Here is a 144,179-nt window from a genome sequence, read left to right on the forward strand (position 1 = left end):
AGACAGTATTTTACATAATACTACATAATAATGGCCTCTAGTTGAGCCGGCACAGCAGACCATATCTGCTAAACTTGTTAGCTCTGCAAAGGAAAAGGGTGATGCTCTTGTGAGGACAGTTATCGCTGCACTACAAGCATATACTTTGTTGCAATCCAGTACTGGAGGAAAACTGAAAGAAATGAGAAGGGGCACTCCTATTAAGAGATGCTGGGGAGTAGACACAAACTATTATGCGGTGTCTCTCAGACTCCAAAGGACTGGCATTGAGAGATGTGTGTTCAACTTGGCATAGTGCCTCATGGATGCCAAAGGCCTAGCAATGGGGACCTGTGCCAGGTATTTAGGGTAGACTGAACCTGTCGGTGGGCATCTCCTCTTACTGCAAACTCCGGGTAGGATTAGTGGAGAAGAGGCCAGGTGTGCTAGATGTTAAAAAATAATTAAACAATAAAACTTTTCCTCTACTAGGACAAGTTTGATAAATCCTTTTACAGTCAGGAGAAAACTTGTCCATTGCGTCTCTAACAATCTTTTCAGCAAATGCTTGAAGAAGGAGCACTGATCACAGCAGACTGTTACAGAAGGATCACAAAAGTAAGGGTAGAGCTCCGTTTTATAAAACTGAATTTGCATGACAGTGCTGAATGTATGCTTACAAACCACACTCTGATTGGTTAAAAAAACATGTGGTTATTTAGCATAGAGCATAACCAGTCTAAAATAAATGTATTTCTCCATTATATTCTTGTTCTTCAGTATCTCTTGAATTCAGCTTTTTTTCCTTTTATGAAAACTGTATACGTGCTATAAAGCAAGTCTTACTAGGTGCATGAAAGAACATTACATCAGCTAGATTCTTGCTTGTTTACTTGACCATTTCAGCAGTCTCTTCATGACATTTCTAAAACAATTGCTTATATATGTCACTGTTCACTGCAGACCAAAATACTTAATTACTGCTGCCTCTAAATTATTATCATAGGTTTTAGAAGGAAGCGTTGGGACTTAAATTTTTAAAAGTCTGTCTCTTCAATTTAACCTTGTTTTACTGGATTTGTTTAATTTGACTTTTAACCTTCATATATTTATTGGTTTTTATGTATGTATATATTATGTATTATTTATTTGTTGAGGGCTTTGATCTGAATCACTGCACTCTTTGCATTTTCATTTTCGTTTGTTGCATGGTAATAAAAGTACTTGCAACTTTTTGCACCAACCTCTTGCTGAATGTCTGTGTCTTTATTTTCTATTGATGGTTACAGGTTGGAGAGGCTTCTAAATGCAACAAAGGGAGAGTGGAGCCTACCTGGAATTCTGGCTGGAGGTCTTGGGCCTTGTAATCAACATTTGGGACCCCTCAAACCCTAAAAGTTTTAAAAACATGTTAAACTGTGCTAAATTGCTCCATGACAATTACAGACTACGCAAGATTTAAGACACTACAGAAAGCACTTTACAAGCAGGACTATAAGACATAAAAATAAAAGCCTCATGCCAGAGTTAGTCAACTGGTGATGAAGAAGAGTATGATGGCAATATCTAATACCATGATGCAGTATTTGGGCTGAGAACAGCATAAGGTTTCTAAAGAACTGCCAAGCTACCAAGGTGTTCCAAGTGGCTCAAGACAGAAGTAAGGCTAGAAGGAGACCAGTCAAAAAGACCGAAAGTAAAAGAGACAGAGTGGATGTATGCTGGCATATTCACAGCACTTCTCCATATACCATTATAGGAAGTCAGCTAGTGAGGGGAAGTTCTGACTTGGGACTGCAGCTAGATTCTGTAAAAGCACCAATGTGAAACAATTTAAGGAAGATGACTGTTTTATTAATATTGTTTTGCTGCTTTTTTTAAAAAAAAAAAACAGAACAGGTGGCAGCAGCTCAAATTATTTACTTGGGAATTGTGGGTCTTAGTTGCACAGCTGACAGTTCACCATCTATCTGACCCCTTAAAGTGATACAATAGTTTCTGAAGATGACAAGGCATGGTGACACAATGAGTCCTCTGCTGATGTATGTGTAAGTGGAAGGGAAAGGAACGTCCACCTGATTGTGATTCCTGCTCTCCCCAAACCTACATGCTAGCTGACCAATGTCCCAATGTATTAAGGAAAGTGGGACAGCAAAGTAGGTCAGTGGACAGCACTGCCACAAAATAATGAGGGTAGACAATGCCGGTGCCAAATGCTGTACCCTATTCTTGTTCAGTTGGTGGTTCAATGTGTCTGTATGTGTTTTCCTCTAATATCTCCAAAGACAAGTCAGGTTAATTGGTAGTTACAAATTGGCTGTGTGCATGTGTGTGTGTACGTGTGTGTGTGAGGGAGCCCTAAAATTGTCCCCTGTACATGACTGCTGCTTGCCTTGTGCTCACTTCTGTTCAGGTAGGCTCTGAACTGAATTACTGCAAATAAGTTTGAGAGTATTACTTTATAAAAACAGCGAACACTGAAAAAAAAAAGATTAAAAGTGTCAATGAATATGAAATTGTTAAATTCATAGATGTGAAAAGAGTCTTATTCATGCATCTATCCACGTTCAGTTTGTTTATCCTGGTGCAGGTCTAGATGACAAGTAGGACAGGATGGACCAGATTTCCCTTTCCCTTTTCTTGCAAGGATGTGATTTCTTTTTCATTTATTGAGGTCCCAGGTCTTCCTTTTAAATGTTTTAACATCTTTATTTTAATTAAAAATGTTAAAAATAATCTGTATGGAAAAATGATGAGGCAGTTATACTTAAAAGTACATGAATAAGAAATAACAAAAATCACCATAATAGACAATTAGAAGAGGTTAAATAGGATGTTAAAGACAATAACAGTATAAATATTTTTCTTAAGATTTACTAAAAGTTGAAATCTCAGATACAAAAGGAATACAATGATGAAATGTTATGACTAAACTTTCATTTGTGAATGTGAAATTTACCAATAAGAATCATTACATTTATTAAGTAACTTAGCAATTTCAAAATTAAGATAAAGCAAATAAAAACATTTTTACATTGAATAAAAATACGATTACGATTAGGTGTTTAAATCATAAACGTAATTTTATGAGTCTATATTACACATTAATGGTGTTAACATCCGCAGCTGTAAATGCACTAACACATTTACTAGGATTCTTTTATATAGTAAAAAGAAGGTAGATTCTCTTGGAAAATATTGCTGTTACTCTAAATTATCAGCTCTTCTTTGGCATGAGGCTTGGTTGTTGCCCTTTCAATCCTTAATTTTAAATAAAGTTCAAGAAGTGCACCTGAGAATTTTGAATATTTATCCTTATAAATGTAATTTAGCTAAAGCTGTTAATATTCAAGACAAATGTTTCTTTGGTAGCATTAACTCGGAACATTTAATGCATTTACTTTACTTGCACCTATTGTATTCAATTTTGGACTGATTTAACTAATTACCTTTTAAGATTCCAGACCGCTTCGTTTGAACGGTGTGGTGACGTCATTTCCGTTCACGAGTGCGTCATTCCGTTAGTGTACGACGCCGTCCTCTGCAGGTATTCGGCTCTTTTTTGCCCCGCCCCCTATTCACTCTCTCTCTCTCTCTCTCTCGCTTTGCTCCAATGCCACAACGCAGTGCGAAAAGAAACGCGGCTTTGTTCAGCGGGACGCGCTTGCATGCACTGTGCACACTCGTTTTACATTTTGTGCCATTGCAATGTAAAGCGGCGGTAACATTTATAAGAATAATTCTAAAAGCTCTCAACGATATTATTCTTTCATTTCACATATTATGGGTAGATTGTGCACAGAGTAAAGGTTATTAAGAAGTGAGGATCACTGCGGAGGGTTGACATAGAAGAGGCGATGCAAAGACCGCTGGGGATGCGGGCGACACGCGCGGAGTCTGTGTCTGAATGGATCAGCGACAGTGCTGAAAACGGGATCCTGATTCTTTGGGATATATAACGTACTGCTGAGGTTCTAATACTAAACCTAAATCCAGACCACCTTCCTCTTTTGCGACAGACATTAAACATGAAGTATTCGTCCCTATAACGGTGATGATCAGTGTCATTTCCTTTGACGGTTCCACAGCACAGATTCAGTCGATGAAATGAAAGGATCTGCTTTAAATTCCAACGGCATATTAAGAATGATTTCAAAATTCCCCAGAAACAAGTTGCCCATGGGGGCAGCTCTAGGCATAGCAGTGCTATATTGGCTCTACATTTTTACACTGTACAGGATTCCCAGCGACAAGGAGATCGTGAATGAAGTCTTGCGACAGGGAAATGTATGGAAGAAAAACCTGACGGCAGCCTTGATGTTCAGGTACATGTAACTGACTTTCTTTAAGTGCCAGTTTGTTAACTTCTGCTTCTTTCTCTTAGACCACACGTAGACAAAAATAATGTTCTTCTGTAAGGATGACAATGGAGCATCCCGAGAAACGTATGTGGCGTAAGTGGTTAAGGCTTTGGACTTCAAGCCCAGAGGTTGTGGGTTCAATTCCTGTTACTGACACTGTGTAACCATGATCCAAATGAAAACCAAAACAAATGCAGCCAGTTGTCTCATAAATGTTCAAAGTCGCCTTGGATGAAGGCGTCAGCCAAGTATGTAAATATTTCTAGACGCATAGTACTGAATCCTTTACGATCATCCTCAATAATGGACAAAAATAGAATATATATGCTATATAGAAAATAGATATATATATATATATATATATATATATATATATATATATATATATATTATGTGTATATATACAGAAACGTGTGTGATTGATGGTAAGATTCAGTGGAATAACATACGTTGTGTATATTAACTACATTTAGTTTTAGAGTGATGTGGTTTAACTTTGAAACAATGAATGCAAGTGTGCACGATTCAGAAACTTTAGTGGAATTAAGTACACTATAACAAAACAAAAATATATAGGTGTGCACGATTTTTGTCCAATCTTTACTTTTCGGACTGGAAAATTGCTGGAATTGCTGGACGTTCACGTCAAGTTTTCTTTCTTAATCTACTTTTATTTACAAGCGATTTTGTTACTTATGGTTTGTTGTAGCCGTTTTGGCATACCAGGTATTGTTTCGTTTCGATTTTTTGTTTTGTAATTTTAACCACCTTTATTGTTCTATGCAGATAACACCAAAGTGTGTCATTGGAAATACCGTAATTGCATGTAATTAGTTAATAATATGGATACTTTATTGAAGAGCAGGCTTATGTTTAAGAGAGCTTTCAACCAACTGGAATAAGGTCTCGAACTTATAACGTATTTTTTGTTAAATCTTTACCGCATTATGTTGAACGCTGCTGTATTTCGGAAAGAGCTCTATGCTTGTAGGCACCAATCTGTGTGAGAGAATCTTAAGCTTGCATGTTATGTTAGTTTGAGATTATAAATCGGCGTAGGAAAACGAAAAACATATCAAAACTATAAAGTGTATAAGGTGGGAACAGTCTTCCCACATATCACATTTTAAGTTACTTCAACCGTGGCAATTTTGCTGTGATGCATCATTTTTGTGTTCTCAGAGGGAATAATCTTCATTTGCATAAATAGGTAACACTGCGAACACCCTTTCTCTAATACCCTCCAATATACAGTATATATTAAGAGTCAGAACATCAGATGAAGGTGAGACCCTTACTGAATGATTGGCAATGCAACACACTCCGTGCAAGTGCCCACCACCTTGCACTTTCAGGGTTTTCTTCTGTGTTTCCTTCCAGTGTATGTGTTGTTTGAATGTTGCATCCGCTCCGCTCTGTGTTAAATTTGTGACGTGTAGTTAAGCGAGAACGGTTACGGGAAACCTCTTGTTGTTCGTTAGTCTTTGTTTAAAGTCTAAGTGGCCACCGGTTTATTTAATTAAGTATAATTTTCTGACAGATTACTTAACACGGGTAGGCTATTGCCTTTCTCATATCCGACTGGACCGAACCGAGTCCAAACACAAATGCCTGAATGAATTGTGTAAAAAGTAATGCACATTTAACGTGTGCGGTTTTGTATTTTGCTCAGAGCGTTTTAGAGTCTCATTGGGGATCTTTGGTGTAAGAACTTTCACATGTTCATGTAGGAGAGTGCTACTGCCGCTGTGTACAATGAAAAGGGAAATAATGAGCCACGAAAACGGATTCATTTCATTTCATGTGCAAATTTATGCCTGCCTTTCATGTCCAGATGGACAAAGCAGATGCCAGCTCTTTTCTTTTCCTTTCTGGTCTGAAAGCGGGGTGCCTTCACGTTGTGATATTAGGCCTCTGGGGCTTTCAAAATCAAAACCTCTTGAGGGGTTATGCAGCATCCTATTATTTTATTAAATATTAAGAAAATGACCACATTCTGCAATGATTTAATATGAACTGATAGCAGTGGAAGACGCAAGTGCTGAATTTATTAAGACGTTTATACCAGTTTTTGGGAGGCTTGATATACCCGTTTTTATTATTTTGTTTTTTTGCGAGCCACTTAATTATGGAACATGCTGTAGAAGATAAACAGATGAAATGATTGATGCAATATTATATCATTATTTTGGTCCAGAAAAAGATTCCAAAGTCTTTAGCTTTGCCAAGAAAGCAGCTAATGTTAGGCACAAATGCAGAAATAACATAGCATAAGCATTTATCCTGTGGATATGTTCCTTTTTTGAAAGTTTCAGTCTTTTCTTATAATAGAACAACCATACTTTTATTTTAGGACCAGCTTTAATAAAACGGGGAGTTGATAAAGCATGTATAGGTACAAAAAACATTTTTCTTATTTTAATTTATCTGTTTAGCTCACATTGTAATTCAGAATAACTTACAAGTCACAGTCAGTGGTTCACTATAGTTTGTTGTTTATTTTTAGAGTTAAAGCGCTGGCTGGTTAAGTCACTTCCATGGGTGAACTAATTTAGTCAACGTTTTCAATGTATCCTTGTAGTCTGTTGTCAAAAGCACTCACTAAAACAAATACCCCAAACCTCTTAATAGATCAGTACTTAATACAGAGCATCACATTTACATCACTTACTTTATGTGGATCCAGTCATCCATTGAGTCGAGTCCTGTACTTTTCATTCATCTGACATCACCTCCAACAGTTTATTCTTTGGACTGTATCTGAGCTTCATTCCTTTCACTTCTGTCTTTGTTCCTTTCTTCACTTTATCATTCTCTGAATACCCTCCACAGCTGAAACCCCTTAGTCTGTTTTTCCTTACCATATTGCCTATTGTATCACCTCCAAGCCTTTCTTTTAATTCAGCACTAATCTTCTTCTCACTCTGTTACACTCCACACATCTGTCTGATCATTCTCATCTCAGTTCTTATTGTCCCCAAATCTCACTCTCCGAGAGCAAACTGTCCCCACTACTTTTATAAACTTTACTGTTCAATGCCAGAGTGACTTCTTTACAAGTTAGAATGTAGGATAGCTCCCCACATTTCTTCCATGCACTCTTACTCTTGCTATCACTAATGTACCTGAACCTCCATCTGCACTTAACACCTATGTAGAAGAACTTCACTACATTTTCCATAACAACCCCATTGCAGATATCTAAACCTATGCTTACTACATAACCACTTTGTACCAAACTCATTCACTTTCTATATAAAAGCCACTCTTCATATGCTGTATGTTTTATGTACCCACTTCTGACCATCTGTGCATTCATTTAAGTTTCTCTCAGCAATTGTACCATGCATCTTGCATAGTCATTGCAAGTGCATAAGAGGCCAAAAGACAGAAGTTTGCAGGTGAGCTGCAGAATAAAGAAGGAAAGAGGAACATGTTCAATAATGATAATAATAATAATACTTCTTTACATTTATATAGCACTTTTCTCACTACTCAAAGCACTCTCCACACAGAAAGGACCTGGGAAGCAAACTCACACTACTTACTATTCAACACTGTAAAGAAGACTGTAAGCAAAAAAACATATAGAACTGGGTATGACGTTAAATTGCATCATGGGAGTTGGTGGCAGGATTGGCACTCCAGCCACTGTAAAAAAAACTTCACGCAGCTCTGAGACAACAGAAAGGACTCCTTTCTGCTCTCAATGGGAGGACCACTGCTGCAGCCGCCCATTGAAAGGCTGCTTGTATTATGAAGTGGATGGGGGAAAGCCCTCAGGAGCCCTATCCCCAGAAGAGTCAAAACCATTGTAGAGCTAATGGGAGCAGGCCTGTGGGGGATCAGAACTGGCGTGGTGCTGAGGCGTCGCCCTATGCATGGCAGCACTCGGGTCCCAATTTGAGGTGGCTCATCTGGGTAGGCATGTGGAACGTCTTGTCTCTCTGGCATGATGATCATCTTCCTCTGCTGTTGGAGAAGCAGCGTAAATTCTGAATTTCAGTCGTAGCACTCTTTGAGGTGTGTAGACCTGGGACTGGCCATATCTCTGTAGGTGGGTACACCATTTATTGGTCTGGTCGCTCTAATGGCTGTTATACTCGGGGAGTAGGTGTTGCTGTTGCAGATCGGCTTCTTTCAATGGTGTCCGTTGTCACTCCTTTCAAAGAGATTCTCTGGGTCCGATTGCGGTGAGTGATGTCTCGGTGGTTGATGGGTACTAACGAGGTGACACTTCTCTGGTCATGGGTGACTTCAGTGCAACCACCCCCACTGACAGGGCTGGCTATAAGGATTGTATTGGTCCCCATGGGTCTGGTGACTATGGTGAAAGTGACTCCATGTTCCTTGACTTTGCAAAAGGTCCTGGTTCCAGCACACTCAGCCGCATTGTTGGATTTGGTACTCCAATACTGGTGGTGTGGTGAAAGAGATCGATCACATCCTAATGGGCAGACACTGGAGGCTCTTACAAAACTGCATGGTCTACAAAAGTGTCCAGTTTGTGAATTCTGACCACAGACCTATTGTTATTACTCTGAAGATCCAGCTTAGGTCCAGTAGGTTACCACCCGGACTTGGCCAGAATCCAAAATCAGGCTGTTTCTGACGAGTTTGCACACAGTTTGTGTGAGGACTGTACAGATTTGTATGCGACTGCCAATCCTAATGTGATGTGAGAGACCTTCTGTGACAAGACCCTGAAGGTTGCTAAGGTCTATGTTGGTGTTCCCAGTAAGTGGTGTTTCATCTTGCAGGGCACTCTGGATATCATTGAGAGGAGTTGCAGCGCACGACTTGATGGCAACTCCAGTCTGCATCGGGAACTGAGAAGGATGGCTGTGAGGGCTCTGAGGGCAGATAAGGAGACATTTGTTTGAGGAATCTGTGAGCAAGTGACACACCATCTTTGGCCTAGTGACCTACGTCTTGCTTACAGAGGAATCAAAGCATTACACACATCCAAGTCTGTTCCTAAGATAGTCGCAGTCAGGTCCTTATTAATGACACTGCAGTTGTGACTTGCTGGGCTGGCTACTTTGAACACCTGCTTAACGGTGATCCTCCAGCTAGGATATTGGATATCTCTGGGTCCACAGTTCTTGGGGCTGAACTTCCAATTAGTGATGAACCACCCAATCTCACTGAGATTACACAGGTGGTGAACCAGTTGAGGGTAGGGGTGGCTGCAGGGATCTGTGTTTGTAAGGCTGTGTTTGTGAGTGTGGAAACAGGCTTATGGAACATTTTTGTGCATACACACCTTTTATACATGAGGCCCCTGGATTGTGGCAACTACAGGGGGATAAGACAGCTCTTGGTGCCGGGTAAGGTCCTTGCTAGGGTCATTCTCAGTAGGATCTGTAATCACATGCTCACCTACCAGTGGCCTGAACAGTCTGGTTTTACACCTAAGAAGTCTACCATAGACTGCATCCTGGTACTGAGGGTTCTTATGGAGCCAAAACGCAAACATTGGCAGAGTTTCTTTGCAGCCTTTGTCGATTTTGTAAAGCGTTTGACTCATTTGATTGAGCTGCCCTGTGGGACAACCTAAGACTACGCAGGATCCCCTCAAGGTTGCTGGATATCATGGCTGGCCTGTACCCTGGTACTATGAGTGCTATGCAGAGTGGAGGCAGAACCTCTGCATTTTTCCCACTTTGGGTTCATCAGGGATTTGTTCCTGCTCCTACTCTGTTCAGTGCTTGCAGGAACTGGGTGTTGGGCAAGGTCGTGGGGTCCAGCGGCTGTGGGGCATTTGTTGGTGAAGAAAGTTTAACTGATCTTGACTTTGCTGACGATGCTGTGATCATCACGGAGTTAATGGTGGCTCTGATTGGGGCTCTCAAGAGACTGAGCGGGGATTCTGTGTGTCTGGGCTTGCAAGTGGAAAAAAACAAGATCCAGACCCTTAATGACCTCTTAGGTTCAACCATCAACAGTGAGTCTGTTGCGGAGAGAGTGTTGACTTTGTTGAGAGGTTTACTTACCTTAGCAGTGACATGCATGTCTCTGGTGACTCTTCCTATGAAGTCAGTAAACAGATTGAGAGCATTGGTCATGAGGTCACTGGAAAAGGGTGTGTGGTGCTCCCAATATCTATGCAAAAGGATGAAGATCGAAGTTTTTAGAATCCTTCTTTCTTGCTATATGGTTGCGATCCATGGATGCTATCCAGTGACCTGAAACAAAGACTGGACTCCTTTGGTACTGTGTCTTTTTGGAAAATCCTTGGGTACTGCTGGTTTGACTTTGTGTCAAATAAGCAGTTGCTCATGGAGTCCTGAATGAGGCACATTACCTGCATTGTGAGAGAGCATCAGTTATGGCACTCCAGCCATGTGGCGCAATTCCGGCTCGCAGTATCCATATTGTTGAGGACCCGAGTGGCTGGGCCAGGCCATGGAGATGCCCACTGTTGCGGATGGCCAGAACCCCACTTCAGCATATGTTCCGGGGGGAGCAAGCATGGGAGACCCAATACCTCCCCCTGGACGCTAGATGGCAGCCTCCCTGGGTTGCAGCGGTGCCTCAGAGTCCTTCAGGGCTTCATGGGAGTTGGAGTTTGGTGCAGCCCTGTTGGGTTCCGCAGGCGCCGCCAGGGGGTTCTACAGTGGGAGCTGCTAGGCCCTTGTGGACAGTGCTTTCAACACACAAGGGAGTGCAGCCGGGACTGGGCAATCAAGCACCTGGAGCACTTCCGGATGCCTAATAAAAGTAGCCAGCGGCCACAACTTTGGGAGCCTGAGTCGGGAGGAGTGGTGGAGGAATAAGAGTGTGGTGTGCTTTATCTTGGTTCATTTTGGTGTGCTTGGGACTATGTTAGGGCTGAGCGACACAGGGAAGACGTGGACCTCAGCTGAAGAAAAAATAAATCTTGTTGGTTTTACACGTGCCTCTGTGTCAGTCTGTGTCAGGTCAGGCACATACACCACATAACACCTGGCTGTGGCAGATAGAGAATCATTTCCGGAGGATGGGACTAAACTGTGTGTCTGCCTGGGAGGATTGCCAACCAGGATCCTGAGCCATTTCGTTGTGTTGTGGGTGTGGAAATGTGTTGTACCAGTGTATGCTCCCCAACCTGACTTTGCCTGTTGTAGAAGATTTGAATTGCATGAAGAATGTTAAAGAGAACTTTTTTATTAATAGTAAAATTTAACAGTACGTGGAGAAGTTGATGATAACAAATGAGATAATGATAATAATCTTGAGAGGAAACAGAAGGACCAAGCTGTATATTAACAAAAGAAGAGTTTAAATGCAACTGAAAAAGTTTAAGATAAACTATGTAATGCAGCAGGCTTAACTGGATTGCTGTCAAATGTTGAATACAGCATGGAGTTCTTGAGCTAAATGGTTGACAAACCTGTGGAACACCACTGTGTGTGAAAGGAAGATTCCTGAAGACTGGAAAATTAAGTTTAAATCAGAAAACATTATGCTCACAGTGTATAATGTGCAAATGGGACTTCATGTCTAAAGCTTTAGTCACCACTCTGCAAAAAGACATAGCAGCTCTAGAAGCTTTGAGCATAGCCACCAAGTACATCCCAGAACTAAAGGGCATTCACTTTAGGACATATTTAGACAATTAAACCTCTTTAGTCTTGAACAAAGACAACATTGTAGGGACCCAATCCACATCTTAGGTATTAGAAGATTGATCTAACAATTAAATAGTGAATTGAATTATTGAAGATTTTGGTGGAAATTAATTTAAGATTGAAGCCAGGAAGGACCTTTTCACATAATTGGTCTTGAATATCTGGAATTCATTAACTACACTTTTTAAAGCAGAGACCAAAGCAACCTGGATGAGATACTGGGATCAGCTTGGCTATTAACTAACCAAACAGTCTTGATAGGCTGAATGGTCTCCTATTGGTTATCAAGTCATGATGTTCTTGTGTAGCAGTGAATGCTTTTCACATAGGTTGCACTAAAATAGTTGTTTATAGGACATGGTGTAAAATGCAGTCAGAGCAATTATCTAAATAACAAGTCACTATACTTCCTTAACACTTATTTTATAGTTATCAGTAGGCAATATTCATAATTCATTTATTTATTCACCCACTAATTTTCTTTAACCTTTTTATTCCAATACAAGCTGATATAGGACAGAATGTACTCCAGCAAAATCAGACTTTAGACAGCGAACCAGCCTGGACAAGACGTCAATTTATTGCTGGGCATAGTCACAGACACGTGCAGACTCATGCATATTGGGTTAGTTTAGAATTATCAAAACCAGAATCAGGATCACTTTTATTCACCAGTACTTAATGTACAGGAATTTGACTTGGCAGGTTTGTAGCTGCTTATAACATAGCACAAAATCACATACAAATAACATAAATAACATAAGTTAAAAAGGAAAATTTCATAGAAACTTGCAGAATAGTACAATTATAAATAAGATGTGTAAATGATGATGTTGAAGTGAAAGTGTGAGTGTGTGGTGCGTATGCACATGCACACACATACATGTACATACACTGTAAACGCACACACACACACATTCATACAGTATATGACAGAATTCATGAGTATACAAATAATAGGCTAAGTTACTGGCTCTGGAAAATTAACTATTGAGGTATCTGGTTTATTTTTAATTGAACTAAAATGTCTACTAGAGGGGAGTTCTTGGAATAAGCAATGAGCTGGGTGAGATGAGTCTGTGGTGATCCTTTTGATGTGGTTAGTGACACGAGATGTATACCGGTCTGCAACAGATGGAAGAGCACAACCAATTATTTTCTCAGCAGACCTCACAACACGCTGTAAATTATTTTTGGAGTGTGCTGTTGCTAAACCAGACTAATGGAGAATGTGATTACACTTTCAATTATGGCTTTGTAAAAATGAAATAGGATTGGCTGGGAAATATTTAATTAGTTTAGTTGGAGTAAGAAGTACGACCGCTATTGAGCCTTTTGGTGATGGAAGTGATGTTAATATCCCAGGTAAGAGTGTTTGTTAGAGTTGTGCCCAGAAATTTGAAGGATTCCAGCATATTGACTGCAGAATCATTAATTTCTAATGGGAGAGGTTGTAACTGCTATTTCCACTGTCTCATTTTCTATAAGGTGTATCCTTGTCATTAGTAATTAGACTGATAATGGTAGTGTCACCAACGAACTTAATGATTTTAAATATAGGATCAGTAAATCTACAGTCATTGGTGTACAAGGAATAAAGTAGGGGGGATGTGCACAGATTTACGGGACAACTTGCCTAATAGGGTGACAGTCTGAGAGGTGGGAACCCACACAAATGTATTGTTTCTTGTTTGTCAGAGAACTGTAAATCCATTTAAAGTTGGAAGGATTCAGTTCTGTCTGTTGAAGTTTAATTAACAACAGTTCAGCGACAACAGTGTTAAAAGCTGAAGTGAAGTCTACAAATTGTATTCTGGCATAAGAAAGGGGTTAAGATCAGTAGCAATTACAGACTTCAAATGGGTCAGACCAAGCCATTCAAATATTTTCTTCAAAACTGACGTAAGAGCGATAGGTCTACAATCATTGAGACATCTTATTTTATCACTTTTGAAATCAGGAACAATTTTAAGATTAAAGATTAAAAGCAATCTGGTACAGTACACTGTGAATGAGACTGGTTAAAGATGTCTGAAGACAGGAACAAGCTTCCTAGCACAATGTTTGATCGTTACAGGTGAGACAGAATCTTGGCTGACTGACTTCCTGCAGTTTTGAGTTCCAAATAGCTTCCATTCTTTGATAGAAGAAGAGGAAAGGGGTGAGACTTATGGAAAGAAGTGGCTGGTGTATTAACTACTTCAGAGCTGGAGGAGCAGAGGGATTTGTAGGTACTGGACACCTTGTTCAAATCTGCCATTAAACTTCTTATGTTTATCAGGGAGGGATGAATCTGAGTGTAGCAGCACTTGGTTTCAATAGAATCAAAGCGCAGAGAGTCTCAGACTGGTGTGTTTATCTTTATTTATGTCTCAAACTTTGGCTCTTTATTGTAGTCGTTATATCATCACGAGCACCATGAAAACTATAAACAAAAATATAAACGTACATTTTTTAACATTCTACAAAGAAACAGGACAAATGAAACAACATATGATTAAATTTGTACCTCGCTCTGCTTACCAAGGGGTGCAACAAATCTAAAGGTCACCTTTTCAGAGATAGTGTTTGTCCTCACTGTTTGTTCACACTTCCGGTATTGTACGCTGTTACCTTCCCTATGTGCGGAATGATTTTCCGGTCATTTACACTGAGTAAGCATTGGGAGATGAACAAACTGAAGTCTTCTCCATATAGAGGAGTTATTGTTTGCTGAAAATTAAAGCTGCAGTTTATTTTTGTTTCCATTTAGTATATCTGATTTCATTGTGTAGCCTATTCCTGGCCGGTCTGTAAGTGTCCTTATCACCAGTTTTATGGGCTTTTTCTTTTACCTGATGGAGATTTCTTAGTTCTTTGGTGAACCCAGGCTTTCCATTGTTATAAATCTCAATAGATTTGCTGGGAATTCAAACTTATTCACAGAAGCTGATATAAGATGTAGCAGTATCTGTCAGCTCATGAATATTTTCACTTTTTTTTTTAAAAACACCCCATTCTGTACAGTTCAGACAATCTTGTAATGATTTAAGTAATTAGCCTTTGATTATAAGTGGGTGGCAACTGTAGCATAACTTGGTCAGAATTACCCAGCAGCGAGTGATGTAACGCCCAGTATGCGTTTTTTATAGCACAGTAGCAGTGATGCAAAGTCTTCCCGTCCCTGGTGGGGCATTTAACAAGCTGTTTGTATCTGGGAAGCTTGATGGTTAAGTTTGTATTATTAAAGTCACCCATCATTATAATTGGGGAGTTTGCATGACTGATCTCCAAACTAGTGATGTAATCTGCCAACTGCTGCAGCGCTTCATTCACATTCACATCAGGAGGGATATAAACTCCAACAAGAATTATTGAAGAAAATTCTTGAGGTGAATAGAATGACATGCAGTTAATAGCAAATAGTTCCAGATTGTGGGAGCAGTGCTTCAATAATATGGAACATCAGTACACCAATTTTTATTAATGTAGAAGCAGACTCCACCACCTTTTTGACTTGTTGCAATGATCAGCATCTCTAGCTGCCCTGTAAAACAGAAACCTTGGCAGTTCTAATCACAAGTCAGGAACCGATGAATTAAGCCATGTCTTCACAAAGCAATACGCTGAAGATAGAAAATAATCCTTACTTGTGGTGAGAAGATTACGTTTGTCTATTTTGTTCCTCAGTGTTGTTCCTCTGACATTAGATAAAACTAGACAGGGAAGGGGTGAGAGACACTTTGTGCTTCCCGTTTCTCCACTTCAGGTGTGAGTTACCTGGCTGAGGTTGCAATCAGAGGGTTCATAAGTGATAAATCTGTATGTAAATATCCTTGATCGGTTGAGGATAAATCAAGCGTAATCCCAATAGATAGGAGCCAATCTTTTGTGTAAATAATCCTCATTTTGGCACAAATGGCAAAGTTAACAGACATAAACAACAGACACATAAGCAGTGATCAAACAACCATGGTTGCCCTAATCGACGCTAATCCACTCCTCCTGAGAATGTGGGAATTAGCGCAAATAACATTATATATTTCTTATACGGGGTGTCTTTATTCATATCAACTTATAAAAAAAACAAAACTTGCCAACTTAGGCTTATGTGTTGATCACTACTAATTTAATAAACCATACCGAACACATTTTAAAAGAAAAACACAAGAGACATGAGCTATAGTTAGTTTCATGAGTAAATGAAAACAAGCAGTTTAAAAATAGCTCACTGTACAGCATGCTAAGTTGAGTGCTGTGGGGCGAGCAGATAGTCAAGGTGTAACATAATCTTTATTACAGTCAGTATCTCATTTCTTCCCTTTACAGTTGCAGCAAAAATGTAGGTAACCATGAATAATGTTTTCTACACGCCACATTAATTTAAGTAATGGTGGCAAGTCAGCAGCTAAGACTGTAACTGCATGTTAGTTGAGGTAGCTACACAGAGCATTGCTGACACTGAAAATGTGATTTTAAAGCCATTATAATAATAATAATAATAACAGAAGGAAAATCTGATATATGATCATTATTTTCAGTTCTCTCTTTGTCTTTAATTAAAACCAGATTTTGCTTGCCTCGATGGAGGCTTAACAGTTCTAGTATTAAAGAGCAAGTCATGGATCTCAGGTTAAAGTGAACAGGAACAGGATCAGAAGCAGAATATATATATATATATATATATATATATATATATATAATATATTATATATAATAATATACGAGGGTGGCTGGAAAGTACTTTAAAACATGTTCTTTGTACAACTGTGGGTCAAAGAACACAGCAATTGGGTAGAGAAAGCTGTCCCAAAATACACTATGAATGGACGTGTTTAGGAGGAAAAAATCTGACCTTTTTACCAATAATGATACAAGCAAACCCTGTTTCACTGCATGTCTGGAGTAATACAACGCCAAACACTGTAATTTGTACGTACTGTAAATAAATCACCTGTCTAAGACAACTTTTTTTTTTTAATAATACCGGTCTTACTTGCTTGTCTTTTTGATACTGGAACAGTCTGTAGTACCTAGAAAACATCCACATGAAGGAGAAACTAAGAAGTCAAGAGCTGTAACCAGTTGTTCTAATGGCATTCATGAAAAAAAAGAAAAATTAGATTTTCACGCAGAGAACACCACTATAAACCAGAATATTTGACTATCTTCTTTTATTTACTGTAAAGTAAAAGATGCTGTTTGCAGTTTTGTAGGGGCTTATTTTATATCCAGTTTGCCCTTTTCTTAATTTTCTTTGTGTGTTCCTTCTTTTATACTTTGTTTTTAATGCACCACACTTTTCCAAGTTTTTTTTTTTTTATCTAAATCTTATATTTACCTATTTTGCAATTGAGAAATCAAGCAAAATGACACCTTTTATTGGCTAACCAAACAGATTACAATATGCAAGCTTTCGAGGCAACTCAGGCCCCTTCTTCAAGCAAGATGAAGCAGAAGGGAGCCTGAAGAAGGGGACTGCGTTTCCTTGAAAGCTTGCATATAAATAATAAAAGGTGTTATTTTGCTTGACTTCTTATTTCATCCATAATGGCTAACATGGTAGAACACCGTACTAAATTTTGGAAATGGAAAAGTTCTTGTCATCTTTTGTCACTTTACCTTCTACTGGTAAGCATTGTGTTGCTCTGGATTTTGGGAGAGAGTGGTTTTAAAATGTACTTGTACCATACTTCCCTCATAATTGAATTTTCCGTCCTTTCACTTCTACTATTCTGATAAATCTTAGGTAAAGCACAGTTAGCTACAGCAGGAACCACAAAAATAGATAAAATCAAAGTATTGTGTTGTGTAAAGAGTAGTGTAATGGTGTTTCTCTTTGCTTTTTATTTTTCCCCTTAAAATAATACAATGTACAGTGGTCGGGGTTACATACTACTACTACTACTACTTTTGGGTGCTTATTTTATCTTTATGTCACATGGGATGATGAGGGTGCAGTAATGTGGTTTAGACAGCTGCATGTAGCATGTGCTTATGCCAGTGAAATGCCCTTGTGTAATGAATGAGAGCATGAACTAGAGGAAGGATGGCAGTGCTTAAAGTTAAAATATAATGTTTATCACTGCAGACAATGTATTGTGTTATTACTACAGTATTTAAGGATGAATTTTAAGACCAAAGATCTTATGCATTGTCTTCCCTAAAGAAATGTCACCGTGTGATTTTGTGACTTTAGTTCAGTTTTGTTTTGCAGAAAAAAAATAGTAACGTCAACTTTGACTATGGCTTCTTTATGGGACACACTGCTATTTGTATACAGTACAGTATATGGCTTTTCAGTGTGTAAAATTTCACTCATTCAGCTCCTGTTTAATAAGCAGAATACCTTTGGAAAAAAGAGATGCCATGTTCAAGCTAAATGTTTGACCAATCTACATAAATTCTGGGTTACTGTAAGGTTATAACATGAAATAGAGTTTACAAAGCAAAAGAAAACTGTAGAAGAAACCATGCAGCTCTCAATCCTGGGGACATGGCATATAAAGCATAATAGAAAAATATTGTTAAACAGACAAACAAATACAATTTGAAAATATATTCTAAAAATGCAGGCTATGGCATATGAAAGTATGCTCCAGGTTGGGATAAGTAAGAGAGTTTTCTGTAATGGAGATATAAGGGAAAAACATGTTATATGACTTGTAAAAGTGCTTAAAATGTTCAGACTGTGCCTGCCTGTTAAACCAGATCATCTTGACTTCATTTGTATGACGTTTTAACTTTTTATTTTTTTCTATGATAATTTACATATAAGAAGGCTTATTCTATGAACCAGATAGTTACCAAAGACTGTTTAACAGTTTTTAAACTTTTAGATGAAGTATAGCATAGGGATAACATTAGAATATACCATTTATCTGTGTGCTGATTGGTGTAAATTAAAATGTTTTTGAATATGCTATTTGAATTAACCTAACTAATAAAAGAAGCTGTTCTGTTAGATTAGTCTGCTAATCAAATGCTGGGGTTCCACCAGCCTGGTGTAATAAAGGATGTCCATCCTTGGATTCATTTATAACGATGACTCACAACTGTTTTTTGATTTCTGTACAGATTGTTGTGGCTAACAGCAGATTAGGACAGAAAGTATCAATTTCCATGGCCAATCTAAAAAATAATATTTTGTGGAAAAAGAATGTACCTTTATAAATATACAGATATGTTGAAAGGATATACAATATGTCAACTTTAAGAGTTGGTTGTCCTGATGATTTCTTAGGTTTTCTTTGCTGACTTTAAAGTGTCCCTCATTTTTAAAATGTATTTAAATTGTGAACTACTCAATCATCTGCGAGAACTCTCACATTTATGGCACTGTGTATAAATTAAAGATTCAGTTGTCTGCATGTATTCTACACAATATGGTTTGCAATCCTAATTAAAGATTGTGTGACAAACTTCTTTCACATTCTGCACATTGATGCCTTTGTGTTGCTTTGCTTAAACTAAAGTACTGGCTTCTTCATTTCCCTTTAACTAGCGAAAGAGTTTATGCTCTTATGTTTGTCACTGTGACATGAAACAAATAATTATTTCTGACATGGGACTTCTGTTTACTGTCGGTACTAATTATATATTCCTTAATGCAAAAAGAAAGCATTGTCTTTCACCTGGCACATGTGGAACTGTTGAACATAGTGTTCTTGAACTTTTTTATTTAATCATCAGTGTTGCATTCATCTTATTAAAAAATCAAAAATAGCATTATTTATTTATAATGACATTAACATACTGTACATCTTTTAAATGAGAATTTCAGTGTGTTACTTCATTGTGGTACAGTGTTAGCACAGAAGTCTCCTTGTTCCAGTGCCTGGGCTCATCCTACAGCAAAGGCTTTTATCTACATTCAGTTTATACATTCTCTAGATAGGATTTCTCCTAACTCTGTATTTGTTCCACTATAGGCTTGGGTGAGGTGGAATGGCATCTCACCCAGTCTAGGTTAATGCATTACACCTGCTGCAACCTTGAAATTGAAAAAGCAAAAAAGTTGCCTGAACTATTTTGTGATTTATTTGTCAAAATTGTCAGTTTCAATACACATAAAACGCATGCTGTTATTTCTTGCCTAAGGGGCTATTTTTCTAAGTGAAGAAATTGTACTTTACTATTGAGGAAGGCAAAAAAAGCAACTGTGCTGCCCTGTTTACAAGTTCTGTTTATAAACTGAAATAATAAATATTTCTTGGCAAAATTTGAATTCAGCTTTGTCCATTTTCATTTGGGATGTACACCTACTTAACATACACAGCTCAAATCAAAGTGCTCTTTGTGAATTAATCAGTGTTGTATGTTGCCAATTTTATAGTGAGAATTACTACAAGGTCCTTCACAAAAATGCCACATTTTGAATAAATAATCATAATTATTGAAAAGGCGTGTCGGGCAGTTCAGCAATGGCCAGAGTCTTCATCATTTCTGGGCGGATCTCATCCTACCCTGGGGCTTTGCCACTACAGAGTTGCTTAACTCCTGAAAGGAAATGAACATTGATCCCCCATCAGCTTCTTCCTCGGAATCCTACATAGTGAGTGTGTCCATTGGGTTCAGGAGCTTCTCAAATTGTTCCTTCTGCTGCCGGACAGCATCCTCAGTCCAGTTCAGAACTTCTTCACCCTAGCTGAGAAAAGCCCACGTGAATCACTGCCTTCCTATTCTGAGTTGATTAATAGTTTGCCAGAACCTCTTTGAGTCCGATTTTATACTCACTTTCCATGGTCTCCTCCCACACTAGGGTTTTTGCTTCCCTGACTACCAGGGAAGTACCTCTCTGCTGCTTTGGGAGTCTCCCATGTTAATCATACACAGAAGGCCTCCTTTTTCAGCTTAATGGCATCCCTCACCTCTGGTGTCCACCATTTGGTCCTTTGGTTGCTACCTCGAGAAGCACTTATGGCTTTCAGGTCGCAGCTCTTTCCAGCCACTTCCACAATGGAGGCTTTGAAGAAGGCCCATTCAGACTGTAAGCCCCTAGCCTCCCCCATGATGCAGGAAAAACTCTTTCAGAGGTTGGTGTTGAAAGTCTTCCGGACAGGCGCCTCTCCCAAATGTTTCCAGGCCACCCTCACTACTCGCTTGGGCTTTCCATGTCTGTCCAGGTGCCTCCCCCATCATTTGACCCAACTCACCACCAGGTGATGATCAATTGACAGCTCTTCCCCTCTCTTCACCCAAGTGTCCAGATCATATGGCCACAAATCTGATGATAAGATTATGAAATCGATCATAGATCTTTGGCCTAGGGAGCTCTGGTACCAGGTACACTGAGCCACCTTATGCTCAAACATGGTGTTCATTATGGACAAACTTTACTTAGCAAACAAGTCCAATAACAAAACACTGCTGGGTTTAGATCAGGGAGGCCATTCCTCCCACTCACACCTATCCAGTTGTCTCCATCATTACCCATGTGGGAAATGAAGTCTCCCATAACAACTATGGAATCCCTAGCTGGGACCTTTTGCAGGATGCCCTCCAGGGACTCAAAGAAGGCCTGGTACATATTCTGAACTGACATTTGGTGCATAGGCAACTAAGGCAGTCAGAGTCCTACCCTCCGTGATCTTCAGCCATACAGAGACAGCCCTCTTTTTTTCCAGGACAAACTCCAACATGGCATCGACCGGGCAGGGATTCAGTAACTCCAGAGTAAAGGAGAGCCAAGCCTCCTTTCTAGATCAAAGTGAATGAGTGGATGTGAGCCCAAATATATCTAGTTGGTTTCTTTCCACCTCACCCACCAACTCCTGCTCCTTTCCCCCAAGAAAGGTGACGTTCCACATTCCAAGAGTCAGTTTATTTGTCTGGGTTCCAGTCCGCCAAGGCCTATGCCTTCGACTGCCGTCCTGGTCACATTGTACCTGGACACTTTTCATCATGCAGGTGGTGGGTCGACAGGAGGACAGTCCCACACTGTGTTTTCAGGCTGTGCCCGACTGGGCCCTGTGGTAGGCCCAGCCACCAGGCACTTGCCCGCAGGCACTTCTCCCAGGCCTGGCTCCATACTGGGCAGGATAATCTTTATAAATTTATGGGTTTTCATTATTAGGGGCTTTGATTCACTGTTTGTCTGACCCCTTACCTGGGAGCAATTTGTCTTGGGAGGCCCAACCTATAGCTTCTGCTCCAGACAACATAACTCACAGGGGCACTCAAACTTCTTCACCATGATAAGGTGGTGATTCCTAGAGAGGTTCTATATAAATAAGCTTTAAAAATTACATCCATACTTACTGTACATATTTCATGGAATAGGTATGAAAAATGGTAAGCAGCAGGATTGCTTATAAAACAGTCCACATCAGTAGTCTGCGCAGATCTTTGAAGTCTGTTGTGAGCAGATCCTGCACACAAAATGGTGGCACTTAGTTCACTTTTGTTATGTTGCACATGCATCACCCCAGAATTTTATTGAGGGCTGTCCCCTTGACAATTAAGCATTGACATTTTTCCCATTGCCTGTCAAAAGTTCAATAAGTTGCATCACCACAGTCGCTGACTGTCTTTCCTTGGTAATTGAGTGTGATATGTCCATATTTGGTATAGTGTTTATTAGTATTTAAAATTGAATGCATTTCTTTGACAAGTTCGGAGGGAAATTAAAGATTTCATGTTAAAGACTGAAACGTAAAAGGATCTGGAGCAAAATGGTCCTTTAAGGCCCAAAAAGAAAATCAGATATTAATACATCTGTTAATAAAAACATTTTATAAATGCCTAACAAAGTAAAAAATTAAAACATGGATCATGGAAGTGATATTTAAAACACATCTGATATACTGTACAGAAGTATTGCAGGAAACATGTCTGGAATAGCCAAAGTTAGTGCAAGTTGGAATAAAGGATTTTTCTTTTAAAATCGAATATCACCATATGCCTTTAGACAAGAAATGTTTTATATAGATTTTAATTATATTCAAATAGTGATTTTTGAGCTGACAGCCCTAGTTGGCATCCAACTTTTTATGACCTTCATAATGTCTGAATTCACCTGCAGCACATTCTGTAAATACATTACATCACTCCAGTTCTTATGCAGTAACTTATACCCACTTTTACCTCTCTCGTATTTATGAGTGTGGCCTGCATTACTAAATATTTAAACCACACCTTATGTCCCGCCTACTGTTACCCACCCAGTCTGATTGTTAAAATGTAATGACCTTTAAAACTGGTTTGAGGTGTCAATGGCTTAAAACTTGTGCCATCAGTGTTTTTTGGTTTTATTTTGTTCTGTATACTATGTACTTCTCAGCACTCACCTAGCATTGCTTATGGTTATAGAGAAATGGATGCCCATGTGCTTGGATCTACAGTACATGGGAATCTCCTCACCTCATCTAGTCCGAATGTCATCAAATGAAAAGATGATGATGTGAAATTGGTAAGGATGGGGTTCCCAGACATCAATGAAAATGTTTGGCTGTGTAAGAATTATTTTCTCAGTGTGTTCATTTGTTCCTGCTGCTTGTTATTGTTGCATGATGAAAATGGATTACTAAATCAATATACCACAGAGACTTGCTGCTGCCATCCCATGAGCTGCCTCAGCCACACCACCTTTCTATTTCTTCCTGTCTCCACTTCCCTACCAGTTATATCACTTTGGTGGCTGGTTTAATAACTGATTTGTAATTTTGCTGAAACCTTATGAATACTACAATGATCCTCACCACTAAGAAAAATGATTGCCTTGCTACGTCCAGAGCGGTGGTGCTAGAGAATGACTTTCTATGGCTTAAACCATACGTAAAAGCTGCTAGTCATATGTTTGCCACACAATTCAAAATGTCTATGAAACAAAAGCAATCAATGCATCTGGACAAAATGAAGAAGTCATATATTTTAAAATAACACTTGTGAATGAATACAGTGCATTTAGTTTAAAAAACTTTTGTTACAATTTGATTAAGTAATGATCTTCCAGTTAACGCAATTTTTTCATTAGATTCTTTTTAAATAGCATGCTTTCCTGTGTATAAATTCCATTAAGGGGCAGCATTCATAAGCCTGTGATATAAGACAAAAGACTGTTACAATGGACTAATGTCTAAGTTCCATTAAGAGGCATAAAATTAATGATGATGAAATTGCAAAATATCAGCTTTCTTATTGTGTTTGTCATTGTCAGGGATGATTATGAGTGACAATAACACGAATGAAGACAAATGTGACTTTTAGGGGAATTTAAAAAAAATCATGGAGGTAGATAGCTACGTTGAACTTCTCAGTTTTACAACTACTGTCTGTTATCCACTAGGCAGTGACAATATCAGTAAGCTGAAATATTATGGTCCTGTACCGCGTAAACTAGCAAAGAATAGAAACTAGTGCTTGTGGCATGCTTTAACAAAACAAGAACATTAATATAAAATGCTGAGAGTGTAATATTCCCTGTTAAATGTCTCCTAAATTAATTTAAACCTTTCAATTTCAATATTAATTTCTGTTTGTTTGTGAGGTATACTTAATTATGGCATAGTATAATTAAAAACAAGCTCTCTCCTCTCCAAATGTTATTAAATTAAAAAGGTCCTAATTAAGAGAAACATTTCTGGCATTGCTCCTTTATTATAAGCAATATATATGTTTACTTGCTTTTACTGAGGGTGTAGGACAGACTGGCATTACCCATTGGCTGCCAGACACCCTTTAATCAGTTTTCTCTCCACAGGGCATCCATGGAATGCAGTCTGTGGGCCTTATCTGATGAAATGATAGCTCACAAAGTGACACCCAGAGAAGTCCATCTAAATACTTAATCAGGGACAAATGGTCATAACTTAACAATAAGTAATGTTGATGGATAACACTTTTCACCAGTTCTCAACCAAAAGGTTAGACCAATGTGCACCTAAGAAACCAATGGAAATCATCATCTTCTCCTTCCTTTAAAAATCATTGCCAGCACTAGATCTGAGCTATCTTTTTATGCTTACTTCTTTCAACCTGTTTGTAAATTATAGCTCATAGCAAGTACCCATTGCTTGTTGTGTGGCCTCTGGACTGGAAGAGTGGAAGACTTCATGTCTGTATTGGAGTTAGACAAGGGTGCCATTTGTCAAAACCTTGCTAAGGAATAGCTTGCACACAAGCAAGTAGAAACCATACATAAAAGCCATGTCTTTGTCTTGCTAAAGACAGGAGCTGACAGATCACCAGATATGCAGCAGACGTAAACTTTACTAGCAGAAAAGGACACTCTGTGTTGAAACCTCAAAGAGAAAATTGTAGTATCACCTGGAACCAGAAGGTGCGATCAAGGTGAAGAGGGAGGAAACCCCTGAGCATCGCCTTCACCAAATCAAAAGTACACCTACTTTGATTTTGAGAACTATTAATTATAACTTATTTAGGATACAGCCTGATAACATACACTGTTATGGTATTGGTGTCACTGTAACTAATAAGTAATAATCTTTATCACAGATACGTTTTTAGCTGTTATAGGTTTCTCTCTGTAAGTCCAGTAAGAAGTTCAGAGTGGCATCTCACATACACACAAACTGTGTATTTTGTGACCAGTGCAGACTAGCTGTGAGCAAATCAATGCCACCATTACAGTGCAAGCACTAGAAACTTTATAACTAGATAACGAGCTTATCCATCTTGAGAAATCAGAATTCATAAGTTGTGTGCCCTTTTCTATGGGAGCAAAATAAAGTTCAACTAAGCTATATATCCATTTTTAATTATCATTATGTTATAAATAAATTGTATTATTTGGTTTATCACAGCAATCATGTTTGGGTTATTTGTTGAAAAATAGTCTTATCACCACATACAAACCATAACAGAGAAAGTTCAATCAAGTGGCAATCATATAATACAGCTGTGAAGTTTAATAGTCACAAAATCCAGAACACATCTTTTAATCAGACATCATTGCATTACTTAAGTAGATTTTAAACCAATAATTTGTAGATTTACAAATACTGGATATAATGTAATGAGGAGAGTTTCCAAACTTTCTTTTTCTACCACCATTTTCCCCTTGTTGTATAACAAAAGTTTGGGCAGTGTGTTTTATAATGCACACCATGAATAGTTTAAAAATTACTAATTTATTTCTAATATAGGTAACATTATTTTTTTCAGTATCATTCAATAACACAAATTCATATCAGAGACCAGAAGGTAGCAAGCTAGTTACAGTATGTGCACCTCTTGCTTGATATTCTAACTTTATTTATCTTTATAAATATTTAAAGTCAAAACTTTCAGAAGAATATCACACTCCTCTGATGACTTGAAGAGCTGTTTTAAAGATTTAAATCAATGGCAATATGTTACGAGGCAACATCCCTCCATTTAGCATACTATAGAGGGCATAGCTTTAACTAGTGGTTTAAATGAGAAGAAATACCCAGTTATGGTTTCAAATTTAACCTTCCAAAAATGACGTTGTGAAAAAGCGTGTCTATACTTGAACTTAGCTGTCATACATGGCATAAAGGTGCCTTAAGTTACAGGCTGTTGCAAACCTGTTTTATATAGAACTCAACTGACAGCTTGCTTTCTGTCAATCTGATTCATACATCATAACTTCTCCATACGTCAAATGGCACTTGTAATAGAATAATACTTCACACTTGACAAAACAAAGTTTTGGGGACCGTCCCCGTATATTGTCTCCCAGACAATTTAAAGAAAAAAACTGATTCAAAGTCTTTTACACTGTGAATCTCATTTACTGAACAAGATGGCGTTTATATACAGGAAACCAAAGACATGTGACAGGAAATGGTTGGCAATGTTGACGTGGAGGCGGAACTGGAAATTGCGTCATTGGAGATGAGCCGGAAGTGACATGATTGTTGATGGCCGGAAGTGACATCATCAAGAATGGCCGGAAGTGACGTTATCGTGGCCATCTTGGAACCTGGAAGTGGCTTTCTTATTTTTCTTCTTGATGTCTGTTGGCAAAAAAGAGAGTTCAGGTAAGCACCACGTGACAACCCCTTATCTCGCGACGTTTCACTCACCTTTAGGCTCTTTGACTGCCTCCTAATCGCACATGTGTGACACACTGTAGTAGGTATCCCAAATGCCACCATACTGTTTGTAGAAAAATTACTTGATAGTGAACTACTCTTTACCAGTTTACAACAAAATAAAAATTTAATTCTAACAAAGCACACAGTTTTACACCTCAGTTTCCACTTTGACCTTAATCCAACTGGAATGACCTTCCCAGAAACAATACAGCCAGTGCATTATTTGCTGCTGATGTAGTGGGTTAGACTTCATAGTAATAGAATATAGATGGAGTACAGTTAAAGGTGAATTTGAACAGAAAAATTACAGGTAGAGTAGATCTTTGGAAACTTACAATTTGGCTCAGTCAAAGTAAGGAGACAGTAAATCTGAGGAAATGTCCAGTTTGACATGGCCTGATGTAAGGCATTCTAGGACAAAGGTCAAATGAGAATGAAGAAACCTCATGGAACAATATGAGCAGAGCAGTAATGCAGTATGTTTTCTGTCAGTGTGCTTAGAAAGGACAGGCACTTTCATACTGAATACTAAACAAATTTGATTCAAATATTTAAAAAGTCTGAATTAGCAGAAGCTGCCCTACTTCTTTGTGTACATTTATGTAATAAAAAGGAATAGTTGTGTTAAATATTTGAAATGTTAAAAAGTGTACCTCAATTTAAATGTCAGTCTGTCATTGTCTAACCCACTTAGTCCTGAGCAGAGTCACGGGGGTCTACTGGAGCCTGTCCCAGCTAGCACTGGGTATGGCACAGGAATAAACCTTAGACAGGGCACCAGTCCTCCGCAGAGTGAACACACACACACACCAGCCACCCATTAGGGTCAGTTTAGTATCACCAATTCACCTAACCTGCATATCTTTGAACCATGGGAGGAAACCTAAGCAGACACAAGGAGAACATGTAAATATTATTGATTGTAATAGAAATTTGTCATTTTCCACCCTGTGATAGAAGTCAATAGAGGGTCAGATCCCTACTAAAGGATAAAAAATAAAAAATAACATCATATTTGTAATCACTGACTTTGAAAGAGTCTAAAATGGTACTGTTTATTTTTGAAATTTGTCATTTTAATCTTCTGGGAGTGGCTGTTAGAGGTCTGGGACGACCGGTAAAGAATCAAATGCTGAAAATATTATCATAGTTGTGATCAGCAACCTCGAAATAGCACGAAATGATACCCCACACACCATTATTACCGATATTTATTTTATCAAAGTTTTGTGAAAAGGAGTAATTTTGTCCCCTTGTATCTAATTGGGGTTTAACCCCCTGGTTTCAGTGGATGTTGGGTGCACAACTATAAGTCCTTCTAATGATTTCTACTGAAGACACCTATTGGTTTACTCTTTATCATAAGGGTGTGATTACCTGCACAAAAAATCATCCAAAAAAGGCATAAAAAGAGGGTTTTAGGATCAAGATAGCCAAAAATAGGAAAGAACCACAAAAGGCATGCTATTTTATAACTAGGCTTCAAGATGAGTCAAACAGCATGTCATATGTGGGGATTTTCTTGTGAGTTAGAAGGCACTAGACAAAAAATAGAACTGAAATGATTTGAAAGTGTTTCTAAGTAATTCAGTCAGTCAGTCATTTCTCAACCCACTATATCCTAACACAGGTCACAAGGCAGGAACAAACCCTGGGTAGGGTGCCAGCCCACCGCAGGTTTGTTTATGAACAAAACACGATGAAAAAAAAGAAAAATCAGAAATTAAACAATTAATTACAACTACTAGTGGTTATCATTTGAATTTAGATCAGTGTGGTAGCAGTGCTAACCACAGTATCACCATGACAGCTATGATCAAAACTCTTTTTGTTAAAACATAATATTGTAATGGAATGCTATGCTTACACTATGTTAGTCTTTTTTAATAATGATACACCAATCTGAAGATCCCACTAATCCAGTTCAGAGTCACTGGAGCCTATCCCAGCAGTACTGGGCAGAAGGGCCCACTCACATATTAACCAGTATTGGACCAATTTAGAGTCGCTATATAACCTAACATGCACATCTTTGGGAAAGTGCACACTTCACGTGAACAGTGGCTTTTCAACCTAGGATGCTGGATCCATTAAGCAACAGTGCTCTCCACTTCTCAACCATGCTGCCCATAAGTATTTAAACAGAGCTCCTTAACTGTATATTATAACTTGAACAGACTTGAAAATATTTTGATGAAGGACAAACACAGTTGTCAGAGTATAATACTGGATATAATTGACATATGAGTCCTCCTGATAGGCTCCCTACAGCCACTATGTCTATTAACTATTTATTAAAATTGAAAATACAAGTAAAACAGGATATAAGATTAGAACCATTTGTAAAAAATACTTTTGGTTTCCCATTAGTACTTGTTCTTTCAGCACTTTTAATCCACATATATTCCATTACAAAGGTGCTGGAGGACAGAACCTATCATTGATGCTTCCACCATAAAGTAAGAAGAAACCCTAGATTAAAAAGTACATCCATCACAGGGCACACAAATGTTCTCACACATATCAGAACAGTTTAGAATAATGAAATAATCAATAGTAACATGCAAATCTTTGGGACATAGGATGAAATTGGAATGGCTAGAAAAAATGTGACAACTCATTTCAATGGACAGTCACGGACAGGAACACTTATCTACAAAATGTTCGTTTGGAGTCACAATTTAACTGAAACAAACACTGCAACCAAATGAAATCCTAAACAGATACAATACAAGGACATTGTGACAGTTAGTGACCAGACAGAGATTTAAGCCCAGGACTCTGAAGATGTGAGCTGACTGGGTGCTGCCCTGAATGTGTATAATGTAAAGTAACAACAAGAATTGTAATAATGTGTATGTATTTATTCATCTGTTATGTGCTAACAACTTTTATAATTCAGGCTTAGATATGGTCAACGGACAGTATGGATCTCAGAAAATCAATAGATTTACCAGTTAAGGGATAGGTTATCTGATAAATTACTTTTGACGACTGAAAAAATAAAAAAAATAAAACATGCCAATTGGGTGGTCTGGTTTGTCCTGTGCTCATGTTTTAGGGATCCTTCCATTCTGCACCAGGTGTAAGTGGATTCTTATTTAAAATAAGATCAAGCCATTCTCATCTTTGACTGGCTTAGGTTACATTACTTTTTAACTCTCTATGATTAAAAATTCTCTATTAATTACCATTTTGATTGTATTCTGTATGTTTTACGGAAAAAAGCCACAGATGCAATGGGTCACAAAAGACTGAGAGTGCAGAATACTGATAAAGTTCCTGAGCTACTTGTTTTATGATCCAGCCGTTTACCTCAAAAGGGTTCAGAGTGTTTGTCTGACCCCACCTTCAGTGCCCTTTGACATGGATTTACTCGCAGTGTAATGGGTAATTTTCAATATAATCTTCTGTAAAGATTTAGAAAAATATTAGTGTTTAGTGAGCTAATTAATGTGTCATCTGTATCCTTTATTTGGACACTAGTATTTGCATTTATTAGCATTTTAAGAATTGAAATATCTCAATATTGAGTAACCTATCAGTTACTTGATTGGTCTACAGTAATGGCCACTTTAACACTAAGCCCACTATATATTCTTTATATAGATGACTGAGGCTATCACCTCAGTTCACATTAAAAGATTAATAAAATGTAAAATCATAAAGTTATTAAAGATGCTGTGCTGTCTGGTCATACACACTCCATAGGGTTCATGGCATTTAAATTGAAAAATATGGATTTTCCTCTGGGCATTTGAAAAGATAGTTAGACAGATAGATACTTTATTAATCCCAAGGGGAAATTAACATGCTCTAGCAGCAGCATACTGATAAAAATAAACAATATTAAATTAAGGAGTGATAACAATGAAGGTATAACAGACAGACAATAACTTTGTATAATGTTAACGTTTACCCCCCCCACCCGGGTGGAATTGAAGAATAGTGTGGGGGAGGAACAATCTCCTCAGTCTGTCAGTGGAGCAGGGCAGTGACAGCAGTCTGTCGCTGAAGCTGCTTTTCTGTCTGGAGATGATCCTGTTCAGTGGATGCAGTGGATTTTCCATTATTGACAGGAGCCTGCTCAGTGCCGGTCGCACTGCCACGGATGTCAAACTGTCCAGCTCCGTGCCTACAATAGAGCCTGCCTTCCTCACCAGTTTATGCAGCACACCACCGTGTAGAAGAGGGCACTCACCACAACCATCTGATAGAACATCTGCAGCATCTTAATGCAGATGTTGAAGGTTGCCAGCCTTCTAAGGAAGTATAGTTGGCTCTGTCCTTTCTTACACAGAGCATCAGTATTGGCAGTCCAATCAAATTTATCATCCAGCTGCACTTTCAGGTATTTATAGGTCTGCACCCTCTGAACATAGTCACCTCTGATGATCACGGGGTCCATGAGGGACCTGGTCCTCCTAAAATCCACCACCAGCTCCTTGGTTTTGCTGGTGTTCAGCTGTAGGTGATTTGAGTCGCACCATTTAATAAAGTCCTTGATTAGGTTCCTATACTACTCCTCCTGCCCACTTCTGATGCAGCCCACGATAGCAGTGTCGTCAGCAAACTTTTGCACGTGGCAGGACTCCAAATTGTATTGGAAGTCCGATGTGTATGGGCTGAACAGGACATTGAGAAAGTACAGTCCCCTGCTGTGCTCATGTGTTCCTGACCACAATGTCAGACCTGCAGTTCCTGAGACACACATACTGAGGTCTGTCTTTAAGATAGTCTAAGATCCATGCTACCAGGTATGAATCTACTCCCATCTCTGTCAGCTTGTCCCTAAGGAGGTTGGATGGTGTTGAAGGTGCTAGAGAAGTCCAGAAACATAATTCTTACAGCACCACTGCCACTGTACTGTGCCAAGTGGGAGAGGGATCCATGTAGCATGTAGATGATGGCATCCTCTGCTCCCACCTTCTCCTGGTATGCGAAATGCAGAGGGTCGAGGGCAAGGTGGACCTGTGGCCTCAGGTAGTGAAGCAGCAGCCACTCCATGGTCTTCATCACATGTGACGTCAGAGCGACAAGTGATTCAGCTCACTAGGACGTGATACCTTTGGGACTGGGGTGCTACAAGATGTTTTCCAAAGCCTCAGAACTCTCCCCTGTTCCAGGCTCAGGTTGAAGACGCACGGTAGAGGACTCCCCAGCTCCAACGCACAGGCCTTCAGCAGTCGTGGTGATACTCCATCTGGACCCGCTGCTTTGCTGGCACAAAGTCTCCTCAGCTCTCTGCTTACCTGGGCTGCTGTAATTGTGGGTTGGGGGAAACTCTCTCCTATGCTGGTATCAGCAGAAGGATGGAAGGAGGGTGCAGTACTCCAAGGTGAGAGTGGGTTAGGGTGGTCAAACCTGTTGAAGAAGTTGTTCATCTGGTTTGCTCTGTCCACTTCTCTCTTGATGGTGGCACCCCGCTTCAAGCTGATGCCAGTGATGATTTTCATTTCATTCCCACACTTCCTTCATGCTGTTATTCTGCAACCTCTGCTCCAGCTTTCTCCTGTACTGCTCCTTCGTCGCCCTGAGCTGAACTCACAGTTCCTTCTGCACGCGGTTGAGCTCATGCTGATCACTACCTTTAAAAGCCCTTTTCTTCTGGTTCAAAAGGCCCTTGATGTCACTTGTAATCCATGGCTTGTTGTTAGTATAGCAGCGTACTGTTCTTACTGGAACTACAATGTCCATGCAGAAGGTGATGTAGTCAGTAGTGCAGTCAACATCCTCCTCAATGTTCTCACTATATGATCCCTGCAGGATATCCCAGTCTGTAGTTCCAAAGCAGTCTTTCAGAGCCTGCTCTGCCTCAGGGGATAACTTCCTGAATGAGCATGTGGTTGTAAGTAGCTCCCTCACTGTGGTTTGTGGTGAGGCTGAAGCAGAACCAGGTTATGATCTGCTTTCCCAAGCTCAGGCAACGGGGTGGCGCTGTATGTGTCTTTAACGTTTGCATACAGTAGTCAATAGTCCTATTTCCCTGGGTGTTACAATCCACATACTGGGAGAAGGCAGGTAATGTTTTGTCCAACGTCACATATCACAAAGAAGTGATACAAAAGTAGGTATCTAGTGTACATGCCTTGATCAACGTATTAATCACAGATGTAAATCTCAAGATGCAGGACTTTTTAAAATCAACCCATGCCATAGCACACCAGACTAGGAAAGAACCTGACACTGTCTTCATAACTCACAATCTGGTTCTGAAAGCCAATCTGTTATATTCTGCCAGTCAGCCAGCTTCAGGTGAGTTGAATATGGGTCCTCCAGTTAGTGCTAGAGTGCATCATACTTTTCAAGTTTTATAAGGAGCAATAAACATGACCATACTGGGTGCACATTATGTTTTAATGTGTAAACATAAAAGGGATAGCAGTTTAAAAACTTAATGAATCAATATGAATCATGGGGAAAGCATACAAAAGAAAATGCCTGAAATTGTTCTGCTATTCTATCTTTGATTTTTTATTTAACTTTCACTGTTAGCTATTCTTCCATATAAATGCTTCCTGATCATATTTTGCAGATGCCAATGAAAACTTGTAGTAGTAGTATTGTCTCAAGTACAGGGTATAGTAAATTCTTACTTGAATGTCTAACCAGCGTGCGACATGTTGCCACTCTTTGTTGCAATGATAAATGAGAATGTATTAAAACACACAACTCTTTTATAATATTTCATATAAAACATCAATCAGCTTAGCTGATATACTCCTTAGCTACAGGTTTATTCATTTTTATTATATTGTGGCTAGGTGCAGGAATGGCAGGTCTACAGACAATAAGGAAATTTTGGGGAACCAACCAGGAAAAAAAAAGGAATTTTGACTTGTAACGTTTGTTGTTAGACACTGTTGCAGAAATTGGTTGTACTGGGTTGGATGCTACAGTGCCTTCTGGCAGATGGAAGTGGGACAAAGAGACTGTGGGAAGGGTGGGAGCTGTCCTTCACAATGCTGTAGGTTTTGTGGACACAACATTTAATAAATATTTCTTTCATGGAGAGTAGTGAAGTCCCAATGATCTTTTCTTCTCTATGGAGTGTCCATTGTAGGATCTTGCTTTCAAATACACCACAGTTTCCAACCCAGGCAGTTTAAATCTAATCAGAACATTCTTGATGGTGCCCCTGTAGAATATGGTGAGAATCTGGGCAAGTACCACCAGAGGAAGTGGGGACACTGCTGTGCCTTCTTGGCTTCCAGGTGCACACCAAATTAGTTGCTGCCTGTAGACCGCTCAGTGTGCAGTAGGGCGTGGACAGCATGGGCCTTTCTGAACTAAACAGTCATTTCTTTTATCTCCATTCTATAAGCTGACTTATCCCCTTTGCTGATGGGACTCACCACCATTGTATCATAAGCAAATGTACTGATGGTGTTAGAGCTGTACATAGCCAAGCAGTCATGAGTCAGCAGAGGGAGCATAAGTAGGCTAAGTACGCAAAAGATTGTGTTAACCATAGAAAAGGTTCTGTATAAATTCAAGGCTGGTTGTTTGTTTTGTTTAGCAAGCAAGTTAGGACACTTGCATTTCTGTTCCTCAGTTCTCTCCACCACTTCAGCAAAATGTTTTCATTGAACAGCATGGGAGTACAGGCTGAGTTTGCTAGAATTTCAATGTTTCCCACATAAAAGTATAATTGGGACTTTATGTCAAGGTGGGGGAGTGAGGGACGACTTGAGTTTCTGCATGAATAGACGTCAGCACCCTGAGACCTTTCACCAGAAGCCCTCTGCACATTTATGCAAGTCACTCTTGTTTAGCTCTGTTTTAATTCTGCTGTTTTTGTTTGAGATCATTTGTTAAAAAAAAAATCCTGTTCCTAGTGCAATGTAAAGTATCACTGTGGTTCATTCTGATCAACCCTCCATTACCTTTGCTCTACAAAGACACAATGCAAACAGACAAATAGACACTCATGTACTTCATATGTGCATTGATCTTTTCTTGAGGTTACACCTTGGTGACTTGTCAGGCCCCCCTTGCTCGTGCCTTACTGCCCAATGATCAGAGTTTGATGAAAAGACGGTCACTTCCTCTTTGTATTATGATGTGGAAAGGTAAATAGTTTTAATCTTTGTATACTGCTAATTCTTTTCTTTTACCTGTGTTATACTGCACACTCATTCCTGTTCCATTCTATTTAACAGCTGAATGGAGCAGATTGGAACATTTCCATTTACATTGTTAAATGTTCCAGTGCTTTACTGGGTATCATGTGTAACATAATGCAATATACAGTACAATATGAGCATGATAAAAGTAAGGACAATTTTTTTTTTTCTGTAAAAAAATCAGATTTTCTGCACACATTAATTGTGATTAACATTGTGCAACCCCAATAGGTTGCAAAATTGGTTGTGATATTCAAGCTGTAAAAAGTGAAGTGAAGCTCTATGCTTTACAAGTCCACAGTGGTGTTTCATATGCCAGAGTAATTATGGCTTTTACTCTTTTCTTCTTCCTGGATTTGTGCTCTACAGCAGTGTTTTTCAACCATCTTGATCTCACAACCCACTTTTTCCCCTATGTGTGTCTTTGTGACCCACCAAAATTCACGTATTGGTGAATTTCTTCTAATGGCCGGAGGTTTGTCCACTTGGAATGGTTGAACACAGTCATCGGAGCGAGGCAAACTCGTTAAAGCTTGGTGAGAACTGTCACCAGAGTGGTAATCAGCACACAACCCACCGCCATAGACTACCACTCTAAGAAACAGGAAATTGCAACCCAGTGGTTGAGAAACACTGCTCTACAGTAATTGCTAATAATGCATGTGTGTTTAAGTCTTTAAAGTGATCAAAAGTACTGAGCGATAAGATAAATAAAGCTCATTCTAATTTTGCTCAGAAAAGTGACTGAGTAGATTTTCTGATTTTTGGCAGCTTTATGCCAAATATGCACAAACTTTCAGTATCATGTGGTCTGATATGAGGTTAATTAAAAAAACTGTTTTATGTTGAATGCGGTGTTTGCAGAAAGAACAGGAAGCTGTTGCTGACAAATGTGTGTTTACTTACAAACTGACCTCCTCTGAATTGCCATGGACCAGAATGGAACTGGTATTTTAAAAGAGTAAAGCATGAGAATGAGTTCCATTACTAGAATTTGCAAGTTTATGTAAAATACAAAGGTAGTATAAAACCAGTGAATGCACTGAGCAACTACCACAGTTCAGTTCCATTGTATCCATGTTAGAAATGAACTTCTGCTCTGATGATATTAGAGAATCTGTAGCATCAGCATCAAGCAGAAAGATGAAACTGGATTTTGTTTTAGGTTCAAGTCTGTGCTGCAAATCGAGGGAACATCATTTGTGGCTGTTGTAAGCTATTGAGCATGTGAAGTGAAGGACTAACCAAAATCCAGGCCTACTGCTGGTGTACTATCATTAGGTCTTGACTTTAAGTTCTCCCTACCACATAATGAGTGCAGTGCTGCCACTCCAAAAACTTTCCAATCAGCTCCTGTATATGTATGGTGAAGTTATTAGTGCTGCTGCCTCTTCAGATAAGTGAATTGAGTTTAAATTCCTTGCAGAGTCATTGTGTTTGTGGAGTCTACAGATTTCTCCATGTCTTTGTTCATTTTTTGTCCCCAGACACTTTAGTTTCTTCCTACATCTCAAACATGAGCATGTTAATTTAATTGCCAGTTCTTAAACAACCCCTTTATGATAGATTGGTGCTCCATCCAGAGCTGGATTGTTTCTTGCAAAGGATGTTCATCAAGCAACATTGAGGGTGTTATAAAACCAGAAAATGTATTTAATACAGTTTGTGTTGTGAACATATGGAGTTTTCTAATGGAGTTGCCAGTCCATCACAAAAAGATACAGTGCAGTAATAAAATTACATCTAAATATTTTTACAAAACATGTATAAAATAATTGGGGGTATAGATAAGAGCAGGACAAAGAGAGTCATAGATTAAGTATAAGCGTGTCATCTTATGAGTGAGTCTTTGATGCAGTAGGAGTCTTTAGGGTGGATTTGTTATAAGAGTTTTCAGGGAGGACATGATAAAGTGCTGACTACGTTAAAATGAATAAAAATAAAATGTCATATTACATTATAGGGATGTACTTGTTTAGTATAATTAACCTTAAATCCTTTATGTGATGCTGGTTTAATTCCAGATACAGTATATGCAATCCCCCATTCTATAAAGTTAAGTGCATTTAAAAAAAATGAATACTAAAATTAAACACAATAGCTTACTAATTGAATAGCTTGACTATTGAAATATCTAGTTATATATCCAGAGTTGAGCAAAGTTAATCCTACAACAACAACATTTATTTATATGGCACATTTTCATACAAACAATGTAACTCAAAGTGCTTTACAAGATAATAAAAAGAAAGTTATATGAAACGAATGTCAAGATTAGGCAGTAATATTAAAGAATAAGTAACAAAGAAAAAGGTAAGTTCAGATGGCTGGGAGGTCAAAAAAAAAACTCCAGTTAGGCTGGAGAAAAAACAAAATCTGCAGGGGTTCCAAGGTTAAAAAGACCGTCCAGACCCCACTGGGCATTCTACCTCACATAAATATTTTTAAATCAGTCCTCTTAGTTTTCTGGCCTCACTTGATAGTATTTGATGATGTTGATGCAGATCAGCACCACTGAAGAACCAGAAAAAACAGCAGAGTACAATGGGGATTTGTTAAGATTGCAGATCCCTGAAGAATATGGCAATGCTATGCCCATGTAGTCTATCAGGAATACAACTAAACATGTAGCTACGAAAATGCCTTATTAAAATAATAGGATTTTAGACGTTTTTAAAATGTTACACAGTGCTAGCCTGGTGAATTTCTGTCGGTAAAGTATTCCAGATTTTGGGTGCATAACAGCAAAAGGCCGCCTCAGCACTTCTTTTAAGCTTAACTCTTGGAATTATAAGCAGACCTCCATTAGAAGATCTAAGGTTACAACTTGGAGTGTAGGGGAACAGGCATTCCAAAATATAAGATGGAGCAAGATTATTTAAGGCTTTGTAAACCAGCAATTTACAATTCTGAATAACATGGGTAACCAGTGTAATAATGCTAAAACTGGTGAGATGTGCTCAAATTTTCTTTTTCTAATTAAGATTCTTGCTGCTGCATTCTGCAGTAATTGTAACTGATTGATGTCTTTCTTAGGCAGTCCTGTTAGGAGTGCATTACAGTAATCCAGTGGACTAAAAACAAAAATGTGAATTACATTTTCAGCATCTTGTAAAGTTGTAAGCCGGGGCACCTAATGCATCGATCGCAATCGTAGATTGCCAAAGTAGTGCAGGTAGATCACGTTGCATTCAAAAAAAATTTTTTTAAACGTTAGTCTATCATACATCTTCCCTATGGCATTTGGCACTTGATTGACATACAGGGCGGCCAGTCTGAGATCTCTTTTCTTCTAACACACTGGTCTTCCCGCACGCACGATCAAACGCGCAAGCTACTGCAAAACTTCGGCTGTGATCTAGTTAGCCTTCCAATTTATAATGGACTAAAGAAGGGATTTAAAAAAAAATGTTTGGGGAAAGTATGGGCTGGATGTGGAATTGGAAGAGGAGTTTTTTCTCACAATGTCACAATCGAAGTGCGTTTGTCTGATCTGTCAATCTATCATTGCTAATCCAAAGAAGAAAATATGGAAAGGCACTTTCGAACTGTTCATAAAAACTGCAAAACTGACGTCCTTCCAAAAATTGATCTGAGAAAGACAAAGGAGAGAGAACTAAAATCGCAGTTAATCGGACGGCCATCATTTTTCACTCAGTTGAATTCAAAAGCTCCTTGACTGCATTATTCGGCTCTACTTATTTATGCGAGTCAACCTTTTCCCACATGACGATTATTAAATCCAAATACTGTAGTGACCATAAATGTATTGAATTGTTATTGTGCCATAAACGTTATTCAGTTATGCAAGGTACGACAACATACATTTTATGTATAAAGTATACTCAGTATATATATATTGTGGTCTATGGCCGGCCAATACCCACAGGCCGCCAGATGGAGCCCTCCCTGCAACATGGAGGTGCCCCGAAGACCAGCAGGGAATCCTGGACAATGGAGTTTTCATCCACAGCCCTGCTGGATACCACAGGGGCCGCTAGGTGGAGCTGCAGGGAGGAGCAAAGAATATTATTTGCCCTACGCCCCGGAAGTACGTCCAAGTCACATGGACAAGGGGAATGACGTGCTTCCGGGGTGAAGAAAAAGAAGAGTTTTGATCTGACCCGGAAGTGCTAAGAAGTCACATGGACTAAGGGTTCAGAAGCACTTCCGGGTCACGGACTATAAAAGGACTGTGGCAGCTCCCATACGGCGAGCTGAGCTGGGTGGAAGGGTGCAACGTGTCTGAAAGTGGTGGAGTGATTATTGATTAGTGTAATGATTATTTATGAGTATTGTGGAAGAGAGGGTGCTTTGTGCACCGTTGTGTTATAATAAAGTCAATATTTGGACTTTTACTTGGTGTCTGATGTTTGATCGGAGGGTTCAAGGGGATGACAGCGCCCCCTACTGTCACAATATATATATAGTGTCCCAGATGACTGGGGACCCTACCCAGCCGGGACGGCTGGATGGTCCCTGAGATGGACGATACCTCCCCTGGGCCACGAGAGGGCAGCCGGTCGGGTCTGCTTGGGGGTCACGGGAACGGAGCTGGGACGCTCACCCATACGGGAGGACGTGGCCACTGCCAGGGGGCACCCGGACGGTTAGGGAATCCTGGATGGCAGCACTTCCGCCACACCAGGAAGTGCTGCCAGAAGCAATCCCAGGGGCACCCAGAGTGCTTCCAGGTGCTCTCCTGACACTTCCGCCACACCAGAAAGTGTCGTCAGGTGGAGCACCTGGAGCTCATCCGGGTCACGATAAAAGGGGCCACCTCCCTCCAGTAGACGGGCCGGAGTTGGGAGGAAGGAAACGGAGCTTGTAAGGAGGGGAGTGGAGGTCAGAAGAAGAAGAAGAAGAGAAAGATAAAGAGAAAGAAAGAGACTGGTTGGAGAAAGGCATTGAGGTGCTCAAAAAAAATTAAGTAATGTAGTAGATCATTTCGAACTGGTCATTTTAGAAGTAGCTCGCAAGCCGAAAAAGTGTGGACACCCCTGTTGTAAGCAGTCTAATTTTTGCTCTATTCCTTAAGTGAAAAAATGCAGACTTAGTAATCTGGTTAATATGTTATTTAAAGTTTAGGTCAGAGTCAATAATTACCCCTAAATTTTATACCTCTGACTTTACTTTTAAGTCTATGGTATCAAGTTTATTTCTAACACCCTCACTATATCCATGTTTGCTAATCACAAAGATTTCTGTGTATTTAGTTTGAGAAAGTTGCTAATCATCCAATTGGAAAAATACTGCTAAAACTTTGGATTAGAGAGCCACGAGCATCAGGGTCATCAGGTGCTATCAATAAATAAAGCTGTGTGTAATCTACATAGCTATGGTAGCTCATCTTGCGCTTTAAGATAATCTGACCTAATAGAAGCACGTAGTTTGAAAAGAGCAGTGTGCAATCACCACAACTAACAAAGAATTTTCTACCTGTTAAGTAAAACTGAAACCAATTTAAGACACTGCCAGAGAGGCCACAGATTGTCTAAGGTGACTTATAGGAATGCTGTGGTCTACGGTGTCAAATGCTGCACTCACGCCTAAGAGAACAAGAACAGATATACGGCCTCTTTCTGCATTTACCCACAAGTCATTTACAATTTTAACCAGTGCAGTTTCTGTAATATGATTTGTTCTAAAATCTGAGTGAAAGAATAGAATGTTGAATCAGGTAATCACTTAGCTGCTTAACTGCAGCCTCTTCTAGCATTTTAGTTGAGAAAGGCAGGTTAGGAATTGGTCTAAATTCATCAAAAACAGAGAGGTCTGGATTTCACTTGAGCAGGGTTTTAAAAACTGCAGTCTTAAGACAGTCAGGGAAGACCCCTCTATTTAATGATGAGTTCACTATGTTAAGTACACGTTCAATTACCACATAGGAGACTTCTCAGAAACAACCTGTTGGTACTGGAAAAGGTAATCCTAGATATGGTCAGAGGAGCCAAAAGCCTATCTTGGTGGTAGAACATACAGTGTTAATTTAGAGCTATCAGTTAAGATGTGTTTGGTAAGGGGGTGAAGTTAGAGTACCCAAAGGTGAACCCCCACAGAAATCTGCATCTGTGAGGCAGCAAAACTTACCACTGTGCCACTGTACTACTACCCCTAAATTCTTATCTGATGTGATTGCTACATATGTCTAATAACTTCTGGAAATAAATTAAAGAATTAGCACCAAATGTTTTCCTGGGTTTGCTGTTGATGTTTTGTTTCTTTAACCAAGTCACATACTTAAGGGTCAGTCTGGTAATCTACTTCGATTTTTGTTATCAACAGATTTCCTTTCCCTTTACCTTTAGGCGATGCTTGTCCTTCTGCTGTGCAACTAATAGTATAATCAATGAATTCAGGCAGCACTTATCAGAATGAAATGCTTTCTTGGCTCAGCCCTTTTTTTAGTTGTCTGCAAAAACAAAAGAAAGAAAAGAAAGGAAATACTTACTCCCAAAGTATAGGATAAAGAAATACTAAATTAATGAAGTGAATTACTTTAAATTATCATGGGATGATACATGTTAACTGGTTAAAATATGGCTCAATGTTTAATATAATGGTGCACAACTTTTTACATTAAAAACTATTAGATTTATAAAAAATAGAATTTGAATGATTACCAACTATCTTAATATTTAGCAGGCTTTGTAACTACAAACACTTTTTCAGAAAGCCACAAAGTCTCAAAGAGGTATGTTTAACTCATTCATGTGTAAATCTTCTGAATCTGCTTATTCCAATACAGGATGTCCTTACCCAGCAACTGCAGGCGCAAACTGATAACCGACCCAGGACGGGGCACCACTTAATTACAGGGAACACTACTCCCTCGTGCTAGGTATCCTAACATGCATATGTTTCCCAAGTGAAAGGAAGCCAGATTAGCTGTAGAAAATTCAGGCACACATGGAGAGTGATTGTCTGGGATCTAAAAACAACACTCTGAAACTGAAAATGCCATCCCCTACAGATACATCGTCATATCTTCTTATATAATATGCTACTGTGGCTGTTCGTTTGTCTGTCCAGGATTTAAATCACCTGTAGCTCACAAACCATTTCACCTATTGACTTGAAATTTAGTACGCGTATACTACGTGACGTCTACTATCCGCTTTCGTGGTGATGATTTTTATTACTTTTCTTATTTTTATTTTATTATATTGTAGAATCAACTCTCGGCTGCACACAGCAGGGCGGCCATGTGGCGCATGTGTATGGGCGCCGTTCTCATTCCCTACCACCTTCGCTAATCATTCTTGAGGCAGATTGAAGACTTAAGTGCCAGTTTAAGTGAAAAATGAAAGAAAACGTAATTACAACACAAAAACTAACTTAATAAGTTTTAACGTGAAAAGATGCCGACGAAAGAAGCGAAGAAGCGGGCTGGTAGGGTGGAGAAAAGAAGAGCTGCTCAGGAAACAGTAAGCGCATCAACCTCTGAGCAAACGAATGTTAAACGTACAGAGAAAGAGGATGAAAACTATGAATGCTCAAGTCAAGTGTATTCACTGCACGTTATCGTACAGTATGCCATTACTGGTAATGTATAAATGAAGAATGATCTAAAATTTAAAATAGTATTATTATTATTCTTTAAAGAATTTTCTGGGATAGTGTCATCGCAACTGCCTATGTCAGGCCAAGACATATGGCATTTTATTGTGATGTGCATATGATTTATGGGATTATTCTTGGGTGAAGCAATTTCCTCACTATGTGCCATGTATTTAGAATGGCTGCTTTCAGTAGTTGTATATATGTGTATTGGTTTATATGTAATGTCTGTAGGGTTTTGTTTAGTGTACGTGGGATGCCACCAGTGGTGGAGACAACAATGGGCACAAATGATCACCTTGTCCATTCTCCACAGGCGGCATATATCTTCTGTCAGCTCTGTGTGTTAATACATTTTGAGTGAGTATTTTGTAGGTTGTGTGTGTCTGGTATGGCAATGTCAGTAATATGTGTTGTTTAATTTTGTCTGTCTATTAGTATTATGTCTGCTCTGTTATGGTGGGTAGTTTTGTCTGCCAGTACAGTTTATGTGTAGTATTTTCTAGTACTATGGTGGGGGTGTACAGTACTTATAATATGGTGTGTTATCTGTCTGCTACTTTGTGTTGTAGTGATAGTTCTTGGTGTATAATGTTTGCCATCTGATTGTATCTGTGCATGTAGCCTGTCTGCATAAGTAGTTAACAACGTGATGTGTTTCTTGTTCCTTGTGACAGAATCTGTATGTGCTGTCTGTAGTGTTAGTGTTCTTAAGCATACATTTTCTATAGTTTCTCATGCTTATATCTTGATCTTGTATTACCAGCATACACTCTTCTGTCTTGTCGAACATATCATAACGACTCAGCCAACTGTTCAATGCCATGTTTTCCCTACAAGGCTGATCACGCCTATGAAAATGTCCAGCATGTAATGTTTTCTGAGTTCTGTGATGGTTATGTTCTCTGACGTTGTCTGTGTTATAGAGGTTAAGTAGTGTGTAGTTTGTGTCTGCATGAACTATGGCCTTGTGTAGTGTGGATGTGCGCTGCTTTGTGTGGAAGAATTACCTTAAATTATTAATCTGTGTGTTGTGTAAATTAATCATATCTATGAGACCCCTTCCCCCCTCAGCAGATGGAAGAGTGAGTCATTTTATGGCTGCTTTGGGGTGGTGTTTTTGCTTTGTTGAGTAGTGTCTGTTTGAGTAGTGTTTGTTTTCCTTTGGAGCCGTTGTAGGTCTGTTTGTGAACAATGTATAACTCCAAAGGATTATGTGAGTATTGCATAGCATGCATGGAGGTATGTTTTGAGTATATGTGAAAGACATAATTCTGTTAGGGTATATTTAATTTATTTGTGTTGTATAAATCTGTCCTATTGGAACTCATGGTATTTGTGTAGTACAGCATCTGCCATGGCCTTGATTCGGGTGCCATTTTCAAGGGTATGCCTACCTTTTCTAATGGTTCCCTACTTAGATTAATTGTTTTATATTTATCCAGTCCAAACTCTGTGTATGTGGCTTATGAATAATATTTTAGTTATTTCAAGTAACTTGTGTTTGTTTTTTCCTACATTTATGTCGTTTTTGTGACAGGGAGTATTTCTAGTGTTGGTTTTCAACTCTGTATCCATATACTGTGTTAATTAATCTGTTTGATAATGGGTTGGGAGTGAGATAGACCCAGAAATGGCTAAGTGAGTCTTTCTGAAAGATGCCTTCTCTTATCTGTATTGAGTCTGTGTGTATTAATGTGTTCTTGATACGTACATGTAGTGTTGTTCTCCAGTGTCCCATTAGTGTTTCAGTATGGGGAGTGTCTTGTATAAGTATAATATTTGTATTAGCCATGTAGTGTGGGACACTGTCAAATGCTTTTTGTAGTATGTGAATCCAGTGTGTAGAGCTCTATGTTTTTGTATGCCTGCTGGAGTCAATTTTGAGCTGTTCCTTGCAACCCAACTGTTGCAGTTTTTTTCTGTAAGTATATCATTTCTGTAATGTGTGTATATATTTTTTTATTATGTATACAGCATTTTGTACAGCGTAGGCCAACAGGTGATAGGTCTGTATTTTTTAGGATCTGTGGTGACTTCTGACTTGGCTTTCATGTATGTAAAGCCTGTAGTATATTGTACAGGTATATATCAGTTTGTCTGCTAGTACTGAGTGCAGAGTGGAGAACCTCTTATACCAGAAACTGTGAACTCTATCCATGCCTAGTGCCTTCCAGTTGTATGTTTTCCTTATAATGTCTGTCAGATCTGACAAGTTGATTTGCTTGAAGTGGAGTGCCGTCTGATTTTTGTTCCTCCTCCTTAATCCAAGTAGCTGTGCTGCTATGCTGAGCTGCATCAGAGCAGAGGGAAGACCAGTACTGTGTGAGGTTTTCTTGTTTTAGTGTGTCATTGGTTTCCATTGTAAATGCTTTTTTGTTATGTCTTTGTACAATTGTGAGTTGTGTTGTTTTTGTACTTTGCATAATTTCTGTCATTTTAGCCTCTTGTTTAAGTATATCTATTTAGATATAAATATATTCATTGTGCTTTTCATGTTTCACATGCATATTTATTTTCTTAAATATTTATAAAGGTTTCTCAGCAATTTTTCTGATTTGTTGTTCTTCTTAAACTGTGTTTATTGGCGTAATTCAAATCTAATGACCTTCTGCTGTGTTTCTAGTCAGTCCTCCCAGGCAGGTTTTTTGGGTTGGTGTGAAATTGTTGTGTTTTGTGTGTCTTGATTTTTCATTCCTATGTTTGTGATGGTGTTGCCTCCAGATGCATATATTAGTATATGAACATCTGTGAGTGTTTTAAGTGTATCTATGCATTGTGGAAGTATATTTTTGTTAAATAATTTTGTTTGCGGCAGTTTCTTTGTGTTTAGTGGTTTGTGGATAAGGGGATTCTGGTGGGGTTTGTTCCTGTGTATCGTACGAGTGTCCTCTCAATGTCTTCTGTCAGTTTGTATAGTAGTATATAACCCTTGATAGATAATGTCTTGGTGGGTTCATTAGTAATAATATCAGTTGTTGTAGTGTCTACTACTCTAGGTTGTGCATCGTTGAATGTTATCTGCCTGTTTGTTGTATGTGACTGTGTTGTTGTCAGTATTGTCCGTTTGTGTCTGTAAGTTAGCAGCAACTTCCTTTTTTATTAGTTTGAAACTTGTTTGCGGAATGAGGCTGTGTGTGAGGATAGTGCGTTACTGATCTGCGATTCTTTGTTCTGTAATTTGTGTGTTCGGGTATTTCTGTGTAAAGGCTATATGTAATTTGCATCTGTTTCTAATTCTGTAATTTTATAATATGTTCACATGATAAATTTGTTAGTATTTTTTATAGAATTATTGAGCTGGAGGATCTTACCTGCTTTGGCGGACAAGGGCTTGGGGGCCCCCAAAAAGCCATAGCAGTCTGGGTCTGGTGGTCTGGCCCACCACTCTGTGGAGTGGTCATTGCAGTAGACATACATGGGATGATGCTGCTTTAGTAACCAGTAGCCAAGAAAAATTGTAGCTCATTTTGCAAGCAAAGTGCAAGCAAAGTCCTTTTAATCCTGGGGTGACGATTGATCCAGTATGAATTACATTTCTTGTTATAACAATCTAAAATCTCTGTCAGAGCAGGTCGTGCATAGTCTGGCTGATTCCACTTGATCTTAACGACAAGAGTGCCCCTACTAGGAGCATAAAGCTACTGCTGACATCGCTCTAAGGATCATAAGGATCACAAGGGCCCCTACCACAACAAAAGTGGTAGACCTTTGGGTTAGTTATTATTATTATTTTCTGTTATTATTTATTAAAGAGTACACAAATTATACTTAAATGGTATGTTGATCTTTGATAAGACTGTAAATAAATTCGGTCTGAATTGTCTGAATCGACTTTTTATTTTCTCCCACTGTCTGCCTGAGTTGTTTTGCATGAGGTAAATGTGAGCATTTTCTGTGATCAGCTACTACTTCGTCTATGGCTTGATCATGGCTTGTGTTTGATGCTGGTAAGACAGGCTGTGGATTTTATGAATAAAAAAATGAAATAAGCACATCCATAAATGTTTCCTTTAAGTTGTTGTTTTAGTCAATTGTTTTTAACACTGGTGAATTATGTATATTCTTCTTCTGATTCTTCTTCTTCTTTCGGCTGCTCCTGTTAGGGGTTGCCACAGCGGATCATCTTGTTCCATATCTTCCTATCCTCTACATCACACCTATCAACTGCATGTCCTCTCTCACCACATCCATAAACTTTGTTTTCCTGTTTCCTGTCAGCTCTATCTTTAACATCATTCCCCCAATATATCCAGTATCTCCCATCTGCACATGTCCAAACCAACGCAATCTCGCTTGTCTGACTTTGTCTCCCAACCGTCCAACCTGAGCTGACCTTCTAATGTACTCATTTCTAATCCTGTCCATCCTCTTCACACCCAGCGCAAATCTTAGCATCTTCAGCTCTGCTACCTCCAGCTCTGTCTCCTGCTTTTTGGTCAGTGCCACCGTCTCCAACCCATATAACATAGCTGGTTTCACTACTGTCCTGTAGACCTTTCCTTTCACTCTTGCTGATACCCGTCTGTCACAAATTACTCCTGAAACTCTTCTCTACCCATTCCACCCTGCCTGCACTCTCTTTTTCACCTCTCTTCCATAATTCCTGTTACTCTGTACTGATCCCAAGTATTTAAACTCATCCACCTTTCAACAACTCTACTCCCTGCATCCTCACCACTCCACTGATCTCCCTCTCATTCACACATGTATTCTGCTCTTGTTTCTACAGACTTTCATTCCTCTCCTCTCTAGAGCATATCTTCACCTCTCCTGCTCCCTACTCTCACTACAGATCACAATGTCATCAGCAAACATCATAGTCCAAGGGGACTCCTGTCTAATCACATCTGTCAATCTGTTCATCACCATTGCAAATAAAAAGGGCTCAGAGCCGATCCCTGATGTAATCTCACCTCCACGGTAAAGCCATCTGTCACTCCTACCACAGCACTCACTACTGTCACACTTCCCTCTCACATATTCTGTACAACTCTTACATACTTCTCTGCCACTCCCGACTTCCTCATACGATACCACAGCTCCTGTTGAGGCACCCATATACTTTCTCCAGGTTCACAAAGACACAACTCCTTCTGGCCTTCTCTAAACTTCTCTATCAACACCCTCAGAGCAAACATTGCATCTGTGGTACTCTTTCTTGGCATGAAACCATACTGCTGCTCATTAATCATCACCTCCCTTCTTAACCAGCTTCCACTACTCTTTCCCACAACTTCATGCTGTGGCTCATCAATTTTATGCCCCTGTAGTTAGTACAGTCCTGCACATCCCCCTTACTCTTAATAATCGGTGCCAGTACACCACTTCTCCACTCCTCAGGCATCCTCTCACTTTCCAAGATGCCATTAAACAATCTGGTTAAAAATTCCACTGCCATCTCTCCTAAAAACCTCTATGCTTTCTTTATTATTGTCTGTGACGTTTTAATGTATATATTCTAATAAAGCTTATTTAGTTAAAAAATCAGTTGAAGTCTTTACATTCATAGACAGAATAGGAAAAATGAAGCATTATTAAGCAATTTATTTGATCCACATTTGTTTAAAGAATGTTGCCTTGCAGATAGTATAGAAATGGTTATGAGTATAAAATGTTCAATGCATTTTTTCCTTTGAACATTACAATAACCTAGCATGTTTTAAATTGCTGGTGACTTGTTTTGTATTATTCTGTGTGTCTCCTAATAGTGTATTAACACAGCCGTGAACTCTAAAGACATTTGAAATGGCAGTTACTTTTAAAAAATAACAATTGGTTTTTACTCAGTAATTTAGTAGTAAATATGCAACAGTGCTGGTCATATTGCTTACTTTTGGCTAACTAACTATACAGGTTAGCTGAGACATGTGGCAATTAGTGCCACAGAAAATATTCAATGCAGTTCAGTTTATCTTTGAATGCTGCTCTTCACTCAGTACAGAATTAAAGTGATTGCACAAATTTGTAACTATGATGCAATAAACTACTATAGTACTACAAAGTACTGTACTTTTAAATCCTGATCTTGAAGTTATGGCTGTCAGAATTCATCCAGGGAGATAAGTTACATCATCTGTATTAATGTTTATATTCCTCCCTCTGCAAATTCAGACTTAGCAACAGAACTGATACCACTCAGTTACAAACACTTTAGACAGACAGACAAACAGATAGATAGATAGATAGATAGATAGATAGATAGATAGATAGATAGATAGATAGATAGATAGATACTTTATTGGTGACTCATTCTAGCCCTGCAGTTATAATATTTGGTGCCTTCCCCAGTGTAAATTTGGAAGGAACAGTTTATTTCATGCTCCACTCTAGGAAACAACAAGCTGAGCCTACTCTATTTAACTGTATTAAAATATGACACCTTTTGACAGATCTGACCACAACCTGATCCATCTTACTCCAACCTACAAGCTTGCTATTAGATGACAACCTGTTACTGCCAGGATAGTGGAGAAGTAGAAACTAGAGTCTAAGTTGGATCAGAATGACTGCTTTAAAAGAGCAGATTAGGAAATAATGTCAGAGTCTCATGGGGATGATAGTTATTGTGTCACAGACTATATGAACTTCTGTTTTGACACTGACGTACCCTCAAAAAACATGCATAGCTTTCCAAAAAATTAGCCCAGAATTACTAAGGAGCTAAAAAGTCCCCTGAATGAGAAGAAGAGAGCATTTAACTTTGGTGACAAAGATGCTCTGTTGGGCATACAGAGAATAACAAGAAGAAGCTGAATTAAGTGAAAGAAACTTACAGAACTAAAATAGAAAGCAGACTCACTCAGAATAACATGAAATATGTTTGGAATTTACTGAGCATAATTACTGAACTCAATGAATCCTGGACTAGAAGGGATTATGGACAAGACTTAACACTTTGTGGTATCTTTTACTATCTGCTTAGTCTGCCACTAAACTTCCTGAATGTGTCGATCTTGAGGAAAACATCCTGTAATGCTCATATTATAAAGAAGGAATGAGCCTCTCACCAAATGATTACAGTCCATGATGTTTCTTCATAATGTGTCTTACATCCCACATCATGAAGATCTTTGAGAGGCTGCCCCTGAACTATACGAGTCCTCTTATAAAAGACTACTTGGACCCACTGCAATCTGCTTATTGGACAAAGACTAGAGTTGAAGATGTAATTATCTATGTGCTCCACAAGGCTAATTACTGTTATATTAAAGCTGGCAGCACTCTCAGGATTATGAGTTTTGATTTCTCCAGTGCCATCAATACCATCAAGCCATCTCTGTTAAGAGGTTACCTCAGGGATATGCATGTGGATGAGTCTGTGACATCCTGGCTAATGAACTTTCTGTCTAGCAGACTGCAGTTTGTGAGGCTTAAGGATTGTGTTAGGATTTTATATCTGATATGGATGTGAGCAGCACTGAAGTGTCCTGTCTCCTAGTCTCTTCAATCCATACTCCTTGGACAATATATATGATACCAGTTCCCAGATGATTTTGGACTAGTGGGTGATTTTATCAGGTGGTGGAGACAGAATATAGGAGAGTGCTGTCTTTATCTATATCTTTCTTTGTTTATACTTAAATTTATCTGTATCTGTACCTGCTTTGCTTAAACATTAACACATGAACACACATGCAAATTTACACTATGTTAAACATTTAGTAGAGCATAGCAATTTTAATTTTATTAATACAGACAAATCATAACAATACAAATCTAATTATAAATGAGATCTGGCCTGTTGACAATGGAGGGAAGGGAAACTGCATGATCTTGGAGACTACCCATTAGGAATTTAGATGATAAAAGTGGATTGGCACAGTTCTTAATGCTGTCATCTCTCTAGGCTAAATGGAAATGCCAAATTGACTTAGTCTCAGTGAAAATGATTGTGTACTTGAGTATGGAATTTTATATTCTCTATGTGGGACTATGCTGTGCTGGCTACTTTGAGCAGTTGTTCAAAGCTGATCCTCCAGCTAGGACGTTGGATATCTCTGGGTCCACAGTTCATGAGGCTGATCCTCCAATTAGCTGTGAACCACCCAGTCTCAGTTTGATTGCACAGGTGGTGGACCAGCTGAGGGTGGGAAAGGCTGCAGGGATCTGTGGTATCCGCAGTGAACTTCTCCAGGCTGGTGGTAAAGCTGTCCTCCTGGCATTGCAAGCAATCTTTGCTTCCATTTGGGAGACTGGCATCATCCCAACTGACTGGAAAACGGGACTTGTCGTCCCTATCTGGAAAGGGAAGGGTGATTGCCTGGATTGCAAAAACTACAGGTGTCAGGTAAGGTCCTTGATATGGTCATCCTCAATAGGATCCGTGATCACTTGCTCGCCTACCAGCTACCAGAACAGTCTGGCTTTACGCCTAAGAAGTCTACCATCAACCGCATCCTGGCACTGAGGGTTTTCATAGAGCGCAAACACGACATCCTGAGGATTCCCTCGAGATTGCTGTATATCATGGCTTACCTGTACACAGGTACTGTAAGTGCTGTGCAGAGTGAAGGTAGGACGTTTTTCCCAGTTGATTCTGGGGTTCGTCAGGGGTGTGTTCTTGCTCCTACTCTGTTCAATGCTTGTATGGACTGGGTGTTGGGCAAAGTATTGGGGTCCAGCGGCTGTGGGGCATCTGTTGGTGAAGAAAGATTCACGGATCTTGACTTTGCTGACGATGTTGTGATCTTTGCAGAGTCAATGGAGGCTCTGATCGGGGTGCTCGAGAGACTGAGTGAGAAGTCTGAGTGTCTGGGCTTGCAAGTGTCCTGGATAAAAACCAAGATCCAGGCCTTTAATGACCTCTTGGGCACAGCCATCAGCAGTGTGTCTGTTTGCGGAGAGAGTGTTGACCTTGTTGAGAGGTTTACTTACCTTGACAGTGACATTCATGTCTCTGGTGACTCATCCTGTGAAGTCAGTAGATGGATTGGGAGAGCATGGGGGGGTCATGAGGTCGCTGGAAAGGGGTGTGTGGCACTCCCGATATCTATGCAAAAGGACAAAGGTCCAAGTCTTTAGAGTCCTGGTGCTTCCTGTCTTGCTATATGGTTGTGAGACATGGACACTATCCATTGCCCTCAGACAAAGTCTGGACTCCTTTGGTACTGTGTCTCTCTGGAACATCCTTGGGTACTGTTGGTTTGACTTCGTGTCGAATGAGAGGTTGCTCATGGAGTCCCGAATGAGGCACATTACCTGCAGTGTGAGGGAGCGTCAGTTACAGCACTATGGCCATGTGGCACGTTTCCCCGAGGGAGCTCATAAGATCCTCATTGTTGGCGACCCAAGTGGCTGGATCAGGCCAAGGGGTCGCCCACGTAACACCTGACTGTGGCAGATGGAGGGTCATTTTCGGAGGGTAGGACTGGACCGCGTGTCTGCCTGGGGTGTTGCCAACTGGGATCCCGAGTTGTTTTGCTGTGTAGTGGGTGCGGCAACGCACTGTACCAGTGCATGCTCTCCAACTTGACTTGACTTGACTTATGTGGGACTAGGTTGATTTCCTATTAGTAACAGATACGGCTTGTATAGATAGATAGATAGATAGATAGATAGATAGATAGATAGATAGATAGATATATTTATCAAATAATGGATAAAAATAAAATATAATAATAATACCTATATTATTTAGCATTTAAAATGATTCCATTAGACACATGTGAGGAAAATAGAATGAAAATTCAAATTTTATAAAAGTATAGTAAAAGGTGTATTTCGGAAGTATCAATATAGTTTAATTTGTTGGATTTTAATTTTTTTATAGTTCAGAAGTGCTATTTGGTTAATCAAGCAACAATGAGAACATGTACTGCACATCAGAGAAAAAATATGCATTTATATTATTTAACTACACTGTAATGTTTGTATTTAATTTATGTGTTAATAACTGAGTAATTCAAAAAATATTTTCTATTTACTGTGTGGAACTTCTCCATTATTGACAATATTTTATGATTTACTCTGTGCAAGTCAATGGTGAAAGACAACTTTTGATTACATAGCATTGAAATAGTATTCATGTGTAAATAATTCTACCATTACATCTGAATCTCTCAAAAACTATAAGTTAAAATGTCCTTCAATGCACAGGTTTGGTTCTTTCCTTAAATGGCTTCATATTCATGTGACCTTTTTCTTGAAAAAGTACAGTATGTACAGAAGACTAAACATTTGGAGTGTCATTTTTGATTACTAAAAGCAGATGTAATTATAGTTAAAGTTCAAATTTATTTCTATGTTATTTCAGGTTAATAGGGGGTGGAGACCGTTGGGGTGAATTGTGATTTTGCAGTGCTACGTGCAAACATGTTTACATTGCTCTTGCACTCAACAGATTTAAAGAATAAAATCAGATTTCAAAGACACTCCTATCATATATTAGGTACTCTAATATTTGTGTACTTTAAACAGTACATTTTGTTCCTTCTGTGGGGTCATCTTACCATTCTATCTAAAGCCACTTTGACATTGTTTCCAAATACAATTAACTCAACAGAGCTGGATCACCCTATACATCTACTTTGATTGTGTATTTTACTTATATCATATGTGAACATCCCTTTGCTTGCATACATTTTGTCTGTGTAAATTTTTTCTGTTGAGAAAAAACTGCTCAAGTCCAGGCATGGCACACTTATTCTTTTCTTGATCTCTGTTTTTGATACTGATAAAAATACCTGTGCATTCTATGTGGAAAACAGAGAATATCTACCTCCACATGTCTTGCTTATCAGTTGTTGTTCTTCAAATCAAAATAGATATTTTTTCATAAATTTAAATAATCTTAAAGTTTATCTTTACATGAGCACAAACACTAATCAATATTGATATATTAAGCGCATGGCTAAGCAAGCCTCCATAGAAGCTAAGCATCTTGATATTGCACTTATGCAGTTCCCAGTTTGAGTACTCTGCTTCATAAATATGGAGTGCTGTGATATTATCTACTGTGAACAGAACTGATATGATTGATGATTTTTAATGCTTTGCAGTGGTCTTTCTAAATGTGCTGTTTCTGAAATATCATGTATAATATCCGTGCATCATGCTTTGTTTATGGTAGTGTACAATCAGCTTTCTTTGCTTTTATCTGATAATTAACTTGGATTGAATCATCAAACTGTATTGGAGAATCAGTGCCTTTGGAATCAGCCTTATTTCATAGTAATAGAAAATGCAGTAGTGCCTAATATTTCTCCATATAGCCAGTGGTAAGGATGGGCAAACCCTGCTAAATCCATTTCAATCTCAAGTTCGGAAAAATATGGAAATGTTTAGGAGTTGTGGCACACTCAGTGAAATGCGCTGAAGTCAATAGGGAATAAGGAACTAAATTTGTGTTGAGTGCATTGTAATGGTACAGTGGTCCTTTAACTATTCCAGTGGGATAGGGAAGTGTCTAACAACTATGCTGGACCAATTATTGTGGCCAAAAATATAGTTGTGAAGTAGCAGTGGTAACCACTGTGCCTTTCTGAGATAAAACTATAATCTGAATCCATAATACTCCAAATCCTTTATCTCTCTCTCTGCATCTCGTGAGCTCCTATCACTAGGACAAAGCAACTCCCACAGAGCCTGTGATGCAGGGGATCAGTGTTATCTACTCAGGGAGTTATTTCTGTCATTACCTGATCTGTGCTACATAGCAAGGAGCTTAACATACTTAACCCAGCAGTGTAGACACAACGTACATCAGGTACAACAAAGTATTGTCATAAAATTCATATTATAGTCACCTAATGTACCCCCCAACATTGAAATACTGCAAGCTTTTTTTTTTTTTTTTTTAAAAAAAGCATGCAGTGTGCGAATCCTGCTGGAATACGGAATCGTACAGTGACATCATGCTACATGTCTATGTTGTAAATTATTCCTGCACATGCAAAACAGATCAGGCAGCACTATAAAGTGTGAGTTGGAGTATGCTTACAGTACACATGTGTTAAAGTTCTGTACATGGTCGATACAGATTGTGACATCCCCATCCAATATCCAACATGGCTGCTACAGGTGTGTGATGTCACACCAGCCTTACAAAGCATCATTGGGCATTCGGGTCTAAGCAGGCCATATGGCAAATTTCTAGGGAAAAATCTGGCAAACAGGGACACAGTTGAACCCAGGAAATTTTCTGCAAACAACACTTGAGTGAATTTCACCGATCAGCACTAATGGTCTTCCTCTGATATAATCTACTTTACTTTACTGTGACTGAATGTTAACCAGAAAAATACTGGGAAGAAGATGTTGGCTGCTATGCCGTTTTGCCCTCACTTAGACGCTTCCCTTTTGTCCTTGTTTTCTAGCTCTCTTTATCCAGTTATTCTTTGCTGACTCATGTTGTGTGTAGATAACTGATGACAGAAGCTCTGGATTTAACAGGCAGAAAGGGAAATCCTGAACACATGTTTTAGTGATTAAAGAGGTTTGTCTGTTGTAATTATTATCAATTGGGCTGGTCAAACATAAAAAAATTACTTAAGTCTACGAGGACCAATGCAAAACTTCAATAGTGTTTGGTTGCAGCCTCTTGTCTGAATGTATGATTTATTGTAAACCCAGGAACAAAGTTAGACAGTAACTTAATAATTTTCCAAAGCTTAGCTGTCTCTTGCACATGGGAAGATGACACGGAAGAAATTCATTGCAATATCTGGAGTAGGTGCTTTTCTCTGGCCGCTATTACCAATATATTGATAAAAATAACAGTATTAGACATTTTTTAAGTTGTTGGTCAAATTATAATATAAAAATTGTTAATGGCATCATGGATACCTTAACAGGAATAAGGTTCACAGTCTGGTTATGTCATACGTCCTAACTTATAGAGAGCAAAATTCTTCTCCTATATGATGTGTAGTGCCTGTATAACCATGTTTGTGCTGTCCCTTCTGTAACAAATGTTTATGTTACGTCCTGATAAATACTAGAACAAAAAATATAGGAGACTCCCCATTTCTTTTATATTTCATTTGACCTGCCCATTTACATAGACTATTATGCTTATTTTGACTAGTTGTCTCCATTATTGGATGACATTTTTTTCAGTTTAAGGCAAAATCAACCGAGTTGTCATTTCATCCTAATGTAATTAGCAACTTTCCAGCTTGTAAACCAAAATCAACTGACCTGATGGATTAATCAAGAGGTAAAGAACTAACAGACTGAAAATGTTCAATCACAGGATTATACTGTACATTCCCATAATATAACTTTTTGGTTTATATAGTTTACTTTCCCTTATACTTCTTACCACTTTCTTTGTTATGTTTGCTATGTCTGGGAACTGTCTGAATACTGGAAACTGTCTTAATGTTCTTTCTTTCTTTTTTTCTTGAGTGTTGTTAATGTGAAATGACCTGACTTTACTTATATATGTGTCCCTATCCAGCATTTATGGACTTTATTTTTCAAAATCAATTTCTTCTTTATTTACAGAGTGTAAATAATAGGTCAAAAAGTCTAGACTGAGAAGAATGGTATGTAGTAAGTATGGTATGGTATGCATGGTATTTGAAAGAATCCATGCATTATTGTCTCAATTGCAAGGGACATGAAAAGTCAGATGTTTTGCTATTGTGTGAAACCTTTTCTCAAACCTGACTGGACAAATTAGTAAATGTAGTTGATAGGCATGTGGCACAGTATGTGACAACCCATAATATACCTATTTTGTTTGTAAATAATGCTGATGCCTGGCATGTTTCTTGTAATTTCTTGTAAGAAGTTTATAAGTAGTTAGGGATCTTACGAGCGATAGTGTCTCCCTAACTGAGACATCACTCCATTACATAATGCATTCAGACATTGCCATACACATACACTTGTGGGTTTGAGAATGCAAAGAGGAAGAAGCATGAAATTTGGGAAATCTTCACAAAAAATACTCCCGACTTGATTCAGAAATCGGACACAACTTAGATCAAAACTGGGATTCAAGTTCTTGTAACTGCATAATTATTGAACCCTCAACATAGGAATCTCCCACACTTTTCAGCTAAGAAACTAACTTTACATAGAGTAACATAATTTAATCAGTGCATCAAAATGTCACTGCGTTTCTACTATTGTTTTTGAACATGAATGATTGTGGCAGTTAAGGTGCAACACTTTCAGATCTCTGCATTTTCTTTTAGTTGCTGTTAGTATGTTTTAGAGCACTCTTTTGGAAAATGGTGATTTTATTCAAAAACAATTTGGTTATATTTTAAGTGTTTTCTAATGGTTAGTGGTGCATTAGTTAGTATTGCCACCTCATGAATCTAACATCCCAATGTCAAATTGTACTCCTGGATGCATGTTCAACCCATATTTGCTTGAGTCTCCCTCTGGATATTCCTACTTGAATTACATATCCAAAAAGTGTGCAGTTGGGGTAACTGGCAATTTTTTTTATTTTTATTAATTTTATTACAATCCATACAAAGCAATCGAGATTTTACAAAAAGAAAAATTGAGTTAAGAACAGATCGATCCCCACCCCTGAGAGAGAGAGCAAGCCAAATAACGTTAAATTTAACGCTTGTAAACATACCTAAATTAATAAATTCTCTGTGCTTTATGAACTTATTTTAAAATATTACTGATTAAATCTTGCCATGTTTTGAAGAAAGTCTGTACAGATCCTCTAACTAAGTATTTGATTTTTTCCAATTTCAAATAATATAACACATCGGTTTCCCACTGACTTAAAAGAGGAGAGTTTGGGTTCTTCCAGTTTATCAGAATAAGTCTGCGTGCCAACAGAGTAGTGAATGCAATCACAATTTGTTTGTCTTTCTCCACTTTAAACCCCTGTGCTCGATATATAATTTTGAGTTGTATAATTGTATGCTTTGCGCATATGGAGCTCGAGTGAATTCTCTGCATTGCTACTTTCCACTCCTTTTCTGATATATTAATTGAAAGATCTTTTTCCCAGTGTCCTCTTGGATCTTTGAAAGGGAGGGACTGTAAAATAATTTTATATATTGCAGAGATGGAGTCTAACTCCTTGAGATTGAGCAATAATTTTTCCAGCATGATTGAGGGTGCAAGATGAGGAAAATCTGGAAGGTTCTGTTTAACAAAGTTCCTGATTTGAAGATAGTGAAAGAAATGTGTAGCTGGAATGTTAAATTTGGAATGTAATTGTTCATAGGATGCAAAGACGTTGTCTATATAAAGATCTCTAAGCAAGTTAATTCCAAATTTTTTCCAGATATTAAAAACTGCATATGTCTGTGAAGGTTGAAAGAGATGGTTCTCTTGCAGGGGTGCCACAGATAGAAGCTTCTCCATCTTAAAATGCTTTCTACATTGGTTCCAGATTCTAAGTGAGTGGAGCACAATTGGGTTATTAGTGTATTGCCAATAACGTGTATTTATTGGAGCGCAGAGCAGGGAATATAAAGAAGTACTTCAGGATTTTACTTCTATTGCGGTCCAAGCCTGTGTATGTTCTTCTATTTGTGTCCAGGTTCTTATTGCCTGTATATTTGCTGCCCAGTAATAAAACTGGAAGTTAGGTAGAGCCATGCCACCTTCTGCCTTTTGTCTTTGTAGGGTCGCTCTTTTGATGCGTGGATGTTTTGAATTCCAAATAAATTAGGTTATTGTTGAATCTAATTGCTTAAAGAATGATTTATTAATGTATATTGGGATGTTTTGAAATAAAAAAAGGAGCTTAGGAAGAATAATCATCTTAACAGTGTTAATTCTTCCAGCTAGTGTGAGATGAAGGGTTGACCATCTATGCAAGTCTTGTTTAATTTTTTCCATGCAGACTGCGAAATTTTGTTGATAAAGAGCTTTATGTTTGTGATGTTTACCCCTAGGTATTTAAACTGTTCTGCAACGATAAAAGGTAGGGTGTCTAATCTAATATTATATGCTTGAGAATTCACTGGAAAGAATACACTTTTATTCAGATTAATTCTGAGACCAGAGATCTTTTGAAATTCTGTGAGTGCTGCTAAGACTGCAGGCACAGAATTTTCTGGGTCCGATATATACAGTACCATGTCATCTGCATATAAGGAGATTTTCTGTTCCAGTCCTTCTCTGCTAATCCCCTTTATCTGATCAGTATTTCGACAATGTATTGCCAGTGGTTCAATGGCAATCGCAAACAGCAGTGGTGACAAGGGGCAACTGGCAATTTTTAGTTGGACTTGTCTGAAGAAGGGTGGGCTCTGTAATGGGCTGGCACACTACAAAGGGTGAACCCTTGTCTTACACATAATACTGGCAACTATAGACTTCAGTGGATTAATACATTTTAGGAATAACTTTTTGTATTAGGTGTCAGTCATGTACATGATAAAATGGCTTTACGAATAAAATAAACACTTTTATTGACATATAGTCTCTCTTTTCATGCTTATTTTATTATTATGTTAATTTCTGAAGGTACAAAAAGAACAAAAATGTTGCAGTAATTACAGCTGTCATCATTAGCACAGATAACTACTACCTGCTACTGTACTTTGTTTCTTCTGTTTCTGTTGCTTCTGTTGTCACCCTGATCCTCTTTTCCTGACTGGCGTACAGTATTTAAAAACAGGTGTACTCACACATATTTTCTTTATATATAGGGGCAGATGTCACTTGGTAGTCTGCTAACTTGTGTGATGATATTTGTCTGTTTTAGGAAGCAGTTAGAGGAGTGCTGTGACCCCAAGAACCTCTTTGCTGTGACCAAACAAAACACCCCACTGGGCTCCACCCTTTGGTATGATGGTGAATTCTTTCATTCTCTCTCAGTCAACAATGACACCTACTCCCTCTTCATAAAGGTATGGGGCTTTCCTTGTCATTTTATGTTTTATACTGTAGCTATTGTGGAATCTGAATTACTTTTGCCTACTTAGAAGTTTTCACTACTGGATGAAGTCGCATAGGTATCCCAGGGGATGTTGTAATGGCCACATGTACTGTCCAAACATTGCATGCAACATTGAGGAGATGCATTAACACTGCAGTTGCTCTGCAACAGTCCTTAGCACCTCCATTCCTATTAAATCTCAATGATCCTTGAAGCCATATAGCTATGGATAATTCTAACCGACTGTGTGTACAGCCAAAGAAAAGAACAAAATTCTATATGACACTTTCAGTGGTCCCTCCTGAGAGGAAAGCTTGTCCCTCACCAGTGAACCACTCTTGTTAGCTCTCCATCTTTGATGTATGTCTCCTCTTTCTGTTGAGATTCCATAGCACTTCTTGGGGTTAAACCTGGGCAGATCACTTTCCTTTCTTAGCTATTCTAAGATATTCTCACTAACCACTAGGACCTCTCAGGTCAGCACTTACCTTAGGACTATGCTGTTTTTTCAAATAAAAACAAAATCAATAAATTTGCTCGTTCGTTTTATTTATGTAGTATATTCAATATATTCTTTCCGATATCAAAGCAGTATGCAGTATGTGCAGAATTATGTATATGTAGTGAGAACAAGCAATGGAAATGAGAAAAATCTCTGTATTCTTAAATAACACTAAAATACAGAATATTGCACATAACACAGCTTCGCAATAGACAATAGTCAATATTTGTTTGATAATTGTTTTATAATACATCAAGCAGACAAAATATACACATGAGTAAGAGGTGGGTGGTGGGAGAAGGAAGCCAGAGCAGATGAAAAATGTAATGTAGAGAGAGTGAAGGACAGCTATTGAAGAAGATAAATCATGAGGTCAAAAGGTTGTTCAGCACTGGAGGAATGCGTGAGCCGAGTTTAACTGAAAATAAGGATTACTTCAGCTGATTTTTCCAGCTCTTGTGATCAAGTAAAAGTAGACAACAAAATTGTCTGTTGTAGACTTGCTGGATTGTTCTTCCATGTTCCCTGAAGTGATTCTGAAGGCAATTCCCTGTTTCCAACATGTACATTGAAGAACCCTTTCTTAAAGTAAAAAAGGAGGCCCGTTGTGAGATATTAAAAAGTCTAAATAGACCAATTATAACCATGTCATTAGAGATATAATTATGCATATGTAGTGTATTAGCTCCTTTTGTAATTAAAATTGCCCAGTGTGAAATTTGGCTTTAGATTGTAAAGGGAAGTGTAGTAACATCAAGAATTGTTGTCAGTAGTGAAAGTTCATTGGTGCGTTAGGAGAAAAGGCTGTTTTGTATGGTCATGGCATAGGACAGAATATTAAGTTTAGTGGTCTGGGAAAGAGACATAACATTCTCAAACTATTTCATTTTAGTCAGATTTCGGGATGTAGAGGTTGGAGCTTATTTTGGTTTCACTAGGCAAAAGGCAGGAATCAGCCAGGGTGCCAATTCATTGCATGTCCCACCAACACACACCCACAGGGCCAGTGTGGAATTTCCAATTAACCTAAAATGTACATCTTTCAGGATGCGGGAAGAAAACCTGGAGTAAAATGCAGAAAGTGTGAGAATATGCAAGCCCTGTACAGTGACTCAATGTGGGATTAAACCCGGGACGTTGGGTCCATGAGACACAGTATATTGCCATCAAAAAGGCAGAATAAATAAATAACCCTAACCCTTCCTGGTACTTTCCTGTGTATAAATATTAAGGGGGTCTGCTTCTAACTTCCCAGTCAATAACGTCAAGAGGAAAACTTCCTGAAAATTAAGTTAGTAGAGACAGCGGTGAAAGAATCATAGGAATTGTGACAATAAAAAATAGTTTTAGCGTGGATAGGATAGAAAATTTATACAGAAGACAGTGATGTCTGGCAGTGTAACTGGTAAACTGAATTCCTTAAGCCCTGGAATGCCAGTGGAGAGAAATATATACAACTTGACTTTAAACCTGAGATGTTGGTGGAAATTGGTGATGTGGTTAATAAAGTTTTGAAACTGACCTCTGGAGCAGGAGGGGGAAATAACACAATCAAATGATGTGAAACTGACATTGATTCCATCTTATTAGCAGTGAACTCTAAACAACATTTATTAAAGGCTTATAACTACTATTATACTGGTAGAATTTAGTTATTTAAGTAGTGCTTTGGCAGTTCTTGAAAACAATAATTTAACAGTTGTATAAGGATTATAAGACTGTAAATGTTAGAAAAAAGTGGTAAAGTAATGAAGATTCTTAAGAACCTGAATGTTTCGTACAAAAATTGTTGCATAACTGCCATTTAAAACACCATAGTGATTTTGACAAGTCAAATATGGAGTGTAATATAGCAAACTAAAATTTCAGATTTACTAGCTGTTCTACCTGCCTTCACCCAAAAGAATGATAAAATGTATGCTACATGAATAAAATTAATAAAAAGCAGAACTAACACCTATGTCTGCATTGAAGTACAATGTAGAAAGACATGTATGTTTTTAGTATTATTTAGAACAGAATATAATAGAATAATTTTTGATGTGTTCAAGTCTTTATAAAATTTTACCATAAAACTAAGTGTAAGATTTTGAAAAAGAAATAATTTTGGAGCCAAGAATAACTTTTAGAACAGTAATAATAATGATCTCAATAGTTAAGTAATAATACTGTAATATTTTAGAGCGTGTAGAATGCACCACAGCCATAACGTATGACTCAATCGATAAGAAACAAATGAGGGTCGAGCAGCAAACACAGATTCATCCTACCTGAGCAGTGATGCTAGCGGGTCATCACAAATTGATCTCCCCCTCACTCCCATTGTCTCAAAACATTTCAGTTATTCCATTTGCTTGCTTATTGTTTACCTCAGACAATATTGAATAGGGCCCTTATTGTTTGTCATAAAATGAGCATTCAGAAAAGAATGGAAATGGGTTGACATTGATATCGTGACCTCTGGAGATTAGGTGTTAACTTCCAGAAAAAGTTTTTTTTTTTTTTTCAGATATTTATACTTGGAAAATCAAAAGTTTTATTTACCTATTTTTTTAAGTTAGACTATACCAGAAATAACTGTAAAGCTTTGAAGAAATATGACTTTTTGAGTGATGCAGAAACAGACCGACAGACAACAGACATAAATATAATTTGAGATAGATAGATAGATAGATAGATAGATAGATAGATAGATAGATAGATAGATAGATAGATAGATAGGATCATTATTGTCCCAATCAAGGAATATACTCTGTGGTAAATGTATAGCACAAACCAGAATAAAAAAGTGTTGTAGTGAAACATATGATTCCAAAATTTTGCATTTATTTTAAATATTAATGTATTTTGATCAGTGAAAAGAAACTCAAGTCAGACTGCTGACCTGGCTGAGGTTAAGTCAGAGTGATAGTCATCCATTCATGTTTCTATAACCTAGCAATGTCCATTTTGAACTAGAGCAATGTGAAGCAAGTTAAAAACATAAAACAGAGCTTGCATTATTGCACGTTGGCAATTTATCACTTTATATTAAAAAATATATGTTTCTAGTAATACTTTAGACTCCTTTCTAACTGTCTTTCTATGAGCTTCCAGATAAAAAGTACCATATTTAATTCTGCCTGTTTAATTTGTTATATATAGTGTATATATTATACTGGATACTAAAATTATTAGTCGTATATTTAGCGTTTTTCATAAAATTCTAATATGCAGTTTCAGAATTGCCTGTTAACTGATGTTGTAAAGTTAATATTGTTAATTTCTGTAGTGAGTTGAAATGGCGAAATTCATTAGAAAGGAAATGTATAATGAGGATCCCTGGGGAAAATCATTTTTGCTCAAGCTTAGTTGAACAAATAATTATGAATAGTAAAGATTTTATTGATTTTTGTAAAATTGCATTTTTATACTCTTTAATTTAATGGAGAATGTAATTCTAGTAGAGCTTGTTTCTTTGTTCCACTGCAAAAATATAGGCGTTCCACAGTAAGACATGTACTGATATTTATAAACACAATTTTAGTCTTGAATCTCTCTAAAGAATATCTGGGTGACTACAGTTTAACTAATTCAATATATTTAATATTTGTGCAGGGCATTCCTTACTTAATTTTTTCAATTCATCCTAGAATTGACCCATATGTGTGATTCCAGTCTACTGGAGCTATTAATGTGCATGTCAGTGTGTGTTCTCCCTAATAAATGAATTGCCCTGATTTCTGTTGCTAGGAGACCCCGCTGCAGCAGGCCTTAAAGAAGTGTGCAGTGGTTGGCAATGGTGGAATCCTGAAGAACAGCGGTTGTGGAAAGCACATCGATAAGGCTGATTTCATCATGCGGTAAACAAGCTTTTCAAATAAATGCTGCTGGGTGCGATTTTTACAAAATACTGGAACTGCACAACTGTAAACCAGTGTATGGGCATCCATTCATTTGTCTTAAGGGAAAAACAAAGCCAGGTCCTTTTTTAAATAAACATATAAAGGTAGAAAGAATTATTGTTTTGTTGAAACTACATCTAGGTGTAAAATATATAAATATTAAATCATTATCTGTACCTTTTTATTTTTTTTTCCGAAGTAGAATGTCATCTTTGACTAAAACCTTTATTCTTTTCTGGGCTAATTTGGTCTCAGCGATTGATAGTAGTTGAAATAGCTGTGGAGTAACTTGTGTAATACTTGTGAATTTTTTTTTTATTGTATCTGTTCAGTTCAGTATTTTCAGTTAATTGTGTACTTCTGCTACTGTCCTTAATATTTTCATATCTTTGTTTATAGAGCTATTCTGTGCCACCAGTTTTTCATGTTTCACTATGTTTAAATACTGTAGTTTATATAAATAGCACCATTTTTGTAGTGTTCTTCCTGTTGCTGCCTTATTGCAACATTGGTCACAGTTTCAGTTGTGGCCAACACACTAATTTTTTTGTATTGAAAACAGTGCAGTCAAACTCAACTGTGGTGATTCTGATGGTCATGGCCAATGCATTAAAAATTTTCAGAAGGCAACATCCAAATGTGATTTATATTGATCAAACAGATTATTGTAAATACAATAAAATGTGTCACAATTCAGTTACTTGAAAGTGAAAATGCAATTTTTCAAATTTCCATGCTTTCATAAACATTTTGTTGTTAACTTAATCATATTAATATGGTATAAAACCTGGCAATTTTATGTCAAACATGGTGAAAGTGAAAGGGTAATGCAACATGAAAGTTGTGCACTAGAATTTTAACTATTTATGTTGAGCTGATTTAAAAAAAAACAACTTATGTTGAATTCCTATTGCCATTGAAAATATGACAATTTTTAATGGTGGAGGGTTCAGGGACCGTTAATTGGATAGGTCTGGTCATTTTCTGCATTTGCTCTGTAATTACCTTCTGCAGTGTGCTTGATGCTCAGCGGATGTCGCTGCTGTTCATTTGCTCTCTTGCCATTTTGTTGGATATCACTTGGTTTGTTGATCACTTAGCAGTAAACACACGATCACAGGTCATGGCCACCAGGTTGCTGCTACCTACATTTTTTTTACATTTCTAGAGCATATCAGGTCATAAACTTTCAGTTAATCAAGATCAAAGTTCTACTTCCATTAGTTCACCACTAATGACAAAGAGACAGTCCTTAGCATATGCATATGCATATATATATATATATATATATATATATATATATATATATATATATATATATATATATAAGCCTGGGCGCATACAGCTGCCCATAAGCCAACACAGACAGGCAGAGGCATGAGTTCACTCCAGGTGTCCAAAGACTGTTTTCCAGGGACACATGGAAGTGCTGCCAAACAGGGCCCAACAAATGTCCAAGTGCCCCAGCAGGGTTGAGCTTCCATGCTCCAAACACATGACCCTGCTGCAAGCCAAAGGGGTTGCCTGGTACCAGTCTGGGGTAGAAAATGTCCTGAAAAAGCTCTTTCCCCCAGTCCTTTCATTGTTGTGGTGTCCCAGCTGCCTGCCACAATATGTATATATATACAGTATACTATACTGTATATATTTATATATATATATATATATATATACACACACACACAAACATATATATATATATATATATATATATATATACATATATATATATATATATATATATATATATATATATAGTGGCCAACAGCTGGGGCCCTTGCCTGGCTAGGACGCCTCTCCCTTGCACCCTTGTATGGACCTGGGGAGCAAGTCTGGTCAGGACAGTACCTTCCTCAGAAAGCTAGATGGCAGCCCCCCAGGTTGCAACGGTGCCTAGGACTCCCACAGGGCTTCATGGGAGTTGGAGTTTGGTGCAACCTTTTTGGGATCCGTGGCCACCGCCAGGGGGTGCTGTATCTGCTACTCAGCCCTACAGAGCAGCTCTTCTGCCACATCTGTGTCTCAAGTGCTGCCAGAAATAGGTCATCAAGAACCTGGAGCACTTCTGGGTGTGTTATAAAAGGAGCCAACTGCCACTAATCCGAAAGCGAGAATCGGGAGAAGGAAGACAAAGCTTGCCTAAGGGAGAGTAGAGGAGCAAGAAAGAGAAAAGGAGAAAGAAAAGTGTTGTCTTGTGCTTGTTGTCTACTCGTGGGAATGGGGAAGACGTTGTCCATGAGGGAAGAAAAAGAAAATAAAATCCCTGTGTGCTTTGACCTTGTGTCCTTCATCTGTCTGTGTCAGGGCTGGCCTTTACAATATATATATATGTATATGTATGTATTTATACTGTACCTCCAGTATATATTATATATTTTATATTTAAGCAGAGTAATCTTCTGATCTGTGGATTAAACTGTCCCTGAATCAAGTGAAGCGAGTTCTAATGATCCTGAACTGTTTGACAGAATGGAAGAAGGAAAAAAAAATGACATTGCATAATGGCTGAAGAATTTAATAATACAGTTTGCCTTTATAAGGCTGTGTGTGTTATTGGTGTCCTGCACAGTAAGAAGCTTTGTGCCAACAATATTCAAATTATAGGTAGTTGAAATAATTAGTGTCCAGCTTTTCAGCTTTTCATCATAATAAATACAATAGGTCCATTAAAGACATTTTGTCATTGTTTAGATATCTTAATAAAAAAACGTTGAAGAAAACATTCACCACTGAAGAGAGAGAATGAAACTATTAGCTAGATTTAAACAAAAGTATCTATTCATTTACTGCATATCTGTTTCTCCTGGCCATGAATAAATGAGATTCTAATTGGAGTGTCCCTGTAGCCATTACACTTGAACTACTATGTGCTTTTTCACTTAAATGCTCTCCAACTACAAGCTCCTGGTAACCCATAACTTGGTTAAATAAAGTAAAAATGTGATGAGGAGATGGGTGTAAAATTGAAATTAGCTTTTAGTCTGGCTTATTGAGTGAACAATAGAGACAGAGGCCCCAAAGCAGAAAAAAATGTTACCTCTGCTAATGATTATGAATTCTTTACCATATCATTTAGTTGCCTTTCTCCATTATTCTGAAATTATTTTTATGGGTGTGCTTTTGTAGTCTCAGATGATGGTTTTATATTCTGAATTCTTTTATGTTAATTAGAAATGTCTGGATACAAAAGCACATTTCCTGACTTTTTCTGTTCCCTGCGTTTGTTTTGTGCTTGCTCAGGTGTAACCTACCACCCTTGTCCAAGGAATACATTCAAGATGTGGGAACCAAGACGCAGTTGGTGACAGCCAACCCAAGCATTATTGAAAAAAGGTACATGCTTTTTGATTTTTCCTACATCAACCACAGTATGCTAAGTGGACTCAATATTTTGTTACTGCGTATGCATTTTGTGAAATGTTGTTATTCAAGACATGACCTTGTAAAGGCAATCATTTTGAAACATCTGAATAATGATCTGGCACACATTTTTCTATTAATACTTACTGGTAGTGGATAGCTCTAATGTCATGACAAAGACAAAATATTGTTTGCTATTTACTTTTCATATGCAAAGTGCGAAAGCTGTAATGACCAAGTCACTCTTAGGTTTTTACTGAACAACATAAACCCCATGACTGTCTGCAGCTGAAATATTTTTTGATGCCTGCTGCATTTAGTAGGTGTCATAATCTTCAAATATATCATTTCAGACAGTACTGTGTCTATTAAAGATCTTCTATTGCCTACCTTTTATGACATTCAAGTCCCGAGGCCTTTATTACATATGCTGCTTGAGTGAATCTGTTTAATATTCAGTAAATGAGCAAGAAACAGTCCCATTTTTCTCTCAGTATATACAAGTAAATATTGAAAGATAAACAGTGTGACTTTATCGATTGGGTAGCATGTCAGCAGCAAAAAAAAAAAAAAACACAATGCTTCTACTTTGAAGATTATTTTAGGATTTATTATTTTCCAAGATTTATTGCAGTCACCTTTAAAATCTGATTGATTTTTAAATGTGTTGTTTCCAGGAGTAGGTTAGACATTTTTACTCTCAGCATTCATTTCCATGACATCTGTGTTATATATTTCAACTGTTGTGGCATTTAAATTCACTTTCAATTGAAATTTGTGGTTCCTCAAAAAATGCCAACATTTCTCATTGCATAAGACTAGACTGATTAACTGACAAATAGACTAGTAATACATATACTGCTAAATACATACAATAAGGATGATAACTACATTAATAATAACATTACAGGGTAAATATAGCAAAGATAATAAATACAGCAATACATATGTGGAACATAGCGTTTTTGCTTGTGAAACTATCCATCCATCCATTATCCTACCCGCTATATCATAACTGCTGGGTGGCTGTCTCAAGGAACTAACAGCTATAGCTACGCTACACCTAGAACTGAAGGACAGCTCATTTAGATCACCAAGCATGGTCATTCTGCTGAAGAGACTTCCATCATTCTTATTGTGCTAATTCCAGACACTGCCCTGCTGGACAACACTAAGATACCAAAGTGTATAGGTGCTTGATGTATTGGAGCCTTTGAGAAGGTGCAGGAACCTTCCACTGGGCACATTTTATGGGGCCCTAACAAAACTAAAATGTTGTACGGCACTTTTTTTCTAATTGGAAACAGCTTCTGAGTGCTGGTACAGAAATTGGTGCCAAGATTGCTTGTCAAGGTGATGCTTATTAAACGTTAGTGTTGTTTGTTTGAATAAAATTCATTTGCAACTTTTTAAATATATTCTTCATGCAGTATCATCATCAAATGGGAAATTTGGCTTAAATATTCCTGCCAGGATTCATTTACGTACTTCTCACGTATTTTTGCAATCGTTAAAGGCTACATTAAACTGTAGCTTGAGTTTGGTGGCGCAGGCAGCTAAAATGAAGATCATCTTTAAAGCTGCTACTCTCCCTTCACTCAACAGGACAAGTCACCCATTAATTATGGAAAATCTGAGCAGAACTGTTTCTTGTGCTAATATATGGTAAATCATATTGCTCAGTTGGGAATGTTTGTTATAGTGGTTGGCAAATCTGCACAAAGGTATTGAGTTCTTAATAATTTAGTTTATTAAGAAAGTAGGGGAAGTAGATTATCATCAGTTACAATCAATTGGTTTAGTGTTAGTGAGGATGGGTGGATTATTTAAATGCACAGCTGTTCGCTTTTAATGAAACAAAAGACTTTTCTTTCCCCTTCTGTCACTGCTAATGCCTCAGCTTTTGGGGGAGTTTTGATTATTGATCTTATAGCACTTAAATCATGTTGATCAATATAAATAATTATGGTGCTTTACAAATAAAAGTGGATTTAGTGATGATGAATTAAAAACAATATGGTTAATACTGGATAAAAAAACAACTTTTCAGGTATTTGTTAATCAAATTACAAATTAACTTTGGATTATACTGTATAATGTGTCAATACTGAACAATTCATTCACATGTAATATAGTAATGTGTAACTGAGATCCTAGGGGGACGCAAGAGCTGCAAGATTTTGTTTTTCCAGCCACTTTTCTTATTTAACAACCAAGTACTGCTGCTAATGGAACATACTTTTTGCCTTGCTTTTAATTTAATTACTTTTTAAGAGCCTGAGTCCTGAGCATACAAATGAATAATTTTTGTTTGGTGTGTTTCTATAGTGAGTGCCTTTCTAAGAAGCCTTACAAATACAACATATAGAGCATTTATTTAAAACTGAGTAACAATTGAAATGTTCAGTATATTTTTTTTAATTATGTTTATGCAAAAAATGTGAAAGTGTGCATACAAGAATGTAGTTTACAATGTATATGAACAGATTTTGTTTGAAATTTGACACACATTCTTTAAGGAAATTTGTGAGCAAACTTAAGTTTTCCTTTAGACACCTCAAATACCTTGCACTGTACTATATTTTGAAATATAAAAATCTCCAATTAAAAAGTATTGGCGAATTTGTGACCTTGTCTAATATAACACAGAGAAACATTCTGTACAAATTCAATTACATTGTACTGTTATGAAGGGACCTTGATAGTGGTTGTCCAACTTGCATATTTTGTATGTTTTCCTCTTTTACTCATCTGATAGCCTCATCCATAGAAGTTAGTGAGACAGCAGGAGAAGTAGGAGCAAGCAGTTTACTTCTCCTGGTGTCCTGGGATCTCATGTATAAATGGTGCGTACACAGAAAAATGTTGTCCATGCTCACATTGTGATTTATAAAAACTAAAATGTAGCTCCATATGCGCAAAGCATACAATCATTCAACTTAAAAGTAAAATTTAAATTGTCCAAAATGTTTCCAGTGCAAGATCCAACCTGCAGACGTTGCAATCAAGTCCCAGCCTCACTGGGTCACATGTTTTGGGCCTGCACCAAATTAACATCATTCTGGACAAACATTTTTAAATGCCTTTCAGATAGCCTTGGTGTCACAGTCCCTCTTAACCCATTAACAACTGATGGGCTTAAAGTGGAGAAGGACAAACAAACTGTGATTGCCTTTACTACACTATTGGCATGCAGACTTATCTTGCTCAACTGGAAGAATCCTAACTCTCCTCTTTTCAGTCAGTGGGTAACTGATGTTATATTCTATTTGAAATTGGAATAAATCATTCTCACTTAGAGGATCTGTGCAGAATCTTTTAAAAACATGGCAGGATCTAATTAATAACATTTTAGAATAAGCTTCATTTTCTTCTCCATTCATCTATATTCACTTATTAATTTATCTATTTATTTTTATTAGGTTTAAGTTTTATTTTGCTGCCCATGCTCTCTTTCTCAGGGATGGGGGTTAAGTTGTTTTCAATTCTATTCTTGTAAAATTGATCTATTTGTATGGAATGTTATGTAATTTCAATAAAATCAATAACATTTTAAAAAAAAACTAAACTTGGCATAAAGCCACACACATTTTCACGCCAAGTTCTCTGCTTGGTTTTGCAAACTGGCGGCACCCAGCGTCAAAGCAGTGCTTTTGTTCCTGTGTCGTTTCCCTTTCGTTTTTAGATCCAAATCCCTGATGCGGCTTTATCAAATACGCTGAAATTAACTGCATATCGTCTATAAATTTAAGGTACCTCATTGTAATCAACCTGTAACAATATAATGGTGCGTCGAATGGCTAAACTATTCCACTACCATGGCTGCTTTAGCATTGTTAGAGGACATCGCAAATGGAAGGATCAGAAGAAAACACGTATTCAGAGATCATACTAATTTCTTAGCACATGATGACGACTTCTTAGTTGGTTTAGATTTCCATGAGCGATCCTCTTGGAGCTGTGTGCTGAACTGGCGCCGGATTTACAAAGGCAGACTTTGAGGAATTGTGCTTTTCCTGCTCCTTTGTAAGTTCTGTCCACTCTCGGGTTTTTAGCCACAGGAGCTTTTCAGCTCCAACTTGTATATTTTTTATGTTTTCCTCTTTTACTCATCTGACAGCCTCATCCATAGAAGTTAGTGAAACCGCAGGAGAAGTAGGAGCAAGCAGTTCACTTCTCCTGGTGTCCTGGGGCCTCATGTATAAACAGTGTATGCACAAAAATGTTGTGTACGAATGTTTCCACTTTCAAATCACAATGTATAAAACCTAACACTATAGAACATTTCCGCTTTTGTCCGTACACCATGTTATAGTGTGAATTCTTCGCACGGCGTTATGCATGAGGCCCTTGGTGTTTAAGGTCAACAAAAACTTGATGAAATGCTATACTTTTAAAATTTTTCGTTGCTTCATTTGTTCCCAAATTTATATCTAATGTAAAACAATTTTATTACTTAAATCCAGCTGTCTTTTGCATAACAATTCCTCAAAATGCAATTAACAGAGAAACAACTTTCAGTGTACGGCAGATTTGCAGTATAACTTTACAGATTTTTAATGCTAATGACATGTCACTTACTCACTCATCAACACTATTTTTTCACAGGCTGTTCCTGTTTAGATTTTAATGACAAAAGATCAAGCCGCGATCACCAAAGCTTCCTTTACCCAACAGTAGTGTTTTACATTTGACCAGTGAACTAAGTGCAGTAACGTATATCAGCAGTAAATGTCAAAGCCACCTCAAATGCCTCCTCTAGCCAATCACATATATCCCTTCATTCATTATCCAAGCCGCTATATCCTAACTACTGGGTCACGGGGGTTTGCTGGAGCCATTCCCAGCCAACACAGAGGACAAGGCAGGAAACAAACCCCGGGAAGGGCACAAGCCCCCCGCAGGGCGCACACACACACCCACACACCAAACACACACTAAAAACAATTTAGAATCGTCAATGCACCTAACCTGCATGTCTTTGGACTGTGGGAGGAAACCAGAGTACTTGGCGGAAACCCATGCAGACATGGAGAGAACATGCAAGCTCCACGCAAACCCGGGTCTCCTAACTGCGAGGCAGCAGCGCTACCACTGCGCCGCCGTGCTGTCCCAATCACATATATATGTATGTATAATGTTTTTTGTTTGTTTTGTTTTTTAGCTTCTGTAACATTTTAATTTCTTCTTGGGAACAAGTAAAGTATAATCTAATGTGATCTAATCTAGTGTAATTTACTTTATCAACAAAGCTTTAAACCTGCTCTACATCGTGGTCTGGAGCAGGCATCTGGATTACCGTGATGCTTCAGAAGAGATTTTAAGTATCCATGGGGTTGTTCTTTCAAAAATGTTATATTTAAGGAATTTGATCTGCAGTTACTTAGAAACATTCTACTCTTAACAACAAACATTAGAACATGAATCAACGGCATTTTTGCATTTCTTGAATTAGACTCTTCTGTCCATGAAAGCTATTGAGCCACCACAAACGTATTTAGATTATGTTTTTAGCGACATGATATTGTAAAATGGTATTACTGTGTGTATTTAAGGTAACCTACTAACACATGTAATTGCATTCAATTATCAGTATTATGTTATAAATAACACAATGTTACAAAAATGTTTAATAAAGAAAAATGTAATGATTAACTCTTTAATGAAACAACTGAAAAAAATGTAAATGTGGCAACTTTGAAATTAGTTAACTAATTCCCAGAATGCATCTGTGAATGTAACACCACCCGTTAATTTAATAACATTTTTAACTTTGAGTTTTCATTGAGGTTTGTGGAAAGCTTTTAATTTACTACCAGCAACAATCCTTAATTTATATACAGTAATTTAGTATTAGTCTGTTGATTTCACTTAAATAGTAACATCATGTTTGAGACCTCTACTGTTGTCATTTGTATCATTTTTCATTTTCAGTTGATGCATATTGACAGGTACTTATAGTTCAAATTAATATTTCTCTTGTAGTCAAGTAGCATCTAAAAATATGCTAATTAATTAAAAAAGGATTTGTTGCACACATAAAGGTGGTGTTGTATGGTTTTACTATCAAAAAAAGTATTTCTCTTGACAGCTACTTCCCAGATCACATAATGTATGATTCAGATTAGAAGATGGTACAATCATAGGAGTCCTATTTCTTAGTTAATGCATCAATGACTAATACCATATTTCTCAATGGTTTCAGCATAACATAGCAGATTTTGTGCACAATATGACTAATGTATGTCAGCCTTGGTGTTTCCCCTTCATACTCTGTGCTGCACTACCGCTCACTAGAATTGTGGAGTGATTACAGATGTGTTTCCTATTAGGCTTGTGCACACACGTGAGGATGTCTCATTGTATGGCAGGTTCACTGACTGGCTGAAATTCTTTGTCTTCCTTTATCTCTTATGAATAACATGTTTGTCAATATTGTTTCAAATGAGCTCATATGATATCAGCTGACAAAAGTAACTGTTTCATATCTCACGATTATGGGTGTTTTATTCTTTCTTTCTTTTTTTATATGTAATGACTGTGTCAACATTGTCAGGATATATTTTAACAATGACATTGCACACAGTTTTATCCATTGAAATAATCTGCTTATATTTTTCAAATGTGTCTAGTCTTTTTAGCTGCAGTACTTAACCTGTCCGCTTATCCTGAGATGGGCACACTTAGCCATATAAAGCTTTACAGATGTTTATTGGCACAAGTATTAATGACAGTTAAGCTTTACTGTGATTACTAAATGCTTACTTTATTTCAGGGTTTCTTCAGTGTATTTATTTGTGTGTACACAAATCTGTCAAAGATAGAGTTGTGTGCAGCCAAGCATCAGATGGAAGGCCCAAACCATCCCTGGACTAGGCGCCAGACCATCACATACTATCCACAAAGGCCACTTTCAGAATCAAGCTAACAGCAGTTTGAAGTGCCCACTGGGAGAATGTACAAAAACCCCCACAGACAAAAAACAGCAGGATTTCAATCCAATGTTCCTTTCTGCCTGAGGATGAAGACTTACTGTAGCTGAATTTGCTACACATTTTTCTAGATCTTTTGTTGTTTTCTTCCTCCTTTTGCTCTAATACCAAAATTGATAAGCACTACATACTCAGAAATTTGTATTGTCTTAACAACGTTAGATTTTGGAACACAACACTAACAGCTGCCCTCAAACATCCCATCCCATTCCATTCCATGGATTCTTCAATCCAGAGATATTTTTTTCTTATTTTAGACCACATTCGATACTTTACAGTTCTCCAGCATTTTTACAGCTGTGACAATAGTGGCAACCACATGCTACTCAGCTGCTGAAATCCATCTTGTCTTAGCAGCTGAACATTTAAAAGTCTAAATCAAAGTTCCATTTTGAAATATTTTGCCAAATTCAAGAAATGTGACTGAAATGTCAGTCTGTGTTGCACTGGCTAACATACTGCTCCTGCAAACAGCAGTGTTATTCAGAAAGGTGATAGCAGGCCCCTGTTTTCAATGACATGGCCTCAGACACATTCCAAAGCAGCTAGATGAACAGCTTGTTCTTTTATTTGGCCTTCTATCCCAATGTCCAACCTTTTCTGCTCCAGTAAAATGGTAATGCTGAAGTGTAGCTTATCCTATTAGTTTTTAAACTTCTTTTATACATTACTGTGAAATCTAGATGAACAGCAAATAAAATGTAGCTCTGAATCTGGTTACTTACATTTTTTTAGAATATAATTGCTTTTATAGTTTTAGATGCTTAGCTTTTCTGATATTAAAGCCATTTTGCTATGATTCAATTTGCAATGTTTCCCTTTTGTTGTTTTTTTATAGTAATTATTGTCATGTTTACAGAGTACACTACAGTGACATTATTTACTTGCATGTGTTATTCTGGGTTATTGTTGCAAGTCACAAAGAGGTCTTATGAAACATACATAGTTTGCTGTCCCAACACTTCAAACTGGAAGCTGCAGTTCTCTTATTCATATTCACCTCAATACACATCTAAGCCAATGGTCTGAAAGATGCAATGGTATAAAGATCAAAAGAGATATGTCAGCACTTGATATGTAAGATTAAACTGAAGTAATTCCCCCCCTAATCAGAATGAGTTTCATTAATTTTGTGAACTTTCTAGTTTAGAGTGGTGGGGAGCCAAAGCCTATCCTAGCTGAATACTCAAACAGACAAAGGGAGAACATAAAAACTCCACACTGGAAGTGACCAGGGTATTTGGACTTAAAGTTGGGAGTTGAGGTGGTTTTATAACCCATCCTGGAGCTTTCTTCAAGGTGTCCCTGTATCAACCCCAAGCATTGCTCAGAGTCCATAGCTTATCCTTAAACATAATGACTTGGGACCTCAGATAGTGCACTGTACTCCCTTGCTGCCATTCTTAAACATTTGCATTATACTTCCCACAAACATACTCCTTACAGCTCCATAGTAGTATTTTGTGTAACTAATTAGTATGGCCACATGTATTATTAATGACATGATTGTTCTTATTATTGATGAGACCTTGTAAGGCTTCTTCTTGTAGCATAACCTGTTTCCTCTATCTCTGGTTCCCAACTGCCACTGATCTATCTAATCTCAATGTAGCATACTAACTAAGAAATATGAAAATTACTCTGAAAGACTAGTAATTTATACAGTCTAACTAACAATTTCATTCTATGCGAACAAATCATAGCATTTTTTCTCAGAGTTCTATAAACTGAGTTGCATCCACTTTTACAAACTTTTGTAGCATTTACATTAAACACTTCCTGGCACATTAGAAAATTGGCATTTTAACATCCAATGTTCTAGTTGAACATTCTAGTTGTTAAATGTTATGCACAGAGTGCGTACTTACTGTTTTGTTTTGTTTTTTTTTTTGCTTTGCGAGTTCCCCCACCATAACCAATCATCTATGGGGGAAGAGTGAGAGCTTTAGATATATCAAATTTTTTGATCAACGGATTTTGACATTTTAGGTTCTGCTGATATCGAAAGCATTGATATCTCGATGATGGGTGTGTATCTCTCTGTGTGTGAGTGTGTTTGTCTGTGTGTCACAGTTTCTTGAGGATGGTCTAGAGCTAAAATGGCTGGACAGAAAAATACCAAACTCGAAGCCTGTTATGAGATGAAGATGTGCAGATTTCTTTTTGAGCCAAATCGTGCAAGAGAAAGAGGTAGTCCAGAGGACCCCTCATATACCGTAATTCTGCAATTAATTATGAATTATTCTCATCAATTGCTATCATAATAGAAAGATAAGCATCAGAGCAGTGAATAATTACTGAAATTTTATAGAATAGTTCAGGTAACTTGGTTCCTAAGGTGGAAAGCCTACTGACGCTCATGTCCAATTGTTTTTTTTGTACTATCTTGAAAACAAGCAGCAGAATTGAAGGAATCAATGGCAAATATGATAGTACCGATATTTTATGTAATAATGCTAATTTCAGATCAAGATATGTTCTTATTTGTACATATGGATATTTGAATAATATGGTTCATTAAAATTGTCACTAGGAATGTACTGTAAATGATGGCTTTGGTAAATCTAAGAGCTAAGTAAGAACACACAAGAAAAGACCAAAACTGAGTTATGTCATGAATATCATCAATATCATCATTATCAAAGAAAGCTAATTACTAGTAATTATCATCGGGACAACAATTAGTTTGATAATCGATGAATGGATTTTTTTCAAGTTTTGGAAAATGACCACTGTTTGCTTCACCTCACCTGTTACAAATCATCTGCTGCATAGTCGATAGAATTAAACTACACTTCTGCACACCTTTAGTTCTAATACTATTTTGTATCCAGTTGCATTAAATAGTTTTTGGTGGCTCAGTCAGTATGGAAAGGCACACATGATCATGTGTAACATGGTTACAGTCCTTATTCATTTTCCATATCATGGGTCTCCTCGTGTGTTTTTATGTGGTCTGTTATACATGAGTGGCTTATAGCTGGAGAAATATCAAAATTCTTTCTACACTTGTTTCTGTATGTCACATTTTTACGTGACCATTACATTAATTCATTTTGATTTCTCCAGTAGTTTTTACTCACACGTAGGAAGATAGACTATTTAATAGAATCTTCAACAGAAAAGTTATAGTTTTTTTCTCCTTGTGTGCTGCTAATCAGTTATCTCAATAATGAACTGATTGTATCACTTAAATGATATCACGGTAACTGTGTCTTGTCTAAAAGAAGTAATGTTTAAATAAACGACACTTGTACTATCATTGTAGTGTATGAATAAACAAATATTTTTAGATAGTCGTTTAGACATTGTATTTATATTTACGCTGTTTTTTACGGACAACATAAAGAAACGTTGTGTCATGAACAAACTTTGATCATGTAGATCACAATGAAGCATTATGCAGACATATGGCTGGAGCCCCAGTAGCATTTCTTAACAACACATCTGCTGAATAATTTTGTTAGCTGAAAGTCCTCAGTGTTAGCGTGCCAGAGAGAGGATGTACAGCATTTTTCATAATGGTGCTCAGTTTTATTTTTATTCTGTGTTTTTTCTGCTAGCTCCACGGGGTCCAGAGTGCATTATATAACTGAGGTTGCCCTTTTAATTAACTTTTTAATTTGGTGGGCCAGTCTTGAAGTGATGTTACCAGCCCAGCACACAACAGTGTTATAGAAGAAGTGAAGGATGTCACTTCCTACATTACAGGAATGCAAGCTCATAAGGTAAAAGAGCCTGCTCTGTCCTTTCTTTTATAGTTCGCCTGTGTTACAAGACCAGTTCAACCTATCATTGATATGAACCCTCATGTACTTGTAGGACTGGACCACCGCAACCTCCACTCCTTGAATAGTGACTGGACATAGAGACTTTTTGGTGCAGCGAAAGTCAATTACAAGTAACTTTGCTGATGTTAAGATGCAGACAATTTTCTTTGCATCAAGAAACAAACTTTTCCACATGACCCCTATACTCTGTCTCATCCTTGTTACAATACAACCCATAAGTGCAGAATCATCTGAGAATTTCTGCAAATGACATGATATGATGTTATATTTATAGACCGTGAGGTACAGAGTAAAGAGAAAAAGAGACAGGACTGTTCCTCGTGGTGCTCCAGTGTTGCTCAGTTCTGTGTCAGAAATACAGTCTTTGAGTCTCATAAACTGCTGTTTTCCCGGCATACAGTCGATTATCCAGGACACCATAGGCTCAACCACCTACATTTCTCTGAATTTACCCCATAACAGGGATGACTGGATGGTTCTGAAGAAACTGGAGAAATCCAAAAACATAATCACAGTGCTGCCAGCTTTGTCCAGGAGAGAATACATGGAGCAGATACTGTAGGTAATTGCATCCTCCACTCCAATCTTCATCTGATAGGCAAACTGCAATGGGTCCAGGTGGCCAACCACAACTGAACTCATAAAGTCCAGAACCAGTCTCTCAAAGGTCCTCATGATGTGAGACATAAGTGAGTCTTGTCAGCAGTCATTTTGTGAATAGGCGCTTGCCTTCTTTGGAACAGGAACAATGCAGGATGTTTTCCAGCCTTAGGGACAGACTGAATAGGTGACAGAGGACATCACAAAGTTTCTCAGAATGGGACTTAAGAACTCGAGGACTGACTCCATCTGGTAGCTCACCTTTTCCTGTATGTAGCTTCCTCAGTTGCCTCCTTACTTGGTCTTCAGTTATGGTCAGTCCAACCTGATAGTCAGAGATGGACTTGTCATTGGCCATTCCAGTTGATGTGGTAGTAGTTTTTGATATAGTAGGGGAGACTGGTCATTGGAAGCAGGTGGCAGTGGCAGGGAAAATCTATAATAAAATGGGATTGCTTCAGTCCAGTAATTATTCCCATTCCATTCCAGGCACCCTTCATGTTATTCTGAGTGAGTTTGCTTCCTATTTTAGCTTTGTAAGCCCCCTTTCTTTCACTTGGCTTTTTCTTTAGCACACAAAATTGAAATAAAATTTGAAATAAGCAAAACTAAATAAGAAGTAGATGCGAGTTTTATAACAATGATTCTCTTGTGAGGCTGGTGGCAGAAGATCTCAAATGACATACAGGTTTATATAAAGCCAGCAGTGTAAACTGCTATTCTGGGCTGTTCAAGTAGCTGAGCAGTAACTTGTTCATATTATGTGGTCTTTGTCAACAGTCTAGAAGCAGAATTTTGAGCCCACTATAGAATGTTAATGCTTTTTACAGTAATTTTGTATAAATCATATCTTTCTTTGTCCAAGTAAATGTGAAGAATCACTTTTTTAAAACTTCGATACATAAAAAAAACAACTGGTCATATAGAGTAACCGGTATTAAATTAAAACTGCACAGATTAGAATAAAAACAAGTCAGCTGTGGCATACTTTTAGTTGCAGCCAATTTTGTGTCTATTGGTTTTTTTCTTTCCATACTTCTAAGAACATTAAATACTGCTAAATACTGTATTTATGGCTGAAGACATACTTTCATCTGTCCATCCAGCTATACTTTTTCTGAATCTTTTTTGTGTCATGGGTCCACAGGTTAATTGGGCCTATCTTGATAACATTGAATAACAATTCTGGATGCCAAGGTAGACTCACACACTCACACTCAATTATACTTATTTATATACTTAACTACATAAAATAACTTGGAAGTAATTCCTCAGGTGGAAAAGGTAGAGAACTTGGGGAAATTATGTGGAGCGAACATGAAAACTCCACACAGAATTTGAACTTTGGCCCCTTGAGACAGCAGTTCTAATCACTGTTCACACTGTAGGTCTAGTACATTTTCAGTTACCAGAGGTACTTCAGTTGTTATTAGAGTTTGCTAAGTGATCTTTTGTTATATAAAATTAAGAAGTAACAAGTATATGTTTGTTCTCAAACAGAATGAAAGAAAAACACCAGCAAACTTGAGCAAAACAAACTGCTAGGAAAACACAGTCTATGGATGAAGTATTATTCTTGCTGGCTATCCAGTCTGTAGCTTAGCATTCCAGTGATATGCAGACAGACCTGTCCTGTGTCCAAATCTTGTGAAGAGAAAAGGTCCATCTCTAGAATCAGCCTATTGATGCAGATTCTACAGTTTGGTCATAAAGTTGTGTCCTTTAGCTGGGTGGACGTGATGTTGAAGTGGTGTCCGTGAGACCAAACAGCCTTATTTGAAAAATATACACATTGATATCTGCAGGACATGTTTTGAGCATTTTTGGAAAATACATTATGTGTGCTCTTAAGCAATTATTAATTACATTTTATGAACAACTTCTACTCATTAGTCTTAAGAGTTGAATGTTTTGCATGAATTCCAACTATTCAGCCTTGAGCCTTTAAAGATTTTAAAGCTGAAACCAACAACAGCTAAACCAATGCTCACAAAAGTTGTCATACACATTTAGAACTTTTGTGAAGTTTAAGCTTTTAAAGTTCAAAATTTTCAAACACAGTACTCAGATGCAATTAAACTGTGATTACAAAGAAACATGAATTGTATTTTATGTCTGTATCAAGTTACCAGGATGTCTTTTTATTGTTTGGTTAACAAAAAGTTTTTCTACTTGAAGTTTTGAACTTGGTACCTTCATTTGATAAGTTTGGTGTGCTAGCTCCAGGACCATCTCAGCTACTTAACATGAGTTGCAGGTTTCTATTCTTTCACCTTAAATAAAACATGTTATGAGTGATACAGAGTTGATGTAGTTACACGTAAATGGACTTGCCTTTGAAATGGATTAACATGTGAACAGTGTACTTCAGTGGTATCACATCTTGCATAAATTTTGGTAACAAAATACAAGTATACTGTACTCATGATGTAAATATAGAGAAAGTCATGTCCTGGCCACAGGAATGAATATAGTGAGGAGAGGGCCCCACCAGACTGCTCTGAGAAGACCGCAGAAAAACTAGCATGTGAGATCAAAACTTAGGGAGTTGCCTGATACCGAATAGCCACTATAAAAGTCCAGAAAAGTGGTGCAAGATTATGAAATTTGTATTTGAATAGCAGCAAAAGCCACAGAAAAAGCATCTGATTTTATCAATGAATGAAACACAGTGCATACTGAATCAGCTGAGACAAAACAAAGAGAATATGATCCTTCAACTGTCTATTTGAAGCGAGACTCAAAGAGAGAGAGGGAAGGACATTTTTTAAAACATTATTCTGGCACCAAATTATTTCTAAATATTAGGTATTTACAATAGAGAATTAAAATGAACATTTTGGATAAAATACAAACATATCGGCAGGTTTACTTTTTCATCAGTTTGTAAACTCTAGTTGCTTTTGCCAAGGTACCAGTAAACCAGAGATCCTGCCAACTCAATAATTGTTTAAGGTACTTACTGTTTCTTATTTACACTGTCTTTCTGCAGCACAGTGAGGTGTAAACACCAACATTCTGTTCAGGTATTGGTCTCTGTATCAGTGCATCAAAGAATGGTTTTAGAAAGGATTTCTTACCACTATTTTTTGCTGTGATTGCAAAGTGACCAGTAAGTTGCTGTCAACGACATGCAAACACGTCAGAAATAAACTGAAACATTTTTCAGTTGTGAGGTTTTGTTGAGCGGCACATTTCACCTTCCAGATTTTGAACTATGCCTTGATATACAGCAAATGTAAAGAAAGCCAGCAGCGCATCATAACTGACATCAGACGTCATGTGAGCCTTCTCGTTTGGTTTCTTTGTGTTGCTAAATTAGTTGCTGTGCATGTCTGTTGCACTCTGTCACAGATACATGTCATCACTTTTGAGCACACTGAAATTCTGTAAGTGATCATTTATATCTGATACATGTGTCTTGCGCCCTGAATATCCAGTGATCAGAAGTTACCTAGCACTTTGGTCACACCATGCACATTCAGAAGTGGCACCATAGTTTTCTGTTTAAGCAAAATCGTTACCATCATATACTTTACCTTTACTGAAACTTGTAGCTATCATGCTGTTTCTGGCTATTTCTGAAGACCTGTCATTGTTACCACACAATAAATAGCTTTCTTCATAATAAGCTTTACATTACAGTAGACTGTGTTTTGCTCACAATGCTGCCATTCCCCCATAAATAGCTACTATTCACGGGAGATAAGTTAACGGAATATTACCTCCAAAAATTATATTTTTTTATGTTGCTTACCCCATGTAGTTTGTAATTATGGCCAAGAAAAATTTTTAGTGTTATTTTCATACAGAATGGAGATAAATTAGCTTATGATATAATAGAAACCCTGGTGGCCTGTGCTGTATACCGGCAAACAATGTGAAAAATGTCCACGACAAAAAGAAAAATAAAATTACTTGTGCCGCATAATCAACTTGTCAGTTATCTAGTCATGAAAAAATCATTTTTGGGTGTAGTATTGCTTTAACTCGGAGATGGCAGTATGAGTTTATATAGCAGCGGACGAGTTATCTCAGAGGGTAAATGTAAATTGGTCAAAGAGGATTGAATCGACCAGTCTATCAGCAAGAATATTTCTTTGGAAAACATAGAACACATTTTTAGTGTTCATCTAGTTTTTTATTAGTTTATTATATGTGTATGTGTGAGGGAGCTCTGTGGGAGAGCTGTTTTAAATGCCATTGTGTTGTCCTCAATGCAATGACAATAAAGAATATTCTATTCTATTCTCTTCTATTCTAGTTTTGGGTCTCCTATAGCCCACAGGGTACAGCCCAAGTTTGCCCATGCATAAGTCCGACTGTGGCTGGCAACATAAGATTTATAGGAATAATTTTCAAGAATCTGCTTAAAGTATTACAATAAAGAAACTTTCAGATTCTGTCAGTGTGCAAAGCTTTTCCAGTTCCTGTGTTCATCATCTAACTAAATACTGATTTCTTCCATTTTGTTCTATACACTAAGGTCTTCTGTCTCCTTTGATCCTATTGCTAGATTAACTCGGTGAAAAAAGTGAATGAATGTCTGAGAAAAATACATTCTTATCCTTATTTATTTTTGTTTCTAAATTGTAGTGCATCACTTTTATGTAAATCTATCATAGTTGTTTAAACATTTTATCTATAATAAAGCTTGCTTTTAAAATTTTTCACACATTTATAGATCTCATCTAATTTTTTTAATTGTAAGGTGCAAAATCAGGTACAATTACAGTTGGTTGATGTAGTGACAAGACATTTTATTGAAAAGAGTGTATTATTTTAACAAATGCATCTGGCTGCTTCACACAGCTTGATATATTTTTTGCCATTAATTTAGTTGCTCTAAAAAAAGTTTCCATGGAAACTGTAATTTCCATGCTTAAAGTAGCCAGATTTCCTACTGGTTTACTGATGACAGGACACTGGATGGTGTGAGTCAAGTTCCATTTGCAGCAGCTAAAGGTAGATTAATATAATTAAAATAATTACCAATTCTTTGCAACAGATTGTTCATCCTACTGCTTGATATGGGGATGAGGGTGTATGGCTGATATTTAGGGAGCAAAGCGTCATATTCGAGGAACATGTATTGATGCTTAAGAAAATTTCATTTATGTAATAACTCCATTTTTGCTTAGGAATGTGGAATAGTTTGTTTGCGTATAGGAAAAAGATGCTTAAGACAAAATGTTCTGTCAAAATAATTCAGGAAATGTGAGATAGAAAAAGTAAACCTAATACAATATATCTCTGGTAATAAGCCAATCGTACATTTTCCTACTTACTATCTCATGTCTGGGTCACAAGGTACGAGAGCTAACTGTTGAATCTGCATTGATATACATCCATTTGGTAAAACTGACTTTAAATACTAAATATCGCTTAACAAAATGTCTAATGTCAGTCAGTCAGTCATCGTCCAACCCGCTATATCCTAATACAGGGTCACAGGGGTCTGCTGGAACCAATCCCATCTAATTTTTAGAAACAAAAGTGTCAGATTAGTACAGAATTGAAACTTCCAAATTATAACAACAGAGTACAATAATAACACAGTGTGATGGCAGGCAGTGTGGTATACTGGTTAAGACCTTGGACCTCAAACTTTGAATCTGAGGGTTTGGATCCTTCTTCTGATACTGTGTGACCATGAGCAAGTCACTTCACTTGCCTGTGTTACGAATGGAAAAGCAAAAGAAATGTAACCAATCATATCTCAGATGTTGTAAGTCACACTGGATGAAGGTGTCAACCTAATAATAAAAATTTTACATTATAGTGGGACGTGTGATTTACAGTAAGTGGAGTAACTATAATGACTTCATTCCTTCTTTCTTCCTTCCTTCTTACCATTCTGTCAACATTAAGTCCTTGAAACAGACAATTAGTATTGACTGTGTGGGTGCTCAGAAGGAAGGACAGGCATTCTGGCCAGGATAACTGAAGGTTTCATATCCGGCTGGAAGGCCATAATAGAAGGACCAGGAGAATGGGCTTACCAGGCACAGGTCATTTCCCGACACAACAGGTGTCAGTGGGCCTCAGGGCCTAAACCCGATTAAGACACCCGCTGGGCTGCATGGGAAATGGAGTCTAGAAACACAACCCTGTTGGGGTCTTTGGGGACCGCCACAGGGAGCTGCTAGGGGTGGATCGTCCTGGTTTCCCCCCAGCTCAGGTGTTCTCTGGATAACTGGCACAAGAGACCAGAAGTAATTTCTGGGTCAAGCTTAAAAGAAAGGCAAATGCATCATTTTGTTAATTGAGGAGTCAGGAGGCAGTGGGCTTCACTGTTGGAGGAAAAAGGAGAACTGTGTTTGGTGCATTATTTTGTTGGTTATTCTTGTGAAGAAGGTGTTGGGGCTCAATAAAATCCCTTTATTTGTGCATAAAGTGTGTTTGGGCTTTATTGTGTCAGAGATTTGGGAAGCTGCAGCGCCCCTACTAGTCACATCTGTTATAGGATGTCAAAATTCAATGCTTAACATAGTGATTATCTTTATTTCAGTTTAGGACTTAACCAAAGCTAAATCCTTGTGTTTTTTTCCATTAAAACTTAAACAATTAATCCTTTTCTAAGTGACAACTATTTGTTAAAGAGGATGGTAGGAAAATTGGACGCCATTATGAAAAATCCTCTCCATCTCCTCCAGGACGTGCTGTCTTTGAGCACTTTTAGCACACTGCTATAAGGAAATTCAGTGCTTCCTCCCAAAGCACTGTTAAGTTCATTTTGAAATATCTGCACAATATACATTCATTTGTTAGTTTTTTTGTTGATTGATTGATGGGAATCACAGAGGTGCAGTGGTAAAGAATAAGAAGTAGTAGAATTCTTTTGCAATGTAGGCCTTAGTAAATGTTGTTTGACAAAGTAAAGTTTGCAAATAAGGGGTACAGCTTTCAGATTAAGTGCACAGCTCAGGTTTGTCTCTTGGAATGGTTGGTGTAAAGATAGCATCACCCAATAGTTGTTAGTGTATCTGATATTTGTAGGGTGAAAGAGACAGTGTTGCATAAGGTGGGTGAATGGAAAAGACCATTATAAGGGTTTGCATAGGTGTGTCTACAACAAGAAACTGAATGGGTGATCTACAGTCTGGAGCACATGGGCAGAGTCATTTTGCACCCTAGGCCAAGCTTATTAGTGGGCCAACTGACTGTTTGGTAGCTAACCCATGTAGCTGGGTTTTTCCCCTACTTGTGATCTGTGCCCTAGGTGGCCCGGGCAAAGTGCTAAACTATGACCATTTTGAATACAAAATGTTCAGATGGACCTATACCCTCCCAAAATAGAGAAGTATTCAGCATCCTGAAAATGTACCTCTGACAGTACCAGAGTTGTTGAATTGGGCACTTCCTTGAGGTGACTGCCTCGGACAATAGCTCAACTAAAGACGGTCCTTTTTGTAATACAAAAATAAGCAAGGCAGACTAAGCACTTACTTTAAAATTTCCATGTGTGTTTTGCTTACAACAAACAGTCATTAAAATCTTACTTTACCATTATAATTGTGTGTATGGTCAATGCCTGAGTATAAAACACATACTTTATTTTATTATGTACCTTTCTATAGTCAAACTGTCTCACAACAAACTGTCTCACAACAAGTTGAACAAGTGGGCATCTTTTTTACAGCTGGAGCAATTGGAGCAAAGGCAAATTAACAGCTCCAGGTCACAAAGGTGCATCAATTTTGGAGATTGAACTGGGAGTAAACATTAAAATCTGCCCTCTAACAACTCATTAACTACTAGATCACACAGTCTGCTTCACACTACCATATTACATTGTGACTTGCCATTTGCCAAAAAAGAGTCCGTATACATATGGGATCATTCACATTGCAATTTAAAATGAAAACAGTGGCAAAGGAGCCTAGGCAGAATCCAGGCCCAGGCATAATGTCAGTCACACATGATCAGGCACATTTATACATGTTTGTTCAATTTAGAGTCATTGCTTAACCTAAAGTTATCAGAATTTTGGGGGTGGGAAGCAAATCACCTTAGAGAGAACAAATGGACAAATGGAAACTCAGTGTATAAACCGGGGTCTAAGGTGCATTTCCTACTAGTCGTCAGGGCAGTCCCAGAAATAGACCAATCTACAATTGTTTTGTTCAGTGTTCTATTTTTTTTATTGATTTTATTAAAATCAAATAACATTTTATACAAGCAAGTCAAGTTTAACAAAAATTCGAAACAAATCAACCCCCTTCCACAAGAAAGAGAGCTAGGCCAGCAGAGTAAAACTGTAAAGTAGTAAAAATAGATAAATTAATAAATGGATACAAATAAATAGAATAAAAAGAGGGGAGAGAATCCATCTCAATTTTAAATGCTTATTCTAAAATGTTATTGATTAGATCCTGCCAGGTTTTAAAAAAGTTTTGCACAGATCCTCCAAGTGAGAATTAGATTTTTTCTAGTTTCAAATAGTATATAACATCAGTTACCCACTGACTTAAAAGAGGTGTGCTAGGATTGTTCCAGTTGAGCAAAATAAGTCTACGTGCCAATAGTGAAGTAAAAGCAGTTTGTTTGTCCTTCTCCACTTTAAGTCCATCTGGGAGTACACCAAACACAGCTGCTAGTGGGTTAGGGGGTATTGTGACACCAAGGCTGTCTGAAAGGCATTTTAAAGATTTTGGTCCAGAATGGTGTTACACACCCAAAACATGTGACCCAGCGAGGCTGGAACTTGATTGCAACGTTCGCAGGTTGGATGTTGCACTGGAAACATTTTGGACAATTTAAATTTTAATTTTAAGTTGAATGATTGTATGCTTTGCACATATGGAGTTACAGTGAATTCTGTGCATTGCTGCCTTCCACTTCTTTTCTGAGATATTGAGTGAGAGATCCTTTTCCCACTGTACTCTGGGATCTTTGAAAGGGAGGGACTGTAAATGTTTTTATATATTATGGAGATGTTATCTGAGTACTCAAGTCTGAACAATATTTTTTCCAGAATAGAGGTATGTGGGGGGTGAGGAAAATTGAATCCATATTCTGAGTGAGTGAAGTACAATTGAGTTGTTAGTATATTGGCGATGACTTGTACTTATTGGGGCACAAAGTAAGGAATATAAAGAAGTACTGCTGGATTTTATTTCTGTTGCAGACCAAGCCTGTGTATGTTCAGCTATTTGTGTCCACATCCAGGTTTTTATAACTTGTACAGTATATTTGCCGCCATTTATAAAATTGAAAGTTAGGTAGAGCAATGCCACCTTCTGCCTTGGGTCTTTGTAGGGTCGCTCTTTGGATATATGGATGTTTTGAATTCCAAGTAAATGAGGTTATGATTAATTCTAATTTCTTAAAAAATGATTTATTAATGTATATTGGAATGTTTTGAAATAACTGCTTTAAAGCTCCTTGGTGTAATAAACTAGCTTACATGATAATTCATCTTTATCTAATACACTTACGAGAATCTCTGTCAGTCAAATAACAAAAATCTGCTAAATTTTGATTCTACATGTTTTAGGAAAAATCTAAACATTCATGAAATAGCTATGATGTATTCTGATCATGTAAGTCACCTTGAGTAAACTCATCTGCCAAATATGTAATAGAGGTTGATTAGATTGAGAAAATGCAGTTGAGAATCTCTACAGAAAATGGAATTAATCAGAAGAGATTTAAATAATAATGTAGGATCGGAACTTTCCTTATTACACTGAATTGAGTTCCGCAGTTAAAAAAATAAAACGTCTAATATTAACACTACAGTTTTTAAGAAAGACACGTTAATATCATGGTTAGGGTTTTTAGGAGTTATTCATTTTATTGAGTCTTTTCAGTATAATTCCCAAAGCTGCTGTCATATTCTTTATAGTTTAGCAAACAAACAATAACTAGAAAATGAAAATAACTTGGCAAATTACATTTTGCTGTTTTCTTTATATTAAGTAAGTATTGAAAACTGTATGACATTTTAAAAATATATTTTAGTCACATTATTCAGCTCCATTTATTCATTACATGATTTTTATTAACATCTGTTTTGTAGCTGTTCTGGTGGGTTGTTTTTCTTCTTTTCGGTGCTTTGTTATGGTGCTGCATGTGTCACGTAGCATATATTTCTGTTTGCTGAATCTAATTAACAAAACATTTCTCACTTCCTTAATGTAAATTATCCACGTTATATTGTGCCACAGGAAGAATTGTTTCTTCTGTTTCATAATAGGCTCCTGTGGCATGGAAGATAACACATTTTTCATAACCCAGTAATGCAGTGCTTATTAGATAAATTGACAAAGTTCAGTGCTTATTAGATAAATTGACTAAGTATAAAAATCAATGTGTTATTTGTGGAAAAGTCTAGGAAATGACGGGGATAACATAGCAGGAGATTAAGTTATTTTGAGGCCTCTAATTAACCAAAGTGTTATGGCCTGAAAGGTAAGAGGAGCCGAGTTATTTAATTGAAGTGCACAGACTTCTGGTAGGACTCTGCCAGGTTTGAAATGATTGTATGCTGCTCTCCTCTTGAGGCTTAGTTTAAAGTATTACCAATATCATACTCTAATAAAGCCATATGGCTCAAAGCATATTTGACCTCTCTGTTATGCTAATGTATAATGTTCTTCAATTGAATACTTCCATTCAGTTATCAATAAAATGGTATTATAAGTATCATGTCATTTTAATAATGTAAAGGAGAGGCATATTGACAGAGCCCATTTTTTTTCTTAATTTGATTTGTTGAATGCGTTTTGGATCTCTGCCAACAATAATCAACAAATGCTCACCTAATCAAGTGAGTGCCCGAGAATGTTTTAGATCTGTTGTCACATTTTAAAGACCGCATATAAACTTTGCACTCTTAAAAATATGATATGGTGAAACATAAAAGATGTACTAAAAGGCAGAAATGTATGAATAAGTATGTTGAAAAAGAAAGGAGGGATCGGAATTTTTTAGGCATTACTGTACTCAAAATAGCCTTCCATGTTGATGATATGTTGAATGGATTCTGACTTGCTGGCAGTTACGTCCTGTCCACTGACTGCGTAGAGTCTGCAGGTCTACATGTGTCTTGTGTGTTTCTCTCCAGTCGCTCCTGTTTCCTCCCACATCTCAATGCATTCCGGAGTGTGTGTAAGTGTGCTTTGGAATAGACCGGCTTGTTCCTAACTTTGTACTCAAGACATTAAAGTTGGTTTAAGTGGATTCAGCAAATGGATGGATAGATAAATGACTCACAGACCACCGACTGAGTTTAATAATGCTTTTTCAAATAATGAGAACTGTTTTAAGGTTTTTGTCGTAATTGTACCTTCAGTTTAGAGAAAGCAGTGGCATTTGGCAAAACGTTAATCTTGTATTCTAAAAATCTTGCATACAAAGCTCAGAATCTATATATATATAATTCACTAAGGCAAGACACCCATGGAAAGCACACCGGAAGCGGCATGGATTCACTAAGTCGCTGACAAGTATGACGCCCATGGCGCATGCAGGAAGGAGCCACGCCCACCAACTCTAAGACCATTGGATACGACGGCAACTCGCAGAACCACGCCCACCAGCTCGGACGCAATGACACAGGAAAAACGGCGTCATTTATGTTCGTCTGTTGTAGAGTCCACATGCACCTCTGAGCCACGTTGACTGTTCATAGAGGTATGTTTCTCGCGGAAGTGAATCGCTATATGCAGCGTGTAAAACAGTTTGCGAGGGGTATCCCATGGGATCCTTAAAACAATCCTTTAAAACTGAGGTTAAAACAAAATGAAGGAAGCAGTCTTTAAAAACCAATAAGCCCTGTGCCTCTGTTTCATTACCGTCTCACCTGCATCACCAATGCAGGCCCTGCAACAGTCGAGATGCTCTCTCAGCAGCTGACCTTCTCTGTGCCTGACCAGTTCACACAGAGGTACCACATGACCAGGCGGTGTGTATGCTTCGAGAACGAGGGTGGACGCGGCAGGACTATCTAAGAAGAGGCATGTTTGTCGTGGATGTGAATCGTTGTATGCAGCATGTAAAACAGTTTCCGAGGGGTTTCCCATGGTCTTAAACTTGGTGGCCGGGTCTCTGTCAGTTGCTCCTGCAACCGGGCACATGACCAGGCAGTGTGGATGCTTCGAGTGCAAGGGTAGACGTGACAGAACCATCTAAGAAAAATCATGTCGTGGATGTGAATCGCTGTATGCAGTGTGTAAAACAGTTTGTTTGTCGCAGATGTAATTCGCTGTATGTGGCGTGTACAGCAGTTTGCGAGGGGTATCCCATGGTCTTACAGTTGGTGGTCGAGTCTCTGTTAGTTGCTCTTGCGAGCGGGCACATGACCAGGCAGTGTGTGTGCTTCAAGAGCGTAGGTGGACGCGACAGCACCATCTAAGAAGATTCATATTTGTCGCAGATGTGAATCGCTGTATGCAGCGTGTACAACGCTGTATTGTATGTTGCCCTCTCCAGAGTTACATCTTTTCATTCACCTACAGTCGTATACACAATGAAGTAAGCAGTCTTTAAAAACCGAGTTTTCGGTTACGATGCACGACCGCGTGCACCATAGCAGACTGTTTTACTCGCTACATACAGCAATTCCCATCCGCGACAAACATGCATCTACTTAGATACTCCTGCACTTTGTACACACCTCCCTCCCACCTTGCTACTACCGTGGTCGGGTGTCTTGGTTGATTATATATAGAAAGGCAGCCAAAACCGCACAGAGCAATGAAAAGTCTACGTGGGTGGCATAGTGGGTAGCACTGCTGCCTCACAGTTAGGAGACCTGGGTTCACTTCCCGGGTCCTCCCTGTGTGGAGTTTGCATGTTCTCCCCGTTCTCTGCATGGGTTTCCTCCGGGTACTCCGGTTTCCTCCTACAGTCCAAAGACATGCAAGTTAGGTGCATTGGCGATCCTAAATTGTCCCTAGTGTGTGCTTGGAGTGTGTGCACGCCCTGCAGTGGGCTGGCACCCTGCACAGGGTTTGTTTCCTGCCTTGAGCCCTGTGTTGGCTGGGATTGGCTCCAGCAGACCCCCGTGACCCTGTAGTTAGAATATAGCGGGTTGGATAATGGATAGATGGATATTAATTTAGGACCTTGTAAAGCAGCTCATAGAGTGTGGTTTTCAGTTTATCTGCTTGAATGAAATCATAGTTTATTGTCTTCACAAAGCAATTATTCTTTATATTTTCGGCAGTGAGATACAATGTTTAAAACAGTGAATGTACAATTCCTGCCTCCAATTAACTGTGTAGCCCTGTGCGAGTTAATTAACCTGACTGTGTTCCAGATGTCAAAACTAAAATTTAACAAAATATGAACTGTTGTACTGTATCTTGATCTTGTTAGTCACCTTGGATAAAGGCATCAGGTAAATATATAATTTCATTGTGGGATGGTTTCATTTAGTTCTTTAATTTAGATTTTGTACACTTCTTAATTTTGCCTAACCATCCCGACATTCTTTGTTCTCTTTACCATTGTAAACATGCTCACTAATTTTTATAATCACTTTCATGAATGTCTTCTTCATCTAAATCAGGGGTCCTCAATCCCAGTCCTGGAGGGCTGCAGTGGCTGCAGGTTTTTGTTCTAACCCAGTTGCTTAATTAGAAAGCAATTATTTAATTTCATGGGTTGCTAGTGTTTTAACTCTGCTATGTCAGGTCATTCTCATATCCTAGGTTTTCTTCCCCTTTCAAAGGATATCATCCAAATAATGTGAAGGCTAAAATGGAGGAGTAATTCTCAGTCCTTCACTTTTTTCTTTTCACTTTCCTTCCAAGTATTTAATTAAACCCAATAGTGCAGGTAAGTACCCACAGATGTAAATGGTAACAAGTTAAATGAAGAAATGCTGGTCTCTTTTGTCATTTGCATGTTATTGCTAATTAGGAGCAATTAAAAACCAAGAATACAGCTGTTTAAAACTAAAATAAGCAATAAGGGTTCAAAATTTTAACAAGCAACTCAACTAAAGTGAAGCAGAAGTGTTACTTGAGCAATAAGTGCGTCTTATTAAGCAACTGGGTTGGAGCAAAAATGATTAACTGAAGAATTAATTGTCTTGAGTGTTATTATGATCATTGTAAATGAAAAATTTTGTTTTGCTTTAATTAGGGGCTAAAGTAACCGTAACATGAAAAAAGACAGAAAAGCATCACGCTGTTACAGAAATACATTGTCATCAGATAAAACAATTAACATATTAAATCCCTGTATTCAATTCATTGACTTTTTTTAAATATTAGAGGCACATTCTAGAGCAACTACAAATTTTAAATATGCGTACATTCTTCAGAAGTTCCCATCAATGGCCAATCACTGCATCAGCAGTAGGGAAGGGATCAGACCGCCTGCTGAAACTCTTCCTTTTTGGGGTACTGTATTCACTTATGTTTTCATAAATCTTTGAATTTTGTCTACAACTGTAATGTTACATTTAAATACAATGTGTAAAGTAAGGATGTAGTCTGTCAAGTTAACTAGAAAGTAAAACCTTTTGCCTGTAAGGTGTTATCCAAGACTATATGCAGGATGAGACTATTAATGATTCTTGTTTACTGAACTGTTATAGAAGGACAACAGTGTAAGGTCAGTTAAGTAAAGTAAGTTAAGTAAATAATTAATATTCCATAGCAGTCAGACCCAGCACGTCCTGCACCAAATGTCTATATGAATCAGAAATGGCTAGTCACACTGTGACAAACACTGAGTCATCCTGCTATAATTAAAAAATAATTTAATAATAATAATACATTGTGTAATCTGCAACAATGTTGTGCTGCCACTAGTTTTTTCTCAGTCTAGTAGGGTATATCTGCTAACTAGAATATTTCTCACTTATTTGAACACTTTTTTGTGTCAATAAATACATTTTGAATTGGTTGCTGATCCAAATTTGATTTAAGTGATCATGGTGTCTGACTGAAGTGCACTTCAATTCTGGCGATCTGACTAATTTGTTCATTCAGAACATTGTGACTGAATTTTCCTAGAACTCACAGGAGGTAGCAGAACATACTGTATTTTGAATATACCAAGCAGTTCATGTTTTTTGGTAAGGAACTCTTCATTTTAATAAGAAATTGGGGCGAAAGATGGCTTTGACTCCATAGTATTGTCCAAGGGTTTAGAATGTTAATGTCATAAAACTTCTACATTAATCCTCATGGACAGGACAGGAAACTTTTCTTGTTGGTTGATAAAGTGTGAGTTTTAGAAAAGGTGGGTCCATTTGACTGGACTGCTGTCTTTCTACTGTGATGTGTACTGTTAGTTTAGTGTGATGGTAACTTAGTATGCATATCTTTAGGAAGTGGGAAGGAAACAAAGTTTATGGAGAAAAAAGAGCCAAACACAAAGAGAAGATAGATAGATAGATAGATAGATAAATAGATAGATAGATAGATAGATAGATAGATAGATAGATAGATAGAGTAGATAGGAGAATGTGCAATCTATACAAAGACATTGCCCGAGTTGGGTTTCAGACAGCACCAATCACTACAGTATTATGTCCTTGAAAATAATAACATAGTATGACAACATTTTTAATCCCAATTAATATCCAGCAGGTATAACACTCAATTGAAGTTAGTCTGTTATAAGGTGAGCTCACACAGTCATACGCCTGAATAGCTACTTGGATGGTGCAAGCTCTTCTTTGGTTCCACTGACTTATTACAGCTGTCTTTTGCTCACATTCTATAGGCAAAAACCTTTGTTTGCATCACTTTCCGGAGTGATTTGAGGTGGGAGTACTTTTATATATATACTGTATTTAAAAAAATCCAACGTCTGTCTGTCTGTCTGCCTGTATGTCTGTCCTTTTTTGACGAGAGAACTACTTAACGGATTTAGATCGGGATTTCTACTATAACTTGCTTGAACATTCCGGTTGATTTTACGACTTCTCTCATTGCTCTATGTATCATAGTTCGCTTGTGGTACCGATTTATTTGCATGAATCCTCACTTATGCACCAGCCTCGGGGCGTATCTTACATCCGCTTAGCTAGTGAACAAGAGAACTACTTAACAAATTTATATTGGGCTTTTTTCCAGAATTTGCTTAAATATTCAGGTTGATTTTGCGCTAAGAATCATAGTTCACTTGCAGGAGCAATATATTTGCTCTAATCTGAGACAGAGACTGCGGGCCGAGGGGAGGGAATAGCGTGACGTCAGGAGTAGGAAGCCAAGCAGGGCCCTCCTTGCTGTCCTGTTTCACTTCTACGTGGGCGAAGCCGCAGGGGATGGCTAGTACACTATATATATGTATAGTATACACTATATATACACTGTAAGAAAGACAAGAACACAAGAAAAAGATTTGGGGACCCATCCCGTACACTATAAAGCAATTTGAAAAAACGAGTAACCACAAAAGACTGAGTGCACACATAAATTTGAACTGAATAGAAGTAAAATAGCAGGTAGGGTGGTTTTATAGCAGGAAGGCAGGAAAGGCGTGTTTTAGGGCAGAAAGTTGAAGTGAGGACATCACCAGGTACCGGAAGTAAGATCAGGATTGGAGACGTAAGTGATCTGTTCACATGGGCTTTCTTTCTGGAGGTCTGTAGGAAGAGAAGAACAGATATTAGTGCTCATCGCCAGCCCCTGGTCCGGCGAGTCATTACCCTGAGCTAAGCCCTTTGACTGGCTCCCAAGCGCACGTGAGTGACAACACCCAACTCACCAGACTGCTTCAAAACAGAATTCAAAAACTGCTGTCTTTTACTCCATTCAACTGCATCACTGATTCATCCCAAATTCCCACTGCTGTATCTGATGACTTTAGCAGTGTTATACACGACCAGGTTCACCTTAAACAATTGCAAGGTTCAGTAGGAAAGACAACTGTTAATTATCTTTTAGCCAATTGTTTCTTTTTATTAATAGCACTGTGCAAATACATTTTTAATTAAAACCTGTCAGGTTGGTACCATAGCAAACACTAAAAAGCAAACATAAAGCTGAATGACGCCAGTCCTCACAAAACACCAACATAAGCTTTGTGCTTTCCATGTAGAACATTTGGGGGGGGTGATTCATTTTTTAGAATGCATTTTCAGTACACTAGTTCAGCATGGTGAATGAACAGATAGCTCGACTTCTTTACGTGAGATTTATCCAACAAATTTGTTGTGGAATGAAGTAAAACAATCTCTAAGGAGGTTTAGTTCTATGACAAGTTGACTGTAACTTTATTAACAAGGCATACGCTAAGGTTTTGTGTACTCTGGCTGGTTGGGGTTAAGTTTGATGCGTAACTTAAATGAAAAACTATTGCAGCTTTACAAAAAATTACTGAGCTTCTCTTGACATACTGTATATTGGTCACTGGGCTTACAGTTATTATGTCCTGCTCATGAGTGCATTCTTTATCACTGACACATTATTGGCTTAAATTGATTTTCTCAGTGGTGAAGTGTAAATTAAGTACCATTCTGTAAGTCGATTTTTTTTCCCAGCTATCTATCGCCTCTGACTGACATGGTAGGACAGTTTCAACTTCAGCTGTGTTCTGCTGCAATGACTATATTCAGTTTAAGTATTGATGCCCACACCATAATTCTGATGCCCTAGATATGCATTCTTGCTTGCTTCCCGGCCTGCAAAATAATGCCAAGTGAATTGTTAAAAGGGCTGGAAGTAACAAAAATCGTAATATTTGAGAGTGTCTCAGTTATACAGCACAACACAGTACTATTGTATGATTTTTTTTTACCCTAGTATTTATTACTTAAACATATCCATTTAATTTCTAGAGTGTCTGTCCTGGTGATATTAAGGGTGTCTGTATCCTGAATAGATTATGCCAGACTTCCTTCTCCTCATAGGAGGTGAACTGGTTAAAGCCCAATAGAAGTAAACCTGACCACAAGCCCAGCATACACTGGAGAGGGACTATAACAAATAATGACAGTAGATATACTGTATTACTCATCCCAAATATAAATTTTTAGATCCAGCAATCACAAGGAGCCAGAAACTAATCTCTCCAAAGAATGTACTCTGTTATTGGGCCACCAGAGGATTGCAGGACATGTGGAACCCTATAATTTAGCATGCCAATCAATCCAGTGGCATGCATTTGGACTGCAGGGATTAAGCAAACTCTCTGGAGAAATCCAGCACAAATACAGTGGCAACACACAAACTCCTCACAAGGGGGAAACCCTTTCTTTAACCTATGCACAAATGCTGCCTAAGAAAATTAAAAAATAATAATTCCATCCATTCTAAAGCCAATTGTACCATTTTAAGGTTGCATTGGATGTGAAGCACAGCACAGCTACTAGCACAGTGAATAAAGTAAGAATCACTTCTGAACACATACACACACTCACATGCGCTGTCTCTTATCCTGGACTAATATAGACCTGCTGGTTAGTATAACCAGTATATCTTTAGGATATGGGAGGGAAACAAGGTTCACAGTCAAAAACCGACCCAGACAAAGGGAGAATGTGCAGTCTCCACAAAGACAGTGTGTGGGCTGGGATTCAAGCAGTGCTAATTACCACACTTCTTTGTCCCCTAAAATTATAACATAGAATTACATAGCATAATCTCATTTAGGGATGGAGACTATCGCAGAAATGCTGGAATAGGGCCCACTTACTCCCACATTGCACAAAATAACAATAAAGTAAAACAACCAAGTTTAAAAGAGTAGAAAACATGAAATCAAAGTTAAACTAAGCTACTTGTCAGATTGACAATTTTAGTCATTTTACAGGGTAATTTCTGGGCATGCAAATGATGTAGAATGTGTTGCCATTAGTATCATTTCTACACTGTATACTTCATATAGAATGGAACAGTGGCACAGTAGTAGTGCTGCTGCTGTGTAACAAGGAATGTGGGGTTCAAGCCCAGTAAGCACCCTGTGTGAAGTTTGCATGTTCTCCCATGTCTATATGGGCTTCCTCTGGGTACTCCGGTTTCCTTCCACAGTCCTACAGTCCAAAGACATACAGGTTAGGTGGAATTGGCAATGCTAAATTGGCTTTAATGTGTGTGTTCACCCTGTGATGGCCTGGCACTAGGCAATCCATTCCTGGACGGGTTTATCCATTCCCGGGAATTTGGGAATCCCGCATGTCATTCCCAGGAATCCCGGGCTCCTGGGGATGACACAGTACACAAACATCTCACATGTGAACAGTTTTAGAACGACCAACACTTATTTTTAATAAAACTACTGCAATATGTTGACACCAATAAAAGACTAACCTTATCTACAAGCAGTTCATGCTGTCATATAAGTACATGTATCTAGTTCAAGGGGTACCCAATGCGTTGATCGCGATCGCAAAGGTAGTCCAGGTAGATCGCGTTGCATTCAAAACGTTAGTCTATCATATATCCTCCCCATGGCATTTGCCACTTGATTGACATACAGTGCGGCCAGTCTGAGATCTCTTTTCTTCTAACACACTGGTCATCCCGCACGCACAATCAAACACATGTGCTACTGCAAAACTCCAGCTGTGATCTAGTTAGCCTTCCAATTTATATCGACTAAAGAAGGGATTTAAAAAAAATTGTTTGGGGAGGGTATGGGCTTGATGTGGAATTGGAAGAGGATTTTATTTCTTACAATGTCACAGTCGAAGTGCGTTTGTCTGATCTGTCAATCTATCACTGCTATTCCAAAGAAGGAAAATGTGGAAAGGCACTTTCGAACTGTTCATAAAAACTACGAAACTGACTTCCTTCTGAAAAGCGATCTGAGAAAGAGAAAGGAGAGGGAACTAAAATCGCAGTTAATCGGACAGCCGTCTTTTTTAGCGCCTTGATTTTTGGAACATCCAAAACCTCGCGTCAGAGCTGGAAACGCAATGGAAGGTGTGTGCGCAACTTGACAGCATTCGCTACACAGAGCTGATTGAAAATTGTCTGTCAGACTTTGACAGACAGTTTCAAGACTCAGCTTTACTTGAGCCAATCTCGACATTTAAGTGCAATCCATTTAGGGAAGATGTTGAGGGTGATTCACTCGCATCAGAAATTGCAACACTGTTTCACCTAAAACTCGTCTACAGTGGAGGATGAGATTTTGACACTACAGGATGACATTCAGCTGAAGTATGGAGATCATAGACAGTTTTGGAACTTACTCACAGAGGAAAACTACCCAAACATGAGGAAATGTTGCCTGCATTATTCGGCTCTACTTATTTATGCGAATCAGCCTTTTCCCACATGAAAATTATTAAATCCAAATACTGTAGTGACCATAAATATATTGAATTGTTATTGCGCCATAAGGGTTATTCAGTTATGCAAGGTACGAGAACATATATTTTATGTATAAAGTATACTCAGTATATATAAAGTATATATATATACTAGCAGAATACCAGCGCTTACTGCAGCGGAGAAGTAGTGTGTTAAAGAAGTTATGAGAAGTAGTGTGTTAAAGAAGTTATGAAAAAGAAAAGGAAAAATTTTAAAAATAACGTAACATGATTGTTAATGTAATTGTTTTGTCATTGATATGAGTGTTGTTGTCATATCTATATATCTATATATATATATATATCTATATATATATATATCTCTATATATATATATAGCAAAATACCCACGCTTGGCAGCTGAGAAGTAAAAAGAAAAGGAAACATTTTAATAATAAAGTAACATGATTGACAATGTAATTGTTTTGTCATTGTCATGAGTGTTGCTGGCATATATATATATATATATATATATATATACTGTCGTGGATGCCAAGGGCGACAACCGGCCGGGACGCCTTGGAAGACCGGAAGTGGGCGCGCCCATCTGGGATCACGTGGGGGCTGCCTTCCTAGTTGCTTTGGGGGCCACAGGTTCAGGGCATGGAAGTTCCACCCTGTAGGGGCCCGTGGTCACCGCCAGGAGGCTCCCCAATGCCTTGGGGACCTGTTGCCCCAGCACTTCCGCCACACCAGGAAGTGCTGGGGGGAAGATTTAGGACGGCACCCGGAGAGCTGCCAGGAGGACAGCCGGCACTTCCGCCACGCTGGGACGTGGCCAAGGGAGGAATGCCGGGAACACCTGGTGCTCATCCAGGAACTGGATAAAAGGGGCCGTCTCCATTCATTCAGGGCTGGAGTCGGGAGGCAGAAGGACAAAGCACAGGAGAGCTGTGGAGGCGGCCCGAAGAGAGGCATTGTGGCCAGGACTGAGTATTTGGGGGGTTTTTGTGCACGTGACTGGGTCTTAGTGACCATTGGCTGGGGTCTGTGTGACCAGTTTAATAATTGTAAATAGTGTAAATAAAATGTGTGGTGGTGATTACAACATGTCCGCCTGTCTGTGTCCGGGTTGGCTCCACAATACATACATACATGTGTACATATATACACACACAGATATACTATGGGGTGCCAAACAGGCAAATAAATTGATTTTGTGAATATATAAAGTCGGCGTCAGAATATATAAAGTCAAAACTTGAATATATAAAGTCAGCGTCGGTATACCTAAAGTCAAAACTTTTTTCTGAATATATAAAGTCAAAATTTGAATATATAAAGTCATCACTGGAATATATAAAGTCAAAACTGGAATATAGAAAGTCAGCATCGGTATATATAAAGTCAGCGCTGGAATATATAAAGTCAAAACTTGAATATATAAAGTCAGCGTTGGAATTTATAAAGTCATTCCTGATTATATAAAGTCAACATCGGAGTATATAAACTCACTCCTGAATATATAAAGTGAAAGTCAAAATCTATTGATTGAAACGACTCTGAACTGAACTAAGTTAACAAAAACGTATTCAGAAAAATAAATTAAAAAAACGGTTAATGTTTTGAAAATGATGCATGTGCCCTACCCAGGACTGGTTCCTGCCTTGCGCCCAGTGTTGGCTGGAATTGTCTCCAGCAGATCCCCGTGACCCTGTGGTCGGATTCAACGTGTTGGGAAATGGATGGATATTCCAGCGCTGACTTTGTATATTCCGACGCTGACTTTATATATTGAATTTTTGACTTTATATATTCCTGCGCTTACTTTATATATTCCGAAATATTCCAACGCCGTATTTATATACTCAGGTTTTGACTTTATATATTTGGGAATGACTTTAGGCTATATATTCAAGTTTTGACTTTATATATTCCAGCGCTGACTTTATATATTCAAGTTTTGACTTTATATATTCACGAATGACTTTATATATACAAGTTTTGACTTTATATAGTTAAATTTAGTCATCATTGCATAACTTTTTCTTTACCATAGAAATTTAAAGACTAAATTCAACTTCCATTCCTAACAAAGATATTTCTGGTGACTAAATAGAAGCTACTTATATCCAAATTTGAGCTATTGAGCTGTCGCCTGCCTGCCTGAATAAATCACCCTCGCTTCGCTCTTACTTTTTTACCGTTCATTTAATCATGGCTAGTGGCGGAAAAATTATAAAATGGAAGGAGGATTACACTGAGTATGGCTTTACCAAAACAATTATTGATGGCGAATCGATTATTCATAAAGCTTCAATTGGTGATCTGTTTTTCTGTGTTAACCTCATATTTTTTCATACTTCTTCTCAAACCAAGGGGGTGCGAGGGTAAAATGAATCGGGAAGCGCTGATCAATGTAATCAGTGTACCAGGAAATCATGCATTGACAGAAGTTCCCTTTGCTTGTGATTAAATGTGATTTTTAACGCGTTATGGAGCACATGCATCAAGCTTCTCAGCTGTGCTTGTGCTAAGAAAAGGAAACATTTTAAAAATAACGTAACACGATTGTCAATGTAACCTTTTGTAAGTAGTGCCTGGAGGATTCAGTGTGGAGAAACTCTAGAGACAGCGTGTGTATTAACTTGTGGATTTTTCTGTGAGTATTTGGTGACAGCGTCACAAAGTCGTAACACTACGTTAGCTGCGGAGCGCAGCTCAGAGCGAAATGAGGTGAATGGGAGGGGAGATGATGACGTGACTCCCCACCGCCTTAACTGTCAATCCCCACAAACACAGTCTCTCAGAATTTGCATACGCACAGCCCCTCACCTTCAATTTTAACTTAGTTACAAAGTGATCAAAACTCCTCTCATTAAACTTGTATCCCGCATTACCCGTGGGCATGACAAACGCCAGTGGCAGCCTGTCTATGAACTTAATTTAAACTTTAGGTTTACATCGTGCTTTGTTTCCGAAGTAGCAGCACTCATGAATATGGTTGTATATGTCACTTGCTCGCTTCTTATTGTTTCGCTGCCTTCTGAATTATATAATGCATGTTTTCTTTAGCACTTTTTGGAGCTCTTCCTTGTTTTCTACATACTGCGTTGACAGTCAGTTCACGTGATTACGTGGGAGGCGTGATGATGTCACACGAAACTCCACGGCTTTCGAGCTCAACTCCATTACAGTATATGTAGAAAAATAGCTTCCAGTTATGACCATTACGCGTAGAATTTCGAAATGAAACCTGCCCAACTTTTGTAAGTAAGCTGTTAGGAATGAGCCTGCCAAATTTCAGCCTTCCACCTACACGGGAAGTTGGAGAATTAGTGATGAGTGAGTCAGTGAGTGAGTCAGTGAGTCAGTCAGTCAGTGAGGGCTTTGCCTTTTATTAGTATAGATATATATATATATATTCATGGCATTCGTAGTCTGAATCACAATCGGATTGTATGGGTGGTTACCTACCAGTTAACGCTTGTGGTTGGTCAGCAAGTCGGCTAACATCCGCCATGGTGCCCCCGATCTACATACTGTCAAATAAACGAAACACATGCTGTGGCACAATGTAAGAGGCTTTGCCTCTGATGCTGACGTTCCGAGGTTCGATTCCCGAGAGGGGGTGCAGTGAGTGTGTATGCCTGATGAGCCTAGAATTAAGGCGAAACACGTGTCACATACTCTTGGCATTATTTGACAGTAAAACTATTTCAACCATATATTGTGAGCCGGAGGGCTGATCGCACCCCAAATAGAGACAAACGCCCCTGGGAAAACCACAAAGCCTGAAACAGTGACTACCCTCACATTGCTCCTTATCCTTGCACTATAACGCGTAATACAAGCCTCGCGTGGTACTCCGCCGACTTATAAGCCTTGCACAGCGCCTGTCAGTTTTGGAATTGATTGTTTGCTTTTATCTCTCTCTCTCTGCTCCTAGTTGAACTGTCATCTCTGACTTGTCATGGAGCATGTTTAAGCTCATGTGTTTGCGGTGTTTGAATAAAAATCCTTCTTGTTTCTACGACCTCCTGTGTCTCTGTGCAAATCTTTGACCCAAGTGTGACAAGTGGTACCAGGAGTCCACTGGCTTGAGTCCCTTCGAGTTGTTATTCGGCAGGCGGCCGCGAGGCATCCTGGATGTGGTACGTGAGGAATGGATAGGAACGAGAGAGCAGCTCAAGGTCGAAGCTTTGCAGATCGACTAATTTCGTTGCAAGACAGAATTTCTATGCTTTCCTCTATTGCTGTGGAACACCAACAACGAGAACAGGAAACTCAGAAGCGTCTTTACGATAGGCGCAGCAAGCTCCGTGAGTTCAAACCTGGCGATCGTGTTTTGGTACTGGTTCCCTCGGATCCACACAAATTCTTAGCTAAATGGCAGGGCCCGCCATTATTGAGGAGCGTATGAGTCCGTAAATTACAAGGTTAGAATACCAGGCCGGCGCAAACCATTCCAGATTTTACACATTAACCTCTTGAAGGAATGGCACGACCGACAAGAGGTTAACACTTCCTTGGCTGCTGTTTCTCAGACCGATGTTACCATTGGTAACGATCTTACTGACACGCAAAAGACAGAACTGTTATCTTTGATAGAACGGAACACTGATGTCTTTTCAGATTTACCAGGCAAGACTAACATTACAAAACATAAAATTACCACTGAACCTGATGTTCGCGTACAGATGCGGCCGTTCGGATACGGAAGCGCGCAAATATTGTGCGAAGAGGTAAAAAGATGCTGACACTGGGTGTAATTCGTGAAAGTAAAGTGACTGGTGCAGCCCAGTCGTATTAGTCCCAAAGCAAGACGGTTCGGTTCTGTATCGATTTCAGGCGCTTGAATAAGGTCTCTAAATTGATGCTTATCCCATGCCCCGTGTCGATGAACTGTTGGAAAAACTGGGTCAGGCGAGCTATATCTCCACGCTAGATCTCACGAAAGGCTATTGGCAGGTGCCTTTAGAGGCTAGCAGTTGTGAGAAAACGGCATTTGCGACTCCTGACGGACTCTATGAATTTACAAGACTCCGTTTGGTCTTCACGGGCACCTCTAACTTTTCAGCGTATGATGGATCAGATCCTACGTCCTCATTCTGAATATTGGGGCATACCTTGACGATGTCGTGATTTTTAGCAATGATTGGAAAACACACTTAGAGCGCTTCAAGCCGTTCTTGAAAGCTTGAGACAGGCTGGCCTTACTGCTAACCCTAAGAAATGTAAACTAGGCATGTCCGAGACTCATTACTTAGGCTATTCTATGGGCAAGGGTTTACTTAGGCCACAGTTAAGGAAAATAGAAGAAATGCTTGTTTACCCGAGACCTGAGACACAGAAACAAGTACGCGCTTTTCTGGGGCTCGCTGGTTACTACAGAAAATTCATTCCAAATTTTGCACATAGAGCTGCTCCTCTTACAGAACTTACTAGAGGCAGAAAAACCGACCTATCTTGTGGACAGAAAATTGCGAACGTTCTTTCAACGATTTAAAAAAAGCATTGTCTTCTTACCCGGTTCTAAGGAACCCGGATTTCACAAAAGATTTTATCTTGCAAACAGACGCAAGTGCATTTGGTGTGGGCGCAGTCCTGTCACAAATTTTTGATGGAGAAGAACATCCAATCACATATTTGAGTAGGAAATTACTTCCTAGGGAACGTAATTATTCTACAATTGAGAAAGAATGCTTGGCAATTAGGTGGGCTGTGGAAGCGCGCTATTACTTGTGGGGACGAAACTTCACTTTGGTAACTGATCATGCTCCACTTCAGTGGTTGTACCGACAGAAAGATACAAACTCGTCTAATGAGATGGTTTCTGGGTTTACAACCTTATAGTTTCACAGTAAAGCACCGACCAGGTTCTGAACACGTCAATGCAGACGTATTATCACGACTACATGAACTTGGTACAGAGAGTCGCTTGATTCACAGGAATGTGAATAAAGCTGAGGGGGAGGGTGTGAGCTGGAGGGCTGATCGCACCCCAAATAGAGACAAACGCCCCTGGGAAAACCACAAACCCTGAAACACTGACTACCCTCACATTGCTCCTTATCCTTGCACTATAACGCGTAATACAAGCCTTGCGGTACTCCACCGACTTATAAGCCTTGCAGCGCCTGTCAGTTTTGGAATTGATTGTTTGCTTTTATCTCTCTCTGCTACTAGCGAAACTGTCATCTCTGACTTGTCATGGAGCACGTTTAAGCTCATGTGTTTGCAGTGTTTGAATAAATATCCTTCTTGTTTCTACGACCTCCTGTGTCTCTGTGCAAATCTGTGACCCAAGCATGACAATATATATATATAGCATTTTTAATGTAGGTAGATCATTTCGACCTCGTCATTTTAAATGCGGTAATAAGAGCATAGAAAGCACAACGTGTCCAGCATGTGGTCGTAAAGGTGAGAGCGCACCTGTGTGCAGAGTGCGCCAGCCGATGAGAAAGCAGGCTCTGCCTTCACTGAAGTAGGCGCCGCAGTCATTAGATACTGATACACTTGTTCTGAACAACACCCGCACTTGCCGTTGCTCTGAAACACCGTGATTTCAGCTGTTACTGATGCATTCAGTTTCTTGTGGAAACAATCATGTGATTGCAAGTTTCTTGGCACAGATAATGCGGATGCAACAGACTGACGCATTGCAATTTCAAGTTGCTGTTCAAAGCTGTTGTCTGACAGACGTCAATGAAGTCTGCCCCGTCCCGGCATTCGTGAGCAGCAGAGTGCAGACTCTTCCCAGTCTACTGTACTCATTCTTAGTCAAAGCCGGGGGACTGACTGCTGCTGGTCTTTTGTTGACTGAATTAATCAGCAACACACTACACCGTGGGCCAAAAAACCATGCCACTTAACTATTTTCAACTATAACTCTGTTATTTCTTGATCATTTTTTACACTTTTACACGCTATATATGCGAGCTGGGCTGTTCCTGGTTTCCCGGGAATTACAGCAGTTTAATTCCCGGGAATGCGGGAATGAAAAATGTCCTGGAATCCTGGGCTCCCGGTAATCGGTAATGGATTCCGTAGCTGGCACCCTGTCCAGGAATTGTTCCTGCCTAACACCTCATTCTTCCTAAAAGTGATTCCACCGACCCGGCTCTGGATAAGTGGGTTTGGAAGATGGAGAAATATGTATTTTATATAGTTGTGGCACAGGGATATTGGGCTTCAGGTACCCCAAAAGGGGTTCAATCTCCATGCCTAGTCACTTTCTACATGTGTTTATTTGCATGTTCTTTCCATGGCTGCCTGGGTTTTTTCAGGTACTGCAAACTGAATAAGAACAGCATTGTGGCTGTGGGTTGAGACCTGCCCTACCCCCCACGAGTCGGCTCATTCCTTAAATCTCATGCAGTTAACAGAGAAGCAGGCTCACCTCAAAAACAGTGCTGATATTTCATGGAATTTGGTCATTTATTGTTCAACAACTCTCCTTGGGAATTTAATAACATTCAAATATGGACAGTTTATTTTTATTTATTTATTTTTGTTGGCGTGTAGTTGGTTTCACAAAGCCAACACTGCCAAAAAGCATTACTTCCTCTTTTTGACAGGCTTCTGAAATAAAGAATTATGATTCAGAGCAACCACAACAACCAGAATCATTTATGGGTAGGTAACTTAAGTTTTTGCATTTTCAGTTGAATATTTCCAAGTCCTAACAAGCACAAATAGTTTATTTATAACATGGGTGGATAGATCAGGTACCATGGGCTGAGACATGCTTAATTATTACTGCAGAGGCACCATCACCCCAGCCTTAGGAATTACCAGCTACTTTTTTCTATGTCGTACTTTGAAGGTCACACAGTGGGGAGCAAACAATAATTTTGATGGTATTGCAAGCTACTGTATGAATCACTGGTGCACCATAAAAATATAATTATGTTGGCCATTGAAGTGAATTAAAGCAGCTGCTTCTTATTCAGCACATGTGTTCATATGCTGCTTTTTATATATATATATATATATATATATATATATATATATATATATATATATATATATATATATATATATATATATATATATATATAAAAATTATGATATACATGTGTGTGTGACATAGTTGAGACCTTTCTCAATGACTGGTGACACCAAGGTAATAAAAGCGCATTTTATTGATTCCATTGTAAGTATCCAGTGGCTATTTAATTTATTTATGTTTTTCATCTTTCAGCACTGGATTTTAAAAATGTTAGTTCTCAAAAAAAATAATAAAGTGACATGCAAAAGAATATACTATTTTTTAGACTTTTAGTCCTAAGTTTACTGTGAAATAGCAATGCTCATATGCAAGAAAACATATAGTTTAATTGTTAGTAAATAATTTTTAATGTAACCCTAACTCACAGTAAGTAGTCTGGAGCTGCTAGAATACCTTTCACATGATTCCAGACATTTCTAATAAATACAACAGAATTTACTCATGAAAAGGCAGTAGTTGAGAGAATACCTTAATTATAGAGAAAAGACAAAACGGTCTCATTATACTGCATGCAATTATTATAATGCCAGATGTTTTTCATGTTAGCTTATTATTATTTTGTAAGACTTTGTAAAAGATGGAACAGTGGTGCAGTAGTTAGTGATAATTCCTCAGGCTCTAACCCCACACCAGTTGTGGTCTAGGGAATTTGCACAATCTCCCCATGTACAACCACATCACCAAAGTGTTATAATGTAAGAGAGATCTAAGGAGAGGTTGCGATCAGGAGATAGAAGGAAATGAGCAGATAAACCCAAAACTCAAATCATGGTCATAAAAAGAAACCCGACTAGGCTGTTCTAGGGAACTACAATATCTAGAGTTTCTTGTGGGTATTTGTAGAGGTAACATCACCCAAGGAAGCTGTCTCTTATTGTCTTGGGGAAGCCTGTAGTCCTGCCGGGTTGTCTCTCCCTTTCCTTTGATTATAGTGTCTTCCTGGCAGGGTATTGTCTCTTCATCCAGCCCAACCGAGACTCCAGTGTACCCGCTCTGGCATTGGCATCTTCTGCCTGTCTTCTGGGTGAGATATGACAACCTTCACCCTGTTTCTTGTGGTGGCATAGGGCTGGCCTCCTGTCTGCTGAAGAAACCATACTCCTTCCCGGCCGGGATGCTGTCCATCACTATATATATATATATACACAAAGAGAGAGAGAGTATGAGTAAAGTATATATGTAAATGTTATATTCAATTTTTTTTAGCATATTTTTGCAGTGGCAATATGAATCATTATGTCAATAGGCCATGATGTTTTACTAGTTATTCTAAGCCAGACTCATGTTAAGTTATAAAGTTCCCTATTGTACTACAATCTGTCACACTGCCTAATTGACTCCAGATGGACCAAAATTTATTATAAACAACCTTTGGCATAATAAAAACTGCTTCCTAACATTTCATATGATTTTATTTGTATTGAGAGTTATATATGTCAAATTCTTTTCTTTCCTTCCTTTAGTAGATTCCTGGCATTATAGTACCCTTCTTACTCCTGCCACACTGTAAGTCTGTACATAAGAATTATGATAAACTGTTTTTCCTGTAATATTCTGTGAAGAATACACAGTAGGATGTACCTAATAATTTGGTCACCAACCAAAGGATCATTCAGTATGAAAAGAAAGCTGTTATGAAAGCATGATCAAAGTGTTATAACAAAAAGGAAATGGCTAAGGTACATTATCAACCTAGGGAGAGAGACACATGAGGACAGAATAATACAAGGAAACAGATTGAAAATTATTTTATTGAGCCCTGGAATATGATAAACAAATATCATAAAAAAAGCAATGGACAGAGAGGACCAGGGAAAGCTGGAGGGAGTGTTTAGGGACTTGTGTATAATATAAGGACAGTTATATTGTTAAACTCTTTAATGGTAGAAATCAAAGGAAATTAAATAACGTGTTTGAGATTAATAATAAAAATGAAAACCCTAGTAGTATCATAAAACCACAGACTGATTGGAGCCATTCGGCAAAATTACAAATGTGTATATTGAGTTTTTAATACGCTTAAGAAAGAAACACTGTTTTGTTTTGGTTACTACATTTTATCAGAGCAAACAAGAGACGGCCCAATATAAAAGGAGCCTTTGTTTGGACTAAAATATTTTTATCAGTTGACACTGAAAAGATTTGATATCGAGGATGGACGTGTGGCTCTGATGACACATTTTTTTCTCCTGAGCTCTCAGTATTGATGATTGCTCTCTGGATTAATTTAACATTGCGCAGGATTTACTGGATTTTTGTAGCACTAGGCATTTAAAACAAGAAAACACTCCTGACAAAACTAAATTGTAGACAAATATTCAGAACTTTTGTATGCCAAAATAGAAAATAATATTTTTGGGACTATTGAAATAATCAAAGTCAGACACTGGAGCTGAAGTTCATGAAATTTAAAAAAGCATGCATGAAAGGGAAAGCGCAAAAAACTCAAATCAGAGTGAAATTTTCCTTTATAACAAAAATACTTCAAACCCAGAAACAAGAAAGGAAGCCAAGACACAGCAGCATGCATGAAAACTTCATTACCACTCTCAGAATACAGCTTTGATGTCCAGACATCAAGTCTCAAATGTCCAAAAGGCATTACAAAAATGTATATAATATATGCCTTATACATTTAATGTAAATTGTTCAGGGTTCATAATGATTCGTAATAATTATGATTCATAATAAGGCTTCATAATAATTTTGATTTACAGTATTTAGCCTTTATTTAACCTGATAGTTACATTGAAATTTCTATATCTTTGTTAAAAGATACTTGGCCAAGAAAACATGACAACAAAAAAAATCAACACTATACAGTATGTATGTATATCATTTATATATTTGTGTGTGTTTGTGTTTAGTTTGTATATATACAGTACAGTATATATACTTTAGTAGACATAAAACAAAACATGAAAGTTGTCATTAATAAACATTGATTAAAGTAAGCACATCATTGGATTAGAGTCATTATTGACATTTTACATTTTAAAAGGTACAATTAAACCAAGTAGAATGTTTGTCTTCATGTCTGAAGTAAGAGCCCGCATTTTTGTATATTTTCTGTTCTGATACATCTTCCTCATGATTCAGAAGCAGCCTGGAAGGGTCCGTGACTGGAGCCTACAAATTGATATTTGTATTTCACCTAGAATATATCCTGCGTTCAGGACAAATCATGACAACAGTTAAACTACTGGGACTATCACTTGCTATAACATATGGTAAAAATTGAGATCATTATTTTATTTTTCATATTAAAAGAAGTTCACTACTGTATTTCAAATGACCTTGCCTGCTGTTGCTGTATTTTGACTTTTACCAAAGCAGACATGGTATGTTGCTATTGTTTAATTACTTGTATGTTACCTACTGCGGCCTAAATTATATCTTATATTAGCCTACATTGTACTGAAACCAATAAAATTAATCAATACGCAGTGCAAATTGATCACACTAATATTTCCAATCACTTAGGGCTGAAGGTTAAGATAGTTATATTTACCTTTTAATTCATGAATGACACATTCTATGACAATGTGCAATGTAAAACACCTAAATAGTCTAAATATATAACCCAATCAGGCTATCCTGTATGATTCATAACCAATGGTACATATTTAAATGATTTTTCTTCAGTCTGCCCTGCTTTATGTTATCATCTTTCTTGATCTTGAATGGAATAGTAACGAATGTTGCAATCTTCTCTTTGTTCAAGCAAATATATGTATTTTGATTGCAAGTATGGGTTTCATGTCTCTATGTGAAGGAAAAGTAATGCAAAAGTAACACACTATTTGTAACATATTATGTTGTATATTAAGTAATTATATAACATATTTAGTTACATTTGTTGTAACTAAGTTAAATTTAAAAGTAACATTTCCCAACACTGGTCCCTTATGAATATTTGTTTTCTGAGTCTGCATATCCACCCTTGTTTAAGCAACTGGCTTATTGACAGAACCAATCAAAGTGCTCGACTAATTTGCATTGTTATGTGGGTCAAAATGGGAAAAAAAAACTTTCTTTGAGCTCTTGACCGATTTATGTTTCATTGTTTATTCAGTTGTTTCTGCTACATAAAACTGTTCAATAATCTAACTGAAATAATTAAATATGCATAGGCATGGGATTATTAAAACTTTTGTATTAAAAATTAATCACTGCTTTATAGAAACATATCAATATTGTAGGAAATATTATAAATTATGATTAATGCACAGTTCATTTTGATTAAAAATTGAAATTGTACCATTAATCATTATTACATGTTTTAATCAAACAGCAGCCCCAATAAAATCTTTGTGTGCCTGCAATATAGTAGGGTTTTTTTTTTTACTTTTAAAAATATACCGTATACCATTTTACATTTTTTTTTTTTCTTTCCAGATTTCGGAACCTTCTTTGGTCCCGGAAAGCTTTTGCAGAAAGTGTTAAAATCTACGGGTCAAGCTACATCTACATGCCTGCATTTTCAATGAAGCCTGGCACTGACCCCTCCATTCGTGCATTTCACACGCTGTCTGACATTAATGCCAACCAAACCGTCCTGTTTGCCAATCCAGAGTTCCTGTGGAATGTTGGAAAGTTCTGGAAAGCAAGAGGAATCCATGCAAAGCGACTGTCTACTGGTTTGTTTTTAGTTAGTCTGGCCTTGGGGTTATGTGAAGATGTGACGCTTTATGGCTTCTGGCCTTTCTCAGTGGATCTCAATGAACAATCCATAAGTCATCATTATTATGACAACGTTCTGCCTGATTCTGGTTTCCATGCCATGCCAGAAGAATTTTTACAGCTTTGGCTCCTCCACAAAAGTGGCACTTTAAGAATGCATGTTGGGCCCTGTCCCGACGAGGTTTAGTAACCATCTTTTTATGGAACAATGAAAAGTGTCTAGCCTGTGCATTTTTGCCAAACCAGCCACTAGAATGTGCAAGGAATATTCCATTTTATTTAAATTATTTTTGTTTACATTAGAAATTGGGATTCAAATCTGAAGTTAATCTGTTTACACTAGAACGACCAAGGAAGTTTTTTGTTTGACCAGAATTTGTGTTTATTTTCTTTTTGTGTCTGAAATGAATAGGATTTCTTTGCTTATTCTTAAATTATATTTGTAAAAGGCGGCAAGAGCTGCAAAATAAGTTTCTGTCAATCAAGAGTTAACGCTGTCCCCTTTATTCTATCCAAAAGCCATTAAGAAAGCAACAACAACTGGCCAAAGTTAAAATTCACTGTAAATCAGTCAGTTCAAAGCCGCCATTGTGAGTATTTTGTATTACTTTTACCTTTTTATCATTTTTTAAGCTCTGTTTTTGCTCTTTACTTCAAGCTTGTCTTTAGCAGATTGGAGAACTGAGCATTTACATACGTGTAAAGTAGTATCTGATGGTGTTAAAAAGCATCACTTTGTAGAGAGGACCTAATGGGATTGTCCACCTGAGGACAAATAACAGAAGACACACTGTGCTGTTTCAGAGCTCACAACATTTCAGAAGAACAAAAACGTAGACATTAAATCAGGTTAGAAAACAAAACTGACTTGGTGAGAACTGGTCAAGCCATAATCTTAATATAAAATAAATTATTCATATTATTATTTGGCAGATGATTTAGTACAAAATCAGGGTATGTTAAAGACGTGCCAATACTGTATTATAACTGGACTTGTTCAGGGCCGTACAATGAGACAGGGATTGAACCAGCATTCTTGTGACTTAAAGTCCAGTTGGAAAAAGGCTCATGAAAATCATATTTTACTTCATCAGTCCACATGAGTATCCCACATCCTACCAAACTCTTGGTGGGGCTGGAACACATCACCTTACTGTGGACCTAAAAAGTCCACTGCTCTGTCTATTTGCACCCAAAGTTAAAAAGCAGGCATTTGCACCCTTAAGGCCTAATGAGCAGGAGAACTGCATGATCGTATGGTGACTATGATATTCATCAAGTAATCTGAAAGAAAATGAGCTGACACTAGTGGGGGCTGAGGGGACTGAGGAGACCACTAAGTGTTCACCAGGCAACATATGGGATGGAACAGCGACAGCCTCAAATTCAGCTCAAATGAAGACGTCCACACCAACTTCTTTTTGCCAATCGCTTTGTTTCAGTTTCTTTTCTGCTTGAAGGAAATACAGTTTTCCTTAACCAGCATGTGGCAGGTATAACAAATTTGAATCTGTCATGGATGGTGGAAGCTGTATTTGCATTTTAAGTACGTGTTTCTGATATCGACAGATAATGTATACAAAAACTAATGTGAAAAATGAGCAGCACCTGAGTTTGACACAGTTTTGATCTATTCAAGTTTCCAGGCATGTTTGCATTAGAAATGGAGAAATTAATCTTGATTTTACATGCGGCGATTCGCAGAATTCTCAATCACACAGCATTGAACAGAACATATAAAATTATTGTTTCTCTTGCTCTCTCTCTCTCTCTCTCTCTCTCTCTCTACCAGTTTAACGGCCAATTTGTGGGCCCCCCCCAGAATTTTGGGGGTTATTAGATTTAGAGTTTCTTTGGTCAGCTTCCCTTAGTCACCTTTTACGACACTCCAGAGGGATGGCGACCTTATTCTAACTCCAGGTTCAAGGGGTAGCAAATAAGATTACTGTACTCTATTAAATTAAGAAGAAAAACTTTAGTGCATATAAAATGAAATAAATGTTTAATTTAGCATTTCTGTTGTTGCTCTTTTACATTTCCAATGATTTTAAAAAAAAGAAGAATTACAGAACCTCTTCCACATCTGCACTGGGTATTTATTTTCCATTGAATCATTATGGAGTTTTTTTTCTTTTATTTAATATACTTTCTGGCCAGTTTGTAGCTTGTTCGATATACTATTCTTTAAGCACTGAATACCTTTTACATTTTCTTTTATAGCTGTCTTTTCATTAACATGGCTAATATAACCGTCCATTATATGGAATACTCACTTAAGTGTATGTTATAGTTATTTTTCTTTTTTATTTATTTATTGTTATGTATTTAACACTATATTCTTTTTAGCTCTACCTATTTATAATAGGTACACAAAAACGTTGGTCGTTCTAGTGTATTCTGAACTGTGAATGCTTTTTAAATTAGTGTTAAGCAGATTCAGCTATTTCAGTCTGGATATTTCTGAGAAGGGCTTTGGAATTGCACCATCTGCATTAATTGCTCTGCAAACATGCCAAAAAAGTTGTTTTTTTAATTCCAGAAAATTCTTTTTGTCTTTTAGAAAGCTGCTGTCCATTACTGTTTTCATCGGATATATAAATGTGCAAAAGCATGTCCATCGTCACACAGACCTGTTTTATAACATGCATTTTATTCCAGTTTTAAATAATGTGAAAAATAAAGCTATTTTTTTCTGTTTTGAGACACGTAAGTGTACATTTTGGCAGACATTTTACAATAATTGAATTATTCAGTGAGCTAAACTACTTTAGGGTACTTTCATTTGGACAGTGACTTTAGACTCTTTCTTTATTGTTCTGTACTGTAGATTATATGGAATGTTGTGAAGAAACGTTGACCATGTTCTTGAACCAGAAGGAAATGTTTTCATTTTTTGGAGCATTGCACTATGTTTAATTCTTTTTTTTTTTATTTTCAGATTTTTTTTTGTTGATTATATGTTAATGTGTGGCTGTTATGTATGTGTAATGTGTCAGTTCAACAGTAAAAACATTATACATGGTTGAAGCAGCAAGTCTGACGCCATGCTTCTATAAAATGAAGTTTTAACAGATGCAGGCCATCTGAGGTTAATTTGAAATAAAGCATATAATAATTCAAAAGACTTAAGGCAAAAAAAAAAACCAACTTAATAGAAAGTCATCGTTTTTTTAATTTTTGGGCTTTTTCAAATTCATAATTTTATCATATTTTCGGATTTTTCGACATTTTAATCCAGCCAATGTTTGTCTCTTAGGGGGTCGTTCCTTTAATAGTAGCAAACTGGGAACTGTCTAGATGTTTTGGACATTTCCACGTGTTTTGAGGTTTCAATGTTTTTATTAAAGAAATGTTGGGGTTCGCCTTTTAGATACTTAAGTTTTTGTTGAAGCATGGTAGTAGCTCTGAAAAATTGTACCAAGTGTGAACTAATAGACATGGGATATTTGAGCTAAGCCGTGCTTTTTACATTTCAGAGTAAACCATAGTAGCTCAGTGACAAAAAAAAGTCATACATGTGCAAAAATTAGTTTTACGCAGTATTAATGTACAGAAAAATAATAGATGTAGGTTGTGCTGTTTTAGCAGAGCTATAAGGGCATTAAAGAATGTAAAAAAGAGTCATCTGACAGCCATGAATTCTCTTGGCCAACATTATCTGTCTGTTATGAAAATCTCATGGAATTCAGCAGTTTACTTAGTTTTTAGGAAGAATGATGGTTGTCTACAAATGTTGTGATAAAATTTAGAAAGGGTCAGTGCCCAAGCAGAGCCTCTGGTCCGTCATCCTTCATATGGTGCTTCCAGGATCAATCCATTGAGCTGTGGACTACTTCTTTAGTGTTTTCCTTTTACACAAAGTAACACTGAAGTATCATGAAGGTCACAGTAGGTTTTGAGCCAATGACTGGATTTTCATCTATGAGAACCATTGTGTTCTGTTTCCTCTTTAAAAAAACGGTACCCTTGTGAACCAAGGCATACAAGGGGTAAAGGAGTGTTTCTTACTACTCTGATTTATTTGAGATACACTGCTTTACTTTTTTAAAAATAATTAAAGCTATGTCAGGCTAAACCAGAAGTACTTTGACTACCTCATGAGTATAGCAGGATACATCAAAAGAAACTCCAAGAAAAGCTAAAGAAGACGTCTCAGATGTAACCATCTTTGCTTCTTTTACTACAGTTCCCTTAACACAAAAAGGAGAAAATATAAGTAGAAACAGTTTATGTCTTAGAGCAATTTACTCTCTTGCACTTTGAAAGAAATTCAGTATATTTGACAGCAACGAAACTGAAACTAATGGGCACCATGGTGGCATTCTGCTTGGTGCAGCTGCCTTATAGTTCCTGGGACTGGAGTTTAGTGCCTCTAAGTTGTTTGCGCTTTTTCCCCATGTGCGTGCAAGTTTCCCTGGTCACCCTTTACCACGTTTGATGAATTAGCAAATGTAAATAGCCCCGGGTGTTAGTGAATAGATTGAGGCTACACTGGTGTGGGCTGCGGCTCACTGCGACCCTGTAAAGAACTGTGTGCTTTCAGAAAGTTTACAGATAAAGTTAAGTTTGACACCGAAAAACTCTCTCATGAGAAATACTGCCTAATCTGACGAACAAAAAAAAAAAAAATTAAACTGTATACAGTAGTTGTATGAACGCTCAGGAATCCACAGGGAGCTCTTAATTTAAAGATGTCTCAGATATACAAAACGAATCAGTAAATTATGACAAAGAGAAAGAAAGTTCAGTAGTACGCTCATTCTTTTAATCATTAAACGTGTACTTTGTGTCTGGTAACATTCCATTTCAAAATGAATGAAAATTGTAACCTAATTATAAAAGTGTCCAAATAAGCCTGCAGCAGTTTGGAAACAGGGGAGACATTACCACAAGCCCTTGCACACCTTTCAAAGAAGCGTTATGGACGTAGTACGCTGTTGATGTCTGTTGAATCTGCTGTCATTGAAGTTTTATATAATCATCTTTTTAACTATGGATTTTGAACGATTACTTTGGTAAATGAAACCATGGAAATAAGTACTGCTGGTGTATTTAAGTGCATTTACCTAGAAGGTAAATTTCATTTGAAATAAATATGGGAATGTCTTTTCAGATTTTATAAATGGCATGTGAATATCGCTTTTCGGGAAAATTGCATGTGATTTTCTCTTTTTTTTTTTATTTATTCAAGCTAAATAATAATGTTTTTAAATTAGTTTTATATTCCATCCTGTACTGATGATGAAGAAGACATTTTGTGAAATTTTTAAAGAGTAGTTCCTTATGCATGGGAACGTTCATTGGAAAATGATTATAATAGAAAATCTCAAATGGTTATTTATTTATTAATTTATTTTTCCCATGGCAGCTGTCTACCAAGGTTTTAGGTTTTTTGATAAGCTTCTTAAGTTATTGTCAGCATTTTTCTATGTCAGCTTCGGGGGCGTTTTAAAGCCTTATTTGGAACTGTATTCTAGCAATAATCGTTGTGAATTGCATAAATTGAAAACCAATGTTACAGTTTCAATGAACTGAATTGAACTGTTGTCCGTAACCTATGAATAAGTGATTGTGTTGGTTACTTAAGAAGCAAATACATGTTTAGATATGATAATGATAGTTCATGGCATTTCTAATTTTGTTGCTGCTGAGCTTTCAGGTAGCTACAGTAAAATGCAAACTGTTTTAAGTAGTAGCCACTCCTGGCCATAATGCATTCCCCCTGGTAACAGTTAGTCCAGCCATGTTAAAAATCAAGAATGCATGTCATACTTAATATGGTAGCATTTTCCCCATCTGTGTGCCATCCCACCTGCCTAACCAGAGCTGGCGCTGCTAGAGGTACAAGGGGTCAGACTGTATGTTAAGTAAGAGCATACGCATTTTTAGTGGAAAACAGCTAAGTAAAACACCACATATTTTGCAGGCAGTCAAATTAAGAGAGGATGTATTCCCTTCTAAAAAGTAAAAATCTAGGAGTGCTGCATGAACCACACACATTCATCCTTCTAGCAAATGGGGGGAAGCCCCACCCAGTAATGACGTAGGACACCCCCTGTTGTTGAAGAGCATCACATCTATATTGCTGGGCAACAATAGTGGGTGTCATCCTCCATTTTGAATCTATTGGAGAATTGGTGGGGCAAAATAAACCCTTGTACTCTTCCAACTAAATTCACATGCCAGATGTGTATCCAACATTTTCATTCTGTTGTTTAAAGTTTTATTTGTTAGACCTACATTCAATAAAACAATGATAGATTATAAAACACTAGAAAAATTCTGAGTTAGTTTGTGTCCTAAAAGTGTTTTGCAAAAAAGATTATTGCTACCAAAGAGATAAAATAATCCATTTTTTTTATAGTTTCATTCATATGGAGCCCTTGCCAAATCACGCAAGGTGGAATAAAACAATGCATTGAATACTAGTAGGAGCAAACTATGAGCAGGAAGTCTGTTCAACTGGCAAACTACAACTCTTTGTCTTATCATGCGGCAGAAGTAAGTTAGATAAAAACGAACCTTTGACAATTCTCATTACTTTAAAATATATATAATGTATATATGTATGTATATATGTGTGTATATATATATGTGTGTGTGTGTATGTATATATATATATATATATATATATATATATATATAGTGGAGGCTTGGGGGCAGCACTGAATCCCAAATACAAATGCACAAAAAAGTCCTGGGTTCAGATCAAAATGTTTTTTATTACGCAAATATCTTACATAACAATAAAAAGGTTATCTCTTCTCTACTCCACTCTTCTTCCTCTTCTCCCCACACTATTACTTCTCCAAGACGAGTGTTGCCTTTCTTCCTTAAAGCTCTGACTTGTCAAGCTATGGAAGTGGGGGCTCCTATTATAGAGGGGGATGAAGTGTGCCCTGCTATCCTCTTTTGCCGATTCCTGTAACCTTTGGGCATCCCAACCATTTAGTCCATCCTTCCATTATTGCATCCTAGCTGGGCAAGAGGATTCCGTCTCCATCCTAGGTGGGACACCCAAACCGTCCTATGGGGCATCAATAATAGATAGATATACAGTATATATGTACAATATATATCTAATATATATATATATATATATATTAAAAATGATTAGTTTAAACTTCTTTACTCTGTATTATTAATAAAGTCACTGAACTGTACTTTTAGCAAATGCTCTTTTCACAAATGGGGACCTCATTGAATCAGGAATAAAATTGTGAAACTGCCTTAATTGTCATATTGAGTGATTTGTAAAAATACTACTCTATGTAAGGTATACTGAAATAATTAAATACAGATTATACAAGATATTCAGTGGTGTTTTTGACTGGGGTGGTGGTTGGGGGGGCAGACGTTCAAGAACAGTGTGTGATAGGATACTTTTAACCCAAATTATTTTTGTAGTCACCTGTCAATTACTGTATTACAATTTTTTTTTTCTCTCTGTTCTGTAAGATTACATGTGAATTTCAGCAAATGAACTACAATGCAAAAGAAGCAACTGAATGCCTTGTGGATGTAACTTTTTTCTTTGTGAAAAATCGACTTGTACAGTACAGTATGTGAATTTGCTTGAAATCTGTAAATTTGGATACTCTTGTAACATTAAGAACCAATGGTTTTCAAAGATAACCAAAAGTTTGATGTAAGTGGACTGCTCTGCTTAGTTTTGAGAATAAAGTTGCTCTTTTATAAAAGTGAAATGTTTAACGTATTTATTAATGGCTTTTCACCCAGTGTCGGGATTTCTCAAGGCTTGTCAATGTGACCTTACTCCTCTTGGTGACAAGCATGAAAAACTCCACCTAGCATCTCACAGTCAAAAGTGCTCAAAGTTCACACAAGACAAACAAAAATCTTTTGAATTAAATCAACTTTCTTTAAATTGGTTCTGCCTTTTGCAATAGGAAAAATGAAAGAAACTTATTTTCCTATAATTTCCAACTATCTGGTGTCTGTAACATTCTGAAATCCCAGTTCAGTTCACAGGATTGCAGAAACCAAGAGGACATAAAAAAATGACATCTGCTAAAAACATTAGTTGAAATATGCGTTTGGGGAGTACTCAATAATCTACAAGTTCAAACTTATTAGGTGGCCCTACACTCTTAAAAATAAAGGTACCAGAGTGGTTCTTTAGAGGGATGCCATAGGGGGACCATTTTTGGTTGCAAAAAGAGCCATCCACATGTATGTTCCAGAAAGAACATTTATTTATTTAAATCCATAACAGGCTCCATACAATAAATAAACATGAATGGTATGTTGGTAACAGATTTGTGAGATACCAATGGGTCATGATTTAAAATGGACTCTTGCTGCATACATACAATAAGACAGGCTAAGTCCCAGTTTATCTAAACTGTTAGTGTCCTGCTGGGTAGCCCACCTTACATTAAAGATTTTTTTTTGTACATGTTAGGAAGTTTTTCAAAGCACAACCAACTTCATATGCAAAGAACCCTTCCCAGAATAAAATCAAGCAATAGTTCTACGAGGAATCACACGCTCCGGTAAAGAACTCTAAAGTGCCGTTAAAGCCATGATATTTAAGAGTGTACCCCAAAGTGAATTCAGCTTTCATTTTCCCTCAGAACGGTTTACGCCATTGTGGAATGGACAGGGTGTCAAAAGTGTGGCACAACGATGCTAGCCTAATCCAAGTCTATTGCACTCCATAGTTGTTATAGATTAGCTAGTGATGAATCTCTACTCCAAAGACCTCATTCCATATTGTTATGTCAGAGCTGATTAATTGACAACCACAAGTCAGTCAGTCAGTCATTACTCAACCCGCTATATCCTAACACAGGGTCATGGAGGTCCGCTGGAGCCAATCCCAGCCAGCACAGGGCGCAAAGCAGGAACAAATCCCGGGCAGGGCACCAGCCCACCGCAGACAACCACAAGTATTAAATAAATACTTCCAAACAAGGGCATATGCCGGCAATGCTTCAGTTTAGGTCAGTGTTTCCCAAACTCAGTCCTGGTAGACCCCTGTGACTGCAGGTTTTTGTTCCAACCGGATTCCTAATCAGTGACAACACCTGATAGCACTGATCTCATTTAATTAGCTGGTATTTTTTTTTCTTTAATTCGACATTCAGAAAAGCTCAGCAGCATGATTTTTACATTTATAAGATATTTAGAAATATTTCTGCTTTTGCTATAATGCTTAACTCTCTTTTGTTGATTTCATTATACTTTGTCCTTTCTCTGTGCAGTTTTTTCCCCCTTCGTTGTATCTTATTAATGACAATTTAAAACGAGCAGATCAGACACCCAGGCAAACAACACTGAATAATCAAAGTCTGCCAACTACTTTAATTAGTAAATAATGGATTAATTAAACAATTAGAAGACCTAGAAAAGTAGAATGAAAATCAAGATGAAACTATTGTTAAAAAGAAAAAAATACATTATTCCTATATAACTGCTTGGTACATTTTAATATTTTTTTTTAGCAAACTTAGTTTTCTAATTTCTATATTGTTCCCTAAACACAGAACTTGGGAAATATCAGTTCACTTAATTAGCCCAGGAGTTTAATTAAAAACAGAAGCTGGTTGGAACAAAAACCTGCAGCCACAGTGGGCCCACAGGACCGAGTTTGGGAAACACTGGTTTAGGTGCTGCAAAAAATGCATCTTTTACTCATTTCCTCTTATTTAAGAAGACCTTAACAGGCATTTGTTTTGGTTAGAATAAGACTTTCAAAGCATCAGTAAAGTGTTTACTTATCTTTGCAATGTGACCTACTAAAATAACTTCAGTTTGGAATGATCAGCAGTAAGGGAGACATATCTCTCTTGATATTGTATGCTTCAATATATGGCCTGAGAATCCTTCATATTCTTAAGTAATATTACCAGCAAAGCAAATGCCACATTGCAGAGTTGAATAGCCACTTTACCAAAGCTTTATAAGTGTTAAGGTCTTCTTAAATAAAAGTAAACGAGTAGTAGGTGCATTTTTGAAGTATCTAAAGTGTTATCAATTAAATATTACGTAAAAAACTAGGTATTCAAAACACACAATCATTAGAACCAAAATGTGAGCATAAGTCAAGGTTGAAAAACTTTGCCAAAAGTCAAAAAACAAACAGATGTATATTAATAAATAACAGAGAAGCCTTTTAGGGGTTATCCACAATTTTGGACAACACATAGAATGCAGCACTTGCTTTAGCAGCATTGTGTGGATGAAGTCACATAGTGTGCATTCTGGGACACGCCCTCTAGAGAAAGACCATTGCAGCCCATAATAAAATAACTTTGCAGAAAACATAAAAAAAATAGATTTTAAATAAAATTAATTGTTTCAGACTAATCTCTCCATTATAAAAAAAAATCTCAGGAGGGAGGCGAGGGAGACGAGACGTGATCTTCTCGGAAGACACTTTGAAGTCCCACGAGACAAAGAAGTGAGATAAAAGGACAGCTGCCGCTGTATAGGTTTTTAAATGATCGTCGTGCAGCGTGACATGCAGATCAAGCAATCAGCACTAGCAGCCCCGGGGGTGTGGGTTAATAACTCATTCATTACATCTTTATTACTGGCAAAAATCATGAAATAAAAAATGAATGAAAATCAATGAAATGAAAATAACAATCTCTTTAAATTGAATACCCAGATAAACAATTGGCGGGGTTGGCAAGCGAAGCGAGCAGGGGGCAGAGCTCCCTAGTTATACAAAGGAAAAAAATAGATTTGAACTCTTCAGGGTTACAAAACATTTGAAATAAAATTTCTAACACAAAAAACATTTACTTGAAGTATAAAAGAATATGTAACCTGAAATAGGAAGATCTGTGCATTTGGCTGGATTCATTGTAGGTGTAACACTCCTTGAATCTCTCCAGGTGGCCTTTCCTGAAGTTAAAACCCATTCACTGATGGATACACTGCTGCCCCAGATTTGCAATTCAATGTAGTCAGTTATATTGTGGAATTAGAACATCACTCTTTTCATTTGAAATAACCCGGTGTACCATAAAAGCACATTTACACCATTAGCACACATCCACTGCCTACACTGTTTGAACCCATAGTAACAGATTTATGAATTTTATGGCATCCTTTTCCTCCCACGCATGGAAGAGATTAAATATTTTACCTGTCACCATGTGGACAAGCAGCACCGGATTCCTTCATTTTTAGCCTACTTTCATCTTTTTGACTCAATTTTATGCTGTACTGGGGTTTTTCTGAGGTTTTTTTTTCCAGCAGGTGTAAGGAAATGAAAACAGAGAAAGAGGTGTATGGAATACATCAGGTAATCTGATTTGCCTTTTCTATTCTGTTCTTTACGATATTCTTGTCTATCATGATGCCAAGAGTGCATGTTTGGTTGGACATTGTACTCTAAACATGAAAATACTACTACTACTACTATTAATTAATATTAATAGTCTTGTGAGAAACAGTTTTAGGAATATAAAAAAGTAAATAATAATAGTAGGAAGTAACCATTTCACTTTAATAATGTTATTATAGAACATGTACTGTATTTGTGTAGCACATTTCATACTTTCAATTCAGCTCAAAGGACTTTACAGAAATTACAATGCAATTCATCTTGAAATATATATAATTATCCATCCATCCTTTTCTAACCCGCTGAATCCGAATACAGGGTCACGGGGGTCTGCTGGAGCCAATCCCAGCCAACACAGGGCACAAGGCAGGAACCAATCCTGGGCAGGGTGCCAACCCACCGCAGGACACACACAAACACATCCACACACCAGGGCCAATTGAGAATCACCAATCCACCTAACCTGCATGTCTTTGGATTGTGGGAGGAAACCAGAGAGCCCGGAAGAAACCCATGCAGACACAGGGAGAACATGCAAACTCCACGCAGGGAGGACCCGGGAAGCGAACCCGGGTCTCCTAACTGCGAGGCAGCAGCGCTACCACTGCGCCACCGTGCCACCCCATATATAATTATAATGATTAAAATATAAAAAAAGATACTCATAAAATAAGCTACTTATATATATTTAAAATTAATAATCATAATAATGGACTGCATGGTCAAAGTGAACACAGAATTTGCAGGATCTCCCTATATCTGTGTTAGTTTCCCTACTCCTTCCCCAATGACATACCGGTTAAGCTGACCATGTGAGATTTTGCATGGATGTGTGGGCATGAGTGGACCCTGCAATGAACTGGTGCCTCGTGCTTTTCAGTAATTCAGATCATTGTACTGGGCTGAATTGTTCTAAATGGTGGATTACAAAAACTCAAAATATGGCTTCAGTCCAAAAACAAGGCGTCAAGGACTCTATTGTTATGAAAAGGATTATTTTGATTATTCTTGTTCCTTTACTGGAGCAAATATTTATAATTAGACACTCTTTACCAATGTTTTTGAGATCAGAGTATCACGATTAGGGCCGAGATTTGAGTTGTGATATCCTTTTCCTGTTATGGAAGCCACTTTAGTGTACAAGGTTGTGCCCCATGTTTCTAGGGGTGGGATGTCCAGGGTTGTTACCTTGAATTAATCAGGATAAAAGGTCAGCCCTTATTATGCACTCTGCCTTATCCAATCATTGGATAAAAATAATTCTTTGCATTTTTGAACTCTCTTGTGATTATATTTGGTGTCTTGGCTGGCTTTTGACTAATTGCCTAATTATTGACTGACATTTTTGCCTCTCATCTGTGTTTTGGACACATCATTTTATTTTTATTTTTGTTTGTTTTGCCTTTTGCACGCATCTCTCAGTTTAAATCAAGAAAGAACTGATCTGTTTTCCTATTAAGACTGGACACAGAGAATCTGTGTTTCATTTTTGAATTAAGATTCTGTACATTGTTCACCTTTTTCAGTTTTATTTGGAACTGTTTATGGCACTATCATGGCTATCAGAGGTGTTGCAATTTTGCCTTCCTGCCACTAGAGACATCTTGCAATTTGGTGGGAAGGATCACATCAGGTTGTGACCTGAAAATTATTTGTTGTGTAAGTTGTGCAATGCAGCATTTTGCTATCCACGTTCATGGATAAATTCTTATGTACCTTTGTGCTATAATACTTATTCTTTGCCTAACCTCTTGATTTTTGTCACCTGTGCTACTGATTTCCAGATTATTGCCTTTTTCACTGCATCCTGGCCATGTCTTTTCTCCTGATCAGCCTCATTAAACTCATTCTGCTCACTAAAATCAGAATATCTATAAATCCCAGCACTATTTGTAAACATTAACATTATGTAAAGTTATTGTCTATTATTCCTGCATTTTTATCACTCTTTAATTTAACATTGTTTTTCATCAGTATGCTGCTACTGGAGTATGTGAATTTCCTCTTGGGATTAATAAAGTATCTATCTATCTATCTATCTATCTATCTATCTATCTATCTATCTATCTATCTATCTATCTATCTATCTATCTATCTATCTATCTATATGTCTAACAAAATCAGCCTGGACCCAAACTCTAGAAGCAGGCTTTAAAGAGCCAAAACTGAATTCTGTATGCTAAAGAGAGAGGAGAACTATAAAACCTCTGGCTCACCGATAACTAAGCAGAGTACAGTAGACCCCCACGAAGTCGCGGTTCAGAGTTTGCCTCAGTCATTTGGAGATTTTTCCTTAGAAACTAACTAATAATTGTTAGCGGAAACCACAAATATCCTCTGTAATTTGTATGCCTTTTTTGTGGCAATACTATACTGTAGAGAAAACTGCGACTTGGGATGGTGAAAGTAACCAATAGAATTTGAAACTGCAACTCCCAGCAGTCCCTGTAGTGGCTCAGATTGGTCTTCTGCTGAGGGTGCTGGGGCTGTTGAGGTCAAAGAATGTCAGCGTGTCTTTTAAAAAGGGGGCCGGTGACCAAAAGCAAAAAAAAAGTTTTTGTAATTTGTGTTTCAAGTTCCTGTCTGTCTGCCTTCTGTTAGGTTACCTGTACTTATTCATTTTGTCCTGGATTGTTTTGTGTGTCTGGATTGTCTGCCATCTGCCTGTGTACATAAGGACTGTAAGTGGATCCATGGCCATCCTGCAAAGAAAGGAGCGGTCCTGAACCCGTCCACCCATCTTCACCATTTCAGGAACTATAGGTAGGACTATCTTTACATTCCCATTCAACGTGCGAATCTCTGGACTATCTATTTTCATCATTACATTTCATTCATTGCCATTTTTCATAAACTTTTTCATGATTTACTGTGTATGTTTTGTTTGTGTATTTAATTAATGTGTAATCGCCATAAGGGGAACAGGGGCGGTATCGTTGTTTTCTTATTTAATTTTTTTGCATTACATTCTTTATTTGCTATTTGATTACCGGTTTGCTTTGTTTTTGTCTCCATTTGTGAGTGCTTGCGGGTCGGGTCAAGGCTGGGTTTGTCCCCGGAATCTCCACCATAAAAATAAATAAATCACCATCTTCTCGACGGTGGGAATCTTAGCGACAGCTCCTTGTGAGCAGGGGGGCTGAACACAACCCAGAAGAGACAGACGCTCCTCAAATACCCACTTTTAAAAAACACTTATAAATATATATTACCTTCACATTGCTCCCTTACTTGCTGGGATTACTTCTCATGCAACACTACGTTTACTTAAAAGCATGAACAGCCCCTGTCCTTTTTGGCTGACTGCTTTGTTTCTCTCTCCTCTCCCAGACATTCTCTGCTCCTGTTGAAGGGTTGTGCTCCCCTATGATGTTTGTCTATTCTTTAATCAATAACTAACTGCATACTGAGCTCCTTTTACTTCTGAAAGATACACGTTTGAAGTTTTTGAATAAAGTTCCTGTCTCTACAATCTCCTGTGTTTCTGTGCAATTCTGTGACCCAAGCATGACACCCTGAAGCACTGCAGCCTCACTGTCCCTGGGATTGAGCCGCTCGACTAGCCTGCCAGCATCAGTGCTTACCTCTGTGTGCTTGCGTGCAGCCAGTTCAAGCGCAGTTGGCTCAGTGAATTGCTGAGTTTCATCCATGGCGTCAATTGCACTTTGTACATATTGTTCCAGTAGTTTTTAAAATAGTTTTTACAGTTCATTAGCAGTGTGTAAAATGATCAGTGTTGCAGTAATTGTGATGCTCTTTGCATGAAAAAAAGTGTTCCATTAAAATTTCACTTTTTCTTTGTTAATTGTGACGTTTACTTAAAGTGCAGCAAAAAGTATTTGCCATCCAGGGATGCATTAACTCCCAAGTATGTGGCAGTTTAAGGGTTAAAGCCCCAAGATGCCGCCGAAACGAGCAGTACCGTCTAAGGCTTCTGGCAATGAAAACGCGCTTGCATGAATTACAGTACATATAGCAGTAACATACATTCTAGCACTGCGGGAGACATAGCAGTACAGTATACAGGTTTACCTTTACATTCTTTATTTTTAGGTAATGTATTAAACTGTGTTTGAAATTAAATGAAAGTGTTTTAGGGGCATATTTAGGGTTTAAACTATGAAAATAGGCATTTTTTTAACCGCATCCAAAATTCGGGGTTTTTTATAATTCGCGGGTGCTCTAGGAATGTAAACCCCCAAATTTTTAGGGTGTACTGTACTGTAATAATATAAGAGTTGTGGTGCTTGTGCCTCCTCCAGACCGCGAGGGGGCGTCCGTCCTGGTTATGTTGGGGGCCTCGGGTAGGGGGCTTGGAAGCCCAGCCCTGTAGGGACCCGTGGCCACCGCCAGGCGGCGCCCCAGTGCCTATTGATCCCGGGAGCCCGGCACTTCCGCCACACCAGGAAGTGCCGGGGGAAAGACGACAGGGGATACACGGACGGCTTCCGGGTGCGCAGCCGGCACTTCCGCCACACAGGGGTGTGGCCAAGACTAATTTCCGGGGAACAGCTGGAGCCCATCCGGGTTCCTATAAGAGGGGCTGCCTCCCTCCAGTCATGGGTGGAAGTCGGGAGGTAGAAAGACGGAGCTGGAGAGAGGACAGGAGGCGGCCAGAAGAAAGGCACAGAGACTGTGGGCCCTGGGCTTGGGGGATTCAGTGCAAGAGGCACTGGGGTTGTGAGTGCACGTGACTTTTGGACTTTGTAAATATTGTATATAATAAACAGTGTGTTGGGTGTAAAATATGATGTCCGTCTGTCTGTGTCGGGGCCAGCGTTCACAGAGTTTATTAACAAAAGCAAAAATGATTCCAAAAGCAAAATGGAACAATTTAAGGAATCAAAATAACAAAAACAACTATATCATCCAAAGACAAGAAAAATTTTTCAAAAACTTGTCTAATTAAAAATTAGCACTTACAAAGACAAGATATCAATCTAAATACTGTATCTGCACAAGTTAGAAAATGATGCAATATTCAGGGGCATTTGGGGACTTGAATGACTTGAAACTTGGATCATTTACATTTTTTAGTTACTTGAGGGAGTCAGTTATCGCTTGTTTGTTAATTATATATTTTTCCAATTCTGTGTCATAGCGGCACCCTGTGTGGCAGTGGCTACTCCAGCTCCCGCTAACAATGTGCATTTTTCCTTAAATGTAATGTCTTCTCCATTATGTTCTTTCACGAAAACTACCTACAATCGATCCACTTTACTCAAACTCAATCCAGTACATTATCGAGCGATTTCCTGGCTTTAGATCTCCAAACTCTACATGGACTGGGAATACTATGGCAGCAAGAATCAGAGGTCTACACAGCAGCGTTACCACCTACCATCACCGGCCGCCCAGGGAAGCAACGCAAGCGGTGTGGAAGACCACGCAAGCGAGGCACTCGGGCAGGTATCGCCGCTAGACTAAAGGCTAATCCACACAGACCAGTGCTTCCATCTGTTCTGCTATCTAATGTCCGCTCGCTAGAGAACAAAATGGACTACCTAAGACTGGATTTAACCACAAAATGCAAGGTAAGAAACTGTTGTGCACTCATTTTTACAGAGACATGGCTGAACTCCGCTGTTTCGAACAGATAGGATTCATGCTGTCAGTGGAAAATCTCAGGGAGGCGGTGTATGTATATACACAAACAACAACTGATGCACAAATGTTGAACTTGTCTCAAGCCTCTGTTCTGGGGATGACTAAAATATCCCAGGATGGGTTCCTAAATCTCTAAGTCCCCCAGCCATTTCATACATTCCATAAACAGCACAGTTAATTCAAATGAATGAGGTTTAACTTTTAAATGGGTGTACTGGACTATAACCACAAGGACTGGGGTGCCTCAAAGAGAGGTTTGGAAATGGCTAAGCTAGCATTCTTTGACTGATATAAAATCTAAATTTGGTATCAGTAAGGCTGCAATAAACCAACAATAGCATTAAAGGTGATGTTCAAGCTGTCATAAAAAAAATGAATAAACTGGGTAGGCTGAAGACAGAAGATGCACTGAAAGACACAAAAACCCATCAGCATCAAATGACCAGTGCTTTAAAGGTCACTTCCTTGAGGGACAGTAGGATATTGAGTGACATTCTTACTAAGCCTATGGCACTAGCTTTGACCGTGCAAACAAGTCCTAAAAGAAATGATCTAGTAGGGTGGTGTTGCAGAAACCATCATGGAAAAGCCCCAAGCAGATGAGATTGAAGTACAAGAAAAAAGATTAAGTATGGACAGTCAGAAAATGACAGAAAGTGTTAGGTATGTAACAAGTCCAAGTCTAATGTCTGGTTTAGAAGAAAAGGTGGCAAAAAGTACACTGACGCCTGTCTGCAGCCTCAAAGTCAAAAAAAGAGTTACAGCAAATGAAGAAGATGAAAGAGTTTACCACAGGACTGCCTGACAGAAGTGATACGGCAGCGTTGCTTCATTTCACTTTTTCACTTCACTTTTGTCTTCTAGGGGAGGACAGACAAAATACTGATTTAAAAATATAAGATGTTTTATTACTTTTATTGTGTCATTTGTTCATTTAAGTGTGTTACAATTTTTGCAGTATATCATGTTTTCATAGTCACAAACTTTTTAATAATGCATAATATTGTATATGTAAAGATTAGGTTTGAAACAAAGAGTATCCTGAACAGTATCGCCAATTTGCAGGACTTGGAATGCGTTCTTATATCTTGTTCTACCCATGATCAAGTGCCGCTTGGTTTAACTGACGACTCATGACTGTCCCAATGATCATTAGATGGAATAAACATGTTCTTAAAATAGAAGACTGGATAATCCAAAAGTAATAAGCCGTTTTCATAGACACACAAATGGCTAATCATTGTTATTAACAAACAGTGCTTTTTCAATCTGTTGGGTAAAAGCAGGAAACAGCTGAGAAAATGGCTTACATTATCCATCCATTTTTTAACCCGCTGAATCCAAATACAGGGTCATGGGGGTCTGCTGGAGCCAATCCCAGCTGACACAGGGCACTAGGCAGGAACCAATCCTGGGCAGGGTGCCAACCCACAGCAGGACACACACAAACACACCCACACACCAAGCACACACCAGGGCCAATTTAGAATCGCCAATCCACCTAACCTGGATGTCTTTGGACTGTGGGAGGAAACCGGAGCGCCCGGAGGAAACCCACGCAGACACGGGAGAACATGCAAACTCCACGCAGGGAGGACCCGGGAAGCAAACCCGGGTCTCCTAACTGCGAGGCAGCAGCGCTACCACTGCGCCACCGTGCCGCCCTGGCTTATATTATGATGTAGTAAAATAATTTATAACAAAGCGGATGTTTTATAAATTATTTTACGGCTTCAGTAATGAACGTACAATAGTTTTTGCTTAATTGTTTTTGGAAGCTAAACATATGGAGTATCCTATTGCTGCCTGGGTATATTTCTTTTTATGAATTCTGGAGGGTTTTAAAAGCAGAATGACACACTTTTTATCATTAAATAAAGCAGAATAAAAATATTTCACTACTGAGAACAAAATTCTAGCTGGACTTGCAAATGTTTAGAGGCTTGACAACACTGTGCAGCCCTGGGGTGAGGCCATTGCTTATCCTCTACAATATAAATACACTTCTTCTTCTTCTTCTTCTTCTTCTCTCGGCTGCTCCCGTAAGGGTCTACCAGAGCAGATCATCTTATACATACCCTTAGGTATGTGACAGATAGGGGGCGCTATCGCTCTCTTGAACCCTTGTCCAAGTCACCAGACACCAGATAAAAGTCCAAATGTTGACTTTATTAATACAGCACAGTGCACAAAGCACCCTCCTATCCACAATATTCATTAATTCACCAATAACAAATACAATAAACTCTCCACCACTCCCAGACGCGTTGCCACCCTTCCACCCAGCTCAGCTCGCCATCTGGGAGCTGCCACAGTACTTTTATAGTCCGTGACCTGGAAGTGCTTCTGAACCCTCAGTCCATGTGACTTCTTAGCACTTCCGGGTCAGATCAAAATTCTTCTTTTTCTTCACCCCAGAAGCACGTCATTCCCCTTGTCCATGTGACTCGGATGTACTTCCGGGGCGTAGGGCAAATAATATTTTTTGCTCCTCCCTGCAGCTCCATCTAGCGGCCCCTGTGGTATCCAGCAGGGCTGTGGATGAAAACTCCATTGTCCAGGATTCCCTGCTGGTCTTCGGGGCACCTCCATGCTGCAGGGAGGGCTCCGTCTGGCAGCCTGGGGGTATTGGCCGGGATGACAAACCGGCCATAGACCACAGGTATTTAAAATCGTATGTTGTGTTCTTATTAATTAACACAAAGGAGAAAATGCTTTGAGTGTGTTACCAGCCTCACGTGTCTAGGGGAACCTGGGCCAGGTACAAGCCACTGTTGCTACAGGGTGTAGCCACTAATAAGTACTAATAAGTACAAACAGTTCTACAAGGAGCACTTGATGGACTGATTGATTGTGTTTATAGTTCTTGGGATGAAACTGTTTCTGAACCGCAGTGTTCCTACAGGAAAAGCTCTGAAGCATTTGCCGTATGGGAGCAATTCACTAAACAGTGCGTATGGCTGAGGCAGCATGTGCTAGATGCTGTATACTGATAACTCTCTTTCCGATCAGCTGCTATAGAGCTGTGATTCCACACTCAGATACAGTGGAATAAATACTCTGAGTGGTGGATTGAGAGGAACAATGATAAAGATACTATGGTATTTGAAATAGATTGGCCATTCCATGGACCATTATATTGTTACAGGATAATTACAATTAGATGCCTTAAACTAATAAACAATATGCGGTTAATTTCAGTGTATTTGATAAAAATTTGATCTAAAAAAGAAAGGGAAACCACACTGGAACAAAAGCACTGGTTTGATGCTAGGTGCCGCCAGTTTGCAGAGAACTTGCGTATGGCAGGGATTGAGATGACGTGAAAATATGCGTGGTTTTATTCCAAGTTTAGGTTTTATACATCGCGGTGTAAGCGTGTAAACAGGAGTACGCAACATGTTTGTGCGTACACACCATTTATACATGAGGCCCCAGGAACAGAACAGAACAAAACCAAAAACAAGCCAAAAACAACAAGACAAAACCTATTGCACCAAAACCTAATATCTAATAAGAAAGCAAAGTCAGAGGGAAAAAGAAAAGTTCAGAAACCAGCAGCTCGAGAGAAAGAACACTGTGTTATGTTCATTTGAGTTTTTTTTCTCCAGATCACAGATACAAATCAATTATCGACCAGTATTTAAGGGGTCACATTGATGATGTAAGATGCAGTACCATCCAAAAACACTTTCCTTGGCAACCATAAGCAGTGTGCCAGTAATGGGAATCATAAAATGGCAATGACTGTATGCAAAACAAAACAACATTGTGGCACTTTGAAATAAACAATTACTATAATCAGGAAACATTACAATGCAAAAGTAGCAGCACAGAAATGTTCCACAATTAAAGAAACCCATATTTCTATTTATACTTTGCTTGGGAAAATGTATCCTAAGAGAAATACATTTCAAAGTAAACATTTCATAACACTATTTTAAAATGAAAATCAATGTAAAGTCTTAAGAACTGGAGTTACAGTATGTGGTTGTACTTTTTAGTTCTAGTTCTTTTTAGTTCTTTGCAGCAGCATTTTGACTTAACTGATAGCATATCCCTTCCTAGATATGTACACCTAGACTCCGTACAGCATCTGTGAAATACTTGCGCTCCAAGGAGAAGCCTCAGTGATGGTGCCGATATCATTTCTGAACTAGGTCTGTTCAGCAAGTACTCAAATAATCAATGTTCTATTCTAAAATAATGTACATAACTGGAAGGTAATGATCATACATGTACAAGTGCATCTGGTATTTTCTACAACAGCTGTTGGGTAGACTTCACAAGTCATACCTGCGGCTACCTGTGGAAGTTATTAGAAAGTCGATTTTATTTTCTTTCTATTATTTTGCACATTTGGCTACTGCTGTTCCCTTAGAGATTCAACAATGCGCGGTCATTTCAAGGTTTGGTCACAGCCTGGTTGAGTTTTCTGCAGGTACTCCAATTTCCTTCCACATGTACTTTAAGGTGACACATGGCTTTAAACTGGCCCAATATAAGATAGACTAGCATCCCATCCAAGGCTCATTCCTACCTCATTTTCAATGATGCTGGGAAAAGAGCTATCTTTTCAAGACCCTGCTGAGGGAATGTTTTTATATAATTTACCTATCCAGTCATTCACATTTTTTGGCTTAATATTTTTTATTAAAATCATATTTGCCATTTCATTAAGATATATTTTCTTTTTCCTTAAAGAAAACAGATGGATATTCAATGTCTTAACATAAAGTATGGTAATGAACAGAAAGTCCCAAGGAATATGTCTTCAGTATTTTAATTTCAATTATTTCTTTATGACTGCACATCTGGTTTAGTTCAGTGATCATTTTTAATAGTTAAGTAAAAAAAAGAGGTAGAAGGAGTAGGGACACAGATTCCTGGTGCATCCTTGAGTCGTCTCTCTGCACTGCTATAATCTTAATCCACTTCCTAGTGATCCCTCTGCAGCAGCCCCTTGGGCCTGGAGGGCTTAGTTGAATGTGGCAGACAGAGGGCCAAATGGCTGTCCTGTTTATTGTTCAAGCCAGCATTCACTGATTCATTTACACCTGTTAAATCATTCTGAAGCTTCCAAAAATATGTAATTATTTTCCGTGTTGATTTTTTAAAAATAAAATGCATTAAAGTTGTTGATCAAAGCAAAGCAGGTAGAACAAACAATGTAAATCTAACATTTTAGTTACAGTACAACGAAAAGGAAATCCTCTAACATGCACTTTTGGTAATCCACCAGATCTGAATGGAGGACATCTATTCTCCTTGGCAGGTACCTGCCTCATCTGGTCACAGCAAATTAATCTACAGAAGATCAGAGAACACTCCCAAATGATTCCTCTACAGCTGGTAGCTCTGGGCTCATCTGACAGGCCCAATGACCTAGAAAATCTAAATAATAATAGTAATAGTAATGCCTTTAAAGGTTACAGAAGCTGTCCATTGAAATCTGTATTAAAATAATACATGTTAACTCACCGGAGGCTTAAACTAAGCCCAACAACAATAAAAAAGATTACTTTTCCAGATATTTGCATGTGCATAATAATACAATATGTGGTATTAAACTGTTCTAAATATGCAAGACAGTATGTTTAAACACAACAAAAATTACAGCTTGAAATATTATTTAAACTCGTGTACACACACAAAGAGAAAATAAACCTAAAAACAACACTGTGATGCATAACAATAAATCGTTTTTTGTTTTTTTTTTTATTTCTGAACTAATCTTACAAAGATAAAAATGAAAATAGCGATCTGGAAATGGAATTAAGAACGAACAGAAAGCCCTATACTACCATCTTCCTGGAAGCATCTATTAGCTTTCACTGTACTAAAAGAGATCAAGAAAGAAAAGTGTGACCCGATAAGATGAAACCAAAGTGAAGGCAAAAGCAGACAGAATTGAGATCAAATACATGGGTGGAAGTCAGCAACAAAAAAAAAACCAAAACAATCAATCGTCAAAGTTTAAATACACAATCATGGTCATAATAAATGGTTTAACTAACTATTGTCTTTAACCCTAATTAACACAGAATGTAAGATTTGTTTTTCAAATCTGAATTAAATACACGGATAACTTGTATTGTGTGCCTTCATCCTCAAATTGACGTGTTGACATCTCAAGTGACAACACCCAGCATGTAACTGGCTACATTTCGATAAAACAACCTGACCGTGACCAGCAGCAAAAGACCATAAAACAGCAGCAATCATGGCAAAGCAGGACTTCAAAACAGTGCTGTGATGAAGTTTCTGGAATAGCACTAAAATATTAAAAACATTGCCCATCCTAGATAGAAATACACACAAGATACACAAATGAAAACTAGAAATTCATTTAAAATAGATGACAACTAAGGCTCTCTCCTAAAGCATGGAGTCTGAACTTGCCCATCGACCTTTCCCATATGACACAAATGATATTGTCTTAAGAGGCAAGTATATCTCCAGCTGGTACTGAGGACTAACCCGAAGATCCATAAGCCCTCCAGTGAATAAGGTAAAATATTCTTGAACCTCCTCTCCTGAAATCCAGTATGCTTTGAATTTCTTACTTATCCTCCTCCCTGTCCATCACTGCTGGCAGTGATGGAGAGACCTTATGCCTTAACATGTTTGAGTAAAATATTTTTTATCGAGACACGTAGAATGTGAAATGAATCCTTAAAAAATTGTGTAGAACTAACTTGTAAAATACTACTGGATGGATTATTTTTAAAATGGTATATTGTCTGATATATTTGGGAACCAACTACTGGTACTGAACCCTCAGGGAGATGTCTCACATAGTGAGGCACACTTGCTGACCATCCTGGAGCTCAGGAGCTATTCTTCTTCTTCTTTTTTTTATCAGACTTAAGTTTAACAGAGGTTCCAGCTATGAACTGCTATGTCTTGAGAGTCTCAAAGCACATAAGTCCCAAACATTTCCAAAGCAAAGAGTGGGAAATCCCATCAAAAAACTCCAGTTAGTAACATGTAGAATCTTTATAAAATAAAATATTTATTCTTAACAAAAATGTTCTGAAATAACATGAAGATCCATGCAGCACAAAAAAGGCAAAAAGGAGTTGCCAGCAAAGGCTATCCAAGGTGAATGAAGTCCCAATACAGTAATCTAAGGCAAGTCCAGGAAAAGTCCAGGAAAGACAAGCATAAGCAGAGACACAAAACTACTCATTGACTTCCTATTGCATTCAAGATGAACCGCTAGGAACTGTGGGAAACCCTCACTTTTATAGGGCTGACAGCAGCCCCTGTGTTGATGAGGGGGTGGTCCCACCCACAAAATACAAAGCACAGAGCAAAGGCTACACAGATACACAGAAACTAAGTAAATAACAATATTAACACAGACAAAAGAATTTAAGTTAAACAGAACAGACACTGAACAAGAATTTGAACCCCAGCCAGGGGAAGATACCTGGCCGTGACACAACATCAACAAATTCTCCAACACTTTTTTTCCAATTTTCGCTTAATTGAGTAAGATAATCTACTATCGTTGGGGACAGAAAGAGATACTAGGCTTGACCTTAAATGTTCCAATTTCAGGATGAATTACCACTTGAGGACACCAGTTGAAAGTAAGTTAATTTAGGGCTAAAGCCAGGAAGAACTTCTTCATGCAAAGAGTTGTGGGAATTTGGAAAAAATTACCAAAGCATGTACATGATACAGAAATTTTTAAAAAGATATTTACTGTAGCTATTAGCTAAATAAATCAGCTTTATTTTCTAAATGGCCTCCTCTCCTTTGTCAAATTTCCTATTTTCTGAGGAATGGGGAAGAGTTTAAAACCAAACAAACATTTAAAACAGTTACGAACTGGTAAACCCTGGACAATACAATACACTCATTTTTTTTATCTTATATAAAATTTTCATGTTCATTTGTTGTGAGTATTCTTAAAGTTTTATTATCAAGAAACATAACTATATAAATGAATTCTTTAGTTTGAAAATATATTAATGTTTTACATGTTTAATATAGTGTATCACACGACCATTTTAAAGACTAGCATTTTGTTTGTGAATTGTTAGGACGCACTACACTGTTTTTATGGAATATCTCCCAAGAGGCATCATACATCACATCACAAATACTCTGCTACAAAATTCAGTGCAATACTTAAGCTCTCGGTCCAAGATTAAGGACATAAACCTTGATAAGTGTTAGTTTTGAACTCGCTGTGTTAAGTGTTCTGGTTAAGGACTCATAGCTTCCAAATTCTTGGTTCATTTTGTAGTCTTAGTGCTTTGGTTTGGGCGATACTCTTGTAGTTTTGGTAATGACTCCTGCCACTGGCATAACAAAAATGAGATTTTGCAATCCCAGAATTACTTTCCCTTTTATAAGAAAACTCAGAAAACACCAACATATTGCTCCAAACAGACTGACTGGAATTAATTGTACACCAAAGATGCTTTTCAAGACTCTAATTGATCTGCTTAATTTGTCCATTGCCCACTGGATGACACCCAGATGTCAAATTAAGTTTTAAACTCATCTCTCTGCACCAAAATACCTCTTCAGTCAAGACATAAAACTGAGGGTCATAATCTGAAATGAATCACTTTGGGTAATCATACAAATGACAATATTCTTCAATAAAAGTTTAAATCCCTTTACTGTAGGGATTCCCCCTTATCATTCGGGGTCATTTTTGCTAAATCGCTTGTAATTCGACCTCTCCAAATTAGAATCATTGCTGTTATTGAATTATCTGGAGTATAAACACGTTTTGTCTCTTTGTAAAGGTAACATTCTCTAGTTTCACCCTCAGTAGTCAGAATCACTATAGGTGTGACTGATCAAAAGTTATGCACATTAGAACTCACAAAAAAACGAATTTTTTTGTTCTCGCCTAAGTTTTTTTATGAAAATAAAGGAAAATAAAGCTGCAGTAGGTAGGTGGGGACAGAAACACACTATGTACCAACAGAATAACTTGTTGACTACTCAAATTTCAAATTTGAAAAGAATACCTGTAAAAATGACATTTTTTACACCAGTTTTTATGTGGGCATGCCCAGGGGCTTTTAGAGGGACCATTATCCACATTTTGGAACATATGGAAAAAGTGTAATAACTTTTGAATGCTTCAACCCACATATATCAATAAGGGCTCTACTGAAAGCTTACACCTAAAGGAATATATATCTACACACAGTGTCACTCTATTAGTTATGGAAATTCATGTTCCATAATAAAAACAATAAAAAATACACATTTCTATGTAAAATAGTCAATACAAGTTATGGGCCAAAAATATATTTATATTTTTTATTTTTTACTTTTTTTTTTTATAAAATGCACACAAACTATATATATTTCTTTTACAAACTGTTACAACACAGCTCAGCGTTTTCCATGTGCCACTTGATGGCAGCAATCACTAGCAAGCAGAAAGCACAAGGGCGTGGCACGTCGCTCTCTGCCATTACACGTCCCGTATGCCGGTTGAATACTTTCGCAACGCGTACATGCATCTATTATTTAATCGAGCGTTTATTTACGTTTAAACTTCTACTGTTATTCATATTTAAAATGCGAAAAAACTTGGCGAAATCACAATAAACAACCACGCACCAACTCTGCAGACTGGCACAAATGCCACCTTCACGCAGCTCCGATCGTTTTGTTTACAAGTTAGTATGGCAAGTTACATATCAAAATGCTCGGCTGCTCATTGGCTGTAAGTTTTGAGTGTCAGTCACAGTGTCCAATCAAACTGGTAGATTCTACCAGAGTTCAGAGCTATACGTCATCCTGCAAGCTTTCTGTGACACTGGTTGGCTATGCGAGGTGCCAGTCAACCCCAGACCCGTCGTAATTGGCCAACTTAGGTGTCTTTGAAGCTAACACTTCCGTGTTTCATGCGGTAGCATGGTTATCGCCGACAGAAACAAATTACGTCTAATATGAGCAATATAAGTGAAAAAAAATTACTTAGGTGGTCTCAAGTTATGAAACGTTTTCTGAAGTTTTTGTCCCTTTGAGAATATATCGTGTGTTTTGGACCTAAATCGTTTTACTGGATTATATTCGCTGGAGCCTTACGGACACAATGGGATCAATACTGCTCGGAAATATTGATGTTTGACTTGCAGGGGGTCTTCAAAGGTAGGAACAGTCAACTCTTAAAAGTATGCACTTCTCTGTAAAAAAGGCTTTAGTGTCAGTGCTGTGGTTGTTGTGTGTCAAAATGGTTTATATCATCGGAAAGACGAGACTTTGAAGTTTCATTTGATGGGTAGGGTGTCGAGATGCATGGCAGATGGGCATGCACACATTACTGTAACGTTTTTAAAACGCTGTTATGTCCCGGGACCGGCACGTGTGCGCATTAAGAGGTTTAAGTGGTATAAAATGGGCATACTTTGAGAACCTGTACATAATCAAAAAAATGATGACATTACCTTAAATAAGAAATATTTTCAATGGGCCAAAAAAGGTATTGGTTGTAACAGACCAACGGGGCTTCCTGGAAGGGACTTAACTCAGCTACATGTTTTTCAGGATTGTACTTATTCTTTTTTTGTTGTTCTGATTCATATGTCACTGAAATAGCTCTCAACAGGCTCTGGTGTTTTTCTCATACCCGAATGACCAGTGAGAAGTGAGTCATAACCCCAGAACAATACTTCTTGCCTAACTAATTCAGGAGTGTCAGATCCATACCCAGGCCAGGAGGAGAACTGAAGTAGCCCAGAAATAGATTGGAGAACCTTTGTAACCTCACATACAGTGCATCCGGAAAATATTCACAGCGCATCACTATCTCCACATTTTGTTATGTTACAGCCTTATTCCAAAATGGATTAAATTCATTTTTTTCCTCAGAATTCTACACACAACACCCCATAATGACAACGTGAAAAAAGTTTACTTGAGGTCTTTACAAATTTATTAAAAATAACAAAACTGAGAAATCACATGTACATAAGTATTCACAGCCTTTGCTCAATACTTTGTCGATGCACCTTTGGCAGCAATTACAGCCTCAAGTCTTTTTGAATATGATGACACAAGCTTGGCACACCTATCCTTGGCCAGTTTCGCCCATTCCTCTTTGCAGCACCTCTCAAGCTCCATCAGGTTGGATGGGAAGTGTCGGTGCACAGCCATTTTAAGATCTGTCCAGAGACGTTCAATCGGATTAAAGTCTGGGCTCTGGCTGGGCCAACTCAAGGACATTCACAGAGTTGTCCTAAAGCCATTCCTTTGATGTCTTGGCTGTGTGCTTAGGGTCGTTGTCCTGAAAGATGAACCGTCGTCCCAGTCTGGAGGTCAAGAGCGCTCTGGAGCAGGTTTTCATCCAGAATGTCTCTGTACATTGCTGCAGTCATCTTTCCCTTTATCCTGACTAGTCTCCCAGTTCCTGCCGCTGAAAAACATCCCCACAGAATGATGCTGCCACCACCATGCTTCACTGTAGGGATGGTATTGGCCTGGTGATGAGCGGTGCCTGGTTTCCTCCAAACGTGACGCCTGGAATTCACACCAAAGAGTTCAATCTTTGTCTCATCAGACCAGAGAATTTTGTTTCTCATGGTCTGAGAGTCCTTCAGGTGCCTTTTGGCAAACTCCAGGCGGGCTGCCATGTGCCTTTTACTAAGGAGTGGCTTCCGCCTGGCCACTCTACCATATAGGCCTGATTGGTGGATTGCTACAGAGATGGTTGTCCTTCTGGAAGGTTCTCCTCTCTCCATAGAGGACCTCTGGAGCTCTGACAGAGTGACCATTGGGTTCTTGGTCACCTCCCTGACTAAGGCCCTTCTTCCCCAATCACTCAGTTTAGACGGCCGGCCAGCTCTAGGAAAAGTCCCGGTGGTTTTGAACTTCTTCCACTTATGGATGATGGAGGCCACTGTGCTCATTGGGACCTTCAAAGCAGCAGAAATTTTTCTGTAACCTTCCCCAGATTTGTGCCTCGAGACAATCCTGTCTCGGAGGTCTACAGACAATTCCTTTGACTTCATGCTTGGTTTGTGCTCTGACATGAACTGTCAACTGTGGGAACTTCTATAGACAGGTGTGTGCCTTTCCAAATCATGTCCAATTTACCACAGGTGGACACAGGTGAAACATCTAAAGGATGATCAGGGGAATCAGATGCACCTGAGCTCAACTTTGAGCTTCATGGCAAAGGCTGTGAATAGTTATGTACATATGATTTCTCAGTTTTTTATTTTTAATAAATTTGCAAAAACCTCAAGTAAACCTTTTTCACATTGTCATTATGGGGTGTTGTGTGTAGAATTCTGAGGAAAAAAATGAATTTAATCCATTTTGGAATAAGGCTGTAACATAACAAAATGTGGAAAAAGTGATGCGCTGTGAATACTTTCCGGATGCACTGTATACTGGACTGAGCTAAGACTACCTTCACTTAAAGTACAAGTTCTTTGAAAATAGGAGGGAAAAAGTGAGAATATCATCAATATAAACCAATACATATGCTCACAATATACAGCATCATAGAATATTTCATTAACAAATGATAGAGCATTTGAAAATCCACATGACATTACTAGGTACTCCTAATGACCGCTGATCATATTAAAAGCTGATGATCATTCAGTGCCTTCCCTGATTTTAATCAAATTGTAGGAACTGTGTAAGTACAATTTTAAAACGCAGTTGAGTCTGTGACATGATTTAAAAGAGCTGAAATCAAAAGAAGTGGATAATTCTTTTTACTGCTTTTTATTTAGTTCCCTGTAGTATAACCGCAGATGTAAAGAACTGGCCTATCAATGAAAAAAAAGCATCAATAGGATTTGATGGATGCCCTAAATATAGTTTTCTAGATTATCTTCTATATATTCCTTAGAGAGAGGGTATAATCTTACCATTAGATAAGGGCTTTGCATAGCACAAGCATATTCCCTCTTTGGGGGTAATTCAAACATCTGAAAACTGATTATATTCAATTGGCAACATTTCTGTTACATTACAGAAAATACCTCAAAACCCCTACCCAAGCATTAAATTCCCATAGTTTTCCAGTTAATTGTGCAAGATTTCAAACATAACCCCTGTATAATGTTTTGGTTCTAGAGTATCTGTATCACCCCATTATATAATCCACTGTCCCACAATCATGGCACCATCACCATCATATGGATAATACACGTATTTATCATTAATGGGACCTAGATAAGTTGAATTATTTCAGCAGTTCTGAGAAAATAGCTTTTTCTGCTACAAGTAAATCAATCACTGCTAATACAACAGTTTTATATCGTAAATACTCAAACAACCTGAAACTTCCTGTAATACTGTACATTTGCATTATTGAACAGTTTATCTAAACCCATTTAAAATGATGTGACTATTTTCATATACTTTTTATTCTGCTTCAGGGAGTTGTGCAAAAGCAGCCTTTTACAGAAATAACGTTTTTCTCAGTTTTTTTTTTCTTAACTTTCTTACTAGTTATTAGTCTTGTTTAAAATTAAAATTGATCTGGGTTGTCACCACTAGAAATTGGATATTGGATTTTAAATGGATTTCAAATTTACTGATGAACTGAAATGAAGTACAATGCATGCAATCCCAGACACCAGCTTGTCATGACTGCTCTTCAAACAGGATGTAAAATTTGTTGTAGTTGTGAAGAAGACCCGAAGGCTGCCTCATGTCTGCAATACCTTGAAACGTAAGAGAAAATAAATCAGTGTATTTAAACATGGAGAGTGCAACATGCTGGCACAAGAGTAAAAGCAAGACGAAAAAGTTTTTAAAAATACCGTACTTAACTCGTGTACCATGTGCCCTCGTGTAAGACCCTAATTTTTACAAAGGAAATCATGAAAATCATTTTGCCCTGTGTACGACTCGCATTATGATTGTATAGGAAGTGTTTATAGAGAGAGAGAGAGAGCGCAAGTGAGTGAAAGAGACAGAGCGTGAGTCCGTGAGCAAGCGAGCGAGAGAGCAAGCGAGCCCAAGCAGAAGAAGTAAACATTACAGAATTACATTTCCTCGTGTATGACGCGCACCTGATTTTCTAATGCTAATTTTCGTGAAAAAATGTGCACGTGGTACACGCGTAAATACGGTAGTTTAAAAACAATTTTATTGGGCAGTGTTTGACCTCTCTGAAATAAGATGGATGAACTCTCATATTGGGTTACAGTGCATAAAAATAAGTTTTTTTTTTATCTTTACAGATAGCTAGCTTAAACCTGATATACCTGATACTATTAATGCTAGATGGATTCATATCTTCTATAACTCTGTGATGGCGATTTTTCTACACTGTGGTGCTCTGGTAATATCACTCTAAAAGGGACTGACTGAAACAACCTAATTAAAAAGACAGACTCAACTATTGGGACACACTCTGGACCCCCAGGTGGTAGAAGCAAAGGAGAGAATTAAAACAAAATTGTGTGCCATTATGAACAATGCTGCACACATCATCACTCTGACACACTAACAATGTGGACTTTCAGCCAACAAATTATTCAACAGAAGTGTGTCAAGAAACACTACTGGGGCTACTTTATATCAAAAGCGATATGTCTACATAATGCCTCACTGTGATCGTGACTAGAGACTTAGAAGGTTTTTATTGTTTTTAGTTATTCTTGTGTGTTCAGACCATAGTGTATTTGTGTGTGTGTATATAGATATATACACACATATAGTGATGGATGGCCAGGGCCATTACCTGGCTGGGACACCAACTAGGTGGAGGGGCCAAGGTAAAGAGCATGTTTGGGACATTATCTTCCCCGGTATGCTAGAGGGCTTCCACCCTGGGTTGATGGAGTACCTTGGATTCTCCCAGGGCACACTGGGAGTTGGAGTTTGGAGCAGCCCTGTTGGGTTCCATGGGCAATGACTAGGGGTGCTGCAGGTATGGCTGAGCCCTTTGTGGCAGCGCTTCCACTGCACCTGGAAGTGATGCCAGAAGAAGGGCCTGGAGCACTTTCGGGTGCCATATAAAAGCAGCCAGCCGCCATTACTCATGGAGCCAAAGTTAGGAGGGAGACAAAGCTTGCTAGGAGGAGTGGAGGTGGATTGGGTCTGAGAGAAAAAAGAAGAAAAGAGACCAGAAGGAGAAAGAGACTATGTTTACTTGAGTATATGGTGCTTGTTGGTTCTGTGCTGCTGTGGAGAGTGAGAGAAAAGCGCTTCCCCACTATAAATAAGCGTGGGTTGAGTGCTGCACTTTGTCTCTGTGTCTGTTGTTCCCGAGGTCTGGGGAGCTGTATGCCCCCTTGTGGCCCACAATATATATAAATATATATATATAGCAAAATACTCGCGCTTCAGCGGAGAAGTAGTGTGTTAAAGAAGTAATGAAAAAGAAAAGGAAAACATTTTAATAATAACGTAACATGATTGACAATGTAATTGTTTTGTCATTGTTATGAGTGTTGCTGGCATATATACAGTATATATATATATATATATATATATATATATATATATTATATATATACAATATATATAATATATATATATATAGCAAAATACCCGCGCTTTGCAGTGGAGAAGTAGTGTGTTAAAGAAGTAATGAAAAAGAAAAGGAAACATTTTAATAATAACGTAACATGATTGACAATGTAATTGTTTTGTCATTGTTATGAGTGTTGCTGGCATATATATATATATATATATATTATATATACATACATATCTACATATATACACACACATATACATACACATATATACATCTATCTATCTATCTATCTATCTATATATATATCTATATATCTATCTATATCTATATATCTATCTATCTACATAATCTATATCTATCTTT

The 144,179-nt window shown here is 38.0% G+C and overlaps 1 protein-coding gene across 1 annotated transcript; it reads left to right on the top strand.

The window, feature by feature from the left end:
• The first annotated feature begins 3,624 nt into the window (after positions 1-3,624).
• On the top strand, positions 3,625-119,159 carry st8sia1 (ST8 alpha-N-acetyl-neuraminide alpha-2,8-sialyltransferase 1). The gene is made up of 5 exons (XM_039761598.1): positions 3,625-4,304; positions 59,284-59,428; positions 63,692-63,801; positions 67,084-67,176; positions 111,169-119,159. The coding sequence occupies exons 1-5, from the start codon at positions 4,087-4,089 to the stop codon at positions 111,638-111,640; spliced, it is 1,038 nt and encodes a 345-aa protein (XP_039617532.1). The 5' UTR covers positions 3,625-4,086; the 3' UTR covers positions 111,641-119,159.
• The last annotated feature ends 25,020 nt before the right edge of the window (positions 119,160-144,179 follow it).

Source organism: Polypterus senegalus, chromosome 8, assembly GCF_016835505.1.
Source record: "Polypterus senegalus isolate Bchr_013 chromosome 8, ASM1683550v1, whole genome shotgun sequence".
In the NCBI taxonomy this organism is placed as follows: Eukaryota; Metazoa; Chordata; class Cladistia; order Polypteriformes; family Polypteridae; genus Polypterus; species Polypterus senegalus.

What these genes read in the sequence shown, in the direction of transcription:
- st8sia1 (XM_039761598.1), top strand. Translation starts at nt 4,087, where the DNA reads ATGAAAGGATCTGCTTTAAATTCCAACGGCATATTAAGAATGATTTCA. An exon ending in ACGGCAGCCTTGATGTTCAG is followed by an intron (nt 4,305 to 59,283) that starts GTACATGTAACT and finishes TGTCTGTTTTAG; the next exon opens with GAAGCAGTTAGAGGAGTGCT. An exon ending in AAGGCTGATTTCATCATGCG is followed by an intron (nt 63,802 to 67,083) that starts GTAAACAAGCTT and finishes GTGCTTGCTCAG; the next exon opens with GTGTAACCTACCACCCTTGT.